This window comes from Lagopus muta, chromosome 4, assembly GCF_023343835.1.
Source record: "Lagopus muta isolate bLagMut1 chromosome 4, bLagMut1 primary, whole genome shotgun sequence".
Classification (NCBI taxonomy): domain Eukaryota; kingdom Metazoa; phylum Chordata; class Aves; order Galliformes; family Phasianidae; genus Lagopus; species Lagopus muta.
Genome location: NC_064436.1, coordinates 64,126,010 through 64,231,549, shown reverse-complemented (window position 1 = coordinate 64,231,549; position 105,540 = coordinate 64,126,010). Strand labels below are relative to the sequence as shown.

Sequence of the window (105,540 nt, the reverse complement as noted above, 5' to 3'; positions counted from 1 at the left end):
TCTGCTTTTCCCAGCCAGCCAAGTCTACTTGCATTTCCACGCTGACTGCCCAGGGCCATCCCCTTTTAGCCCATGTGCCCACTTGGCATGCCCCCAGCCCTTTCCCCCTGCCTATTTTTCTGTTACTACTGTCTACACATATACAGATTGCAGCCTGATCACCACGTTGGCACTTCAAATGCTCAGCACCTGTTTTGAAGGTTAACAGATAGTGACAAGTATAATCACAGCTTCTGCTAAGTTTTAGCCTGCCAGCCAGTCAATTATTTTAGTATTTCTGGTAGTTTGTTTCTCCTCCCACACAGATACCCCATCACTCTGTAAGCCAGATCAGTAGGCAGTTGCAACACACTCCATTTTGGGAAGATGCCACCTTTTCTTTCTCTTTTCTTTCTTTCCTGGTGGTTGACAGCTTTCAATGCTGTCCTTCACCATGCCTAAGCACTACACCATGACACAGCTCCTAAGTTGATGCTCCTAGGCTTTGTCCACCTGTTGTTGGTAGGTACCAACTCATGAGGAGTGGTTACCCCTGAGGTTCCAGAGTCACTTTTCACTTCCATGTGAGGTGAAATCCATTTGGCTCCATGGCCAAAAGGATTAATAACCCACACAACTCATGGTTGCACGTTGTAGGCTTGGAGATTTGAGCTGAGGTTACTGAGGGCAGGAAAGGAAGAGATGAGCCATGATGCTAGCTCACATACCCTCATCTAAATGTACCTGTGACCAGAAAATTTGACAGAGGTCTTTGCTCCAGGCAACCTAGGCAAAAGTATTTGTGCAGAGAGGAAAATAGGGAAAAGGGCACTATTTTGCTTTCATTTTAGACCAGAAAGGAGAAACAAGGTCTTCTCCCTTCCTGAAAGATGTAAGCAGGACTATGGTTGTTCAAAGTCCATCTCTGTTACCAAACCTGATGACCCAAGCTAAGCAGCACTGACGTCAAATGACAGTCCTCTTTTCAGGATGCAATGCACTGCAATTGATTAAAGAGGGTAGAAAGCAAACGTCAAACCTGGTGGACACAAACTGGATGGGCAGAGACAAAAAATGCCAGGTTGTTGCTTCATGAAACAGTCAGCTTTTTAAAAGATACATCATTTTTCCCCTATTAAACTGCGGGGAAAAAAAAAAAGAAAAAAGAAAAAAAAAGCAGCTGGAAATGCTAAATTAAAGGGTCATCAAGTCTGGACATCCATTGCTCACTTCCCCTGCAGCAGGTATGTGTCCTAAGGTTGCACTACAGCCAATTGAAGGCACATTCCTGCAGATGAATGGTAGGGTTTGATGTGAGAGGGACAAGCCTGGAAGTGATGCCAAGATGAGGACAGAGAGAACAAGCCCAGATCCCACCTGCCTTTCCCATGGAGAGGGCTGGCAGAGACCGAGGAGAAGGTGAAGGTGGGACTCGCTCCTGGGCATCACAGAGTGCCTTTGTAGCACTGAAGGTACTGGTTTAGCAGAAGGCAGATCAACCCAACTGGTTTCATCTGTTACCTGGAGTGTAACATGGAGTGTGAAGGTACAAATACAGATGATAACAGCTCAGCCAGGGCAGCTCACACAGGTTCATCATCCACTTAGTGGGACAGAATCTCCTCCATTGCTCTAGAGCACTGGTACATAAAGGCTGCTCTGGATGCTAAGAAATGACTTACCAAAACAGTTTACAGAAGCAAAAATGTAGTTTAAAGGGTGCTTGCTCAGGCTACACACCAGCAGTGCTCTGTTTGGAGGCGAACAACCCTTCTGTGGAAGGAGACAGGGTGAGGTGAGGAGGTGAGTGCCAAGTTCTCATCAGCCCTTTCCAGCCACAACACTGCTGCTAAATTTAAATGAAATCATTTTCAGTCACACCAGGCAACCTGAATTTGATCCACAGCCCAGACTTATTTCTGTTCCCCTGGTGACCACACATCTCTCCAGAACATCCCATGACTTCAAGGTCTGCTGGGGACCCCAGCCATCACTGCATGGAAAAGGCCAGAAAAATGCATGGAAGTTGCTAATGGAGTGAATCCAACATTCCCAGGAAGAGCTGGGATTTGCATGCTGTCTAATTATTGCATAACACAAGACAATGTAATTCCTCCAGTACAAATAAGAGCTGAGTTAAAAACAAAGTTGTTCTCAAAGAGACCTAACTTTACAAACACCTTTTTTTTTTCCTGAAAGAACGCAAATGCTTTTCCCTTCTTGAGACAGGAGAGGAGGACATAGTTGCTCAGAGCTCCTGTGTCCTCAACTACATGACAGATTGAGAGCAATGAAGCAGCCCATTGACCAAGCTTGTACTGTTAAATTCAAACTAATGATGCCACAAGAGTTTTCCCAGTATCATATAATCAAATGAAACCAAAATTTCCATTCCAATTGCACTAATGCCATTGGAATGATGAGTTGGGAAGCACCAGGAAAGGTCATGCTGTAAAATAAGCACTTGGTGCTTAGTTTGCAGATGAGCTTGGGTTTCTACATGGCAGTGATTGGGTGTTATTATCCTTTTGATATACTTTTTTTTGTCATGTTTTAGAGGCAGAGCTTTTAGAAGCCTGAGAAACAATATTTTTGCATAGTGCCTGTAAAAAACACCAAAGTGCCTTTAAAAAATCAAAATACTCTGCAGTATATTGTTAATCTGATACAAAAAATATCCCAAAAGAGAACAAAGCCATTAGCAAAAAACCATAGGATATATCCTCAGAAAAAGGAAGCGACACAACACACCTATATTCCACAATGACATCCAAAAGTTTCCCATTTGTCAAAGCCAAAATATTGTCATGAGCACAGCATGTCTGAATGTAATCCAAGATGGGTGGGTGAGTGGGAAAATGCCAGAACCTTTCATTTTTTTCCTCAAAAACTTATGAAAGGAAATAGTAATTTCATTTACAACAGTTTTCTCTTTGGAAACATCTATTTTAAAAAAGGAAAAGGAGAAAACACCAACAGCCAATTCTAGCTACATACAATCTTGCCAAAGCAGTCTTTGTAATTATTACTCAAGAGAGATCTGGGCTGAGACTTGAGTTTCCTAGTGTTTATGTGACTAAATACATAACAACATGAAAGAATTTGTTGTTTTTGCCATGGTCAGTTGTGGCCTGGGCTGGAAGCTGTGGTCAAACTACCAGGGTCAGGCCCTGTAACTTTGTTTTTCCGTAAGTAATTCTCTGTAGACTGCATGTGGTCTCCAAACAAAGATATGGCTGATAGCACCCAGCGTCACTGAGCACAACCCACCCCAAAAGCTCCCAGACATGCCTCTTGTGCTGTTCATTCCCATTGATGATTCCACCACAGGATTCATCAGTTTCAGCTACTATGTAAAAAAAGATACAAAAGAGAGGAAATCTATTGACTTAACATGTTGATGCTGAATTACTCTTTGTGAACCAGCAAATAATATAAAGCAACTATATAAGGCACTTGACCAAAGCCTTTAACCCAGAATAATCTAGAAGTAGGCTCAGATTTCTGTTTCAGTATTTGTTTTTACCATATAGGATTTTTGTCATACAGACTTGGAGACATCCTTATTTATGATAACTTGTCAACGGGAAAGAAGAGAGCCAAATGAATTAGTCTTTCAGTCCCTGTGTATGAAAATGGGCTGTTGATTTTTAGCCTAAATATCAGCTCAGCGTCACATGCATTTTGGACTCTAGAAAATAAAGCCATCTATATCACTTATGCATAACAGAAAACAGTGGACCACATGAAAAACCTCCTTTGAATTTCAGTGGAAGGTCTTATTTGATCTACAAGCAAAGACCTACTCCCTGACATGTGGCTGAGGGGAGTCGCATGCCACTGAGTCATTTCCCATCATCAGCAAAGCTCTGTCCAGGTTTGGTCACCAGGGCTGAAAAAAAGCTGACCCTAGCACAGGAGGCAAAACAGGCAGATCATCTTCTGTCTTAACTCATCCCAACATAGCACTTCACATCTTGAGCACCACAGAGCAACAGTATGGGAGACACCAGCCTTGTGCTGAGTGCTTCATCTTCCTTGGTTTTCAGCCATGACTCAGCTGTTGGCAGCATGAGGCACCCCTGCTCTCCCACCTCAAGGACATCATATATATGTTCATTTTAAATATAGGAAGGTGATCCACTGCTCTAGCACTGGTGCTTAGCCAATTAGATTGGTCTGAGCATCCTCAGCATTTAAGCAGATCACTGACAAAAATAGAAAATCAGAAGGACTTGGGAGCTATTTTGGTCTAGGCTTTGACTGTAAAAGGTATGGCTGATAACTGAGACTACTGGCTCCATTACAAATAAATGCTCCATTTAGAGTAGACAGATGAACTGAATTGAATAGATGAGCTTCTGTTTTTACATCTTGATAAATGTTTTACTATGAGAAATACTCTTCACTTGGTCTACATTGCCTTATCGCAGTGTCCCCTACAAAGAAAGAAATTATCCCCTACTGTCCCCAAATATCTTCTCTCTTTCACAGATATCCAACTATCGCTGCACACAAATGTTTTCAGATATTGTCTTTTGATTCAGAGCACCACTATCCACATATGAAAATGCAGCTCATATCTTGCAGCAACTTGAGAGGACTTCAGTTTCCAGTAGATAAGATTGCTGCACTAAACCACATCTCGGAATGCAATATCCAGCCTCTGATCTCCATGTGACCCAATATTTTCCTCCCACTGTAGCATGTGAGAAATGTTAATGATCTTTTTTTTCCCAGCTAACACCTGTGAGAGGGAGGGAAGTATCATTATCTCAGTTCTACAGAGGATCATCATTAGCAGAAACAAGCTAAGGTCAAGGTTATCTGAAATGTCTACAACTCAGCCAGAAATAGTTCTTCTGGGTCCTTCTGAAGCTTTGACCACACACTGAAAAAGGTAAGAAAGCTGGTCAAAATTGCTCTTGGAAGCCAAACTTCCTGATAGTAGAAAAGCACATAATTCAGCAAAAAGCATCACAAATGCCAGTGGATGAAAGCTGAAACAAAGCACTGAAATAGACTGTATTTTTCATAACTGTCAGGATAACTAATCTTACCATCATCTCCCAAAGATAGGGTGGAATCTTCATCACTGTCAGTACTTCAGTCAAGAGTGGATGCCTTTTTCAAGCTCATTTGGAAGATAAGAGCTTGATGTGAAATGATATCTTATGGTCTGAATTATGTAGGAGGTTAGAGTGAAAGATCATCATAATCTCTTCTAGCTTTAAAATCTATGACAGATTAGTGTCTTTTATATGGATAGTTCTTGCTCTCAGCAGATGCTGAATTATTTCAGCATTTAAGTGTTTTGCTGCTGGCTCTGATAGGATTCACTGTTTCTACCATGCTGCCTTCCAGCTCTTTACCTTCAAAAGAATGCTCTGCTGGTAAGGGCTGACATGAGCTTTGTTTTCCAGTCACCATTTTATTCTTACAAGCACTGAATCAAAAAATGGACTAACAACTCAAGACAGCGGCAGAATATCAGTTTACAACCTCTTTCTTAAGACTGGCATGTCAATTGAATGCTTGGAGGAAATGCTTGAATAGCACTTCCTGTGCTGTTTTGCTCACTTTGCTCCATTATCCATTATTATTATTTTGAGTATCCAAGGATACTCAAAAATACACCTTGGAAATTTTCAAACCATATCTGGAGTGCCAAGATATAGTGGATGATACCTACTGACACATCACCTTGGACTTCCCTTGAGGAGAAACTTGCTAATGGAGTCCAGCCTGACTGCAAAATTATGGAATAATTCAGGTTGGAAGGGGTTTCTGGACATCCCCACTCTAACCTCTGCTCAGAATAGAGGACTCAACTTCAGAGCAGTTTGCTCTAGTTGTCAATATTGTCAAGGATCAATAGTCTCCAAAAATCAAACTACTTGAAGAAGAGCAATAAATAGTGGAATCAAATTCTTGTTGGCAGTGGTGAAAAGTCAAGAGAGGAACAGTAACAAAAGGTAGAAGAAGAGGTTGCCAGATTGCACTCAGGAAGCTCAGATTGGCCATCAGGACACATTTTTTTTTCAGGAGGTGGATGGTGCAGCTCTGGGACCCGTATCTGGAGGGGAGGTAAAAACTCCACCCTTGGGGGTTTTCAACACTCAGCCAGACAACAGTAGAGTTGGTCTGGCCTGCTGTTGCAACAGTAGTGCTTTCAGTGTGGGACTGGACCAGAGACTTCCAGAAGCCCTCCTCAACATCTCTGTGAAATAGATAGCTCAATGGATCAGTTGGTCAGTGGAAGTCAACACAGCTTTTATAAAGACAAACCATACCTCACAAATCCATCAGATATTTCTGGAGAGTTGTCAGACATGAGGGCCAGAGCTGTTTTATTGATTCACTGCACCCAGTTTTTGAAAAACACAGACGGCTGAATTCTCTCTCCCAGTAAAAGTTCTTAAAGAACTTACTGTCATGAAGTATCATAAACTCATTAGAATGAAATACAGAAGTTACAAATTGGTATAAATAATTATATGTGTGCACACATAAATATAATAATGCAGGTACATATGCATGCATATGTTTCTATGTGTACATTTCTCTGTGTGTGTACCTGTATAACACATATATAATTAGCTTCTGCAAGAAGAGAGCTCCTGAGAATTTATGCTGAATTTCTTCTGTTTACTACCATCACAGTGATCTGGAAAAGGGATGAGCAATGAAATGATCAAGTGACCAGCTGCCTAAAGTTATCCAGGATTTTCAGATCTAAGTCTGAATATGAGTAACTGTGACATGACGCTGAGTGATCAGGCAATAAAACCACTGGTAAAATGAAAGTGTCAATAAGCACAGGTGAATCTATCTGGGATAAACCACATTAGCCATACATAGAAAGGAAAAGAACTAGAGTCATTGTGAGTAATCGTCTGAAAATTCCATCTCAATCACTTTGAAAAAGAGAATGACAGGAACAATCAGAGCAGGGCAAAGAAAATAAAAAGGAAATTGGAAATTTTAGACAGCCCTACTCAATTTTCTCAATAAGAAGATAGCAAAAGGCTTGAAATGGCACCCCACTGCCAAGTAGCTGAATCAACAATTCAGCTTAAATGAAAAAGCTAAGGGATAGATGGGTCTCTGGTTGCAGTGGCACCAGAAATACACTCTTCTATCCGTAGATTTCATTTCCTCCAGTTCTGGCTTAGTTCTTTGCCAAAAGCATGACTGTTCACAACTTCACTACCAGTGTGCCCAGATGTCACCTGTAACAAGCACAGAGGACAGGGCAATTAGCAGCCTAAGTTCATTTAGGTATTTCATTCTGAAATGGCCAAATTACATAGAAGTGACAGGATCTACCAGAAACCCACCATTTTGGACTGTAAAGGTAGACTGAGAGAAGGGGAAAAAAACAGACATACCTCTGACTCACAGGTGTTCAAGTGTGATAAGAATAAACAAGAAATGGTTCAAAATGAGCTGCACCATTCACACCCACTGGACCTGTAATGGAACAGTAACAATCATGTATTCTTTGAGTAGCATCAGGAACAGCAGGGATTCTAGTTTAAGGCTGTTACTACTTGCTTATAAATAGTATCAGTGGGTGGAAACTCATTTCCAGTTTTGTATGGGAACAAATCATTCTAGAAGCCTCTAGTTTCTCCTAAAATATCAGCATCAAGGGGATGTGACAGGTTCAATAGCTTGTAGAACAAAGTCTGGGTATTGAGAACAGCAGACAGCAAACCGTATTGCATGTGCTGTGTTGGATGTGGCGCACAAAATCTATCTTACCTGTTAGTATCCTCAGGAAATGAGTCCACTGAGGTTATAGCAGTCCGCTTCTCTGACCTAGAAGAGATTTCTCCAGGTCTTGACCATACATGGCTGCAAAGAATAACTGAATCATTTAGGTTGGAAAAGACCACCAAAGTAGTCTAATCCAACTGTCAACCCATCCCCACCATACCCACTAACCATGTCTCTCAGTGCCACATTTACATGTTTCTCCAGGGCACCTGCCAGAGGCTGCAAATGCATTTTCAGCGACAGAAGACAGTACTTTCTAGAGAGACTTTCACACAAGCTACTAAATGCACTGTAGGAGTTACGATGTAGGACATCGAAAACTAGGGTGTAAAAATGGCCTATTTAGTTCCCACACATATTTAAGCCCAGCTTTCCAGACACTGCATATAGACCATAGACCTTGACCATAGAGATCTTTGATGAGCAACATCTAAATGGATTTGGGCTTCTCCTCCTGGCATAATCAGTGTTTATATTACAAATTGGTGCTTCTTAGCAGTAGTAGGTTCATTTCATCATCTGACAGAGTTCTAGAACACTGGTATTCACAATGATGAATCCTGCAAAACAAAGCAAGCTCTGAAATAATACTAAAAGCTTTCAGCTTTTCAAGTTTTCAGCTTTTGACTTTCATTTGTACCTGACGGATTTCAAAAACCAAAACTCAATCACACAAAGTTTTGCAAACAGAGAGTGACAGGAAAGTTGGCCAGCACCCAATCCCATCCTGACAGGGGAAACTGGCACAGCTGTTTCTGAAAACACCTACACAGTTCACCCATGCACAGAGCAGTTTTACAAGTCAGTCATTAACCACTTCACACCCACTGAGGAGCACACAGGCTATAATAACTTTGTGATGAGCCTGTTGAGTGCCTTGTAGGTGTGTAACAAATGTAAGTCCTCACACACCTCTGTTGGGGTCATGGGGAGGTGTGGAAGGAAGGAGACTTCCATGCTGTTTTTGTTGATATTTTAGCTGACAAGGAGGAATCAGGAATCTCTGCTGGTGCACCCCATGTGTCAAAGATAAGTTACAAAAAGTCAGCTGAGGCATTAAAGTACCTGAAAATAACCACTAGAAACTGCACTGCACAGTACTGCTCACTGGCAGCAGCTCACCATAATAGGAGAAATAAAAGTTCCTCCTCCACCTGGAAAGGATTTAACTCCCCATGCTGCAGGAAGGTGACTTAAACAGGGGGATACTGGTGTTATTGGGACCAGGCTTGTCTTGCGATGTTGACTCAATAGGCAGCACAAAAGCAAGACTCATGGAGCTAGAAAGAAGTGGAGAAAAATGAATTTTCGTAATCTGGGAATACAACAGAGACCTGGCTCCTACTTCTTGCTCCAGCTGGGTGTCCTTATCACTAGGCCATGCCTCCTTTACACAGGACAAAGTACATCACACCAGCTCAGTCATCCCTATTTGCAATGGATGTTAAATCCTGAATTAAATGCAATGGGATGTTAAACCCAGGCAAAGAGCCCAAGGTCCTTGTCACTGGCTGGCATCTCTAGGACCTCCCCTTCAGCATGCAGCCCTCCTCAAGCACAGCGGCTGCAGGCCAGGAGCAGGCCCAATAGGTGTCATTTCCACAGCTGCAGGCAGGATGAGGCCATGACCGCCCCATTGAGGGCTGCCACCCTCTTGAAGGACAGTTTTACTTCCATATGGCAGTTGTCCGTGCAACAAATCAAACAAGGCATTGTTAGTCTTAAGACAAAAGAGAAGGGGAAGAACAAAAGACAGAGCAGAACTGATTGCTGTCTTGTCATCCTCCCCACAGTGCTCTTTCCTGTTTATGAGAAGTTTGCTAAGGGCTACAAATGACTCTCAGGTCCAACCTCTGTTCCAGACAGCCTCGAGCACCAGGAGGAGGAAATGAGTCTGGGTTTGGTGACACCAGGCCTGACTTTGCTTGCACATCCTGCCTCTCACTTGAGAGCAGACAGCAGACCCTCTCTGGAGGCAGGCAGAGCATTGGTTTTTGTCTGAAGACAAACACACCCTCAGAGGATGGAGGGCATGCACCAGCCTAGTCAAGGATGTTGTGGTGTCAGCAGCATGTCTAGAAGCACAGTTCTGCTGTTCTGCAGCACAGTGGCCAAGCACGGTGTGGCGACGAGCTGCCAGCCAGGCAGTAACCACATGAGGGGTTTCTTGCACGAGTGGTTCAAAGGGAGAAAGAAGCTGACACTTCTCAGCTGCTGAGCTGCTCTCCATGTTCGCACGTGAAAGCTTTTGGCCTACAAACATCAAACATGCTGCTCAAGAGTCATAGGAAGACTCTTCCCTTTTCACTTGCTGAGGTGCTGGTAGAGCCCTTGTTCCCGCAATATAGGCAAGTGTGTAGGGTGCTGGGTTTGGATTTCTAGAAGCAGGATCAGCTTTAGGCACAATCCTAGAACAGCTTAGGTTGGAAGGGACCTTAAAGCTCATTCAGTCCCAACCCCCCTTCCATAGTCTGGATGCCCCCACCAGCTCAGGCTGCCCAAAGCCCCATCCAACCTGGCCTTGTGCATCTCCAGGGATGGAGCACCTCCAGTTCTTTAAGCAGCCTGTGCCAGGGCCTCACTACCCTCTGAGTAAAGAATTTCTTCTTAACTTCTAACCTAAATTTCCCTTCTTTTAGTTTAAAGCCGTTCCACCTTTTTCTGTCACTATCAGACTATCAGTAAAAAGTCAGTTTCCCTCCTGCTTTTAAAGCTCCCCTCAAGAACTGGAAGGCCACAGTGATGTCTCCCTGAAGCCTTTTCTTCTCCAGGCTGAATAAGCCCAACTTCCTCAATCTATCTTCATAAGAGATCCAGCCCTTTGATCATCCCTGTGGCCCTCCTCTGGATCCAAATAACCTGCAGAGTTAGATGCACATTCAACAGAGCTTCTGAAAGAACTCTGCTCCATGAGTAGCTCCTTTATTTACTCATCTAGGAAAAGGAGGATGATTTTCTGCTGCTACAGTGAGCAGCCTCACTTCCTGCTTGTCCTCCTACTTGTAAGCTTCTTTTAAGTTCTAGAAGACTGCAGTGAGGTCTCCCCAGAGCCTTCTCTTCTCTGGACTGAACAAGCCCAGCTTCCTCATCCTTTCTTCATAGGAGAGGCACTCCAGTTCTCTGATCAACCTTCCCTATGGCACAATATGGAGAACATCTGTGAGCATCAGTGTTGCTCATTTGACCAACAAGACAACATTTTCCTCCCAGTTGCCCTACAAATGCAGGCTGTGGTCTGATACCCTTAGCATGGGCACCTGGTCTATGCCTGGTGCCATTTCAGCTGTAGCTGTGACCCATGCAGGCTATAGTCCTCCAGTACTCTGCTACCTCTGTTGATGGACACCCTGACTGACATTTCTCCAAGGTTTGCAGTAAACCACCATCCTATTTTCAGCAAATAGGGCGCACATGACCACAAAGACAGTAAGGCAGCAGAGGGCTGGAGGATTTTGCAAGTCAGTTGTGATTTGTACAGAGATGGCTCCAGGTTTGCACTTAAGCCAGACACAAATAGCCCTATTGTCCATATGCAGGATGTTTTACAAGCTAACATAAGGAACTGGAGGGGAAGGAATCGGGGACTGCATACTCAAAGGATCTTGCAAAGGCTAGGACCACATGCTAGCTTGCACCCCTGGTACAGGGTTGTCCCTCAGAAAGCGAGTCACAGTTCCATCTCATGAAAGATGACTTTTCCCTTTGCTGCTTTTCAGGCTATTTAAATTAATCTTTTCTCAGCCAGGGGAGTCCAGGGGTTGTTGCTGTGCAGGTTTGTCAGGATCATCCATGCTTGGGTCCCGCTCTGGTGGCTGCAGCAGCCTCCATCCAGATCAGCCACATGTGGGGTACTCTTCATCCCAGTGTTACGCTGTCAGCCACAGAAGGGCTGTTGTTCTCCATAGCAAAGCCCATACACGTCCTCCCCTAAGGGCAATCTGTACCAAAGGACATGCTTGAGCCAGGGTGACACGTCCCACACGGTCAGTGGCCTACACCCCTGCCAGTGCACTGCAGGTGGCCACAACAACTGCAGGCTGTCTTGAAATTGGAGCCTTTTTGACTTGTTAGATAACATATATGGTCCATTAGTTTGGCAGGCTGACAGGCCCTGTTGCCAAAAAGCCCATCTTTACTCAAAAGCGACACTGTTAATGGTAACTCAAGAGGATGCAACAGAAGAAAATAAACAACAGTTGAGGCAGTTGGTGTAATTGGCCAGCAGACAAAAATAAATTAGTGCCAGCTTGTGAATACGGCTGCTGAGCATGATTCAGTGCATAAATCATGTGGCATGGAGCACAGGGCAGGCAGGAATAAAATTAAATAAAAGACAAAGGCCAGGCTGCCTCTTGGTGAATATCGCAGCCCCAGACGCCTGGGTTTTCCCTTTTAGGCCTGTTTCACTCACATGTGTCTCCTGATGTCACCAATGCACGGGTTTCCCAGCCAGCCATAATGTATTTCTGCTCCTGGGTCACAAACACCAAAATGCCCCAAAACCCAAGAAGAATTAAAAAAAAATAAAGAAAATGTCCGCCGAAAATCCCAACCATTTCAAGTGCTCTTTGAGTGCCATACATGAATAACAAAGAGGCGCCTGCCATTTATTCCTTTGCAGATCACTTTTAAGATCAGCTTTTGTTCTGTGCTTTTTAGAGCAGCTCAAGTCCAATGGGCAAAAATTCCATTCCCAGGAGCACACAAGAAAGAACCCAGAGCCCTGGGCTGCACATTTCACCTTTACTTTTTCATTCTATGCTATAGATGTTCAGCGTGGTCTTAACACGCTGAGCCAGCGTCTCCCTTTGTGCAGTCAGCCCAACAGCTTGGAAATTGGGATTCTGCAAGGAGAAAAGTAGGATGGAGGCTAAAGTTGATGTGAAAAAGACAGACCTCGGCCAGGCCAGATGGGACCCTACTGAATATGAACATAACCAGTGCTTTGTAGATGCTGCCTCTGGACCTTACAGGCATCAGAGGAGAAAATCTCCTTTTCCCGTCATGACCTGGATATGCAGAAAACAATTCAGACACCTACTCATCTCCTAGTTTAGCTGCAAACTGCATGCTCTCATCTCTGCTAAGCACCAACCTACCTCTTCAGAACAGCTCCAGTTCTTGCTCACACAAAGGTGGTTTCAAAGGCCGAGGAGCCCCAATGCTCCAATTTTCTCCCACCTTCACAAGGATGTTCTGACTTGATGCCAGCTCATGCCCATCCTTCACAGAGAGCTGGGGGTCTCCTTCCTACAGAAAGAGCACAGAAACATCAACAGGCTGTCAGCAAGATCAGGCTTTCATGCTTTTTTTTTTCTCTTGAACGGGTGGGCTGTTTGTTTCCCTCACAAATCCTGATTTGTATCACTCCATGTTTTTCAAAAAACAGACAGCTAAGTCACAGTGCAAAGCAGCGAGGTCACTATAAACTCTGAGAAGATCTTATCACTGCAGTCTTAAAATTCCCTCCATCTTTGCTTTGACTGCCTTGTTTTCCTGAGCCATATGGAATGATGCTCTCACTGCTTCTTGGCAAAATATAGATGTGAGAATTCTCAAGGGCTGTGTCTCAGATAACAAAGACATCAGAGCTTCCTCAAAGAGTTGGGATTTTTCCTTTCTTTCAATGACAGAAGAAATATTTGGGCCAGATTTTCAAGGATTAGTTCAAATCTCATTTAGGCACAGCAAATAAATGGCCCATTTTACCCCCAGAACTTAGAAGCAGAGTGCTGAGCTCTTTGAAAAAATCAGGTCATGACAGTCAGAGGGGAGATACTGAAGGCAGAGCTCTCCTACCAAACCTTGCTCCAAACAGCTTCCCCTGCCTGCAGCATTACTCCTTTGTGAAGGAGTCCAAGAGAGCTTGAGCAACATCACACTGTCAGCATCAGACAGCTGGAGGAGGTAGGGCCCTCTGACGATGGTGTTGTTGGGTATAACTGGTGTACTTAAGCAAACACATTTCCAAACTGTGAAAGGATGCGCAGATTCACTGAAACTGAGGCCAAGAAGATCCACAGTAGTAATCTACCATGATATCTCATCGCCAATACAGACATCATTTCCTTGTTTGAATATGACAAACGCATCCATAGCATGAACACATCTCCTAGGCATAAGGCAATTCAGTGTAAGTTTAACTATCCACGAATTGTGTTTCTTTCCTATTCGAAACCATGCTGTTCATTTGAGAAAGCTGATTATGACCACATGTGGTCATACGCAGACATGTGGCCGCGCTTGCTGTTGCGTTATGTCTGACAGTGAGAAAACTCCAACGGATATCTCTGTACCTGCAAAGTCATTCATCCCAAGACCTCCAGCTGCCTTGTAAATATTAATTAATGACTCACATGCCAGAGACATGGATAAATATCAACTACCCTATTTGATGGACAGGCCAACTGTTGCATAATGAAAGTTGATTTCATTCAGAAACTAAAACCAAAAGGTCATTTTCTGCTCTAAGTGCTATATCCCATTCCCTGTGTTGCATAATGCTACTTCATGTTATGCAACAATTTTTTCCCAGTATTTAGTGTATTGCTATGTTAAATTTGGCTGGCTTATCTGATTGTTTGTTCTGCAGCCATAGATAAGTATTCTGCTTCTTTATGAGAGATCTCCCTCACATGCAGGCTCATGTTTTGAGGCCCCCAAAAGCTCGCATCCCTACAAAACAGCATTAATACACAGGTACTAGTGGGGATCAAACATCAAGACTGCATCTCTTGGACAAGCTGTGAACCAGACACTCAGACTGCTAGTGATTGAACAGACACATCTGAAGTCCTGCAGCAAGCCCGGGTGGCTGGCATAACTGTTCAGGTAACAGCTGGCAAACATAAGCCATCACTTGAGGTCCATTTTCAGCATTTGACACACAACATCCTCCTCTGTTTGGAGAAACATCATTGATTTTTAACTCGTCAGATTGTCCTGGAGCAGGGGGTGTGTTAAATCACACCTCATACAGTGTGAGAGAAAAGGTGTGATCTCAGGATAGACTGTTACTGGAGTGTGACACAATGGCTGTGGCACATATCTCAGCTACAGGAAAATTTCTGCTCTTAATTTTGGGACTTTCTGCTGCTGCCGCATGTAGTTCCAGATTTCTTATCTCCATGTTCATCTTCTGTTTGCTTTTCTCTTTTTGGCCAAATTTGTGGTAGAGCTGAGATGACAACACTGACTTAAAAAGGCTGGGGAGATAAGCAGCAGGAGATGTATTTCTCTGATGGATAAAAATTAAATACCAAGATATTAACATCAAGCATAAGTTGCAGATTTTTTTTAGTGAGTTCTTTCCCTTCCTTTTCTTTTCTTTTCTTTCTTTTTTTTTTTTTTTGAAACAGGGAGATTCTTGACACAGCTACAATGTAGTAGTGGTGCTACAGGCTGTCCCTTGGCTCTCCTCACTCTGCTCCATTGTCCCAAGAAGGAATGTCCTGGGGAAAGGAAGCAGCTTTGACAAGACTGAGACAAAACATACGACCCAGGAAGATCACCACAGCAGTAGCCAGAAGCAAGTTTTGGCACCAGTACAGGGAGAGCAATGGTTGGCCACCATTCAACCTTCCACCTGCTTCCTTGTCTTGTTCCTCTTGGATATAGAACAGCCTTCACATTGCCTGTGCATCCACAATGCACAATCATGAGCTGGCCTTTCAAATAGCAAGACAAGACACCAAGCAATCTTTAAAAACATATCATCTTAGTATTTGTTGTGAAAGTACCATGTTCATGACAGTAATACCTGCATTTTGACCTCTGTCTATCAGTCCCACAGCTACACTGCTGCTTATTGCTCAAACAACATCTTTAGGGCAGCTTACCTTGAGCTTCAATCTGGTTCCCTTTCCTGTGTCTGTCTCAGATCTCCTTTCTAACCCAGTGATGCTGGAGGACTTGACCTAGGAAAAAACACAGTTCAGTTTCACAGAATCACAGAATCTCAGGGGTTGGAAGGGATTTCAAGAGATCACTGAGTCCAGCCCCCCAGCTAGAGCAGGTTCTCCACAGTGGGTCGCACAGGTAGGCTTCCAGCCAGGTCTTCAATATCTCCAAAGATGGAGACTCCACCACCTCTCTGGGCAACCTGTCCCAGTCACCCTCACCATAAAGAAGTTCTACCTCCCTTTAGGTATTTATAAATGTTTATCAGATCAGATCCCCTCTTGGTCTTTTTTTCCCCAGGCTGAACAGACCCAGCTTACTCAGCCTTTCCTCACATGGGAGATGCTCCAGGAACCCGATTGGCTCAGAAAGATTAAGAGTAAACATCACTTTCCAAAGAATCAGAATATCCTGAGTTGGAAGGGATCCACAAGGACCACTGAGTCCAAATCCTGGCTCCACACAGAACCACTCTAAATCCAAACCCTATGGCAGAGAGCACTGTCAAAACACTTCTTGAACTCCAGTATGCTTGGTGCTGTGACCACTGCCCTTGGGAGCCTGTTCCAGGCCTGCCTCCAAGTCTGAAGTTAAAATACATCTTCCAGGTTCAAAAAAGGACCATCTTACTCTTAGGCAGGCTCTTTAAGTTTTTTTCTTTCTCTTTTTGTAGCACAGAAGGGGAAATGCTAGTTGCTGATTGCTGATTTTTTTCATGGAGTGAAAACCAGTACAGAGGTGAAATAGAAACTTGAAAAAGAACCATGCTCAAACGAATGCGCTATTGTGAAATAAGTTTTTCTTTCAGTGAGAAATCAACATAATAATCCATCTGTAACGTTAGATGCATCTGCCTGTATTACAGCAAAGGGCCATCTGCCCATCTGCATATAAGTTCAAAACACTGCTGGGACAACCACGACGGTCTCTTAACGAAAGGCATTCAGCAATTAGTACTTAAGTGAAATAATACCCATGTGTTTCTGAGCCCTCATTTGCCCTTCTAACGCAACAAGTGTCAGTAACTTCTTGTTTGTTTGTTTTGATTCCAGCAATTTTTTTAGAGAGCAGGTGGGCAGGAGTAAGCAAGTGCTGATTGCTGTGACAGCAGGATCCAACCAGAGCTGTTATTGACATATGTCCGGTGTGAGCCTGCATGGCTGCTAACTAAGGGAGTAAACTGCTCATCACTTCCAAAATACCCACCTGCTCAGGGGCCATGCTGCAGCAAAGCCATTTGCTGCGTGGCTCCATCTGTCCCACAAACAGGCTGTGGATTTGCTGAGAGCTGAATCGTTTTGCCTCTGTTTACTTCCCTCTCTCTTCCTCTCCTCTCCCCCCTCTTCTAATTGGAGCTTGCTTGAAAGGTGCAGACACCCACAAAAACAATGCAGCACAATGGGGCCCGTTAAAACGCTTCAACTGAAATCCATGGCCAGCTCTGTTGTAGGCTCCATTAGTGACTTCAAGGTGCAGCTCTAATGATTAGATGGAGCAGGGGACTCCAGTGCTGACCCTGTGGTGGAAATTGAGCCCCAGAGCAAAGCATAAGCTGTGGAAACTGTGTGCATTGCATAGTACCCAGTCAGGAATCAACAGGAAACACGTCATCTTGGAAGAGGTCTTCCCTTGCCATCCACAGCCCAGAACCATCCTGGCAGTCCTATCATTGAAAAAATGGATTTCTGTCACCTGTGTAAGAAAATGATGGCTGGCTTACTCTCAGACTGGACAGCACAGACTGCTGCACGGAGGGTCAAGGTGGGACATATTATGGTTATCATTAATTTTCTTCATTTGGTCACTTCATTAGGAAAATACTAGATTTCTTCTTTAATGAGACCTCCCATTTTACTATCAAAAGTGAGGGGGGGGAAAAAAAAAAAAAAAAAAAAAAAAAGAAAGAACTAATTGTAATTCTAGATATTTTTACCAAAACCTGTGAATAACTTCTACTAGACAGTGAAGACATCCTATGGAGGCGTATGGTATTTTCCTACTAGCCTGGACCTTCTCCACAGGAATCAGATAAACATTTAGAGGGTATTAAAATTAGACAGTAAGAGCTCTTTGCAAGTGTTATTATCAGAAGCACCAGCTTTCCAGTGATAGAGTGACAAGTGGAGGATGAGTGTCCAAACACGTGACAAGTTAAGAGCAGCTCACTTCCCTGGGAAAAGCCCTCCTCCCTGCAGTGGCACGGGCTTTCTCTCTGCAGTCACTCCCCAACAGTATCTCTAGGGTAGATGGGAGAAGACTAAGATGTGAGAGAGGCATTCAGTTAACTCAAGTGTTTAGGATGGGAAGAAGATGGGGGAATACACTGCACACCTGCAAGTGCCATCATATCCCACCAGTACTGCTGTTGCCAAATGTGCTAAATTCCTTCACAGGTTATACACAGCTCAAATCTGGTGCAACATCTTAAAGAACAGTTCTCTTTCATTTATTTTTATCCATGATCTGCTGTTTTCTTTTGCCACTGAAGATCTATTCACCAATCTGCCTATCCAAGACCATTCCTTCCCCAGCAAACATCTCACTACCACAAGCATACCTACCATGAACCCACACATCTTTTCTCATTTCCCTCCATCTCTCCAAACTGCACAAATGAAGACCTGAGCTCCACAATTAATACATGTGCTTACAGTTCAAGGTTTACAGGACTTCAATACCCCAGCCTCAGGAACAGCTTCAGGAATGGTCTTCAACTGGATGCGCTGCCAGTCGTACTCCTCCCACATCCACCCCAAGGAAGGGCTGTTTTTGCCATTGGCTCCAAAGTGCCAAAGGACACCAGCAGCTGTCTGGAGAGGATAAGAAATTCAACAGATGCCCCAGCTGTGTCTGGCAGTGAGCCTGCAGCAGCTCCAAGACACACAGGCACAGCCAAGGGATGAGCAGTGCTATCGGAGAGCTGCAGGTGCTGCTCTTACCCATCTTCCCTAGCAGCACAACATGCTCCCTCCTGGCCCCTTGTTTTATCGTGGTCACTCCTGCTGCTGCTCTACCTCTCTCTCTGCACAGTCGAGGAAGCTCTGGGAATAGCTGTGGAGAAGATAGATGCACTTATGTGAATAGTCTATGGGGCATCCTGAAAAATTTTATGGGGTGTAGGAAGCTGGGGAAATATTCTAAACTCACCTGCTCTGGGATGGGCTTCCAGGTAACTCTGAAAGGTATTTTACTCACTTGTGGTGAGGTATTGGAACAGGCTACTCAAGGAGATGGTGGAGTCACTATCCCTGAAGGCATTCAAGAAAAGAGTGGATGTCACACTGAACAACATGGTCTAGAGCAGTCAGGGGCTTGGGTTGATGACTAGAAGATCGATTGCTGTTTCCAACCTTAATGATTCCATGACTCTGTGAAAAGCCTTCAGCTTGAACACTCTGCCTTGATGGCCCCAAGGGACTCACCTGGGACACTTCATCCTCCTCGCAGCCCATGACCTAAGTTCAGCCCAGCCTCAGGCCACCTGTCTCTGCTCCAGCAGTGTTGCTATACAGCTCTGCCCAGTTTTGGACAAATCCATCCTTGTTGCAGTGAAGAGATGAAGACTGGGTGCAAGGGGACAGTGTGATGCAAGGGGGGAGATGTTCAGATGGCTTTACAAAGGTCACTTGCACTGACCTTGGGGACTAAGCATTCCCACTACTTTAAATACCATCAAGACTTTGCGTACACCTGAAGTTAAAGTTTCATCTGACAGAGGTAAAGTGCTGCCCCAACAAACTTGGCTATATGCAGCAGCTCATCAAGCAGCCCAGCTAATGAGCCAGCCCCAGTTACAAAGCCCAACTCACTGCTTGGCTGGGGGCCCAGCTGCCCTGCTGCAGCCCCCCTGCTTGCATAAGCATCCATGGGGAGAGCAGGGCAGCTCAACAGCTGGCCAGTTACAAAATGGATTAAGAAATCTTTTGTCCCCAGGCTTGCTCCACTTGCATATTCAAGCTTTTCCCTAGCCCTAGTGCCTTCTTTGCTGGAGAGCCGCACTTCTGGCTCCAGTTACGTAATGTCAAGTCTACAAGAGACTGGGTGGAAAAATAATATCATATGTGCTAGGGAAGAACTCTTTGAGTGAGAGGAGTTAATCTGAATCCGTAAAAATGAAGTTTGCTGCCATGATGGCAACTGACTTTGGAAGAGGCTTAGGTCTGGATGCTGGAGTTCATGAAAACACAGCATTAGATAAATTAGCCAAGAAAAAAAAATGTAAAGAGCAGCTCCTTTCCTGTCTGAGAGATGCCAGGGTCACTGCCACCGCTTTAATAGCTCTCACTGTGCAAGGACAGCACGAGCCTGAAGGAGTTCAAGATCTAAGTAGCTTTGGGCATGCACAAACAAGTCTTGCATCTCCAGTCCTTTCCTGTTTATAGATTAAAATTACATTATTTTCTCAAGTTTTAGGAAACTCTTCTTGGCAAATAGGATACAAAGATTCACAGCAGTTCCCACTAGCCCTAAAATAAACTGGTGGAAATGCTCTCCTTTAGAAAGAATATCACAGAATCACAGATATGCACAAAAATATATGCAGAGCAGGACAGCTTGCATTTGCTCCAGTTCTGACACTGTGCCATAAACTTTCTGGTTTAAATGATGATATGTATTGAATTTCCTTTTTCCTATTCAAATTTATCTCTATTTCTGTTGATTTCTATGTTTCCCTCTCTTGTTTCTGTCCCCATTTTCTCATTCATCCAAGACAGACTCTAATACGACATTTGGAATCAAAAAGAGCCCTGCCCCAGATGACAGTGATCTAAGAACATTTGCCCAACTCTTCAGATGAACCAGCTCTGGACAGGATTGTCCAAATAAGAAGAGCTGGTGGATATAACTCAACAGCATATGTGCTTGGGGAACAGTATGGTCTTGACAGAGGGAAGCAGAAATAACCATATTAAAAAAAAAAACAAAAACAAAAGCAGAGTAGAACCTATTTACTGAGACATGACCATTGTTTTCTTGGCAAGTAAAAAAAACTATAAAGACACATGCAAAGCATGCATCCTATTCCCCTCTGGTGGACCCATGTTACCAGACAGTAAATGAAGTACAAACGCTGTTAGCTTACAGTGGGAATGACTTTGTTGTGCGTCTCCAGATCCCAACAGTGCTGATGATCAAATTAATACGTTTTCATATTTTTTTCCAAGGGAGGAGTTGTACCACAATGTTTTTAAAAATGTATGCTAAAAGGAAATGAAAATTGTGAAGTCTGAATTAGCAAATAGCAGATGTAAAGCTGCCTGCAGAATTATAGCTCATTCTCATGCACTATTCAAGATTATCCATTTACATAACCATGTACTCTGTCTTCCAGAGGAACACGTCTTGTTTAGTGAATGGAAAGAACCACTGGGAGGATGAAGCAAGGTCATGCAGCAAAATGGGGTCATCGTGGAGACTGTAGTCTCAAGAGCTGCAGAAAAGCAAAAATGGGCATTGCCATAGCTGTTAGCCATGAGTCAGAGCTCTGACACTTTGGGAAATCCATTTAGACCGTGTCTCAGAAACCCCACCTGACATGCAGCAGTAGCAAGTTGAATCAAGGTCAAGAGGAAAGGCAAAAGAAGGCAGCTAGGACAGACAGATGACGCCTCAGCCCATCACTGTTCTGGGATTACTTTCTCCCTCCCCACGACTGCAAGGAGGAGCTCAGCCACATCTGCTGTGGTGTATGGGACACATGTGTTCAGGGCCCAACAGAATAACCCCGACTTCAAATTCCCATCATTGCTCCCATCAGATGGGCTTACCCAAATCAGGGCTCTTAGCATACTGGTAATCGCTGTGTTGACCAGATGGTGGTGGGAGCAGCAGTTTGGATGATGTTAATTACACACAAACTCCAAAACAACTGATGGCAAAACTCACTTGGAAAACGCACCACCAGAATGGACTGCTAAGCATATGGCAGCAACGCTCCTCTGAAACCATATTTTGTGTGTGTTAAACAAGATATAAGCTCTACCAAAGGGGCAAGGATAAGCACCTGAAGGTCCCAGGCTGTCTGGCTCTCTGATGCAGGTCTGTTCATTTTGATTCACAGATTGGTGGTGTAAACACCCACAGCTTCAAAAGCAGGTCCTTTGCAGGCTGAAAACATGCAACATGTGCCACCTGCCCAGTCAGCTTTGTCTCATCCAAGGACAAGGCAGAAGCCTTCAAGGAAGTGCCCCAGGCAATCTGAGCTGCAGATATAACTGTATTTAGGTACTTTAAAAAACGTAATGTTTTATAATATACAGAATGCACAGTGAAAACCATAGAATGTCCTGAATTGGAAGGATCATCAAGACTGAGTAAAAGTTAGGAGATCTGCCAATCAGCACCAGGGACTTCTTGTCAAAGCTGTGCATTTTCAGATGTACTACTGGGGCTACCTTTACACCAACAGCTGATCAGTATCTTTAGATTTATTGCAGGTGGTGGCAGCACTCTGCCAGAGTGGACTTGGACACAGTCGGGTACAGATGTAGGCGGTGGTTTCATAAAGATAATTTAGGCCAAGCTGACAAGATAGGGGTAGATTTTCTGGCAAGGGGCAGCTCCTAATAGGATTTCATATTATAGTTTGACCATGCACTGGAAACTCCAGAGTACTTTTCTCACCACATTACTCTCAGCTCCTCTTCCTCCTGTAGTTATTTACCTTCAGCTTTTAGCCGTGCTTAGAAATACAAGTTGTACAGCTCCAAAAGAAGAAAGGATAGCAAAGAGCTGTGGGAAGTCAGCCAGCTTAATCATCTCACTTTGAGGCAAGCAAAACATAGCTATCACTCCTGACAGATGCTCTTTACAGGTCTCCATTTGTAGAAGAGCAGACATCTCTCCATACATCTGCTCCTTAATTCCCTACCTTCATTTTTTATACTAGGTGCCACTTAAGCCCAGTCTACCAAAAGATTTCAATCTCCATTCTTTCTGTGCTCCCTCAAGTGCATTTTCCCATGTCTCAGTACATCACTCACACCATTCTCTCCTGGACTTTGCACAGTGCAGCATCTCAAGTTGTGTACTTAATCCTGTGCTTCCCAGGAGCACCTGCAGCTCGCGAGCCTTATGAAATAAATTGTCGTTTGTGAACCTTAGCCTGAAGCTCATTTTTCTTCTACTAACAGGAGCAACTCCCAGCTTCCTTATCAGAAGCACTGTTAACTACGTGGCTCAACGCCGAGCTTAAACCTGTCTAAATTTAGTGCCTTGTTGAAAAGGATCTTGTCTTCCCCCCCAATCTCCTCCCTGTTGCAACCATTTCTACAAGTTGCCAAGACTATTTTAAATTCTAATGCTATCTTATCGTTCACATCTGTCCAACATCCTGTTGACTGCAAATGTAACATGCATACTACTTTGTTAGCCTGGTTGCTAATAAAAATGAGAGATAAGTGACCTAAAACAACTCCCACAGTGCCATGCAGCACAGCCTTCTGTTCTGACATTGGCTGCAAGACGGAAGGAAACCACTCCCAGCCCAGCACAGCCACTACCAAATACAATTCACCCTCAGAAAGCATGTTTTCTCTTTTTGTAAACTTGCCCAAAACAGCCACCAGATTTTATTCTATAATCGAGTGTAACAGAAGTGCCAACTTTATCACCCGTGAATTTCTTTTAAGCACATCTCAATATCTTGTGCATGATGCAAGGCCAAAGCCTGCCCCAGCTGAAATAACCTCACACCAGTAATTCCTTTTACTCTTGGTTCGCATGTGGGATTACATGAGGGTCTGTAGACAGAGTGCACAGATTCCTTTCAGTCAATTTCTTCATTCACTGTGTCACTGCACAGCTGTTCAACCACTCATTTTTCTGTCACCAACTAATAAGACTCAGAACTAGATAATTACTACTTCCTACTTTCATGAAGCTTGCTCTTCAGTATCTAAAACCACTCCTGTCTGTCTGTGTCTATGAAAGAGCTATTTAGAGTTTTAACAGCTGGCTGCCATGGGGCTGGAGTCCTGAGCTGCTATAAGCAAACATCTGTACCATAACTTGGGAAACCTCTTCCTACCCCAAATATGTGGGTAGGAATGTGACTTTGTGTTGAGTCAAAACAATGCCCCTACAGAGGGAAACTGCAGAACCCTTTGAGACTTGAGATGTAAATTTAAAATCACAGCCAGCCCATATTTCAGAGCTGGAATGTTACCTGCTCTATTCTTGCCTTTTCCCTATTGCTTATTAATAGTTGGTGTTCCTTCTAAAGTGTTTTTTTCTTGACAAAGCACATCTTACCTCCTTTTATTTGTGTCCTCTGAGGTATTTTCTTCTTTTACTTCTTCCAGAAGCCTGTTTTCCTTGGGAGAGGAAGAGCCAAAATGGATTGCCACATTAGCTTTCTCATTCCATGCCATTACAGTTCTAATCAGAGTGCTTTCAAATAGGCAAATTGGCCTTTAAGTGATCCCAGTAGTACTACAGGTCTTTGCTGCAATCCTGCATTAAAGTTTATTCCATTTTACTTACCTCTATTGCTCAGTTAAAAAAAATACACGAAATGTGGTTCTGCCACTAGTAATTAAAGTCCAGGAGGCAGCTTTGTTGTCCCATTATCCATGATGACTGATGGCCTGCTACAGAGCAATTCCCATTTATCCACAAGGAAAAATGGATAGAATTCATCCGATATTTCTTGGAACTTAATTTTCAGTGCAAAAATAGTGACGTTCAGTTGCAGAAAATTATTTCCAATAGCTTGTGCATGTATGTGGCACTATCTGCAAGCTCTTTGCTACATAGGAGCAAATATCATAGAACAGCTAGGGTTGGAGGGGACCTTTAAGGTTGTCCAGTTCCGACCTCCCCCATGAGCAAAGTTGCCAGCCACTAAAATATGCAGCCCAGGGCCCCATCCAACTTGGTCTTGAGCACCTGCAGGGACAGGACATCTACAGCCTCTTTGGGCAGCCTGTGCCAGGGCCTCACTACCCTCTGAGCAAAAAACTTCTTCCTAACTTCTAACCTAAATCTCCTCTCTTTTTGTTTAAATCCATTCCCCCTTCTCCTGTCACTACGCGATAGTGTAAAAAGTCCCTGTCCTGTTTTTAAAGCTTCCCTCAAGAACTGGAAGGCTGCAATAGAGTCTCCCCAGAGCCTTCTCCAGGCAATCTATCTTCATAGGAGAGGTGCTCCAGCCCTTTGATCATCTTCATGGCCCTCCTCTGGATCCAAATAACCTGCAGAGCGAGATGCACATTTAACAGAGCTTCCGAAAGAACTCTGCTCCATGAGCAGCTCCTTTATTTACTCATCTAGGAAAAGGAGGATGATTTTCTGCTGCTACAATGAGCAAGATATATATTAACACGATATATATTAACACATCAAGAGCCTAGCAAGTCTTTTCAGTGATCTCACACCTCCATATGCACGTATATTGGTATTGGTATTGCAGACCACTGCTGCCGTTAGTTACATGTGCAGTAGGAGTCATAAAAGCATGAAGAACACTTACAGCTTTTTAGTGGCTACCCCAAGCTCAGTTTTGTACAGACAGTAAGCCATGCAAGCTACTTCAGTAATTAAAAGCCAGTTCTTTTTATGCCCAAAGGCTGACCCTAACCTTGTCACACCTTGTTCTGCTTCTTGTCACATGCCTCCAGATATTTATTTCTCACTTCAATCACATTCCATTAGGTGATTTGGAATGATACTGGATTTTGGTTTTATAGCACAGACTATCACAGGAGTTGGCTCATTTAAGCAGACTAATGAGATGCAATGAAACGCCATAATCTAAGCCCCTCCAGTTCTATCCAATTTAAAATCTCTATTTTGAGATTTTCCCTCTTCATCAGGCAAATCCCTATTCTAGCTGAACTAACAAAATATGTGTTGCAATAGTCTGCAGTGAATAGACTATTATATTAAGATTATTATGGTGCATGTAATCACTGAGACACTTCTGGGATCTAGCAGGAATTACTCCCCAGCTCCTCAAACCAATCTGACTTTCTTTTTAGATGACCAGAAGTCTGCCCTCCACCCAACTCTGTACATAAATACCATATTACAGAACATGACCCAGACTCTGTATTTTCCTCCAACAAAATTCATAAACAGACACAAGTGCAAAGCAAAATGTCATTTTATTTAATTCAAGGACTATTTTCCTTCTAGTATTGCTGAAGGGATCACCTCCTGGGGAACTGATCATTACAAAGTCCCTGTCTAAAAGTTCAAGTGCTCTTGTTGTACATTCTTTTGAACCACAGAAAACATAATGACCAAGTAGGTGGGCAGCTACTTGCAGTTTTATCCCACCTAAATTAGCATTGCTTCAGGCTAGAAAACAATTCAAGTAGTAAAATCATGGAAAATGTTAACCTTTAAGGTCACTACCATATTTTGATCAAAAAGTCCTGAATGTATGAAAAGAACATTTGTACATGTTATGAAGTTGTGTGTTTTTTTTTTTTTAATCCAGACACTGTCAGAGATGGCAGTTAAATATTTTGGACCAGTTGCCAACCAGGTATTTAAGAGTTCTATCTGAAGGTTTATTACCAATTTCATTATGCAATTCACTTTTCACATTAAGCTCTTTAACAAAAGCAACATATACCCGCACCAGAATCACTGTAGACAGATTTAGTTTTATAGAATGCCCTTCTGAAAATTCATTTCAAAATAGAGATGCTTTTTCTCCAGAACTGTAAAAGCCATAAAAATGCAAAATATCTGTTAGGAAATTTTTTAATCAAAATTATTCCTTAATGTTCAAAATAACATTTAACCTCCTACTTTTCTGCTGTTGTTGTTATTGTCATCCACATACTGATCAATAGACTAAACAGGTAACAATGGTTCACATTTTTCCCCCACCTGAAACATTTCTTCTAACACAGGCCCAAGATAGGCAATACAGAGATTCAGGGACATGGATTATGCATGGCAAAGGTAATCCTCTATCATTTTAATTTAGAACAACTCTGATTCTAGCACACAACTTTGAGACTCAGTTGTTTTCAATCTGCTCTAAGTCCAAGTCCCCACAGTCTAGAGGAAAGATGCCTTCTTCAGTGCTCTCACAATCACTTGTGTCCTCATCACTTTCACACACTGCAGCTGCTTTCTTATAATCCCTTGTTTTGAAGCTACCTTGGCATGACCCGTGATGCCTTACTTCATCCAGCTGTTCTTTCATTGGACTGGAACCAGGGGTGATGATGTTCATAAGATCATTTGAGTCACATGGGGATGACACAATTGTCTTCATTTGTGTGTCATCATCATCGTCTTCATAATCAAGGGAGCAAAGACTTTTGGAATTTTTTAAAGTCTGTAATTGAAAAAAATATGAATATATTAATGATGAATGTACAGGATGAGCAGAATTGATTCTCGTAAGTATTTCAATGAGGTGAGGAAATGTACTCAAGTTTAGAGAAGCATATATCCAAAGCACAGCTGGAAACAACGAGGGACATGAGGAAAAAGGAAGAAGGGCATTTGTTTACTACTCAACCTGATTGTGCACAGACTTTTTGCCTATGTAGATTCCAGTTTGTGACAAAATTCTAGTAGACTCCTTTTGTATGCAGAAAAGTCTAAAAATCTAACTTAATAGGAAACTACAAGCATCTAGGCTGGTATGTTCACCTTCTGGCAAACCCAGAGCACAGCAGTTAGTAACATCAGCATTTAGGTTAGACAGCTGCACTGCAGCCTAGTCAACAACTAATTTCTCCAAGTTCCCAAGCACGTAGATAATAAGCTCTCCAGTCCCACAGGAGTCTGCAGGAAGACAACTGGCACGTTTGGGTAACCTCAAAGCAGCCAAGCTGTAAGTATCTTTCTCAGAGTCAGCTTAGTTTGTCTTACTTTTGGTACCATTTGAACAAGAGCTCGGGAATTTCAGGGCTATTTAAATGAAAAGTATATTAAAAGGAGAGGGGTGCTAACCCTGATTTAAAAAAGAAATCCTCAGTATCCTAAATAAAGGGAAAAATGCCTGAGTTCCTCATGCAGCTGTAAGGGATCTTTAACTAGAAATCAAAAGCAGCATCTAACAACAGGGCCATACAGACAGCGGAAGTTTGATTTTGATAAATGTGAAACTTCTAAACTCTGTCTCTTACAAGCACACAGTGAGCCGAAAGGGTGTGACAGCCAAGGTTCCTCTTTGCAGTGGTGAGAATCCAGAGAGTAACACTGTGGTGGCTGCTCTTGATATCTGACTGCAGCCTCACATATACATGGCCACAGCTTATTACAAGTACATCCACAAGGAACAAAACACTTTCACACCCATTTTCAGCTTTCCCCCTCGATTTGTCATTTCTTAAGTATTTCACATTAGTTGATACATTCGCATGGAATACAAACATTGCAACATTCATACTACATCATGTTCCAGATGCTTTCCCAGAGCACTGGACAAATCTTCCTACTCCACCACTGCATGCTAGCAGCCACATGAACAGTTTACCAGATCTGTTAAGTGGCTTTCAAGCAAAACTTCACAAGTTCAGAGGAAATCTAAGCATGAGCTCATCTTGTCTGTACAAAATTGGGTAAGTGGGGAAAGTGAAGCCACTCAGTGGTAAAGCTGACCCCTGAGGTCAGTGCTATGTAGAACATCTTGCAGTAAGCCTACTGCCACTCTTCAAGTTGCTACTTGGATATTCTTACATCTAGTCTACACAGAAAAATTACTTGAAGGAAAACCAAGAAAATAATGCTTCAGTGCTACACCCTCCATTACCAACCAGAGATTTCTTACGCTTATATGGAGCTTTTGCTCAAAATTGCTTTCATATAATATAAAGCAGATCATTAATTAGCAAGTCATAAGTTTAAGGTCAGAAGGATACAATCATAGAACAGTTTGGTTTGGAAGGGACCTTTAAGTACAAGTAGCTCCAATGCCCCTGCTGTAGGCAGGGACACCTCCCACCCATACCAGGTCACAGCCCCATCCAGCCTGGCCTTGAATGCCCCCAGGGAGGACCCATCCACAACCTCTCTGGGCAACCTGTTCCAGTGTCTCACCACCCTCACAGTAAAGCATTTCTTCCTAATATCTAGCATAAATCTACCCATTTGCAGTTTAAAAGCCATTTCCCCTTGCCCTATCACTACATGCCCTTATAGAAGTCCCTCCCCTGCTTTTCTGTAGGCCCCTTCAGGTACTGAAAGGCAACTATATGGTCCCCCCAGAACCTTCTCTTCTCCAGGCTGAAGACCCCAACTCTCTGTCTGTCCTTGTAAGGGAGGCTCCAGCCCTCTGATCATCTTCACTGCCCTCCTCTGGACCCACTCCAACCTGTCCTTGTGTTAGGGGCCTCAGAACTGGATGCAATACCCCAGGTGGGGTCTCATGAGAGCAGAGGCAGAATCAAGCTCCTTCAACCTGCTGGCCACACTTCTCTTGGTGCAATCCAAGATACAGTTGGTCTTCTGAGCAGCAAGCACACATTGCTGGCTCATATTGAATCTTTCACCAAATGACACTCCCAAATCCTTCTCCTTAGAGCTGTCCTCAAACCATTCTCTGCCCAAACTGTATCTGTTATCACAGTTTACTTGAACAGAATCAAGACTTCATTTAGGAGCTAATTTATAATGCCAAAATAGTATTTGAAGATCAACCTTTAAAATAGAAGCCCGTGACCACCATTTTATCAGTAGGAGTTCACTGAAATCTTTGTTAGCCTTGGTTAAAACCCACATCCTATTTCAACACGTAACTAGCTTCAACAAAATTGATAACCTTGCATAATCAAAAAGCTTTCTACTACCAAGTTCCTTTCCCCAGTAAAAAAAAAGTTTGGGTATAAAACACATTGCTGTTTTCAGAACACATTTCTACATTGCTCACTTACAGCTTACACAAGCACAAACATTTGAGCTCCTTTTTATGACTAAGAGGTGTGAATTTCCCATTTACTTAAAAGCAAATCAGCATATTTTGAAGTAGAAAGTGTTAGAGGATATTTTAATAGCATCCCTTTGCTTCAAAAAAAGAGCACATTTCCTGTTGTATACCTCCACATAGAGGACACTATTTCCAGTCCTTTAAATCTTACAGTAGACATTGGGAAGGCAAGGGATTAAATAAAAGAAAGCTTTGAAAGATCTGCTTTCACTGTTTAGAAAGGAATTCCCGAGACCTCCTTCAATTTTCTTTTATTCAATTTACTGCTAGAAATTAATCCAACCGCACAGCTGTCTTTCTAGATGGTTTGTATACATAAATGGAAAATTGCCTGTTAGCTGTACTGTGCTGAAACTACTTGAATAGGAACTTTTAGCTGGTTTCAACACAACAGCAAGTGCATTCAACTGGTTCTTTGTTCGCCCACTTGTCGCAACTGCACCAAACTAAAAATAGGTGGATTTATTATCTCACAGCACAATCCCACTTCTTTCACAAAGCAAAAAGGTAAAAATTGCAATGCATTCAGGCCCTCCAAACTGCAGCTTTCCATGTTCCGTGGTACAGTACCACACCTTGCACGCACAATTGTGCTCAGCAGGGAGCCAACAAGTACTCGCTCAATGGTCCTCATTCCATAAAGGATGCTGGACAACAAGACAAAAGAGTCTGCAGTTGGCAATGGATAGAACTCAATCAGCTAAAAGTACTCTTTTGTGTAATGGGGAAAAAAGAAAAAAAAGAAACTCGGAGTTCTAAAAGAAGTGAGGCGATAAAATGTCTGAATATTAAGAAAAAAACTTTGTACTGAAAACAATGGTGGGGAAGGAAATAAAAGAAATCTCTCTAGACCCTTGCCATACAAAGCGAGCACGAAAGCCCAGAGTAGCTTGAAAGGAAGCTAATGCCTGTAGCTCACTAAACCTCAAGTTCAGAAACTGATAATATATCACTTTCCAAATATAAAGAGCAATAGAAAGGTCGGTTTTGTTTTAGTAACAAAACTAGAGCATTTGCTACAGTAGTCAAAAGAAACCCACATCATTTATGTGCACTGAAACTCAGTGCATAACTGGAGCAGCCGTTCTCATGCTTCTTCCCATGTCCCAATTCTACCTATTTCCCCCCAGTTTATGCAGAGTGGAGGATGCAGCTGCTCCCAGAGGTACAGCTGCAGCAGCCAACAGCAGGCAGGGCCTGGAGCCACCAGAAGCCCTGAGTCCACCCCACTGCTTCTCAGGAATGGCAGGCCCCTGAAGCCCCAGACCGACGGAAAAAGGCAATTTGTCAGACTGATCAGACTAGTGACCTGGTTTGCTTTCTGGCCCATCCTGAGACTTCTGCCTATGGCTGCACAGTGCAAGAGATGCTGCTCTAAGAGATACTGGCACACTGGGTTTCTTGTTGAGTTCTCCAATAGGGAGAGGAAAGATCTGAGTGACATAAGTTCTCATGCTGAGTCAACTCTGGAATTTCCTGGAATATCAGCAACTGATCCAAGTGCAGAGCACAGCAGAGACAGCTTAAGCACAGCAACACAGCTTTTTCTGCTGCTTCTCCACATCTTGCTAACTGATGAAGCTAGACTGGCTTCACACTTTGAGGGCTACACTCATCCTTGCTTAATTTTCTCAACTTGCAGCTCCTACAGCTGCATCAGACTGGCTCAAAAGCACATGCCCTGACTGCTGGCCAATCATTTTTAGCTCAGAAGTACCACATATAGCTTTATGTGTTAGCACCTCAGACATCAGCCTATCCCCAAAAAGGTGACAGGTCAGCCACAGCAATAATGAAACCCAATTACGTTACAAATTCATTGCATTCAAGAGATTCAGGAAGATGTAGACTTAAGGACTTCAAATTACAGAAGCTATCACAAAACGCTCCATCCTGTTGAAAACTGCCTTTCAAATACATAATCACCACCATCACACCCTCTCATCACAAATAGGTACAAACAGAGGAGTTTCCCTCCCTAAAAAAGTGCATTCTCCACTTATGCAATTGCTTGTATAGACAGTGCTCAAGTCATAGGCACATACAATGTTGTAAGCCATTGAATTTTGTTAAGAAATATCACTTCATCTTCTACACAAGACGAAGGCCAGAAGCAGAAATGCTTGATTGACATAACAAACCCTACTGTAGAGTATAGCTCTTGTGGTCTGACCAGCTCTTCTGTCTTGCATGGCACTGAGCATTTTGTGAATAGTTATCTTAGAGAACCTGAAGTAAGCCAAGTACATGAAACTGGAGCTATATGATCAAATCCCTTTATGATTCCAGCAAAAACAAAGGTGACAAGGAAAGATTTCTTCCCTGTGCAAATGAGAAATCAAGGTGTAGAAATACATTGTGTTTGAATTAAAGCATCTAAAAAGTACTCAGAGTGAAGAAAACACTGCAGACTTCTAAGCAAAATGTTTGAAATAAATTAGAAGTATTTTTTCCCTCATCAAGCCATAAAGCCAAGTAGTTAAAAATATTTCTATTTTTGTATTCCACTGAAACAGAACCAAATCCCAAGAAGATTTCTGACACTTTCATAGGCTGAATCTAATCCTTAACTGGATTCAATCTAGGGACCAAATATAGAGTTAGCTTTTTGTAGCTGTGCAGTTACTCCTCATTTTCTTGAAAATCTGATGTGTATTTGTATATTCCATTTTGAGTATTTGGAATACTCAAGATCACACCTATTTCACTGTCTATACATAGGAAGTAGGACAAACAATACTGGATGCAAACAGGGAAGAGCGCAAACCACCTCTACCATTTTGCCATGCTATCCAACAACTAAAATAACCATTCTTTTACATAAAAAAAAAAATATTGCTGCAGGTTTCTGTACTCAAAAGCCAGGGACCTAGTTAAGAATCAGTACAAACTGACACACAGCAACGTGGCTATGACTTGAAAATGAAAGTTGTTCAGTACTTTGTCTCTGCTGTATCTTCAAAGGTAATTTTAATTTTTTAGATGTAGGTGCCCAGGAAGAGAAGTGAACTGACATCAACTCATTTCACATCAGATGCTAAATAGCATTGTGAAGTAACAGGCTTTCATCTTCCACTAGCTAGACTGTTCTAGATTTACACATGCTGCTTTCTGGTATAGTCTACCATGAAAGCTGATCTATTTATTGGCCTAGATTTTTATGCTTATTCTAAATTGTGCCATGGTATCCCTGTAAATTTTGTTTATGAGCTGTAATAACTTGTGATTTAATTTGGCCTTTTTATTTAGCATCATGAGTTGGAAAAATATTCTGTTCCAATGAAATAGAAATACTTCTCTGAAATGCCAAGTCTGTCTAACTATACTTGCATCTACAAGGACACAAGGTTACTTATCACACAAAGTATCTCACCCAAACCACTGGAATAGTTAAAGGTCTACCAAATGGACAAAGAGTCAGGGAGGAAACATGCTCAATTAACTTTCAACAGATTCAAGAATAGTTTGAGTATGTCAGCCTAAAGGTGTTACTCTGTATTGGATTAAAGCATACAAAGCACTGCTGCCATTTTACATTGTTTTTTATATTAAGTTTTGGGTCAGATAAGGACAGTTTAGCAGAGACCTAACAGATGCTTACAGGGAACTCAGGCACAAGAGGTTTGCAGTTGCAACAAGTCCAAGACCCGTCATCATTGATTAACATTTGTTAGGTTTTTTTTAAAAAGCAAATCAGAATCTGAGTTAATGCAATACTTGAACACCTTGATTATATATATACTTGATTATATATACTTGAAATATATAATATACTTATATATACTTGAAACATGTAATTCAATAGCAATACTAACATGTAGGAGGTGAATATATATGGCAATGTTCCTCTCATATAAAACCTAGGGCAACATTAAACTGCATTTTTTGAAGTTTACTGTATGGAATTTTGATTAAGATGTTGGCATCTTATGTTTTCCAAGTCTGTGGATTTGTGAACTGCAACCTTTTACCTCTGCTCTTTCACTAAGTATAAATCATGCAGCCTTTTATTATGGGAATGTGGAATTATGTTCTACAAACAGGCATACCTATTTCACCTGCTTGTAATTAAGGGTTGAAACTTTTTTAGTACCAGACCAGCAAGAATAAATATCTACAGATGCTACAAATTATTCCATTAACTAGCATAGAAGAGGCTCACACAGTAGGTTTAACTGTTCTAAACTGGCTGATAGTCAATTTGGTGTCAAGCAAAGTGGAACATGACGACATTTACTTTGTTCAGTTGAATAAAGCAGCACAAGACTTTGGCTGGGGAGAAAGAAGATCAAGCCAAACACGACAGCTACTAGATACAGCAGCAGTGTTCATCTGAAACACACCAGTGCTTTAGAACAGAGCTTTCCTCAAAGGGATAAGCTCAAAGGGCAATTGAAGTGGCCAGAACAGGGTTCTAGCTCTTCTTGCAGAGCAGAGCTGCACTCTGGGGTCTCTCACAGCATCAAAGCAAAAGCTCTGCATTAAGGGAAAGGCCCACCTTTGCACTTCTTTACCCAGTTATTTTCCTGCTTCTTGCATGACCCTAATAGGTACATATGCTTCTTGCATGACCCTAATAGTACATCCCTAATAGGGGTGGAGCAGAAGAGACAGGCGTTATGGGATTGGGCCTCAACTGTGTTTAAGCTGCACAGGCCTCAGTTTAGTCAGTTCACATCAAAATGCTTTAATGAGGGATGGAGTGAGAAACAAACAGCTGCACTGTTTGTATTCATGAGGACAAACATCTGGTTTTGTGGTAGAGCAGCACAGAGGGAAACTGTGCAACCATGTGCTCTCTCCATCAGAAGTGATGCATTTTTTGCCAAGGTTTTTTCACCTTTTCCGATTCAAACCTTTATCTTTCACAAAAGAAACACAGAAACAATTCATAGTGCATACCACCATCTTTGTTATTAAAACCAAGTCTCTAGAAAGAGATTCATATCTTCAGTAATGTCCAATTCATACACAGATTTCAGAGATGCTTTTAGTTTTCTGCAGCATAAGGAAACACGTATCTGCTTATGTAGACATGCATCTACACATCTCACTGTTGTACCAGTCAGAGATAACATTCTGAACAAGAATGCTGCTTAAAGAGTACAATTGCTTGCATTATGTTCTCATTCAGGATCCAAAAACTAGAAGACTGCCCTTGGCAGCCAAAGCTTTCCAAATTAGTCCTCTTACAGAGGAATTAAGACTTCACGGCATCAGCTCTGAAACAGAAAATTGCCTAAAAACAAACAAAAAAAAAAAACCACCAACAACAACCAGGAGTTTTACTGAGCATCAGGAATTCTAACTAAATACGTTCCAATGAGAAGATCAAAAGCTGTCTTATGGAAGCACAACTACTCAATCACACAGTGAAGTTACCTTTACCATGCCAAAGCATTCTCAAGTAACCGGGTTTAAGCTGACAGCTAATACCACAGTGTAACACAGGACAGGATTTGACCCTCCCAGCTTCAAAACATGATGATATTGGCTTCATTTCCTGCCCTTTATGTGTCATCTATTTTTACAGAGACCTTCCATCCTAAGCACTCCAGCCAAGCTCTCATTCCTTCAAGACTTTGCTATGAGCTGCAAACAATTACTCTCACAATTGAATCATACATGCACTAATTTTGAGTACACCCATGCACCCCCTCTCCAAGTTCTGGTACATTCATTTTTCATCCTCAAGTCAAATATTTAAGTTGATACGATGGGTCAAATTTTAAGAAATTAGAGAAGTAAACTTCAGCCCTAATTTTAAGGCTGCCCTCATTAGTTACTGACAGACGTCAGCCTCACCTATATTATTGGGTTATGCTGGCACTCCATCATAACCAGCATTTTAAGGGATTCTATAATTGGGCCATAAAGCTCACTTCTGGCAGGGAGGGGAGAGAGGGAAGGGGAAACACAATCTCAGCTTGGGAACAGTTCCCCCTCCTTCCCATCAGTTTTTCACTACAGAAGTATTTGTCCTAAACAAAGCTTTAAGATCTTGTTACGCAAGTGCACTCAAGGAAACACACATGCAGACAAAATACAAGTACTATTACAAGTGCCATTAGGAATATTTAACTCTAGGCAAATCCACAGTTTAACACTGAACTCTCACAGGAACACTGATTCAAATGGTAGGTAGACTCTTGCCACTAATTATTTCCAGAGATGAGTTAAGTTGAACACAATGCATTTGTTTAGAAGTTACACAATTAGCACTGCTCATCTTCAATTCCTAGCACATACTGTAATTTCCCTGCTTAGCATCTGATTTTGAACACTTCGAACATTTCTGAAACCGCATGGCTCAAAAGCTGCTCTTGAAATTAAGTCTGCTATAGATTTTTAATACTAAGTCTACTTGTGCTAAAACCTCAGTCTGGTAAAGAGTAATACAACTTAGACATTCACTGGATCACATACCACATTGGAAACCGCAGCACTTCAGCACTGGATGCTCAGCAATTGATATTTTTGTTTGCTTTTTAAAAAAAAATGTTAAGTCAGAAAACACTGCATTCCTTAATCCTTCAGCTGTACAACAAAAGAAAGCAACAAAGTTTGTTTTAAAGTACACAGTACAGATTCAAGAGTAGGAAAGCAACTAATGCAGGAGAATCGCCATTCAAAATCCTAAAGCATCATGGTTACACTAAAACTGAGCTCAACCTCTTACTTATTTGACTGCAGAAGCACGTGTCATCAGCAGCACATAAAGAAATGTATAGCTCCAAGGATGTGGAAAGATCAGCTCTGACTGGTTATCTGCAGCTAACACCAAGCAGTCATCTCTCTGGTCACTTAGACAACATCCAACTGTAGTCCACGAGAGGCTGCTTTTAAACACATTAAACCATCTCTTCAGTTGCATGTACTTGAAAAAGAGAAAGTTAACAAGTAAGGATTTCCTATCCTAAAAATCCAATGGAAGAACAAATTGGTGTCATGAATTAATGGAGATAAATCAGTTTGTTTTCACATGCTTGAGACATCTGTTGGTCACACCTATGTCCCACTATACACCCACAGCAAGAATCGATCGTTTTAATGAGAGAGAAACAAAAGACAAAGTGACAGTTAAACTTAAGGCCTCCCAAAGTGCTTTTAAGAAACGTCTGAGAAAAACCTCAGGTCCAACAATGAGTTTCAAACCTCTTTCAGGAGATGGTACACCATGTCAGAAAGTGACTGTCAAGAGCAAGGGAAGCACATCCACCTTATGGTCACGTTTCACAATAGACAGCATTCAGTATTTGAAACACCAAGGCTCAGTTTCAGAATGAAAGTTGTTGTTTCATTCTGCTTTAGAGATGCACCATGTTATCACAAAAAAAAAACAACCCTGGATATTAAGAGGACTGATCCCCTCTCCTAGAATTATCTGAAGTTCAACTCAGAGTTCTCTAATAAATTACGTTACATTGAGATTTTTTTTATTTTTTTTTATTTTTTTTAAAACAGTCCAGCTACCCAAGATGGAAAAATGTTCCATATCAATGATGAAACACCACTGAGCTCTGCTGCTTGCCACCGTTTTCTTGCAATTTAGAGCAGGGGAAAAAACCTAATCCCCTGACACAACCCAGATGGCAAAAACTGAGAAAAGTGCTCTTACCTCTTTACACCTTCTGATGCAGCTCAGGCACTCTAACTGTGAATATCCTATATACAACACTGAACTCAATATTGTATTGTATTCCAAACACCACCACCAATAGTTTTAGCATAATCCAATTTTATGACAAGCTAAGTAATAATTAAAAAAGAAAGTATCCACAGCTGGCCAAAACCTCGCCTGTGAGTTAATAAGATGGCCCCTTTGCTCATGATGTCAAATGCAGCTGGTCTGGTCCTCATTAGCTCTTTCAACAATGAACCCTTACTTGCACATACAGGAACTTGCCAGAAAGGAAAAGTAAATCTGCAGCAGATATTGACCTCCATCCTCTTATTCACACATGGCTTACAGTGGAGCACTGTAAACACAAAGCTAGCTGCAGGTCTGATAAACAGCAACAGCATAGAACAGCTCTGGGAACAGCCAGCTTATTTTTAAGACATTTGTTACAGGATGCCATTTACAAAAGAGTGGGAGAAAACCTTTATCCCTAATGAGATTTCCTTCCCTTCACTAACCCCAAGGCTTATACTCGCTCACTGTCAGCACAGGGAACCTCCAGCACGAGGGCTCACTTTGTTAAGGGCCATTTCAGGCCTAATTTTGCATTGTGACCCACTCTGCTGATGCAAAGCAAGCAAAATGCCAGATGCTCCCTGTGCCTGCTACCTCTGCAGCATTTCATTCACAGCTCCCAAAACCTCCCAGCATCCATTCAACACAAGTACCCCCAGCCCAGGCTGTCCTGTCGCAGCACAAAGTGCTGGCTTGTCTTCAGCTCACTTGATGCTTGACTATCATCTCCCAGCCCAGCCTACTCCTATCTCCTTTCCTTCTTCCCAAGCATGCTGGAATTTGAACTTTAAATGGATGCCCTCCATGGCAACAATAGATAAAAAAGGAGCCTTTGATTGTTCATGCGTTTCAGAAAAGAAAGGAGGAGATTCATCCTGACTGTGACCTAGCAGGAACTCATCAAGCACAGCTCCCCTTCCAATGCAATGGGATGCCTTTGGCTGTAGCTACTCATTCAAGCTCCCTGCATCTATGTTTCCATTCAAAGAGGATGAATTCTCAGGTTTTCCCCTGTTAAGAAATTAAATGTTGATCCTATGAATGAAGGGCAACACCATGCTTGGAAAGCTGCCAAAGGCTTCTGTAACACTCCACAGTTTGGAGTTAATTCAATATTTATTGATATCTAGTGGGATTTATAGCTGCATTATTTATAAGGAAAGCCATATTTAGACCCCTGCAATAAACTATTTTTAGCACCATCTGTTTTTCTAGTTTTCTCCCTTGTTTAGGCAAGAACATGCTTTTACCCAATTCCCTCCTCCTCACCCATTTAAAAGAATCCACAGAGCCTACACCAAAGCATAAGGAATGACTGTGCTGAACATTTACTGTGCAGTGATCCTTCTAATCACGTTTTTGGAAGTGAAAGCTGCTGACTAAGGACAGTCTTGAACTGATGCAACAGGGTATGCTAAGTTAACAAAACAGCAGGTTTTTTTTTTTATATAACACAAGGGGCAATGCTTTTCCCCACAAGGAGGTTACTACCAGGAAAAAAAAAAGCAACTGATCATTAACCACACTAAACCATCTGAAAAACACTCCTACTCCTGGCACTACTTTTCTGGGCAGTAGTTGCCAAGTTTCACCCTCATTAAACCCACAGATACTTTATCACAGGAACATTCAGCCAGGCCGCTGTTAGAGAGGGAAACATGAAGTGCAAGCAGCTGCTGCCAGCACCTTGCCTCTGCAAGATGAGGTGTTTGAGCTGCAGCTGCCACCCAGTCAAAGGCTGCCCCAGACCTCAAATTAACTCTTCAAACTCACATTTACATTCTGCTCCAGGCATAGCACACAACAGCGATGGCCTCTGCAGCACAACTGAAGGGGCTGAGCAGGATTGCTGGCTCCCTGAATGCTGAGCAAGGCTATGGATCCCTGCATACTGATTGAGTTCTCAGAAACATCTGATAACAGCAATACATTCATCTTATCTTCCTGTCCAGCATAAGTTTGCTTTTTAGCTAAAATAGTAACTACTATCTGAAAGTTTTACTATGATACCAGGTTAAGATTTTTTTCCCCCACTCTGGAATAAGGCAGAAAACTCACCTGAAATACAAGCTCATGTAGTTCTCACCCTTTGCAAAGGGCAGTAAAGGCTACAAAAGCTGGTTTACTAGGTTTGCATTATGAGTCAGGCACTCCTAGCAGGTAGAAGAGATATAGTTGCACTTGGGGATGCCTCCTTCCACTCTACTACTTTATTTCAATGGATGAAATGGAGCACAGCATTTCTAACACACGCAGACTGCCTGGCAGATGGGAAGGCTATGTGGGTACGTAGGACAGTGCCAGGGTGGTGAGGTCTGAGAGGCAACTCCGCACTCCACAGCAGCACCCATCACACCCCACCTGGCAGACAGTGCTCAGCTGCCTACCCTCTCCCAGAGGGATCTGTCCCCCTCCAGGGGAAGAGCTCCACATGAGCTGTTTGGACAGGACATGTTTCAAAGGGCAGCCTGCCTCAACTGAGAGAAGTTCGATAAAACTTGTTCAAAGAAAAGAATCAAGGTCTGCAGTACTTTCAGCAGCCATATAAAACACATGGACAAAAGCCAACTTATACAGTAACTGTCGCAGTAAATTTAGGAGCCATTGCCAAGTATGTTTCAGAATAAAAACTGAGCTCACAACTTGCAATTGAATTCCCTAAGGCAGTTGCATAACCTGCAAATGTTACAACACGAGAACAAATTAACACTGGTGATGTACCAGGAATGTAATCAGAGGGTCTGGAAGTCTTCAAAATGCAGCTTGCTGCAAGCATTGTACCAGAGCATCCAAATTTCACGTGGGCAAGGACACTCACTTGTGTACTCGATATCCACCTCTTATATAATCATGCACTTCTGACTTGGAAGGCAGGATTTACCTTACTTCTCCTTCAGAGGCTATACTCCATTAGATAGCACTTGCGTGCTTAGTACAATTATTCAGTAAGATATGACTATAGGGACTCATGAATTACAGAGTTGCAGAAAGCAAGTGGTTAAGAAGATAACAAAAGAGCTTGTTGAAAACTGCTCATCCACCCCACCCTTATAAGCCAGATGGCCAATGGAAAGAAAAATCATCCACCCTTAAAACCCAGTTATCAGAAAGAAAGGACTTTGCGATTAGCTCTCAAGTCCATACTTACTTGAGACATGGCCCAAGGGCAGAGAAATGAACAGTGTCAAGTCAGAAAAGTTTATACAAATTCCATTTTATGTCCTAATCCACATAGGGATCTCTCTCCTTTGTTATCTTTAACCAAATATGTGACTTAAGTTGCATAAAGAAGAGGGTTTTTCTGGTGGTTTTTGTTCTTTTGTGGCTGTTGGTTAAAAAAAAAAAAACTTAATTGAGTTTGTTACCCCACTTTTCTTTTGAATAGTATTACTCTAGACTTGACAGTGGTCACCATTCAGCAACATGCTTCTATGTCGAGGCCTCCAGCAGCAGAGTACAGAGAAAAGGTACAGAAGTCGCGTAACATTTGTATGTTAAATTCATATCTAATGCTCTCTAAGCAGCCACAAACCACTGTCCCTCAATGTGTTCATCCTAGCTCGTTTCAAATCTAGCCTAAAAGGTCACTTTAATTTGTTCAGTGTTAGCTCCTAATTTCCAATTCTCACCCTTGACAAAATGCTTCTATTAGGAAAACAGTATCCATGCAAACCATCTTGAGAGTTTCCAATAGTTTCTCTTGTCCTACAATTGATTTTCAAGCATGTGCTTGTTTACATCCATTCCAAAACTACTGGCAGACACTTTGAACAAGAGTATTGTACTTCAGACAAGCTGTATGTAGAATTCAAAGTCTTTACTTGTTGAGATTTAACAAGTAGATGCAAACTTCAGGTATTGCAAGTATTTACATAAAGATATATCCCCAAACAGAGGAGAACATAACACTTACTAGACCTAAATCTACCTTAAAGTTGATTAAATTTAGTATTGGATCAGACTGCTTCTGGACCAGACACAACCAAATCACTGTTTCATGTGCAGGTATCCACTTCACTGAAAGAGGCCAGTTCTGCCTATAAAACTGAAATCTTCCTGTTGGCCACATTTCTAGGGTGAGGACTCCTCCCATAGAGCTTGAACATCACAATAAAGACATAAGCAAATGTGGATTGAGAACATCAACATTTTATCCCTCCAGAGAGAAGGCGGAAATGAATTACTTTGGAATTCAAAGAACAATTTAATAACTCCTCAAAGAATGGGAACTGGCTAAGTTTTCCAGTTTATTCCACTTAGTATCATTAATTGATCCTTGACTATCTAGGGTCTACTCTCTCTGCAGTTAAAAACAGCTTGGGCTTACTAACAGACAGGAAGGAAAATCCTCACTTCATATAGTGAAGGAATTGAAGGACAGGAGGTATGTCCTCTCTCTAGGAGATAAGGAAGAAGGAATTCAGTTACTTAAATATTATATTCTGCTTTTCATATTTTTCAGCAGAAAGCATACATACTCTTCAGTTATCTATTTGAGGTGAAACTGGAAGTTAAACAGTCCTCTGCAAAGTTGATTATTTCTGTATCATTTTAAATCTCACTAATCCATTCCTACTCACTTGACCTAAAACACCCCACATGTACTAAGTATTAAATTTAACAAGCTTAAGATCAATTTACCAATCCAACTGCTGGCTTGCATAGCCTGAAAACATACCCTTCTATGTCAACTACACGAGCTTTGCAAGGCTTAAGACAACAATATTTTTGCTCTGTGTCATGAAATTTTCAAAAGCCTTGAAATTTAAACTTTAAGAGACTTCTGGTTCTACAGTAATGCATGCACAAGTTAGCGGAGCTAGCCTATTCAAGCAGTAATTATTTTTTAAATGTTTAACGCATGAGCACCAAACCCTGAACATTTACAGCAGTACACAAATCACTTCAAGATCTTGGAGCCCATATTTTGGATTCAGGTTAGTACCTATAACAAGAGTATAGTTAAGTGCCTTCTCAAGAAAAGAAAAACAACCTGCTTTGGCAAGCTTCCATACAAAAGTCAACTCTAACTAAAAACTGAAAGGAAGAAGGGGGACAAAAAGATTTTAGAGACACAGATAACATCAGGAATCTGTCTCTGGATTGATTTTTATCATTGCGCAGTAATGAAGAACTACCAGCGAGGCTCTGTGTCGACTACACTTCAAGCACAGCTGATCTCTGCCACTCCAAGCAGACAGGACTGCAGTTACTAGTAACCTTGAAACGCTACAAAATAGGACATGACAGTTAAGCCACAAGGCACCTGTCATATGCTTTGTAAGATCTTCAGATCTTTCGTACTACTTATAAATCATAACACTACTTCCTACCGCTTATTTTTAACCTACTAATTACATCTAAACATCCTTACAACATACATCATTTAAAAAAGGACAAGTTTAACATAACTAAAAATGCATTTGTCCAGCATTACCCAATTCAGACTTTTCCTCCAACTAAACCACAGCTGACAACACAATATTCTTGTTCAACTACTGCAAAGATGGCAAAGTCCTCCTGTTACTTACTGCCAACCTGCCTTGGTGGATACTGATGAATGTGAAAACAAAATTGAAAGATGAGATAGTTAAAATGTAACTAAAAAACAACAAAAAGGCAGCTTTGTACATTATCAAAAATGAAGCATACTTGCAACCTGCAAAAGCATTTCCCAGAAGGAAAGTACATTTGTAGAGGTCAAGCAGGTTGAGCCCTATCTTAAAAGCATATTGTGCTTATAGAACAAATAAGTGTATACCATGGTTAAGCAATCACATGCATTTTTTGAGCTATGGCCCTTCAGAGTAAGGCAAGACAATTTCTTTAGACAACTGGAAGCTACAACAGCAATTGAGCGTATTACCAGAAACTCTTGCTTATTTACACTCTTCTGGGTAAGGACAAGACTGAAGAAGGCAAAGAAGAGAATTCCAAGCACAATCCAGAGCAGATATCACCGCATAGAATTATTAAGGTTGGAGAAGACCACTAGGACCATCTAGTCCAAGCCATCACCACTACACTTGCTAACATTATCCTCCCACTGGAGAAGTACTCCAGCATTCAGCTGAGAGAACAGTGAGCTATGCCTCAGTATCACTGGGAACCCAATTACCTACTGTAGTGAGACTTACCATTCCCTACTGCCATTTATGCCAACATACACAGCTGGTTGTTGTTCTACTACCCCAAATCCCATGCAAGAAGCATCGTGCCCTTACAAAAATAAACCAAAAGCAAATCCTTTCAGCTGATAAAGCAACTGATGTCAACTTGAAGGCGTTGCTTCCTCTCTCTTATGGCTAGGGGCAGGCAGGCTTCAGAGATGGCAGTTTCTTTATTTTCCAGGTTACATGCGACAGAATCAATCTATATCTGCATCAAAAAATAAAGATTAATAGCTTCTTTAGCTCATCCTTCCAAATTTTCTAACATTGTTCTCTTCCATGTCTTAGACAGTTTAGACTTCCCAATCTTAACAGTCTAGAAATACTAACATCCAATCATGACACTGCTCTGCTAAGAACAGTTTGTTCCTACAAAATCTTATTATAAATAAATATGAGAGGTCAATAGTTGTAGAATCTATTTTGAGAAGTGAAAGGGTACTAGCCAAGTTATTCAAAACCAACACTTTGCAGAGACCATTAACACTTCCAAGTTTTTCTAGACTTTCATACTCTAATCACAAAAACTTAGTCATCCTAAACGATGTATACTTGTGCAAAAGAGCCAACACAAGAAAATGTGTTTAAAGCCCTCAACACCTTAGTATTTCCAATCAAGACAAACAGTACTTTTTGTGTACAACAAAAAAGAAATGTTTTCAATAGGTCTCAAGAATTTTACATACTCAACATTTACTCAACAATACTCAACATTTTATCTCACAGCATTAAGAAAACATAGAATAGATTCATCTTTGTGCTAAGGGTGCTTCACATTCAGGCACTAGCAGCTGTAACCAAGAATACCCCCTCCCTTTTTTTTTTTTTAAAAAAAAAAAAAACCCATAGGATACTAAGACATACAGCTTCATAAGTTTTACAGGAAAATGGAAATTACTGAGAATTTGCACTTACAGAAGAGCTGATTAAAATGGTCAAATTGAATAAAGGTACCAGGAGCTGAGTATTGCAATCACAGTTATTCTACAGTAGTCATTACGCTTCAAAACCCACAGCCTTTCTCACAAGGTAACTGTGCTATAGAGGCAAGCCTTGACTTACTTGTACACATGCAGGGCCTTGCTACAGTCTCTCCACTTAAAATAGTGGTTGTCAAACTGACAGTATGATTACGGAAAAACAATTTTAAAGACCAAGTTTCCTTTGGCAATGCTGCAAAATCATTCATGTGAAAGAATGTTAATGATGTTTTAAAGTTAAAACTAGAGGGTGTTGCCCTCTTGTAAGAGACATTTAACAGTCTAGAGTTATCCTTTATCAAGTTGTCCAGTGTACCCTGTGCTAATTAATCATAACACAACTTAACACAAGCTTAAACACTGAACTCCATGATCCCTGTGGGTCTCTTCCAACTCGGGATACTCTGCAATTGAGTTCACCAGCATTCAAGCATGTAGAAGCTATGGTGCTAGGGCAGAGGAAAACATCTGCCCAAGAAGTTGCAGAAAGTATCCTTCCCCTACTTCTCAAGTTTTGCTTCTCAACATTATAAAGAGAGAGGATGTGAGAATTTTTTTAAAAAAACAATTCAAGTGAACTGACAAGAACATCAGCTCCAAAATGTTTTAGTTATATTTAACCAAAATATCACTGAAATCAGGTCTTAGTTCAGATCTACTTAACAGTTTCTATACATGATTTGAGCACTTCGCTATTCAGACACTTAAAGTCTACAAGCTTACAACATTAACCCCAATGCTGGCTGTTTCACATGGAGTTCCACAAGTCAAAACTGTTCCATCTGAAGAACTGAAGCAGTTTTTGCTGTCTTCCCAAAGCAGCTTAATACTTCTGTTTTTTTCAGTAATGTGCAGACTGGTGGAAAGACCATTTTGAAAACATCAAGTCAGCTTCTCTATCTTGAAACTACTACAATTTTAATCAAGCGAAGGTAGATGCAGTGTGTGATACAGTATTGCAACTCTGAAAAACCTAATGCAAAGCAACCTTAGGCTTATGTTTCCTAACAGGTGCTGCAGATGAGACTCCAAAAAGCTTGGGCTAAGAAATAAGCTTTTCAAAAATTCAGTCCAAGTACTAGTTATTAGTTGCTAAAATTTCTCAAAAGTCACTGTCAGCAAGATGCATCTTCTGACCTAGCAAAACTAAGCTGAATACAGAAGGAAACATGCCACCTACTACTCATCTTGTTGAATTTTTCTGCCTAGAAAATATATTTCATCTAGATTACCTTCTGCTACACTTCAGAATTAACTGCTTTCCAGGAGCTCCGTTTCGTTCTCCATCACTTCGCTATGACAACAGACCTAAACTCCAAAGTACCATCTTTTTTTGCTAGTTAATGCAAATATTTACTTGAGCTGTTTAATTGCATATTTAAGCTAGATAGGTGATGCCTGATCAAAGTATTTTCTTGAAAGTCAGACACACAGCATAGCAAATGTGTTCACGTGACAAAGCAACAGAACAATCTATGGCGTGCTCTCTAGTGCTAGGAACAGTTAAAACCTAGGAGCACCTCAGCTTCTCTCTGTGTGAACTGATCTCACAGGAAGTTTCTTGGGTGGGGACATGAAAAAGTTTTAAGATGTCTCTAAGCAGTAGTTGAATTATGAGCATTTGTTCAGTTTTCTGTACATGCCTATTTCTGCTGTCCAAAGCATCAAAGCTAGACCAGAAACAGTTCCTGAGAAAAGCCACTCTCCTGGCACACCTTCAGCCCCTCTGAGCCCATATGATCGCACACAATGCTTAGCACAGCAATGATCTGCAACTCTGCACGTACTTTTTACCCTTGTAGACATAATTAAAGCATATTAATACACTTTTCCATGAATTAGATATGCAAAGCAGCTAAATAACCAGACTTTGGTCCAGGAAGCTCAGAAATGTGTGACCAGTCTTGGAAATGTCTTATCCCAAAAGGAAATGGGTAATTCTTCATAACCACACTGACTTAGTGCTTGGCAGAAAACCTCAAGATATAACCTGTAATAATAATATTAAACAGCAACTAATAACTCATCTACAGAAGACAAACTGACCACTGAACCTTAACTGCTCACTGTACAAAAAACAGAAAAGTTCAGAGCCTAGTGATTATTTAAACATTCTCCTTAGCATCTTCCCATTGGACAGAAGCATTGGCATGTTTACCAGCTCAACTCTTATGCCATCTACCTCAATAACCGCTATGGCAAAGGCTGCTGTGATCATCTAGTCCAGTCATCAACCCATTCCCACCATATCCTCTAACCATGTCCCTCAGTGTCACCTCTCCATGATTCTTGAACACCTCCATGGATGGTGACTCCGCCACTTCCCTGGACAGCCCGCTCCAATGCATTACCAACTCTTGCTGAGAAGAAATTTTTTCTAATATCCAACCTGAAGTTCCTCAGGAGCAACTAGAGGCCATTCCCTCTCACCCTAAAAACAGATCGTTTTTTCCATACACACACACACACCCACACACACACACACACACACACACTGTAGCAAGACTAATTTCATAAAGAAGTGAGACTTGATAATAAACAAACTCACAACAATGAGAGTGAACACATATGACCTATCTGAAGACTGGTTAAAAGGCAAGAGATTGCCCAAAAGAGTACATCACATTAGCACAGTTCCTGAGCTTAGCGGCATCAGCCACACAAGGGAAGGCTGGAATATTCAAGAACTGGATTCAAATGATCTCATGGGCACATTTATAGAAAAGCACAAGGTCACGCTATCAAACTGCATTACAAAGAATTCATCAGATGGAAGGGTCAGAGCAGGACAAAATACAAGTGACTACAGTCTGCAACACAATCCAGCCTTAAAAGGAGACAGAACAAAGCAAAAGCAGACCAAGGCAGAAGAAAACAGCAGTGTTTCAAGAGCAGAATTTGAAGTAGGAGAGGTTCATGGGAAGACTGCTTCAGAAGAGCCGATTACTTACTCTAGGGGACAAAGGGGCAACGTAACTCTTCTTCTAAATATGCAGCAGTTAAATGATCAATTGGAACTCCAGAGAACACGTTCACGTAAGAGCAAGTGGTACAGAAAGTGCTATAACAACATGAATAACTTTAAGGGATTTCTCTCCTCATCTGTTTTTTAAGAGTCAACCACAATGGGAACAAACAATGAAATCCAACATCATTTAGAGCCCACCATTAGCTGGCACTCATGTGCTGTTCTTAAAGAAAAACAGAAGGCATCAGCTTCTGCTTTATATGTGCCTGCTGCAGTGCACTGAAGCCTAAAAAACTGAAATTACTTTCAGCATAATTCAAGTAAGTTTGGCTATACAGCAGCTCTTACTTTTTTGGAGATTTTGCTGTTGCTACAGCATGCAAGTCTAATGCAGGAAGTTGCAGAACAGAAACTGTGGTGGAGGGAGAGTTACACAAGAACAACCTTATCACAAATTTCAAAATACATTTAAATTGATCACAAAAATGTTTTGAACGCAAATTGTTCAGTGAAGGGTGAAAGCAGTCTATTACAGAATAAAATAGTCTGAGAGCTGCATTTTAAATACAGTAAAATAAAAAGGAACCAATACTTGAATGGCCTTCGTTGCAGACTAGCACCTCTAGGCAACTTTTCTGTTGAGGGGAAAAAAATAAATTGAATCTTAAAAAGGAACCTGTCCAAAAGTTCTCAGAAGCTAACCTTCAAGTGCCTGGAAAGGAACAAGAAGAGAAGAATAACTTAAATAGCTAGCAGCTTGTATATTTTGCTGAGAAATTAGTTTCCTAAAGAACAACAAATGCGCGCTAAAACTAGAAAAAACACAGAAGCGAGTGTGAAGCAAAGATATGTAACAGAACTCCTTCACTGGGGAAAAAATTGCACCTATTGACATTCATCCACATTTGATGAACATCTACTGAGACCAAAGCAGCAGACATGAGCACAGTGAGACAGCCACGTGAAAGACAAGCTACATTGCAGATGACCATGCACAGCTGTCACAGCATGAAATAAAGAGCATCTTGACCAGCTCATACATGCTGATCAGATAATCGTGGTGACTATGCTGAAAAACAGTGTAACATAGCTGAGAACATGCTCTATCAAATAATATTATTGCACTCTTTGTGTCTGTTGTAGCTTCCATTGAAATAAATAGAAGGAATTACTTTCAGAGCAACCTACATAAACACTGCTCAGGAGCAAAATCAACAAAAAAACATTGCAGGTACAAGTCATAGAACAACATCAGCTCCTTTTATACATCAACTCCCACTTTAACACAGAAGGAATTAATAGAACTCATAGCTTGCAAACAGTTCCAACATGGTTTGTTCTGACAGATTGGAGACTACAAATATGACTCTTTGTCAAAAGAGCATTTCAACACCCTGCCATTCCTCTTTACTTCCTTCTCTGTAACCCTCAGTTTTAGTTTCCAAGCATGAAATTCAAGGATGGTTATTCCTGCTGCATAAAAGATAACACTATTAAGATGTGTTGCAAAGTATTTTCATCACTGAATTGCACTGGAGCCTTTCTCTGAATGAATACCCATCAAATGATCCTCATGGAATGCACGATATTGGATTTGTTCTACGGGAAAGACTTCGCAACAGAAAAACAGTGAGCAAAGAAGATGAAGAAGGCAAGTAGTAGTATTCACAACACTTCCCACAAGATATCAAAGCAAAAAACTTTCCTTTTAATAAACACAGGAGAAATTCATAGCAACCCAAACCTGTCACTCATTATATTCTACAGACAATGCACTGTAACACTAGATTGAATCCATTCCCTGCATAAATCACAATTCCTGCTACCCTCTCAAGTTACAGCGTGGTGTTGTGACATCAGAGGAATACTTCAAATTGCCACTATTAGTTGGAATAGATAAGACAGTTTGTTGATTTTGCTTAGCATGACTGACAACTGCTTCCATCACTGTGTAAGACAACAAGACTCTGAACTGAAATTACTTCACAGGTGTGCAAGGAACTTCCAAGGCAGATGACATGGCACATATCAGTTACACTTAAAGAAGATCCTTCTGGATGGAAATATGATGGAGGGGCATTTAGCCATACTCAAAACTAGGAGGCACAAACAGTTTTATGTTGTGGGAATCTAGCATTTTGACAGTAAACCACAGTGCCCGTAAAATCCTCAGAGAAAGCAGTAAAGCAAGGCAGAGCAGCAAAGCTCTGTGTAACACAAAGCACAAGGCAAAGAGGGACTTCCCCAACAGTAATGTTTGAGAAACAGAATCTGAGGAGTGGTATGCTGTCTGAACTATTTAACTCAGCACATTCATTCTACATCATAAAAAAACCTCATGTGCCCCAGGCTGTGCTTGCTCAAGGCCCCTTGCCCAAAAGTGTTCAAAAAAGTTCAAGCACATACTATTTAAAAATGACTAGGCAGAAGAACTGGAAAGAAAATGAACAAAATGCTCTGTTATGGTCAGAAAACTACACCAGCACTTGTTAACAAACTTTATGACCTGTACAACTCTGATCTGGAGAACAGTTACCAGTTCTACTTCAGTGCAGAGAACTTCAAACTGCTCATTTAAAGTGCAAGAATGAAAAACTTTTAGGTTGAGAAATATTAGATTTTAAAAGTATTTCTAACTAAATTAAGGACTTGGTTAATCAGCAATTACAGCTTCAAGTTCTCATAATGAAAGAAAACAAGAAACAATCTGGATTATCCAAGCTACCATGCTTCTAAAATGAAGCCTTGGAAGGACTGCATCCCCACACTTATATATTTTATTCTGGTTCATGGCAGGAAAAAGCAGCCAATTTAACCCCTGCATTATTTCTGAAGGTATTGAGACAGCATCTTCTGGTTCTACCCAGAGGTTGCCATTGATACCAACGCTTGCTCCCACAAGTCTGCAACTACACGGCACGACTTGGATGCACCGTAAGGGTTCTTTTTGGAGATGCTTCCTGCTTTAAAACACAGAAATTAATTCTGTGCATTCTGAATGGCCTTCCTTCTAAGGAGGTCTATTCCTTGGAAGAATACTGAAATTAACAGCTTCAATGCCAAAATATCATCAGTAGCAAAAAACAAAAACACCAAGGAGTTTTTCCTCACTTTACACAGCTCTACATGAACAGCATGAGTTGCCTTAAAACAGTACAGACTCAGAAGACCATTCATGTTTAAGTGCTGAGAGCAAGACTCTCCTATTTAAACAGAGAGAAAAGGCACTGATTGTGTGTTGCAGACTACTCAAACTAAGGCCAATGCTGCCAATTGAGGACCTCCAACTTGCTGATGCAATTCTTTGTAATGCTTTTAAATTAAACGAAAGCTAATTATCTCAAAAATAATTAGGTGACCCTAACTCGACTTTAGCTTTAAGATGATCCTTAATATAAAGGATATTTTTCCTGCTCTTCTAAATGAAATATGAAACTTGCACTATATGCACAAGAGTAGTTTAGACAAGTTTGTCATTTCCTAACCTACAATAATGGCAATTTTTTGCTACATTATTAAACTTTAATCTCCACTGTCTGAGAATAACTGCAAGTTATTCTTTCAAGGTGAAAAAAAGCAATTCCCATTGCTTTTGTATCAATATATAAAGAGGTGGTATTTAAGACTTCACGTTAGATCAAACATATCAAGTGGTAAAGAGCTGTCCTAAACCATTCCATAACAAGGCAAAATCCCTATCAGACAGGGAAGCTTTGCAGGAGTGAGACACTATTTACTTTTTACTCTTTATCAATGTCACAAGCTCATTATTGCCTCATATGGACAGCTCTTCAGGACTCTTCTTCTGAGAGCTGGCTGTCCAAAAATGATTCACTTGCTTTGAGACAAAATGTTATTAGCAAAATACAGCATCTGTTTCATGCAGACATTGTAATCACTGTTGTATTTTCAAAAGGAAAACAAGGAAAAGGAATTCAGCTTCCTTTCCTTTGAGTTGTATCATACAAAACTCAAACCACAGGGGTGGCAAAGGGAAGGGAGCGAGGAAGGAGAAAAACAAATACTGAATTGCTTTCTATAACTAAAAAAAACACCTCATTTCAGTGCAGACTGGATGACTGGCTAACACCAACATATGAAGTGACCACAAGGAAGCACATCTTCAGAGAAGATGATGCATCATCACCAACGCCTGCTTGAGAAAGACTCTCTGAAAAAGAAATTGCTGTTCCACTAAGACCATTGCTATTAGAAATACAGCAACTAAGATGCACAAAAAGCATCCTAAAGAGTTTTTATGAACTCAGTGAAACACTAGCAAGCATTTTATATAGCATCCAAAACCTCCATGACTGTTCATCCACTAGCAGAATGAAACTGAATATGCAGCAAAAGGCTTCAGGTGGAAGCTGCTTTTCAGCTGTGAGCAAATCAACTTGCACAATGGCATTTGCTTAAGAATACCACTGAAATACCAACATAAGAATTAGAAGGTTTGGAGAACCTAAACTAAGCATTACACAACAGTGGGCGTGAAAAGAACAAAGCGTTTTACAGTTGACATCTTCTGAGCAACAACACTGATCAACTGAACTAATGCTAATGATAAGGGAGGAGCTGTATTTCTAATGCTAATGATAAGGGAGGAGCTGTATTTCAGAAAATGGAAAAACAGCTTTACTCTACAGAACTTGACTTTTTTCAAACAAGTTCGCAATATGAATTGCAGGAGAAGAAAATTACTCAACCTCACCTATAGCTCAAGCTTAAAGAGCATTGGAAAGGAAAGCTGACAAGAACTACAGCTTCACCACCTTTTGTTCTTGAAAAAGGATGTGCTTTCATATAACTATCAGAAAGTTACAGAAATTTATAAAGACATACTAGCAAGGTTTTACTCTGTGAAAGCAGTCACTTTGAGGGTAAAGAAGAAATGCTGAAAATCTCAAAATCCAGATGTGCTTCCTAGTGCAATTTGCTGGACTTGACACACTGTCAAGCAGTGAGGATCCAATCTCAACATCTCAGTCCACCCCTTAACAAGGTCCCCTCTACCATGCTTTTGTAATAACTGCATGCTTCCACTACCATTACTCTGACAGGAAACCCCTACATCTTACGTAGTCTGCTATATTTATTGCAAGCATAAAGAAGGGTTCACGAAAACTGTTCAAAAGGAAAGTTAGTTCTACTGAACAGAGCCTTGCAGTCACTTCCACAGCACCCTTCCCCCATTTTGAGCTGAGCTGCATTACCTACACGCACTTGGATGGAGGCCTCAATTTTGACACGAGGAGTTTGTTAGGCAAGTCAGTTTGGTAGCTCCATAAGATGTTAAAAGGTATTCTTATGAAATTTATGAAAGCCTTATGAAATTAATTGTCAAGATGAGCTACAACTTCACTTATCATTCTTATGGCCATGTTTTAGAATGGTTTATACAATGTTTTCCCTCCCTCTGAAAGGAATGATGCAATATAGCTTGCCTCATTTCAGGAACCTAGACTCCTCTCTCACTTCCACAACAATTCATCATAGTACAGTGAAGAACTAAAAATCACACTTAAGCCTACTATTCTACAGCTGCAGAAAAGCTCCCAGTGGGTCACAGCACAAAGGACTAAAGAGACAGTGCTGCTACATGAGTTTTGGTGCTTTGGTACATGAGTAATTTGGATTTCACCTGGTACAGTGCTTAGATGTAACAAGAAGTTAAGTCAATTAGATTGTCATGTTAGTTACTACGCATATACCCAAATAAAAGAAACTCCATTGTTTTTAAGCACTTCATTTAAAAGCCATCTGGAAGGGGACTGGGGAATCTTGTGTTATTCCTAATAACTTGCTTATAAAATAACTTGCTTACAGAGAACTTAAACACCCAAGTCATAAGAACTGCATATAATTACAGATAAGCTCTTTCATTAATGTGTTAACAAAGTTACTCCTGAAACGGAAAACAATTAGAGACCTTTCCTACAGTACTTACATGCAACATGTAGTTCATTTATTTTGGTTTAGAAGGATGAAAGAAAGCCATACAACATGCCCAAAATGACAAAATCCAAACTTACCCCTCAGCAAGGATTGCTAGATAGTAACAAAGCCCAGTGGAACAGTTTTTCTGACAATATAAATAAACTCTCTTTAAACTTAAGTGAGCTCCTCAGCTAAAGAGTATGCATTTGTGGCTTTTAAGAACAGTCCATACCTCCCTTAAGTACCATTGCTTAAACCATAGTTCCTGCTCAAGCAATAGACACAGCAAGAGACATGCCCTAGATGTCACACATCACTACTAAAGAAGTTTAGAAGAATGTTAACAAGTATATTCAAGCTATGTGAATTCAAGCTCAGGAATGAATTCCATGGCTCACAAGATCCAGCATATCACACCCAGAGAAGCAGCACCACACTAGCAAAAGTAATGAACTGCTTTTCCCAGGTCAGAAACAAACACTGGCTTTTCTGTGTCAAGTTACAGCTAGTTCCACTTGTAGAGAATTTTGTTCAAGAAAACCCACTGCCTGAATCACACACGCCTGGTAGCGAGCCCCAACCCCACCCCTCTGCTAATTTGACAGAATAAGATTACTTTTATTTTTAAAGAGCCTTTGTGGAGTTTAAGCCCACTTATTAGCTACACACATCCTCAGTGCAAGTAACAGAAACACAGGCTTTATTTTCCTGATGCAATACAGGTTAAGGAATAATATTTTTGCTTTAAGGTTTGAAGACAGCAGATTTGGGTGGTTGGTTTGTTGTGTTTTCTTAAGTTTGGTGGTTTGGTCTTTTTTTTTTTTTTCTTTTTACATAACTTCAACACAAAGCACCATCTGTATAACACTTCACAAAGAAGAGTAAACAAAACTTAAAAAGACTTAAAATGTTCAAAATAAATATTTTGCGTAAAGTGATGATCAACCTATTTTCCTCGAGTACTTTGAACAGCTTTAAATTATTAAGAAGCAGCTACTAGTGAAATAAATAGTCTCAGTTTTTGACTGGAAACAGAAGTCTACCTGAATATTACCCATGTCCTCAGAAGACTCCAAGAACTTTCAGTCTTTGACCATTATTTCTTATTGCAAAAACTATGGTATGGCTCTCATGAGAGCATATTCATACCTGACATTATCACTGAACAGAAAAGAATAAATGGACATTGACTCCTACTCCCTAGATGCCATATTTAGTGTCTGCTCTCCCGCCTCCTGCAGAAGTTGCTTTCAAATAGACACAAAAGGAGTTCCCATGTTTTTGTTAGCGAGAGGCCCAGGGAACTTAATATTATTTTCCTAAAAGGTTATTTGTTATCATGACAGTAGGCAAGAGATCCAAAAATACATGCCATTATTTAAAATGAATCAGATATGTTTCAGAGCTTAAGTAAAACTGCATTTGCTTCCCACAAAATAGTTCTTTATTTGCTATGGAAATCGCATCCCTGGAGGCATTTAAAATGCTAGAGTGGACAGAATACCAGGAAAAGATACTGCAAGAAGTTACTACGCATCAACAGGAGATTATATATGATGATTTAAGACATCTTTCCTCACCCATAATTTCCACATCTGGTTTCTACAGATTGATAGTAAGCCAAACATAAATACGCACCCACACAGACTTCAACTTAACTACTGTGCGTTACTTTCCATTTAATTTGAGAGCATGGGAGGCATAGTCAAAATAGATGTGCATTGCTTAACTTCAAAGGAGCCAAAGCAACCTAGAATCCAACTCAAAATATTTGAAGTTTACCAGACATCTGTTATCCAGAGACGGATGCACAGATTTCAAGAATCTCCACTGTTTTCCCAGTGAGATTGGTGCTGTGACCATCACTGATATTGCCTCAAGGTGTTTTTTTTTTGTTTTGTTTTAATTAACCTAGGAGAGTAGCAGCCTGGAAGAACAGTTCCAGCCTTTTGCATCCCTGTTCCTTTCCAAAGGTCTTCTCCGTTTTAGTAATTCTCTAGCTTCCAAGCAATAAATAAAATAGCTCACCAACCTCTAGCAGATTGAGGTTGGCTTGCATTTCATTATTCAAAACCCTGCAGGCATAGCAGTAGTCATATTTCTACTCTACTGAAACTTAGAAAACCTACAAGTACTTTATTGCATCTATTCCCATTCAGACATTAGTCCTCCAAGTCATCAGGTTGCCCTTAAAGACAAAGGCTTCAACATCTCAAAAGCAAATTTGGTCCCTTGCACTTGAGTGAATATTGTACATTCAAATCACATTTTCCTACAGGTCCATTGCTGCATATTTCTTTTCAGTTATAAATTAAACTTATGCATAGAATTACACAATGTGGATTTAACCTGATTTACTTAGCTGGACAATTTTAACATCTCATTTCTTTCCCTTAAATAGGGCTACTGACCTCTGAGCTTAGATTCCTTCATGCCTTTTGGAAAATGATAGCTGTTTTCTTCTCTCAAATGTGAAGTTAAAGGCACCTCTAGGAATAAGTACTAAGTTTTCAAGTGACAAACAATTGCATCCCTAGGCTCAATTGTTTCATCCAAAGCTGTTTTCAGGTCTTTAATCTTACACAAATGGAAACCACTAACAACTAACACGGCATACTTACAGACAGTACCATTCCATTGACCCCAATCAGCCCCAGTCCAATCCCTTACTATACAAAGCTCATCTGTATGATATTTTCCATAAAACATTTTGCAAAAGTAAGGTTTTCTGAGTCAAAAGACGCATCCCATACAGTGCACCCATTTTGTATGGCCACCAGTGGTGTATACCATCATCTCACTGAACTGCAGAGTGCTGCCAGCAGGAAGAATGAGCGAGACATACATTCTGAGCATGAGTGCTTAGACAAGGGTTGCACACATATGACACATCTTCCTAAGTCATGCTATGTGGATGCAGCACACCAGGCAGAGAATAGCCTCTGCTGACGTAACTGTATCTAGAAGTAGAAACTACACCCACCCCAGATGATTTTTGTTCCCATTTTGACAGGAGGCTAAAAGAGATGAGCTTTCTGTAAGCAATTCAAACTATTTAAAGCAGCATGCTTGCTACTTTACAAACACAATCTGAATGAATTTAGGTTAAGCCAATACTTAACCTACTTGCGCTGATACAGGCTTGACTTAATGGATAACCTGCTAGCTGTTATGACAACACATTCATGAATAAGATACTGTATTTTCCATGTGTACACTTGAATTCTACTTGTAGCTACTTGTGCAGTCTGACTACAGAGATTATGCTATGACAAAGTGAACTGAACAAGTCCAGAGTAAACATGGCAACAGTGCATACTTGAAAATTGTCTAGATGACAAAAATTAAAAGAATTAAAGAGAAAGTTTCAGATTTTACTTTTGCTTTTTCAATTTAGCGAAGGGTCACAACATGGATAATTTATCTACCTGTTCATTTACTGATATTAGGATGACATTAAAGAGCAATGGAAAACCAAACTAACTGGAATTACTCAGTAACAACCAGAAGTATCTTAACCAGAATTACAAGTAAAATATTTAGTACTACACTTCACTCTTGTGCTTATTCACAATGACTTCTTTAAAACAGCCCACAAAAAGTTCAACTCAAGGAGGTAGATGAAATGCTTCCACAAGAAATATTAAGAATTCAAAAACACGCTGCAGAAAAAGTAGTGGTTACCTCCTATGGTCTACATTCAGTCGCAGCACTCCTGATACATTTTGTCCTTTTTTAAAATAAATATTATCTCCTCATCACTCCCCTTCAAGGAAAGTTATCCACCCCAACCATTTGCCCATACTATACGCACAGTTTTAAGTTGATACAGAAATCACTATGAACCAGTCTTTCTGCTCAGCCTCATAATTCTGGTCTTCAAGTGATACTGGTCTTGTTCCGTTGTTGCTACAGTGGACACATCTTTATGACTTCTCTACTACCTTCTATGAGTCCTCCTTGTTTTGTAGGTCCACAAAGCCACTACATCACTATAGAGTGAAGCACTGACGTGAATAAGCACAAAACAGATACAATTCAACCTTTAAGAACGAAAATTTATCCAGGAGTTTTGCAGATTCAGAATCATGTACTCCAAGAAAAAGAAGAACATTAAGTTCCATCTATTCTAATCTTCCCAAGCCCTTCCAAAACAATACTGCTCCCTGCACAAGGAGCTGTAAAAGGGCAGTGAAAAAGTATAGATGCAATTTATCTAAAAACAGTCTTCAAGCAGAACAAACATTCCCAACTGCTACTTAAAAAAAAAAGCACATACAATTTCTTAACAGCAGGAGCATAAGCATCTTTGTACTCCTAGCTTGCAGGGCCTGGATTAATTCATGCATATAAGGAGTGGCCTATGTGTCTGAAATCTTTTAAGAATGAAGCTTGCTTCTAAGTAACTCTAGACCTTAGAGGATTTTAAAACCACCTTCACTCACGTTTGCCAGCAGCTGTTATTTCAACACAGTTACTTAAAAGAAGTAGCTCCAATTTGAGCCTGAAGATATTGCCAGAAAACTAACATAATCAAAACATCAACATTTTACCATACATGAACACATTGCAACTTAACCCTTTACTATTTAATTAAATATCCAGTGTTAATGAATCAGATGCCACCTAACTGAACTGCTGAAACTAGTCCTTAATGCAAAGCAGCTGTTTCTATCCAAGTAACAACACAAACTGAAGACCACTTCAGACAACACATTAGAAAGGCTTTAAGCAGTATATTTACTTTTTTTTTTTTTTGCAACTTCATGCCTATGAATTGGGAAAAGAGGTTACGGGAATGCTGAACACCAGAAAGGCTTCAAATTACAGCGTGTTGTTTGATCTGAAACAGAATAAAACATCACTATCACAAGAAAACTTGTTTATACACAGAAAAAAATCTTGACTGTTCTTTGTCACACCTCTTTCTGTTATTGCTAAAAGGATCAACTGATGCATATCTACATGAAGCTGAACATTTAAGGGCTTAACAGTTTCCTGGGGATGGAAGATATCCTCAATAAAAAAAAGTTTCTACTTTCCAGCTGCAGCTACCAATCCAAGTACCATCTTAACTTCTTCTTCATGGCAAGAAGCTATTAGCAGCACAAAAGTGAGATTCCAAAGTAGTTCCTCTTTACCTTGTCCAGACATCTGGAAATACCAGGATGATCAGATTCCTGCTGGAGAAAGAAAGGACCAAAAGGAGCCAGTTCCTCATGTAGACTATTGTGAACAAATGCTGAACAGGAATAGAGTCAGCATTGAACTTCTACAACCATATAACTGCTATGGCAGGATACTGAATGAATGCAAAGTCATTTAGAGTCCTCAGGGACTGAAAACAGCTATCACATTTTGTTATCATTTACTACAGTCTTCTCCACTTGTTTTTACAGCTGTCTTCATGTTCTAGCAAGCCTGAAATTGCACAGGTTTTTATTTCAGCTTTAAATCCAGAAGATTATTCCAGAAGTTGGCACCAAGACCCGCACAACACCATTCAGGAGCCTGTCTGCTCATATTTTAATCTACTTCTGCATACATGAATTACTCATTTTACTGAGGGTTTTTTCCCCATGAGAAATTAAGACATCACAGTCTTTTCTAAGAAACAAAAACAGAGGAGATAGTGAAGTGCAGAGGTGTTTGGACGAAATTATCCAGGAACACAAAGAGAAGCTGCTTCTAATGCTGAGTTGCCTGATTTTTTCTTCTTTTATTTAAAAACACAGAACTGAATGTTAAAGAGGCAATGGTAGAAAAAAAAGCACAAACAGGTCTAGAAACTTGTGATGGGTGAACAAACACACCAATAATCTATGAACTGTATTTGGACTAATTTTCTATCACTTATGTTTTGCAAGTCAGTAGGGACTGAAGCATCACTAACAGTCTCTTTGCCAGTTAAAGCAAATAAATCCTTTCGTTTTGATAAATACTATTTGAGAGAACTAAAACCTTAGCAATTTTGCTCTCAGAACTAAAAGTGTACCAGGAGAAACAGCTGTGGACCCAAATTCTGCTCTTCGCACAGATGTGACTTCAGAATAGCACTGCTACATTAAGCAGGAGTCTTTCCCCTGGAACATCAACTGTATCATGGCATGGGAAAAATATTCACTGATCTGTTCTTGAAGCAACGTTTGAAAATTTTTCATTTACGAATTTAAGGATTTTTTGTAGAATCACATAATCCTTAGAGTTGGAAGGGGCCTTTAAAGGCCACCTACTCCAATTCTTCTGCAGTGAACAGGGGCATGCAAGATCAGGTTGCCTAGGGCCCCATACAGCTCCACCACAAAAGACTCTGAGGATGGGGCATCCACATCTCTGGGCAACCTGCGCCAGTGCCTCACCACCCTCAATGTAAAAGACATTTTCCTTATATCCAACCCAAATCTACCCCCTTTTAAGCTTGAAACCATTTCCCCTCATCCTATCACCACAGGCCCTGATAAAAAGCCTGTCCCCTTCTTTCCTGTAGTTCCCCTTTAGATACTGAAAGGCTGCTATTAGGTCACCTCAGAGCCTTTTTTTTTTTTTTTTAAGCTTAGAGATAAATGTTTAGGACCACAATATAAGTTCCAAAGCATAGACATTTGCTAGGACTTGGGGTACAAGGAGAACACAGGTTATGAAGAAATGTTACACTTTTATCAATGTAATAGGTTAATAAACCACCATTCTAGAACATATCATTGATAGAAAACTTGATTCAAATTTTACTTCGAGCATTTTCAGCCCTTTCCTAGTTTTAAAACAGATGTATAATCTTTTAAATGAGCTGAACTTCAATGGGGACATTTCCTAACTATATTTTCTTCCCTTCATTTAATACACAGTGTGGAAAGATTATACTGAAACAGTAAGAAATTACTATCAGGTCCTTTGCAGTTGATTCTTTCTTAAGTATAACATATGGACAATATAATATAACACATGAAAGGGTCTCTAGAGCTTGAAGAATGCAAGCAGCTAATCTAGCCTTGAGAAGAGCAACTTCTAAATTTTATACTCAGTTTAAGTGAAGAAATCCGTTTTAGACCACACATGCAATTGAAAAGTAAATCCACTAGTATTCCGGAATACAGCAACCCAATCTCAGCAGTGATTAACGCATTAATTTGGTCTTATTTAAGTAAGAAATGTGCATCTTAAACAAAACCTGGAACATTGTCTAGTCATACCTAGAACTCAGCTCGTTACCAAACTTGCCAATGAATACATCATCCTCTGCGGCTTGATACCTGACTACCTGCCCTACAGCTTTATCAAGTCATATTTCTAAAAGAAAACGTCCTCTAAGCTATTAAGTAAACTGTCTCACAAGGGTAGAAGGACCAATGCTGTCAAACAGACTTTCAGCTAAGTGAAGTGGAAGCAAATCTGCTAGCTCAGTGAGTATTCCACAGAACGTAGTTCAATATTTTACTAGTATTTTTCCTGTAATTTCCCACTGAACTGGGGAAGTTAGTACAGATCAGTATTAAAGACAACTACAAATTAGTTTGATTTATCAAGAAATTACATGTCTGCAACTGTTCCCTTCACACACACTAACTGAGGAAAGTAAAATCTCACCCGTGTCATTTTAAAAAAGTCTAAAGACGGCCTGTTCCATCGTACATCCTCCTCCCGTCTGCGCTTTAGCCGGCTTTTCTTTTCATTCAGAACACAAGGCTGAGAGCGGCACCTCAACAAGCCCTGACGTCGGCTGAGCTCGGGTGTGGAGGTGGGAGTGCTGTTGGCTGAAGGCAAAAGATTCCCGGTCTCCGTGATGTGCTCCTGGGAGAGGGAGAGGCGACGCCTTGGGTTAAAGTCACAGGGCCCTCCGGAATTCCAGCGTGTGCTGGAGCTTGTGCTTCCCTCGCTGCTGTCCACAAACCCGCTGCTCGCAGAGGAAGGTCTGGGTACTGGCGATGTGTTGAAGCTGGTGACGGTGAAGACGTTATTGAGGGACAGTATGTTTTGTGGCAGGCTGATGCTTGTGCTTCTCTGCAAGGTTGCACTTCCATGACTGTTGCAGCGTTGCAAGGTCGCGCTGCCACCGCTGTTGCATCGTCTCTTTGACACGGGAGTCCAAACCTTCGAATTGCCAGGTTTCCAGGGTGAGCGACAGCGAGCCAGCTCATCTGGCTCTGAGAGGGACCTGCAGTGGCGTTTTGTGGGTGGTGCCAAGGGCTGACCCGAGTTTTCGTTGAGGTTTAACTCACTGATCCATCCTGACACCATGGACGTGCTGGAGGGCTCCTGCTGCCACTGCAAAGTGCCATTGGTGGCAGGGCCGGTGCTGAAGGGGCACACTGGGAAAGGGTAGGCAGAATTCCTGGCATCAGTCTGGATTGGACATCCCCCATTCAGAGCTTTCCAAGGACTGTCTTCTAGGAAAAAAAAAGATAGAGGTGATACATAGGAAGGAAAAGGTTTCTTGCTTTATGTCTGGCTTAATGTAAAGCCATTACTCAACTTAGGCTTAGAAGGGAGCCATAGATACCCAGCTCCATGTCAACATTTAAAAATACAATTACAAGGTAGATAGAACCAAAACAATGAAGACCAAGTATTTCAGGGACAACTCCAGGCATTCCAGTACACATGTGAGTACCTAGTTAAGTCTTCTTGCTGTATATTGAAAGATAAGAGCTCTATTTCTTCTCTGTGAGCAACAGTAACAGATTCGTTATCTGCTTTTCTAGTGCACACCATACAACAGAAATTAAATCCTGCAGCAGTGAACCAAAAGTATAAAAGTGGATTAACAACCCTTGTGAAACCCTACCAAGGATTTCTATGTTATTTTTATTTAAAAAAGCAGGATAATCTGTTCATAGACAGCTGTCTCTCATTTGGCTGTAATATTTCTCCATTAAGAACACCTTACTATAGGAAAGTTTCAAAGAGATGGGTGTTCGCATTCTATGCTGTGAATAGCTTTAATTTAAATTGGAAACAGTATAAAGTTATTTTAGACTGCACCGTGTTTCCTTTTTTTTTTTGCTCAAATTCCAAGTATCAGAAAAAAAAAGTCTTAATTCAATGCATTAAAATAGTGAGGATGCCTTCAGAACCTCCTGCAAGTTTTACTGTGAATACAGACATAACGCATAGTGCACAACTTCTCATCTGAAGTGGCAATGCTGGGTTAAAAGAAGTCTGCCAGTGAAGGCTCTCACTCTTTTGTAAAGCATTTCTTTGAGAACATTCTGCACATTTTACAGCTGTTCCTCCACATTATACAATGAAATGTAAGAAGAACTACAGCAGACTTTGGATTTGCAAATTGAAAAGCAGTAAAACTGTTGGCCAGTTAGCAGTGCTTCATGCTTGGTTAGAAAATTTGCTAATTTAAACCAATTAGCCAAGGAAGCTTCACTTATCCCGGACTTAAAAGAATTATTTAAAGTATCAAGGTTTTTTTTTTTTTTTTTTTTCATCTAGACCTCTTTTAAGAGTCTAGAATATAGCCTAAATATTAAATACCTGTGTTTTCTTACAGTTAATTGTCCAAAAAGTGTTTTAGAAATTTTGCAGAATAGCTTTAAAAATCCAAATACTTGTACATGTTCCATGCCCAAACTATGTCATGGATTATCCTGCTTATTTGGATCTTATTTAAAGAACACCCTATTGTCTCAAAATCATTTAACTGTGCAGACAGCTGGCCTATTCAAACAACATGTTTTATTAGAATTCCTCTGTCCTTCCCCCTCCATTCTTTCAAATGGGTACAACCACATACTGTGCTTTGCCTTAAGCACGTAAGCTCTTCAAGGCAGAGACCATCCATAATTCAATGCAAGTAAAATAGCCAGCACAATGGGATCCAGATACTGTTTGAAACTCCTTGCATCTATTGTAGGACAAATTTTTAGCTTGGTCTGGCTTGATTTAAAAAAAAAAAAAAATCTTTAGGAAGCCTACTCCTACAATAGAAGATGTTCTAAAGTTCGCTGTGAAAAGAAAGTCAAAAGTTGCACATGTACTTTAATCATCCATATGCTATCAAAAAATACTGAGATAAAGTATTATTTCCCTTTGGAACCTCATACAAACCATGCACCACGATTTAAAGGGAATCACTGAGCAAGAACTACCCATGCTTTAAAACAACAGAACACACAACGTTTCAAATCCATCCCTTAATAAAGCAGCATGACATTTCCCTATCAGTTAGCATGCTTTTGATTTTTGGTGATAAAGCTTACTCTTAACAGGATCAAGGGAATATTGATTAGGGAGGGGGAGCTAATGCACTCAAAGCACTGGACATGACTTATGGTTTGCACTGTATATTCTGTATGGCAAAGCCTGCAAAAAGGTGTGTAAAGAGGTTAGAGATTTCCTCTAGCAGAGGAGATGTGCAGGATGAAAACCAGCATTGCTGAGCTTCTGTACACCGTAGCAGATAACATAAAAAGTGTTACCAGGGCTTTTACTATGCAAAGCAGATCACACGTACAAAACTAACAACCAGCTATTCCCAGTATTGTTCATAGACCAGCTTAAACCAGCAAGCTCTGCAACTGCATGCTCCATCCCCCTCACCTTATTTACAAAAGAAAGGCTGCTTGCTATACCAATTACCTCAGTAAAACACACCTAAGGCTTCTGAAGAACTTACCGTTGATTTCGAAAGAGAACAAGCTGCCACTTTTGTTCAACTTCTCAGATGAGTACTGAAATCAATCAGAAAAACAGTTTTAACTGTGTGAAAGAACCAGCATTACACCCCAAGGAAAACACATGCAATTTTCAGTTTCCCTCTATGTGCCCCTAACAACCTCCTTAAAGGAATTGGTTCTGCTGGGTATCTTGAAGAAATTCCTGAACAGCAGATCTTCCGGAATGAAAACTCTGAAGCTTAACTATTGGCAATATTAACTGATACACTGTTAAGTATCAAACTGTTGCAACGTCAGCCCATGCAAGTAAACTTCAGAATTAAGAACGACCATTCACTCAATGAAAAAGCTTTGGTTCAATTCTCATTTCAGTGGCGACTGATTTACAACGTGACAACCACATTTCCATGCTCAATCTTAAGGCTAAATAGCAAAATACTTCAACTTAAATGAATGAGGAATAGCTTTAGATAAATTAAGCATACAAATCTTAAAGGTCTCCACTAGAAACTTCATATCCAAGACAGGCTTTATTATTTTACATGTTCTTAAATACCAGCACAGCAAAATGTTTCCTTATTTCTTAAGGTCTATGAGTCATTAAAAAGTAAATCATGTCTAAAACTCATCTTTTGCATAGTTTTTGAATTCATACAGTTTATTGGCAATAGTTTATTAGTCTGAAACAATGTAAATCCCCTACTTAAAGTTTGTGTGCAAAGCCCTTCAGAATTTAAGATCAAGCTTTTTCAGTAGCACCTGCGCAGTAATACAGGCCTATCTATAAGTAAGGCAGTTTCTATTTCTTTAGTGAATTTCACCTAGGAAGAAATATCACTCCATGGCATTGTTAGAGTACAGGTTTCTCAGGCATATAGGATGCTGAACAGCAAGCTGCAAAGAGAGTACTTGTAAATAAAATGGCTTCAGGCCCCAGATCCCAAGGACCATTCTTTATTCCTCTACGACAACATCTCAGGATGGAGAGAAAGATTATTTTACAGAAGAAGTGTTGCTCTTTTAAACTTGTTTTAGGGTACAGGCAAAAGACATCTGTATTGTACACAGACTTCCTTACCAGACAATTTTTTAAACAAACATCATTGGTCTACAAAGCTTTTGTTTCTTGCTTTATAGCAACACAACTGAATATCGCTGATGCACTTCAATCCTTCAATTCCTCACGTGACATAAATACTAAGCTATGGTAGTATTCCCTTGGTGACTTTGTTTGGGAGGTAGGGAATGGATGAACTGCTGGAAAGGACAGACCACAATCAGATTATTAACCTTACTTCATATCAAGGTCAGCATATGAGAGAAGCTATTTGCATCACCTATTTCCTTGCATCTACAAATGCATTTATAGCTTCCTATTCAAAGGAAAACTCTTTAAACAGAAGAAGTTTGAAACTCCATCCAGCTTGCAACTGATGAGTCCTTCTCAGAAGATTTAAGCCAAACTTAAGAGCAAGAGCTATCACTCTCACTAGCTTGCCTTACATAATTGTAGTTGTCAGTTACATCAAACACACTAATAAAGCTAGTATCAATAATCAATAATTTACTAAACAACTACTAAGATAACATACAGAACACAAGAGTACATTGAGATAACAGCAGCGGCTGTGTTTTATCCATCTCTGAAGGACAAAAAACTTAAACATAAGGTTACCCAAACTCCTTCCTCTCCAGTTTTCTCCAAATCCAATAACAGCATCAATCTATTAACTATCAATTTATAACTAAGGAAAATATATATTGGAATCAAGAGCCACATTGAAGTCTTAAAGCTAATTCATCTCAAGCCACATGCAAAACGATAGTAATTATTATGGTTGTTTAAGAGATTATATACACAGGCTAAGATCTTGGATACGTAGAAGGATCAGAACCTCAAGGACAATCTAAATCACTAGGTTGCTATTTAGTTTTTGCAAACATTTGACCAAATGCATCTTTCGTAGGGTGCGCTGCACACATGCCTGTTTCATCTGTTACAGTCTAACCACCTTAGGAAGCCTTGCCCATAATATAGAAACCACTCTACTGCATCTCTGACAGTTGAAAACAGCATTTTTGAAAGGGACTTGGAAAAAACTGGACTACACATACATAGATTATCTGCACTACAGGGAATGGCTGCAGTGTTCTTAACAGCCATCAGTTCTATCCTTAGAGCTATTTCTGAGCAGCTTCTAGGGAAGTCAGTGCTCAGTTCTGTGAGATAAATACATTACAGCTACAATTCATTCTCTGAAGTGATCATTTATACAGAATCCTGGAAAAATCACAAAAAGTGTCAATTCTTTGGAGATTGAAACCAAAGGGCTCCAAGTGTGACATCTGATACTGAATGCAAGAGAAAGGAAAAAGGGCATTCAGTAAAATGCTTGATGCAGTGAAATAAGGGGGTGAAGAACCTCTCTTACATGTACTGAAACTAAAACTATGTGGATGATTTACCTGTTAGTGTATTATAATGATGTCTGTAAGTTCAAACTTGAGTAGAACCTGTAAAGCTGTAAATTGTTTATTGCAGTTAGGATCCTTTTTATCTATAGAGAACATGGCAGATGTCCCACTAGGTTTACTGCAACAAAGCCCTGAACCAGTTTATCAGCTCTCCTGTACTGCCTACATACACTGCTTTCCTCCAGTCAGCCCTTTCATAGGAAGAACTACCTGAAGCTTCCTGAACGAAGAGTCTTATTATTTTACGATTTTACTGGAAAAAAGATAAGCAGAGTTTACAAAGCAATGGGGAAGTCTGCTAAGTTCTGTGTGAAGGACATTTTCTTTAAATAAGGTCAAGTTATTCAATCAGGTCTTTTTCCTGATAGACTCCAGACCTCAAGCATGTCCATCTTCCAACTACTGCTTTTTGAACAAATGCTTAAAGAAAAACAAGAAAACATGTATTTTTACCCTAAAAACCACATTTCTTAATCCTCACAATCTTAAAATTAACTTGTCAATGCATTTTCTCCAATTCTTAAGTACATTTGGAACTCCTCCAATTAGTTGGCTCTCTTCCCAAACCACAGGAAAGCCAGAGTTTACTATTCAAGTCCTAATTTAACTACTACCATGTAAGTGTGACGTCCGTAGTTTGAATAAGTCCCCAAATCAGACTTTCATTTCTACCAAACACCTTCTAATTATGACTAGCTAGAAAACAGCATGGAAAAGCGTTTCATCTGTTATCAGCACATGAAGTGATCAAGCCACATTTTAGACTTGGCCCTCAAGTCTTTCTACCAGTGGCTTTTCATCCAAAGCCAAGACATTCTCAACTATATTTGAAAAGTCATGGGAGTAAGCTCAAGTCCCTGCTGACTGGAAAAAGGCAGTATAACACATATTTTTAAGAAGGGTAGAAAGGGTAATCCAAGGAACTACTGACCAAGCTAGCCTCACCACAGTGCCAGGGAAGAACATGAAGCAGATCCTCCTGGCAGATATGCTAAGGCATATGGAAGAAAGGGGAATGTTACAGGATAACTAGCACAGCTTCACCAAGGGCAGATACTACATGACCAACCTTGTAGTTTTATGCTGGTGTGACTGCATCAATGAACAAGAGAACAGCTGTTTATATCATCTACGTGGACCTGAGTACAGCTTTTGACACAGTTCTCTATAACATCCCTCACTCCAAACTGCACAAATATGAATTTGAAGGGTGGATTGTTTGACAGACAAAGAGCTGGTTGTGAGATCATACCCAGTGAGGGATGGTCAATGGCTGAATGACAGGATGAAGACCAGCAATAAGTGGTGTCCCTCAAGAGTCAGTATTGACTCTGGTGCTCTTTAACATCTTCATCAGTGACATCAACAGTGGAATCAAGCACACCCTCAGCAAGTTTGCAGATGATACCAAGCTGTGCCGTGCAATTCACATGCTCAAGGGATGAGATGCTATTCAGAGAGACTTACAGTCTCGAGCAGCAAGCCCAGTTGTCTTGCACCTGGATTGCCACAACCCCCACTGAGATGGAAGAACATAACGCTCAACCACAGCTCTACCAAAAAGGGCTTGCGGGGTACTAGTGAAAGCTGGACATGAGACAGCAATGTGCCCCTGAATATCAGAAAGCCAACTCTGTCTTGAGTTACACTATTCCCAGAAGAATAGTGGTCAGGGAGACCTCAGAACACTGCTTGAAGAACACCTCGCTTCTGAGATGGCCAAACTATTCTACTGTTCTACTTTGAGCTACAATGGTCACCTGAGATAAAAGTTCAGGATAACCTAACGCCCTAATCAAATCCCTTTCTGCTTCTACAGAAGGAAAAACAATCATGTTTCTTTCAACTCCCACAAAGGCAGGTGCAGCACGAGACTGTGTGACATAACTGATAAAATGTGTTATAGTAGCTTGGAAAATTACTATGTTGGTTAACAGAGCAGTAAGAGAAGCTACAGATGATGTACTACAACATACTTAGACAAAAGCAAAGAAATATAATTTGTCATTGTACAGGTTACACTAATGAAGAAGTACATTATATCCTGTATATGTTATCTTTATATAGAATGGTAGCCATAAGGTAAACGTTAAGTTCTTTACTATGAGAGTAGTAAGGTGCTGCAACAGCTGCCCAGAGAGGCTGTGGACGCCCCATCCCTGGAGGTGTTCAAGGCCAGGTTGGATGGGGCCCTGGCAGCCTGGTCTGGTATTAAATGGGGAGGTTGGTGGCCCAGTCTATGGTGGGGAGGGGGGGGTTGGAGATTCATGATCCTTGAGGTCCCTTCCAACCGAGGCCATTCTGCAATTCTACAAACGGCTTTCAAAGAGCCATTCCTTTTTCTTTTACAGCCCTAACGTATGATCTGTATGACTTTTCCTTTTTCCCTGCTAGCTGAATACATGTGGTTTTGTTCTTCAGGCTGGTAGATACCTGGGAAAGGCAAGTTTTTATTCTCTGCATGAGCTAGTAAAATATTTTATACAACTAGAAGAGAATTATTCTCTCACAAAGTCTTAAATCATAATGAAAATTCATCTGTAACAGTACCTTTTTCTTCCCTCAAAAATATATGGGAAGAGAGCCATGCCAGAGCCTGAGAAGTCACTCTGATGAGGATGAATAAGAACATGTTCAAATGAAACAACCCCCTTCCTCCATAACACACTGCTCACTTCCACCCAAGTCAAAGTAGTCCTAATGGCTCTTTCTTGATATTAACTCTCTACAGAATCATTTTCATGTTCTTCATATTGTGGAGAAAAAAAAACCCAATAAATTCATAGAGTTCTAACTGCTCACACTGTAACAAATTCTGATCAGCTACCCACAAAAATCTAGAAACTGCTCAAAAAACTACCCACGAATGAAGTAATTCCTCCAGAAACACAGAAGTAAAAGCAAAATGGTAAGAAAATCACTCTTAATATCTATAGGAAAAAAAAAGTAATTGAAAAGAATGAATAAAGGAAATTAAGAGAGCTTTTTAAAAAGCATATTCCACACTGCTACATGGGTTCAACAATTAAGCAGGTGTTTTATAAAATATATTTTCCTGTTGACTACACTGACCAACTCAAACTTGTACTTTTATGGAATTGTAATCCAACTCAGAGGCCAGCAAACATTGCTTTGCTTAGGAAAACTTAAACAGGACAAGCTTCCTGAACAGCTTCTACACTCCTGTGTTTATGATTGAAAAAGCCTGAAGTCTTCTGGGGGGTATTTAAAGGTCTCTGAGACTACTAGAAGCTAAGTGCTTGAAGAAATCCTAGCAGGCTCCCAAAGTTCACGTCTAGACTTCAGTTCAGGGTCAGCATAAAATAGCTAGGGAAAAGAGGAAATGTTGGTTTATCTACTTATGCCAAGACATGCAATTATGCAGATGCACTGTGAGCAGGATCATGAAACCGATAAGACAACATTAATCCAGGCAAGAGAGGTTAGCTGTGATCCTGTCAGCTCATGAGATGATTCACTGCATGGTCCCACAAACTCCTGCCAGCACATGTGAAGGAAAGTGCAGGCAAGACTATTTAAGAACTGTTTCTGCTATTAACAACAGCAATTTGAAAACAGAACATTAAAATGAACTTACCAAAAAGTCTACAAAATATGCTACAGTTGAGTTATGGTGGAGGGAGTTGAATCACTCTTCTCCCTTACTAAAATTTTTAACCCTTGAAAGTGAAAAAGTGTACTCTGACCATTATTAGATTCAAATTTTATTCAGGAAGCCATCACTGATTCTGTGAATCCTTTTAAGGGACGGAGCAAGGTAGTTTGTACCTTTCTTCCCACTTGCTTATTCTTCATTTCTACACCTCACCCCATCATTTCCACACTTCAAGCTGTCACTGTCCATAGACAGAACTTATCCCTGACCTCAGAACCCATCTTCCTTCAAGGAGTAGAACATTTACGTAACCAATTACTTGATGGTTCAAAAGGGGGAGGAAGGAAGGAGATCTATGCCCCGACAGGACATCGTTTGTCATTTTTATTTTCACACCAGTAATTCTTCTCCTTGTTTCATTTTAAAGACAGATAAGTACAAGAATAAGAAAACAACAGGAGAGTGGTGGAATCACATTGTGAAAGTATTCTTGCATAAAGTCCACGCAGTGTAAAAATAGCAGTACATCCTCCTCTGCTCTAAGAAGTCCATGGTCCAAAAGCTACAGTGACCACCAGTAAAAGGAGGTCTCAATTCCTAAAGTTCTGCAAATTTAAGTGGCTCAAACTACGAATTATAAGCTGCCCACTACATTTTAGCAGCACTACTATTAACTGCAGGTCATCATTTTCCCACATCTAGGCCTGCAGTTTAACTAGAAGTGACACAAGATTGCCACTTCATGATGAAAGCAGATTCCCCTACAAAATGCCCATCCCAAGTGCTTCAACATGCTAGCTGAAATAAATGCAAACTAAGTATTTCTATTTTGAGATATCCTGTTTCCCACATTTTACATACGCCTTTCAAGAACTGCACATATTTCAGGTGGGGATTCAAAACCATGCAAATTATTAGAAGACCTTTAAAGGGGGCTGTTCAAGTTTAAAAAATAAATATTAAAAATAGTGCATACTACTAGGTATCTTTTTTATCAGGTTGCATGTGTGTAAAACACCTGTGATTGCAAAGAAATGTGGAGGAGTAAAGCACTTGACATATAAGAATTAGAGGTATTTATGCACAAGCTCCACTGTCTGTGACTGACCAGGTTTGTACTTGTGAAGTATATAAAGGAAGCTGTTCTGTTACTGAAGTACAGGTTACAACACAGGAAGAAGTCTTACTGCTAAAAGAAACTGAACATGCCTCAGGTTCGATGCTTGCATTACTTAATTAAATAACAGAAGCAGAGTTTAACAGTACTTTGACATTTAGTCATTAATTTCCCCTCCCACCCCCTGCTCCATTAGTACCCTAGAATTTCATCTGTAGAATTGCAATTAAAGTCAATGAAACAAAGCTGCTGCAGTGCTATATTGCTTTGTATTAAAGCACAGTATGTATCAGGTGAGCAACCAAGATCAACAGGAGATTAACATGAGACCCCTTTTCTTTAACTCTCTCTGGAGTAAAGTGAATCTAATCTCACAAATCAGATGTGAAGATAATAGATTCCTTAGTCTGAATATCACACCTGAATTGCCCAAAGCCAATAAACAGAAATAAACACTAAGTATTACAGAGCTTTTCCAAGCACACCAGACACCTGACACATTGATAAAGCAAGGATCTACTGACATAGATCAATAAGCCAATGATCAGGAATCTTTCAGTTCAGTAGATGGTTATCTTCTTTTCCTCATGCTGACAGCTACCAACAAGTGGCTACTGATATTTATAACTAAACAGCAGTCAGATATCTAGCACATACAAAGCAAAGAAAGTTTCAGATACCAGTATCTGAGATTTTGTTGGAGAAAAAAAGAATACTAAGAAGCCTTGATAGTTCTTTTTCTGTCATTAGTATATAGGCTTTCAACTATTTAAGTGAAAACAGAAGGTTAAACGATAATTGCAATAAGAAATTATCTTCTTAAATCAACCACACAAAATTCGCATTGCTTTCCCCCTTAGAACCTCAATCCACATGACAAGGCAGTCTGGCTGACCTACACTCTTGAACACGGTTTTGCGTTGCTTTTGATTACAAGGTATTTTCATATTTACACAGTTTTGATATATCCTTACCAGATTAATATTGTACGTTTTACACGTCAGATCATCCAAGCTCTGGTTCTGCAGCTTTTCTGTTATTAGTGTTACCATTGTAGTTGTTCCTTTTCTACTGCTCACACAGAAGTGTTGGAGGCTCTTAGGTGTCTTGTTTCAACAATCACAAGCCATTTCTGTTTTGGTTTAAAGTCTTGAGATTTATGCTTCCATCTTACTGCCAAAGTTTATTTCCAAATGCTGTCAGTGTTTCATGTCTGCTTTTCTGTAAAACTGAGACAGAAAAAGGAAGAAGTCAGAAACATTATTGCATACATCATAATTAGTATTGTCACAACATGACTTGTTTGGACCAGGAAGATGTGAGCACGTCCCGCATTTAAACTGCTACACTGAAAATGTATCCAGGTGTACTACAACAGCCTATGAAACATGCAGCTACATTCCATACTCCTGTATGTTCAGCAACAGTTACACCATTTTGTTTCATCGCTAAACCCTTCTTAAAAGAAGAGTGGACCAGTGGAGAGCACTAACCACTTTCCAAACCCTCAGCTACTTTTAATGCATTCCTGTGGTTTTTGTTGTTTTTCTTTTGAAGGCTATGTAATTGCTGTCTGTCAGCAAACATCAGATCTTAACCTGGTAAGCAGGAGATAACCATACATGTAAAAACATCACTGACAAAAGCTTAGATGTTTGTATTCTGTGAGCAATCATTTGGATCAAGGGCAGATTTGCTCTCTGCCTCCTCTCCTAAGTGTAGAATCATAGGATCTCTAGCTTTCTTCCTATCAGTAAGCTTTAACTGCTACAGTTCATTCCTCACTGTCTTTCCAACACTTGTGGTATAAGCTTGTTGCTTATACCACAGCAAGTCACTTTCTTCTTCCTTAATTTCACCTAACTCCTCAACAATTCGCAGAGAAAAATGTATTTATTTTCCTTCTTCTATCACAAAGTCATTTATGTTCAACATGATTCTCAAATCAGCTTCCAATTTTCAAAAGCAAGTTTGCATCAATAGCAATCACAGTTTCTCCATACTACTTCCATGGAACTTCTTTCAGTAACTCTGCCTTACTGGCTTAACCAAAACATCCTTACTAAACTCCTGCTGATGATCCACTACTGCGTGCACTAACCACACTCTTGCTTTTATAACTGAGAAGTGCTGAGTATATATTCCACGACTGTAAGCTACCCTTCACAGAATTAAAAATTAAAGTCAAGACATAAGCACTACCAAATTCAAACAAAGCAAAACAAACAAAAAACTTGAGGAAAGAACACAGCCAACTTTTATACCAGAATTTTGTTTTCATTTGCTAGATTTTAAAATTCATGGTGAAAACAAGTGGCAGAAAAACCACCGAGAATTTGTTTGCGTGAAATACTCCATCCTTTCCACAATGTTCCTTATCAGCTGTTTAAGTTAGCAGTAGTAGCAAGAGAAAAGTCACTTGAGTCCATGACCAAAGTTAAACCCACTTAAAACTTTAAGGTATTAATTGCATTGTGCAATTACCTTTGAAACCTGTTACCTATTTGTTAGCTCAAATATGATTTCATATGCTGGTCATGCACTATGTCACCTTCACAGACACCCGTTTTGCCAGTCTCCTAATTAGGCTGAGAGGTGCCAAAAACCCTAACTTCTGACCATCCCTTCATCTCCATCCTCCTATCTAGTTTTATTTGCAACAAGGCAATGCTTACATCAATATATAGTGTTACACAGGTATCTGGATATGTGGAGACATTTTACTGTGTGCCCTATCTTCCAGGAAAGCACCCAAAGATTTGAAATATTTACCATTTCTTGTTCTGAAATCACACAGAGTCAAATATCAATAGTGTTCAAGTTCATATGTTCACTGGTAAAGGTTACAGAAACCCTTTCCAAAGTAAGCATCTGCCATGGAAAGAGTGATTCATGAAATAGTGAGCAAGTTTAAGGACAAATGTGAACTAAGTATTATGTGAAGTAGCATGCTCAAGTGTACTGTAATGTAAAGGGACATCTACATCCCTTCTAGCCCTGGCAAAGTTGGAACTAGATCTAGAAAACCAGAACACAAGTAAAAAAAACTGACTGGATGGTGTAAGTCATCCATACTCTGCCTAAAAACATTATGAAAACAAAGGACCTACTAACCAGCACAAAGACTTTCAGACTATTTTGAGGATTAAGATTTCTGCAGCTAAGAGGCTACTATTAAGAAACAGCTGAAAAGTTCAGCAGGTGCTTAATTACTAAGCTTAAGGCTTTTGAGTTTTTGGGTTTTTTTTCTCCCACAAATAGAAGAAAACAAATCCAATAAGGTTATGGGGGGAAAAAAAAGATGAGCTGCAAGGTTCTAATCTGTAATCATTTAGCTATAGAATGTATTCATATTTTGCTTAGTCTTCTAATCTTCAAATGCTTCAATGGAAAATTTTAAGTGCGCCTAGCACAAAGAAGAAACTAGAAAGGCATTCGTTTTTAGTTAATGGACCGATACATTCAGTTACACAAGAGGATAATGGGGAGGCACAGCACTTTCACAATCAAACTGAACCACACAACAATCATCCATTTAAACCTTACCTGAAGTTGAAAGTAATACTTCAGTTACAACCATTTAAACAGTCTCTAATCACGTGCAACTCAAATCTATCTGGTACCACAAGCAAAGTGGAAATTCCAAGAGAGTGTTTCTCATGTTGCCAATACAGCTATTAGCAGTTAATTTATTTCAGATGAGACATCAAAAAAGCTCTGCTGCTCCCCACATCAGCAAATTCCATTTCTTAGAACCAAGCACGAAGAATGAGTTTTAGTTCAGACCAGAAGGATGCTTTGGGAAGGAATTCCCTCATCCTCTTTCAGCAAACTTTACCTCACATCACAGACCAGCCTCACCCAGAAGTAATCCACTCTGACAATCTGCCACGTAGATTCTCCTCTAATTAGGAATTAGATCCCCCACCCCGTTCCAAAGCAAGGCCTGAACGTGCCTAGCTCCTCTTCTCCAATCCATACATACTCCTATGCTACTAAAATCCAGCAGCACACAGTCAGCTGAAATCAGCCCTGCATCTCAGCACCTTCACTCAGTGACAGAAGTCCCAGCTGCCATGAGCTGAGCTACTCATGCTCTGCAAGGAATTACTTCTCTCGTCTTTCCTAATTCACACTGACCATTAGAAAATGGGAGGTTTCTAAGAGTCACTCCAGCTTCTCTGTGCAGTTGTCACTTTAAGACTTCACCAATATGTCCATACTACAGAATTTTTTAAGTCTTACGAGATCTTGTCTCTCAATGTCACCTAAAAGGAAGTTTCACAGGTTACAAAAACTCTCCATGATATTTTCACTTTTTTTGTAGTCTTCATTTGCTTCATGATCCTCTGCTGCAGTATGTGCTTAAGGTACCCATATAAATGTTAAAGTCTGTGTACTTCCTAATACCTTCTTTCTAGAGTTGTTTCAAGGCAAGTGACTTTCTCTTCCAATCACTCTTCACTCTCATCAAGCTGAATGCCCCTCTTACTGCTTGGTGCTTCAAACTAATTGGATTTTCAGTCACAGGAACCCTTTGGCCATCCTCGTTAGGATGGATTCTGCTGCATTTGCATGATTTCAGCAGCCTCACAGTAGGGCTCTTCGTGCCATTAAGTTCTGCCTACTGCTGCAACCACATGCCCTATGCAAGCCACAAGCATATCCCAAAGATACACACCTTTGCTGTCACAAAGGCTCCACAGTCTGTCTGAACTTGCCTTGCTCAGCTGCTGAGATCTCCCAACCTGAAGAAAACAATATCTCTTGGAGATCCAAGTTTGGTGAGGTCCTAAAAGATTAGGGCCATCTTTCCCTTAGCACACCATCCTTTATGAATCCTGATAAGGTCCAAGTGAGAAAGCTGAGGCATCCAAGATAAACACGCATAACAAAAGATGTTAGAGTCTTTGTGCTGGGAGACACTTAATCTTGCTAGGATCTCCTTAAACTAGGAGGTGGGGGGTAAAGAAGCTATTTTTATTGCTGAAAGACAGACTAATGAAAAGGAATAACATAAGTGGGATACAAAAAAACCTCCAAGGAACTCCAAATGCAACAGCAAGCCAAAGCTAACATTCCTCACTGATGGAGAATGCGCTGTGATGGATATCAGTCTCACCATCATTTCCAAATTTAAACTTCTGTTGTACAACAAATATCCTGAAATTTGAGTATAGGTTTGTAGTTCTACTTCTACAGTACTAAAGAAAGAGGTTTTACTACAGTATTTGTATATTAAGACTAATGAAAATTCTTATTTCTTAAGAATTTTAGCCACAAGTAGTAATGTCTGTTAACATCTCTGCCAAAACTACGAGTGGAGAAGTGCTCATGTCACAAATTCTGCATCTTCTCAGTGATGTCATTGGGGTCTTTTTTGAGAAGACTACTAAAAATATGGATCCTCCTCCCCAGGCAGCGGATGCCAGAGGCTCATCTCATTTGACAACCTGCTTTCAAAGCAATGAAAAGTCTTGATGAAGAACATAAAGCCAATTCAAAAATCTCTTCTTGGATCCTAGAGAGTAAGGCAGCCAAATTCATTTCCAACACACTCCTACTACTCTGCATCCTGCAGGACACAATGTTCCAGCAACAGTTCTCTTGCTGGGAAAATTTACATTTGTTTGAAACACTTCTAACAATTTCTCCTCTGTCCCTGAAGTTCCATCTTGGATAAAGAAGAAGAGATCACAAGATTTTAGATTATTTGCCCATAACACTAATGCAGGTGTTTCTGATGATTGCAATTCCACAGTTCTACCTATGGGACTAATACTGCCCACTGAGAAGATTCAAAGTTGTTCTCTTTCCTCTTTCATACTATTTCCTACTCCTTGCTCAGCTAACTACATGGAGCCCTTATTACCAACAATCCCACAAAGACATACTTAGCCAGCTCCCAGCAGAAGAAAAGGATTAGCTAGAGTCAAAATTCCAATTCGGATAAGTAGGTCCTTTAAAATATTATCTCTGCTTCAGCAAGCCAAAGCAGCTAATCACCCCAGCAATACTAACTCCAGATCTAGGTGATTTTGCTACTAGACTTCAGATGAAAGAGGCTGCGATTTTTGCCTCCTGGCACTTCCCGCAGCAACCAGGAAGCATTTCAAAACTGAAACACCATGCAAAACCAATTAAGTTTTAACAAAGCATTGTCCATTCCATCCCAAATTTGCCTTGCTTCAAGCACAACTAGAAGACCAGGCACGGTCTTTTAGTTGTTTTTTTTCTTTTTTGTTTTGTTTTGTTTTTTAAACTTCTAAACTAATACTTTATGACATCTGAAAGAAACGACATAATATCTAGTTTCTCACAACACACAAGTCCAGCTTCCAAATGGAAAGAGAACGTGGAAATAGAACACTATTTACCACAGTGCTAAGAAGTTCACAGGGAGGCTAAGCATTCCTTGCAACATAAGACTATTATTACCAACTTTTAGCCCAGAAAGGTTATCAACAGCATGCATTTTAAGAAAATTTGAACTTTCAGTGCTTTTCAGCACTAATCTCCAGAGCAGTTATTTTGAAACATTCCAAAATTCCACATCAAGCCTAAATCGAAGCATTAATTATGAAGTTCTCTGCCACTACAGAACTATTCACCGGTGTTTCACGAGACAGGTATCAGAAGTAGACAGACCCGCGTGTCACACTGTGGGAGCCCTCTCCTTGTACTTACCTAGTAACTTGTTGTGCTGTTTTCTAAGGTTGTCTGCATTCAGAAAAATATACTGTATTACAATGACAAAGTTGCCAATCCAAACAGGGTTAAGAAAGTATGGTTAATAACCAGTTTCACAGCTTTAAAGAGTAGTTCTTCTCCCTAAAGAGATGCAACACAAAAGGCAAGGCTTAACAAAACCCTCCCTACTGAAAATGAAGCCAGAGAAACTAGCTCCAACATCTGCAGTTGAGAGAGTTTTAAAGACTGGAAAGGTATTTCTTCAGCTACAGACTCTCTCAGCTTTCTCCATACAATTCTTTCATAAGCCAGTTTTTATTAGAAGAAAGCCTCAACATTATGAGGTGTTCTAGCCTGGATTATGGTTGCCACAACTCCAGCAGAAAATTGCAAGAAAAAGAGACAAGAAAAATGCTGGAAGGCATCTTTTATATTAACTGATGGACACTAGAATCAAGTTTCTCAGATATTCCACTGATTCAGGAAGCGTAAGCAATATAAAGAGCTCAAAACAGTCCACAGAAGAACATACCTCACCTACCATGCAAATAGGACTATATTTCACCACTCTAAGTGGAAAAAAAAAAAAAGAAAAAAAAAAGAAAAAAAAAAAAAGATTTGGGTTGTTATCGCCTCCAGCGGTAGAAGAGAACAAATAGAAGATCCACACGCCTCAAATGCAGAGAAATGTCAAAGGAGCCCTGAATTTCCCTACATTTTGACCCTAAAGCATCACTATTCCAGCACCATCTGGTCACTGAGGCAGCTCTGACAAAATATAAACTGTTAACAAAGATAGCATCCTATACATTCCTTTATACTCTAACCCCTACACTTCAGATGCAGAAGCTCCTGCAAAAAAGGAGCAAAGTCTGAACCATCAAACACTTTGGGCTATTCCTTAAAATGCAACATGCTTTGGCAAATCCTCTGAACTCAAAGGGAACAAGAAGTACTCCGTTTTCTGATTGAAGAAACAGACCTTGTTCAAAGCCTCCCATGTGAGATGGAAGCTGCAAGCAGAAGAACCAGAATTAAACTAAAAAGAATATCCTGGCTGAAGTCGGTGGTTTCCAGTTTGCAAAATTCACAGCCAGATGATGTGCTGGAAAGAACTTAAAGGTGATACTTCAGCATAGAGGTTCTCCTTCATATGCAGAATCCACCCAGCTTGGCTGAAGAACACATACAGAGCAGAAACCTAAACCTGTTTTCATAAAATCTGAATTTAGAAAAATGGAAGATTTTAATCTTTTACGGAATTAACTGTTGTAAGAAATACTACCCTTAATCTCTCAGGCGGTTTGGGTTCATTTTTAAATCAGGAAGAAAATCTCCTTCCAAAAAGCAGAAGGAAGGGTGAACATAAGGGGTGTTATGAAATAACATTTCTTGAAACAATGGAAGCAGCGGTGGAATAAGCTCATAAGACATTTTCCAGGTCATACCCAAATAGGTAATGTATCACCACAGAAATTTAAAGTGAAGAGCTCAACCCAATGCCAAAGGTTAAAGCTTTTATTATTGCCAGCTTTCATCACTATGAAGTCTCAACCCATCTTTCAGTCTTGAGGAAAACTTACCATTCACATCACGGACAAGTCATCCTGCATCTTCTGAAGTATCTGTTCTCCTGTCTGACACAGATGATCTGTGTCTTGTGTCTCATCCTGTATCAGGATACTTTTGTTATCAGTGCTCCTTCCTAAAATAATCCATCACTACTTCAATCACAGGTAAGGATTTCATTAATTTTGCCAAAGGATATAAATATCTACTATGCTCAGACTAGTGCTGATAGCTAACTCTATGATCAGTCACCTCCCCACAATGTGGGAACCTGATTTTTTCCTCCTTCTTCTCAGCGTGATTGCAGAAAGTGCAGAAATGCTCCTGTACAGAGTTGAGGAACACAAGTCTGTTCTACTGAGGCTTTTACACACAAACTCCATGCTTTAGCTATACTTATAAACAAAGTGTGCTAACGCTCTATTTCAAGACAGTGCTAGTTTAAGATTAGGTACTCTGGCCCATTTAAATAGTTCAGACCAAAATCTAGCAGGCAATCATCACTCGAGAGTATTACTTCTACTTGTAGTCTATGACATCACTGACAGACTGAAGACTTACTTTCCCTTCTCCACATACTGAGATACAAATTTCACATTCACTGCGAAGTAACTTATACAGGGAATATTTGCTTATGGAGAAACGTGTACCACCAACCTAAAACTAAAGCAAATGATTCACTTTATACAACACTCACAAGATATTACTTTAAGTCTGTAAAATGTACAAAGATGAACTGGCTCTATTACTGGGATATTTGCCTCACTCCAATTAAAGAAAAGGCAGGGGAAAAACTGAATATAAGCAATAGCACTTTCCCTTAGTGACTGCACTTAAAATAAGAAGCCACACAGACATGAGCTTTAAAAATAATCAGGTCTGAAAGACACATAGCACTGACCCCTAACTTATATGTGCAGGGAACACTGTCACTAACACACACCCTTACCCCTGTGAAAGGCTGAAACCAGTAGCAGTGCTGTTGTGTTGCCAAACCCTATGGGCCCAGTGTTAAGAGATTACAGAAATCCCCCCTATACACCTGTTCCCCAAATGCAGCTATTAAGCCTCCTCCTATTTGCCTTCAGGTTCATTCTGAAGAGTTTCAGACATCTGACTGGCTCACTTAGAACAAAAAGCCTAACTAGTAAATTTGTTTTCATGATCCCTAGTGTGAATGTTCAAGCTTTAGGCTTCAAGCCAGGTGAAAAGCATTTGTGTTAAGATGCTACTTTGTGGCATTTCAGAGACCTAACGAGCTGTATAATCTGCACACAGGGAAGTCTCCCAAACATTAGGCTGTGTATAGGCATGGATGTTAAAAACAAGGAACCTATGGCAGATCAAATATTTTTTCAATAAATAGTACAGCTGGTGAATTAAAGACACCGCTAAATTTAGAACTCAAGAGCTTAGCAGCGTTCTGTAAATATCCATGCATCGCAGTCCTTGTAATAACACCGAGTACACTCCCCCAGCCTTACTGCCCTAATTCTCCATATTGAGAGCAGCATTTCCCTCAGGACACACAGAGCTGCACCCAATTTAGGAAAGTTTCTACCTCTATCTAAAAATTGTAATTCTCCAGAAGATCATTTTGTAATTGTATCAAATGAGCAAGTGAGTATACCCTTATTTTAGCCACTTCATTGTTTGGGTATTCCTATATAAAACCCAAAAACTTCAGAAAAGAAAGTTACAGGTAGAACTATGCAATGAAGTCCTCTTCAGACTCGCATGCAGTAGTCCAAGCTTTCTGCTATATCATATCTTGAAAAAGCACAGAAGGGCATCGAGCAGATACAAGATATCGTATGTAACAGACAAAACAAATACCCTTTCACAGCCCTAAGATCGTTTGCAATCATGGCTGACCATATGCAATTTCCTACCCAAGAAACTTCAATCTCTCTGGCAGGAGACAACACCTCCAGGACTTCAGGAGGCAGCATTCAAGTTTCCTAACACCAATCCAGCTACCTGTTCCATTAGAATTCAGAAGTCTACAGGCCACACAGCTTTGAAGTAGCATAATTTTTTTTAATAACAACATTGCATTACAATTGCATACATTGCATTACAAATACCAAAACCAAATACTAGCTTGAAGCTGTCACTGGTGCTCCTTACTCTTCTGAACTGCTGTTTGCTGGCTTCCAAGTTCTGTTTCGCACACCCCCCGTAGGTTTTCAAATGTCAAAAATTTCTGAACAGGTCCACACTACACATATACTGCTCTACCATACAGGAACCCACAGAAACAATCCACCAATTCTCAAAGTATGAGTGGACCGTAACTGAAGTTCCCTATAGCAATGGAAAAAGAAAGAGGACAGCAGTACATACACTGATATCGTGTGGACTTTCAACATTCAACTCAGATGTTGCTCCATGTGTCATCAGGGGCATTCCTCTCACCAGACTTATTCAGCTACTTCAATAAATTCCTTTGAGATACACAGCTTAGGTTCTCCTAGTTCACTAAATCATTCCAGAAGCATGCAACTACTTTGCTCGCCTGAGCATTCAGCCTATACTAAACAGCTTAATCAGGAAATGCTCTCTTAAAGAACTCAAGACACAAAGTAAGGTGGGTACACAACTCCAGCAGGCATTCAGGAAGTTTTTGTAACAATTACAACTAATGGAAATCTCACATGGCAGCAGAAGTTACGCCACAAGAGAAGATGACTATGCTAAACCAGGAAAAAACAGTTTAAGATGAACTCCCCCAAATTACATTGGTGTTCCTTGCTTTTGAATGCTGAAAATGGATCTTCAGCTTGAAAGAAAATCTCAGCATTTTCAGTGTGCACTACCACAACCCTATCAGATGTTTAATGAATGAGTCACTAAATCCACAAGAAAGGTCTGTGGAGAGATTCATTTGCTGAAGTGGATTATTGAAGTCACCAGGACTCCAAGCCACATTTACTCTCGCCCAGTATAGGGTACATAACCTTAACGCAAAACCATTCTGCTGGATGGGAAGCAAGTGGACACTAGGTGCCAACCAGCACACACGTATCGCAGACTGTGTGTCAGTGCAGTTTTACCTGTGCCCCAAGAACACCTGACAAGAACTGAAAGTTGGGACGGAGGAAGTTTTTTGTTTTAAATCTTTACTGATCAGGACGTAAGGCTGGGGCTTCAAATGATGGCAGGTAAATTGCTTGACTAGGAGGTCAAGCACATACACCTGCAGACAAAAATAGTGCAAGAGAGCACAGGACCATGAATGCTTAGACGAGAAACCTGCCCCCTCCTCCCCCCCCCCCCCCACTTGGGCAATTATGCTTACAGATGACTGCGTTCTGACAAGATCAGCTCCTGGTAACCAAGTTGAAGGACAAAACAATAAAGATTTTAATCAGATAATGTCAACAGAAAGAGAGATGCAAGCTTGTCCTTTCAGCTCTTCACTTGAAAACTCTCAGCCCTTCAAGAGAAAGATTTCAAATGAAATCTTTCAATACCAATAATAGCGTGCTTTATCTAAACACTCCAAAATAAGCCTCTGAGATTACATCTGAGATTCTGGCATCTTCACTCTAGCAAAGGTTAAACATAGCCTGTAAAGAGCAATAATATGTTTCCTGCTGAAGTTCTGAAACACCCAACCACTGCATTCAAGGGAAGTCAATGGCTCAGCACCTGAACCCAAAGAGAACTTCAGTGATAAACAAGCTTCTGACAACAGCAGGTGCAAAAAGCATTTGCTTCAGTTGGGTTCTGTTTAACAGTTCATCAAGTTTAAAACTTAGAAACTGGTTCTGCGTTATTTGATCCTGCTCAAGCAAGAAATGGGGAGCAGGGAAAGGAAGGTTCAAGCTCCCCACCTTCTCTCACTAGCTCCGCAGTCCTGCTGGAAGCACTGTTCTTAGGGCAGTCAAGATCATTAGTCATATATTATTTTCAATTAAGTTTATTTGAAATGCTGCTTTGAAGCTTCTCAATTAATCCAATTTATTTAATATAGTCTTATTTAATAAAGACTTTGACAAGCAAGGTACATTAAATTCAATCTCATTTTCAATCCAAGAGCAACTGAAGTATTATGTACGTCTTACTATGACAGAAAAGTGCCATTTGATCTATTTCTAGATCTGGACATCTACCTGTGCAACCTACTGTAGGGAGCCTGCTTTAGCAGAGGGTGGGACTTGATCTTCTGAAGTCCCTTCCAGCCCCTGTGATTCTTCAATATACATTTCATCACCCATCACCCTTACGTTTGGCAACACACTGGAGGTCAGAAGTAACCACTAAAGTGCTCTCAGGATTCTACAGACCAACATTAAATGTTTTTAGAAGAGGATTACCACACTTTTTAAGCCTCTACTGAATTTAAGACTGCAGCATGATTGCCAAGGGTAGATGCCTGTCCCCTTGGAGCACACAATGGAAATAAATGGTTACAAGAAATTACACATTGTAGCCAACAGCATTAAAACTGCATTTGACTGCATCTGGGTGATGAGGATCAACTGCTAGATTTGTGTAGATCGTGCACAGTGCAATGATTAGAGCAAAACTGAGGAAATTGCTGGAAAGTGGAGATAAAAGTTTACAGGAGTAGAGGCTGGAAGAACAGCAATGAAAAGTACTTCCAGGACTCTGTCAAACAATTCTAACAGAGACAGGGCTTGCAGAAACTCTTCGCTAGAAAGTTCAAGATTTCTTATGTTAATTTAGTTAGTATTTCACCAGGCTGTTACGTGACAGGTTGGAGCCCAGGCAGCAACACACCACTTAAAAGTTTTGGACATGAGTTCCAGAAGTTTCCCTTTAATATCAAAAAGAGTCAGATTCATGTTATTGATGCCCCAAATCTCAGTTTTAAACACTAAAAGATAACAAGGAGATAACACAGGGTTTGGGGACAGGAGAGAAGCCACTGAGGTCACACAATCAAGGTCAATGACTTCTGAGGGTGGCAAGCAAGTAAAGGCTCTACAGCGAGAGCAGTTCTTGTTGGATAACCATACCCAGAGAGCAGCTATCAGTGGCACACAGGAGAATACACCAAGCAGGAATCCAGTTCAATTCGCCAATTAAATTGTCAGTAACAAATGATGGGAGAAATAGCAGAGAAGTAGAAAAATGCAAAACAAAACTGCACAACTTTGGCATGCTGCAAAACTGTTCTGAATGATATCAGATACAATTCAACCGTGAAAGGTGTGCTTGGGCAGCATTAACCAAGCAAACAGCAAGGTGAGGGCCTCAACAGAAAGCTGCTGGCTGCACTGGAGCAACAAGCTGACCTTGAAACAAGGGTTGAACCCTTGTGGGCAAGTCAAATGTTTGGAGATGCGCAAACAAGAACACACAAAAACAGCCTTCACCCAATCAGCACAGGAAAGTCAGCTAGAATACAAAGGCTTCAAGCACCACACCTGAAGATCCATGCAAGCTAACTTTGGGATTATAAAAAATAAAAAGAACAATTAGAGCAGAAAACATGACTTCCCATGAAGATACAAATACACTGGCTTTATATAGTCCAAAATCATCACAGGGCTGGTGGGGAGGGGCAGGGAAGACGTGGAGAGACAAGACATGAGAAAACATGAAGATGACAAAAAAACAGTTCAAATATTTTCTGAAAGATTACTACAGGGATAAGAATAGATGTCCCTCGTGCCCACGGGATTAGACAGTAAGCTTGCACTGCAGAAAGGAACATGTCTAGCTCTGTATTCAAAATGAGTTTTAATGCCAAGGACAAGCAAAATGCTGAACTGGAGAAAAGCAGAGCTAGTCAAACTTCTTATGAATCACATTAGATGCACAGTACAGCTGGCCATGAGGCTTACAACCAGCCCACATCCTTTCCAGCCATTTTAGGGGGCTATCTCAATTTGAAGTTACTGTAGTGTCGTTGCCCATCATCCAATCAGATATTTTTATTCTGCATGAGCTAGAAGTCAGTCTTTTCATTTTTCAGAAAACAACTTCACAATTTCTAGCTTAATGTTTGCTTGCCCAGATGCCTTTGGTGTATGACAACAGAAAACTCATACCTGCCTCATATTTTGCTCATGCAGAAATAAATCAAGTCCAATTATATCTCACAGCAATATAAGAATTTCAGCAGCACTGTTGTATGCTGTTGATATCCTTCTGCTCTGACCAACAAATTCCAGAATCAGATGCCTTCTAATAACCAAGAAGCACCATTCCAATGATGTAATGGCTTTCACTCTGGTGTCACAAGAGCACATGCACACACCTTTTACTGCAGTTATAGCCTTAGGCTTGGCTATAGGAAAACACTGCATGCAAACCAAATACTCCTAAATAAAAACTGACAGATACAGAACCTTGAAGATATGGAGCCAAAGCAGACAGCATTAGCTACAGCCAGTCGAGGAAGTCTGTGCCCAAAATAAGTTATATGTTCACACAGAAAGTGCAAACTCTGAAGTCATTAAACTGGGGAAAAATGAACTAAGAGCTTAAGCACAAATGAGACACCTAAGCATACAATGGACAAAACACTATGTATTTTGCCTCCCCTGTAATAGTTCTGGTAATATAAATGGCTTGCCAGATACAAATCTGATCTATAGGTCATCATTCTGAACAGATTTGCAAAAAAAAAAACAAAAACAAAAACTGGAGTAAGAGCAATAAGCATCCTGTCTCACCTCCACAGCGCAGCAATTTCTTATTCAAACACTGAAGAGAACAAGCCTGGTCAGGATGCAGTGTTGATGGAAGAAGACATGGCAAACAAGCACACACCCAGCTAAGTTCAAGTGGAAAATGACATCTAGAGAGGTGAGCAGCCCTGAGCTTCAGCTTCATGCCCAGGTTTCAGTGACAGAAATATTCTCTTCTAACCAGGAGCTCTGCTGTTGTTATCTCACCTTTCCAAGCCCTTACAGCAAGCCACAGCACTTCAGTTCAGCCCAAATTACCCACACTCCTCAAATTCATCAACTTCATTTTATTTCTAACTGTATTTTAAAAAAGCAAATATGAGGTTCTAGGTACTCATTCCTTTCTCCTTTCCCACTAGAAGAAATATGTACCACATTTAGCCAGTTCACTGATTAGCTACTTACCAAATGCTGTTGTCATTACTCCTCTCTCCTCCTCCTCACTAAATATCATGGAACAAATGATGCTGTGATACAGCAGTAGTCTTAGGGCATGCTTACGCAGCACTGTGCTCCATTCCAAGCAGGACATAACAAGTAATTATTTGCCACTGCTATTAAGACTGTGAAAAATTAGCAAAAAAAAGTTCTGTTCCAGAGTCATTTGGCCACGCACATTTCCACTATCCCATGTTTGATTCACATCCTACACCACAGCAGACTCCAAACACACCAGGCTTTTTCACATTCTGCATGTGATTTCTGGAGTCTGGAAGTTGATAAAAGCAGCAGGGTTCGACAGATCCAAATGACATACAACTTCTTTTTTCTTCCTTCAAGTTTTCACCCCTCTAAAATCAGAAGAGGTCAAATCAGAACCCTCAAAGGAATACATTTGTCAGTGGGAAAGTAGGGGGAGTTAAAGGAAGCAGACAAGAATTTGCCCTGTGAGCAAGCTTTGACAAGTAGAATAAAGAACCCAAGTATCCACTAGTAACTGCATGAAGTGCAAAACAGGAATACTGCAAAAGGTAAAGCCACAAACAAGATAGCAAGACATAATATGGGTGCAGAGTAGGTGAAGGAAGAACATAGTACCATTTACCTCAACACAAACTGCACAGAAAAGAATTAAACATGCCATAATAATATGAGCTGCCCAATTAGACTGAAAAGCACACTTACCATACAAATTTTAAAAACCTCCCAAACCCCTCAAAGGCATTAAAGCTGTTCACAACGTTATTTGAGATGCAAATTAGAGACCTAAAGTTAATATAGCACCAACAGAAGCTCCTATTATTCCTGTTCTTGGCTCTAGGGAAGGTGACAGTAGAAGAGGAGCCACAGCCCTGTCCTATGAGGTCCCATTAGGACAGTAATGGTTCTTGTTTGGTTTTAAGCAGTTAACTCACTCTGGCATTAATATAGAAATCTCTGAATTATAGTTGTGATGTTCCACAAACCTGTAAGTTTTAAATGCACTAAGAAGTAGCAGCAAGCCAACTGCCTGGGCTAACAAGGAGAAACAAGTTTTCTTCAGGAAAGAGGAACTCATGTCCTGTCTTCCCAAATCACAGACATCAGCACAAAAGTAAAGGTGCAGACACTGCTGCTGCTGCAGCCATTCCACCAACCGTTTCCTGAACCAGCTGGGTTCCAATTTTAAAGCTCAGCAAAAGCTGCTTTCTTCCATCTCAGATGCCTTTCCTGCAACAACGTGCATTTCCGACTGTTCTGAGACAGTTCTGCAAACACTTCTAATGACAGCTCTAGCAAAAGGCAGCTTGGTTTCACACCCTTAGCTCTATCTGTACCCACACACACATCGAATGGCAATCACCACCTCTGGCATTGGGTGAGGTTCTTTGTGCGCCCCAAAGCTCTGGGCCTGCAATCTGACATACCATGGCAAGTATTCTTCCCTGCACTAAAATACTGGAGGTTCATTTTCACAGGTCTTCAGCCAACGTTGCCATGCCAAATTCAGAGCAATGATGCTAACATTAGGTAATCAGAACCCTTGCTCTTACCACTAGCACCAGTAAGCACTACACATGTGACGGACAGGGTTTCAACAACATAACACAAATACAAGCAGTGCAAAGCTAGCTGCATTATTCCGGTTTTGCAATTCAGTAAGTCTTCTTTATATACAGTAAAGAAACTTTCTGTATATTCTAAAGCGAGATCTTCAGCTGCTTGCATGAAAGAATACTGCTGTCAGGAAACCAAGAGCCATAACCCAGATAACGTATTTAGCAACAGCCCTGCCTGCTGCCTCACCCCGAGCAAGCGATTCACAGAAACACGGCCTTCACAAGTTATTTCTGCCCACTACAGAACACTGACAGTTGTGACTTCCTTGCCAGCTTGTTGATGACATTACTTGCATGAACTGATTGACTCAAGAAAAAAAAACAACAGTAGAGAAGATTAATATTAGAATGCTGACAATTCTCTTGATTTTAGGTTTTACACTTGCGTAGCCCATGAACAACAGATGACAAATGTAGTAATTTAAAAATAGCCCAAATTTACTTTAGAGAAATAAAAATTTCAAGCAAACAAAGTTTCCTGCTAAAAGAAAATGACTTGTATGCTTGCAGGGAAGTGCCTCAGTGCTGCCAAAAGGCAAAATTGCTGTGTATATTATCACCTCCCAACTATGCAAAAAGAAATGTAAACAACAATATAAGAACTAATACTTTCCATTAAAGGTTTAACAAGATTTCTCACTGCTATTTATGCAAATTCAAAGCAAAAACAGAAAGGTCAAATTCTACAAACAAAACTCAAAACCATCATCAAAAAAGTGTGGGAGCAGAAAAAAAGAATCATGTTTGGAAAGTTTTAAGTACACATGTTTCTAAAGGGAATAATCTATCAAACCACAGGAGGTGACTAGAACTGCCATCATCACCGATAGCACAAAGGAATGCAGATTGGGGGAGGCAACAGAGGAAGGGGGAGAAAGGAGAGAGAAGGGAAAAGGGGTCAGGACTAAAACAAGGGAGCCACAATAATGGTTACCAGACTCTCAAGGAATTCTTATAGGAAAGAATCAGCCCCACATACCACTTTAAAATAAAACAATTAATGTAATAAACTAAAGTAACCTGAAAGCTCAACTTTCCAATTCTCAGCCCAGTGTATTTTCATAAATTCAGCTTTATGCCACGCATTAAGCTTCTAAAGATTTTAACACAAACGTTGCAAATAAAGATATTTCTTCTTTCAGCCTCCTCATTCTTCCCAATCACAGTACCCTGCATTAAACAGCTTTCAAGAGGAAATACTGAAATTTACAATGCCCAATCTAAGACACTTCTTTACAGTCACTTAACTAACTTTAATTTTCAAGTTAAGATACAATAACAGTGAGTTGCACATCAGCAGATACAGGCTGCTGGAGGACAGGCAGATGGCCACAGCACAAGGTGGCCTGGAAGAGTATCATTAGGGAAGAATCTCGTAGATCATTTTCAGTTTCTATCTAACAGCCAGCATGCACTTCCATGTGCCAAAGAGCCTTGCTACTGACTAAAATGAGGGATGATTAAGAATACTGACATTAATAGCATTTCTCAGAAATTCAAAATAAATGAGTAGCAAACATACTTTTTAGTTAGCAATTCCACGTTAACCACATGGAAACCACCTAATGTAAAGCTGATCAGGATGCATGCTTTAGCTCCCAAAAAAATTGTTTTTCTGCCTCAGAATGTGCATCTCACAGGCATTTCAGAAGCACAATAATTGTAAAGATACAAGCTCTTATATCACGTTCATTGCACCTCCAAAAAAGCCAGATCTCAAGTCACATGCTCTGCTTAGAAAGTTTCTGCCATTCAGCACACATTGTGCTCCAGATTCCCCAAGCCTGACCCGAAGCAATCAGCCCATTCACAATTAAAACCTATCCAGAAATATTTCAGCTCACCACAGCAGGCAGAAACCTTCTACTTCTTGCCAAAAATGGCCTGGATGGAAACATTTCCTAGCAGTTAGGATATGAATCGGAGGCAGCGTAACCATAAGGGCTGTAACCAGTGTTCTCAGGAGCTAAATTTAATGTAAGCACAGCGAAGCAGAACAGAGCTCAGCTCTGCCTCAGGCCTGAGCTCAGGGCTGAAAGCAGCCTCTTACCCCTACGTAACAGCACTGCTACAAAGCACGTGAACTTTCTAAGCACTTATGGAGGACGTGGGCCTCACCTAAAGAGAAAGGCACTCAACTTCCAGTTATCTGGAATGCCCCATCCCTAGAAGTGTTCAAGGCCAGATTGGATGGGGCCCTGGGCAGCCTGGTCTAGTATTAAATGCGGAGGTTGGTGGCCCTGCATGTGGCAGGGGGTTGGAGATTTATCATCCTTGAGATCCTTTCCAACCCTGGCCATTCTATGATTCTGTCTGCTAAGAGAGAAGTGACGCAATGCCAACCCGGGCTACCTCAAATCCCCAGAAACCACTCTTATGGAATCCTGCGTGCAGGCTGCAGGAGCGTTTGGCAAGCCAAACAACCAGAACAAAGCCCTGAGAAAAGCTGGCACAGCACAAAGAGCCCGTTTAGGAGCGGGTCTGACGCTTCAGCCCGTTACGCTGAGGCCGTCATTCGGAACCGAGCTGCCCGAGGCTGCTTGGGGATGGAAGCAACCCCAGGGAGCAGCCCCACGCCTGCACAAAGGCCTGGAGAGCTCCTAAATACCCGGCCCGCGACCTGATGATTTTAAGCGCCTGCCAAATCCTTGTAGAGATTCCGAACGCCAATGAAGTATTTTCGTGAGGATTTCAGGGTGCTTTTTTTTAAAAAAAAAAAAAAAATGTTATTACGTATGTTTGCTTTATTTTTTTTTCCTGCTCTTAGCAGGGCTGCTGCCATCCCAACTCTCCCTGTAACGGCGGAAAATGGAGCCAGGCTCAGCTCGAGCCGCAGCCCCACCGCCACACGCGTCCTCACGCAGGAGGCCGCCGCAGGGAAGGGCAGCCCCGGGTGCCCTCCCCGCACACACACAGCCGTTACCACAGCTCCACGAAGGAACCTCAGCCTCACCGCCCGCCCCGCTCCCACCGCACGGCAGCTCCCAATCGCTATCGCCGAGGACCGCCGTTTACCCATTGCCCTCTCACCCGGGCCCGCGGCCTCCCCGCCGCCGCCGAACCCAACGGCCGGTACCTGAGCCCGCACGGGCCGCCTCCCCTCCGCGTATGGACTAGGCTTCTCAATGGCAATTGAACAAAACACAGCTGGCTCCGCCCCCGCCCGGCTCCCACATGCTCCCATTGGTTGTAGCACCCGCCCGCCGACCTTTCACCCGCCCCGCTATTGGGCCGCGATGAGCGCTGGCCCCGCCCACAAGAGGCTGGAGGCGGACCCGTGCCCCGCAGGGCCGTACAGCCGTGGGGTCGGCGGGGACGCGGCAGACTACAGCCCCCAGGAGGCGTAGCGCCCGCCTGCTCTCATTGGCGAGCCTGGGGAGCGTACGGAGGCGCGCTTGTGCAGAGAGAGGGTCGCGCTCCTCGCCCGGGGGCGATGACGTCATCGCGTTCCCGGATGGGGCCGCAAGGAGGACGCGGGGCCATGCGGCCTCGGCCCGTCCCTTCTGGGCGTGCGCAGTAGCGGCAATGAGGGGATTACCTCAGGACGGGCGGAAGGCGCTGCTCTTGCCTAGGCTGTTTGCGGCGGCGGCACGGGGGTCTCACTAAATTGAGAGTTCCTGGGTACCGGAGTAGGACGCGAACGTGCCACTTAAAGTTCCTCCAGCCCGCCGCCGCGGTTTCCCCTCGCCGGATCCGGCTCTTTGCTTGCCTTCCTCACAGCCGGCTCTTCCCGGCCGCTCAGGCAGCACAGCGCTGGGGCTGCACTGCCCTCTGTCTGCTCCCCGCCTCGCGCAGGGAGCGCCTCAGGTGCGGCTCCCCGGGGGTCTCGCCTGGCTGGGGCCATCTTCTGCCGTCTCTCAAGATGGAAGCCAGAAAAATAAAATAAAAAAATCAAGCCGCTTGTTATCCTGCAAGAAATATTCCTATGGGAGTTTTTCAAAAGCAGTTATGAGTCAATCGCAGCGAGGAAGTGGGATGTGTTTGGACAGCAATTACGCTGTACGCTTGTCAGGGCAGAGGCTGCTTTATGTGGGTGCATAATCCCTACCATTCTGAGAAACCAAACCCTGATTTACTGTTGCCTACAGGCCTAACATTGCAGGCTTACGGGTATTTTTTATTAACGGTGACTACTAACGAGCTCTTGGCATCCCTATAACAAGCGTCTGTTATTTCAGCCTTCTGCAACCTGTCCTTTAGATTTTCCACGTCATGTTTCATTTCAACACCTTTCCTATGACACAAAAGGTGGTGTTTTTTGTGTTTTTTTTTTTCAAATGACTTTACCCCGTTATCCTGTAGGGTTTTTATAAAGTATGAGACCACATTGCAGTAGGTATCTGAAGCTAGGAATGCAGAATTCAAATCAAAACTGTACTTGTGACATTCTTATTTCACAGTCATAGAATTGAGTTGGAAGGGACCCATAAAGGCCACCTAGTCCAACTCCCCTGCAATGAACAGGGACACCTGCAGCTCCATCAGGTGCTCAGAGCCCCTCCAGCCTGACCTTGAGTGCCTCCAGAGATGGGGCATCCACCACCTCTCTGGGCAACCTGTGCCAGAGCCTTACCACCCTTGTAGAATTTTAAGTCTAGGAGACCATTACATTAAAACCAATTCCACTTGAAACAGCATTGCCAGGTTGTGCTCCTTATTGTCCATTATTTTTCTTTTTTCACAACCTCCTTCAATACCCCCTTTTCTTGAGAGCATTTGCAATTTTATTCCGGTGAACCTTAGTCTGAAATCTTTTCAGATAGTTTTCCAAGATACCTTTCACAAATTATAAAGTGAATATTTAAATTAGCGTACTAGTTCTCTGGAATATCAACGCTTACCTCTCTTTAGAAAGATCTTTCAAGAGATTAAAGGTTCGCAGAGAAAGGCACAGCTTTCTCCCATAGTTCAGTCCTGGCTCTTGAAATACTTTCTGCTTGTGCTCATTTTGCTTCTGGCCTTGTTGTGAATTCTAGTGCATGGGAAATTGTAGCTCATCTGCTTTCGCGATCCTATCCGTATCTTTGGCAGAGATTTGGCTCCATTCTGTAATCAGTTTTGTACACAGAATTCACCATGGAAAACAAATTATCCTCCAAGTATTTCATTGCTAAATCCTTATCCAAACTTAGAATTAACAATTTATTCTTTTCTTTAAAAAAAAAATAAAAAATCAAGTCACAACAGTTTCATCTTTCACAACTATTATATCTAACTATTCCACTGTAGTTTAACAGCTGAGGTGAGAGATTTTGATGTAAAATTGGTTTTCCCTTACCTACAAGTTTAACGATTTTCATAGTTACCCTTACTTAAAACACTTTCCCACAGCCTCCTGTGGTATTTCTGCTGTAAGTAAGGTAAAACCAGACAGATCTTTTGCTTCTGAAACTGAACTGCTTCTTGATTGCAACAGTTTACTTACAGCCAATCATGTGGCCATGGGGGAGGCATGTGAAAGGGGCTACAGCTGCTTTCCCCCAGCAGTCAGCTGGAGACTTTCAACTTAGATAAACCACACAGTAATTAAATTACCTTACAGACTCCAGTATTCTATCCCATCTTCCATAATGCTTTACTGTAATTTGTCCCCTCATTTTTTTTTAATCACCTTTTTTATTTAATCATTTTTTTCTCCAGCTTTATCAACTGTTCTTCCATTGTGACAATGGCTGATACTCTGTTCTTTTGGGGTGGAGCTGCATTCAGCTCCAACTGTAAAACAGGTGGGAAGTTGAGCCCTAAACTGATGATATTACAGGGGTGCTAATTACTCTGATCAGTTGGTTGCATCCCAAACTTACTTCATGTGCTATTTACGTACAACTACAAGGGTCAACAAAACTAGTGGGCTAGCATGAAAGACAGGAGTGGATGATCTTGTCTGAGAGAAGGCAGGTGGGAGCTTTAATCAACATCATTCAGTATGAAACTGTAGTCTTTTATACTCAAAAGTAAAGCTCTGTCAAGGATCCAAGCTGTCCTTCAGATCGTGGTAAATACTACCTAAATTTCCTTCTCAAGAAGTTCTAATAGTGATTGTCTTTAGCATTTTAGCACTTTAGAATATCTAATTACAAACATGTTACTACATGTTAAAGTGGTCAGTGTCTGTTCAATCAACTGTGCGTCTCCAGGAAGTGACATCTGTTTCTAACACAACAGTGGGACACGAATGTAGACACGTTTCTAAATTTAAGAAAACAAAACACCTAAAGCGGTAGTGACACAAAAATAACTTTACAATAAAGTATGGGCCAAAATAAGTGCAACAAGACAATCAGAATGACCCCTGGGAGAAAGTTTTCACCTGGGGAAACAGATGTGTGGTATGATTGCTCAAGGTATCAGTCTGGTGGTTACTTCATGCACCTAAGTGCTAAAGTAAGCATATACAAGTCTTCAGCATATGTACAGATAATAGGTTGAGTTTGGTCCTTTGTGACTTCTATATAGAAATAGGAATAGCAGTTCCTCTTAAGCCCCCATCTCCTAGATCTATCTAGCTTGTAGGACCTGTTATTCAGGAACAAAGGGGAATGTTTTTCCTTTCTTAGTCATAATACACGGGTAGGCATGTGTGGCCCATTGACTTTGCCTCTCAGGCAAAAACAACTAGACCTTAATGCTATATATATGTGGTAGTAAGCTCATGCCAATCTAGACAAATTACCATTTAAGTTCAAGAATGGAAATGGAGGAGACTATGCAGCTTAGTTCTTTTTAAAAAATTATTTTTGTTTTGTAATTAGTTGTAGATGAAGAGCCAAGCAACTATTTGGTCTAGATATTGCTTTAAAGAATTAAAGTATGAAAAGTATCTAACACCCTACAGTGCAGAGCTGCTCATAAGGTTAAAATAAACACTTCCAACGCTCTGGTTCAAGTTGGTTGAAAGGTGCTTTGTAAACCAATTTTTACTTAGCACAGCATTACTAAGCCAAAAGTTGGTTTCTTTACTATGTATAGTGATCTTACAAAGAGTTTTAAAAGCAACACAAAGAAGTAAGTTGGGATACTGATATCAAGTCTCGGGTAAATTTACCCCAAGTTGTGATATTTGTCTTCCTTTAGTAATCACTCTTAGTTATTCATCTGTTTCCACATAAACTATGTAAAACGGAAAAGGGGCCTCTGTCTCAGAATACAAATTTATGAAGGCCTCTCAGAAACATTCCAGATCTAATAAAATCCTTCACTGATCCTGTTTCTATCAGGGTCATTTTCCCGTTGACCTCAGGAGCAAGCAGGCAATGTGAATTCCATTTCTCAGCCCATGACATTCCCACACAAGGGAGTAAAGAAGAAAAAACTGGTCTGACTCCAGAGTCCGATGTGGAATAGTTACAGGAGTCGAGGTTCTGAGGTGTCTTGTATGTTTAAAGAGGGTGCTTGAGCATGGCTGATTTTCATCAAAGGTGGAAATACACTTCTCCATTCTCTCTGTTTATGAGTTTCACAGCTGAGCGTACAGATTCTGGGCACAAGAGGAAGTTCAGCCACTAATTGCATGTATCAGTTGGTGGTTTTCATGTTAACCTTGCTCAGACTGCTCTAACAGATCAGTTTTCCGTGTAAGAAACTTTTCCTTATTTATGTTTGTGGGTTCATTATAAATGAGATAAAGCAGTAAGGATGCTAAATAAATAAGCTGGAACTGAGAAGGAAAGGAGTGTTCAGCATCAAAATCGGAAACAAGCAGAGAGCTGACATCCTGGGACATTGGAATCAGGGATCTCATATACCGCTACAAGTTGGCTAGACATTATGTTCTTTGTGAACTCTTAAAAGGATTTTTAAAATGCTGAGTTAATCATGACCAGATCAGGTTTTATTGGATTTCATGGAAGGGTGACTCCATCCTATGCCCCATGTATACAGCCGACTTTTCCTATACCAGCCTTTCAGCTCTATTACCTGCTATTGCAGCTACACAGTTGCCTTCCTTTTCTTAAACTGAGCCATCTGGCCAGGATATACTCCATTTTCCAGGGTCTGAATTAGCCATAGGATTTCAGAAAGGGCAAATCAAGCTCCAAGTACTGAGCCAATATAGCACTGTTTTGCTTTTCACTTCAGTCTCCTAGGAATGGTCCCACTCATGAGAACTCTAAATTGCTAAGAGTTCAGCCAAAGCGTCTTCTGCCTACTCAGGTTTCTAGTCCCTCCTACATGAATTTCCAAATGCCTTGTTCTTTTCTTGCAAAACCAATACATGACACTTCCTTCATAGACCTTCCAAGACCATATACTTGCTTGCTTTACAAAATGTCTTACTCACCTCTTGACTGCACCTTTTCTCAGCCCAAAACTTTCCCCCAACTCATTTCTCCTTGAGCAAAGCCAAGGACAGCTAAAATGCAGAAGTTACATGTACCTTGGTGCAGCTCTGAGAACTGCTAGTGCTCTCTCATACAATTAGAGTATGTTCTGTCAGGGCAGGGTTTACAAATCTGTTGCATACTCTTGTGATTTCCAGTATGATGCATAAAGAATGCCAATTGCCAGCGCACAAATAAGATTACTGAGCATTGTTAGTTAAAGCATACTCTGTGCAACATATCATACAACATATATCGACATACAGAATTTCTGTAGGAGCCTTTTCCACATTTTTAATGAGTGCATTTGTTTTTGGTGTTTTTATTGCTGTTTTGTTTCGAAGAAGACAGTAGTAAGCACAGTTCTGGTACTTAACTTTTTTTCGTTATAACTTATCCAGAAATCTAAGGCAGCAAGTAACAAAGTCATGATCCTTCAGAAACATGCTGGATGACCATTTGCTTAGTGTAAGAATTGTTTATACTTGCATAGTTTTGCATGTTTTGCATGGTTTTCTTATCTTCTACCTCAAAATCTGCCAAGGAGCGGTGGAAGATGTACAGAGGTAGGTAGTATTGTGACAGGCCTTAGTGCCTCTGAGCTGAGACCTTCCAAACATGAAACCTTACTGGAAGACAAAGTGGTCTCAAAACAGTATTTCACTTTATCTCATTCTTCAATCTGTTGTGGTTAAATAAAGAAGGAGTTGTTTTAAGCACCAAATCGAACTAGGGATTTAGGGATACATTTTCATATGCATTTAGCATAGAGCAAAGTGATATATACCTAGGATTTTAAACATGGATTCTTCACATGAATTTGTGCATGCTAATCATCAGGTATATGGGTTTTCTTCTACATCGTGTATTTCTAGATAATTTCCCTTGCAGATGACAATTCAAATGTGACGTTTCTACTCATACTCCCAGACCTGCCTCCGCTACTCAAACTGAAATTGTAGCCTGTCTCTCAGAAATCCCATCCCCAGTACATAGCTGACAGATTGAGCTCACTGTGACTCAAACAGAACTTTTCATTTTCTCTCCGTTTTTACTTGACTAATACAATCTTATCATTCATATCCATTCAAAATGGTTCTGCAGTGGTTGTCTGACCACGTCCTTTGGCCATACCAACTTTCTCCTTCCAACTGTCTGTTGTCTTTGTTTTTCTCGTGTCAAATGCATGCTGTCTGTCTTCCATTCAAAGCCCTTTGTAGCCCGTTCCACCTCTGTCTATCTTTTACTAAAGCAAAGGCAGCTTTTGCCCCTCAGGCCCCCCAGTCACTGCTCCATGCGATCACCTCGTGTGACCTCTGCTCACCTCAGATCTTTATATTTTAGCAAATAAGCCCATTTATTAAACCTAAAGGTTTCAATTAAACTGAAGTATTTTAATTCTCAGGAGACTAACCTGTGTTTCACAAGCAGCAAACAAGAGTTATCGCTTTTGCCTGAGGCTTTTACGATGGTCTGAATGATTCAGAAGGTCAGCCAGGCCGATGGCTGTAGAGAAAGGGCAGAAAAAAAAGACAAATGAACCTTCGTGTCTCTGTTCCTCCAGCTGGGAGGGAAATCTCATCCTGACCCACAATGAACCCTGTGAAGGGGAGCAACATACATCCATCAGTCCTGTTGAAAGAGGGGTTTCCCCATCACTTCAAAGCACCCACTTTAACTGTTCTTTGTTTCAAGCTGTGAGCCATCTAGGATGCCTCTGAAGAAGGGAGCAGATAATATTTGAGCTAGTAAACAGGCCTGTTTTAATGAAACCTGGTGTCTTTGGATGTGTTTCAAGGCTGACTGACGAAGATGCAAGTCCTGACTGAATCTTTTTCTGCAGCTGGGATTGGTATAAAACCTCACAAGCTTTTTTTCTGTGTTCTCTATGTCTAATACTGTGGGAGCTGATTATGTAGGTTTATCTTCAGTGGGAACACTTGTGGGGTGTCTTCTGTTCGGTTGGCTACTTCCATAAATTTTCTACAACCTTAATCCTGTTTGAGGCCTCTACCTCTTTACCAAATTCAGATGAAGTTGTCCAACTGGTTTTAAATGTATTACTGTGAATACAGATATGCATGGACAGACACAGATGGCATGCACTGGAGTCTGTACATTGAGAATAGGAAACTGGGAAGCTATTATTTGTCCCTCTTCTCTGATACTATTGGCTAAGGACAGGAGATTTGATTATAGGCATTATTTTAGTGCTGACCCAGGATCATTGCAGGTGTATTGAAGGCTGTGACAGAGCCTTACTTGCAGAAAGGACTGAGCAGGAAGATTCCTATATAGATACTGGATTGAGGAAGAGCAAAGTGAGACCTTCCAGACCCAAACATGGAAACCACAGAAGCTCCCTGGTGTCTTGAAGCTATTGAAGCTTCTCATGACTTAGCTTAAATTGATAATGAGCACAATACATTGCTAAATCAGCAGCAGTGCATGTTTACAATCACAACCGAAAGAAATGTCTGTGATTTCAAATTGTAATTTATCTAACACAGTGAGGGCCACCAGAACCCATAACAAGGATCAGCCACTGAACCTCTGTCTCTTTATTAAGCTACGATTGCACATCTCTTGGCTTTCTCCTGTGGCAGTCTTAGGGCTTCAGAACAACTCCTCTAACCCTGAGGTTAGGGATTTATCTCCTCCCATAACCCCTCCAACTTTGCTCTGACAGAAGCTCGGTGAAGCCTGCAATGATGTGCTGAAGACACTTCTAACCAAGCTGACCATCATGCACAGTCTTTCCAGTTCTCTGCTGGCTGCCTGCCTCATCTTTATTTTGGCACTTCTTCAGGCAAGGACTGTATGTTTAACCTATGCTGTACAGTGTCTAGCATAACTATCCCTGTAGTTCCTATACACTGTGATTAGATGGCAAGAAATTGTTTTAGGAGCTTGGAGATGGGGGGAGGGAGACGAGGATGTATTTTCTGTAAACTAAAGATTTTTGCTTGCCAAAAAAAATCAGTTAAAATATTCCACATACAGATCTGCAGATCCAAAATGCAGAGAGGTCACTGTAAACAGCTGAAAGAATTTCCCTCTCCCCAAGAGAGCAATCATCAAGTATGTTCTCTGAGGAAGAAGAAGTGCAGTTTTAGAATCTGTTTCCTGTTTCAGATCATTTTAATGTTCTGAAGGCAGCAGGTACTTCATTTAAAACGAGTATTTCAAACTTTGTAATTAGGATAGCTGCTCTAATTATTTTTTACAAGTGGTGCATTTTAAAACTAATTATATATATATGTATGTTAAGGCCTCATGTGAAAAAAGAAATGCAAAGCAAACCTCACAACATCAATGTAAGGCTCTGCCTGTTTTTCTCCTGGTTACCAACCCTGTACAAATTAAAAGCACATTAGCCACTTTGAAAATAAATCTGACTGCAGTTCAACCTTTTCTCTTTGGAGTTTTAGTTTGAAGATAGCAGTGGCATTTCACTGCCTAAGCCACTTGAGTGAATTTCCTGATTTTGCTTGGTCGCTTAATTTCCTGTTGGGCTCATATTTTGCTTAATTCAAGACAAAAAGACCCCTATAAATTGGATGAATGATTGAAAGTGCAGAGCTGGACGTAGTAATTCGATTGCAGTTCAGTATGTGCCTGTCTGAAGAGAGGTAGGATTTCTGAGACATGCATGTAGCTCTAAAAATGTCTTTAATTCAGCGTTTTCTCTCGTTATTGAATTACCCCTCTAAATATCCAAATATTTGTTATCAAAGGTCTTCTCTTTGTGTTCAGCTTTTAATGTGTGTCCATGACAAGTTTTACACTGTTATGACATCGTTCTGAAGTCTCTAAAACAGGACCAAAATAAAACAATAGGAAGTGCCACAGTCTGTTATTCATAACAGCTCCCCAGCAGTACTTGAGAGTACATTTGAAACAGATCTACTTCTCTGCATTCTCTGCATGATTTTTCCAGTGCTAGGCTTTTCATCTTTTAAATACTCAAGATTGTGAATAGGGCTAAATAATGCTTTAACAAAAGCCTATAAATAATGGATATACAAAATACATACAATATAAATCTCTCATCTGTTTGTTCTACACGTAGTACCTTTATTTATATTGCCTCTCGTGCTCTACAAAATTACTCAACTATGATAGCTAAAAGTAAAACTGAGCTTTTTTTTCTGATGTTCCTTCCTCACCCAGAATCACAGAATCATGAAGGGTGGCCACTAAGATCACCAATCCAGCCCCCGCCCATCCCCACCAAACCCACTGACCACATCCCTCAGTGCCACATCTCCACAGCTCTTGAACACCTCCAGGGACAGTGACTCCACCACTTCCAAAGAATATTTCCTGTATTCATTTATTTAGAGGTCAGATGAGCGGAAGATGTTATGAACTAAGATATGCACTTTTACAGTGCTTCTGCTGTATCTGAGCACCAGCAGCCTGGGCTCCACCTGATCTTTTTTTGGAAGGATTTCCAGATTACTTCCATCTGAGAAGGGAGTTTTTCCACAGCACAAGCAATGCTCCAGGAATTACTCAGCATATCTCCTGCACGGGGCAGGAAGCTTCAGAATTCAAACTCTGCAGTGACTGGATCATAGAATCGTAGGATCACAGAACAGAATCATATAATATTCTGAGTTGGAAGGGACCAATGAGGATCACTGAGCCTAACTCCTGGCTCCATATGGGACCATCCAAAATTGAGGCTACATGAAAGCTGTGACAACACCCTGTTACAGAATCTACATCTGAAATATCTGTAATTCAAGTTTATTCTCAATCAAGAACTCGATGGGTACCAAATTATCAATTTAGGTGAGCTGAACACTTGTTAAAATAAAAAGCTAGTGTGGCTGTGGATGCCTGGACTGTGATTCGGAAAGGGTGATGTGAACCACATTTCCAGCAGTCTGATTTGCTTCAGACATGGCAGATGGATCCTGCAGGAAATGAAAGTGCTGTGCCTTCTTTTCTGGGAAATATTGTTGTTATTCTTAAGCATAACTCTTGTGTCTTTTTTTTTCAGATGGTCTATTAGTAGCAGGGATCTCCCTTGCTTGTACATCTGGTTAATGGCCTAGAACATCACCACTGTTTACAGTTATTTCTAACAGGAACTGAGATCAAAGATCAAGTTAATGGAAGAAAGAACAATGCAAGATGAGAGCCTGTCCTCTGGTAGGAGGGACTATGTTCAGCCCTTGCAGAGCCCTATTTGGTATTTTTCCATCTCTGACTTCTATAAGCCAGATACTCTGATATTTATATTGACAAGCTTTGTATTTAAAACTACATCAACTGCATTAAATTGGGGCACATTTTTAACCAACCATCCTTTCGGTTCATCAAAACCCCATTCTACCTGGTGAGGGCTGTAACACTGCCCCCAAAACACTGTGCTTAGGCATCCTTCAGCCGTGAGCTTGGACTTGAGCTGAAGGTTGCATTATCTTCTGGGTTCCTGCAGACAAACAAATAGAGGTTGAAGCAGGGGAAATAATTTCTCATAGGGATCTAACAGCTTCTTGAATCCTTACAGGCTAGGTAGGCTTAGCACTGAGCTCTTATTTCTGACTTTATGGCAGCAAATTAAAAAATGTGTATCTAACATAAACAGGGCTGAGGTACAATGACTGATTTGGGTTCTTCTATTTTGCTTTTCTTTTCTTTTACACCAGCCAGGGTTTTAAATTAAACCCATCACTTCCACATATTTGAAGAGGGATTTATAGAAGATGCACTTTTCATGCCAATTGTGCATGCACCCATTGAGAATCAACAGTTACAATTAATTTCTGAGCCTATACTGCACCAGTGAAGCAGCACTGTGCCTCATTATCAACACAAATGCATAGAGATATGGTTTTCTATACATTTTTTCAGTGATGTCAGATCCTGGGTGTTGTGAAATGCCTCAGATTTCATTTGCATGCATTTGTCCAGGCCAGCATGAAGGTGCAGGGGACGGCAACGGGCCCAGCAGCACTGGAGAGCTGTGCCCAGAAGTCAGAGCACACAGAAGCAGCCACTGCTACATTCCACCTGTTATCTATGGGAGTCAGCATGCTGTCTTCCCCCTCCAGCCTGCCCGCAAGTCCTGGGCAGCACCAAGATAACATTCTGCTTCAGATCTGCTCACACCAGGTTATCGATGAAGTTAGGAAAACGAATACCTTGAAGGGAGTGAGGCTAGATTTCAGTTTGCTTAATTTATGGGCCAAGTCTGGTCTGGCACAATGCAAGTCCAGCTGTTGGTGTTCTTTGTCATCCAGCTTCAGACAGTGCCATTTTGCTAGGGCAAGCATGAAAGAGGGGGTTAGGAAGACTTTGCAGGCAGGCAACAGTGGCTGACTGCCGCCTTCTCTGGTTACAGCTAACAGCACATTCTCACCAACTCTCTCTGATTCTGTTTGTTCACAGGCCCGGGGCAACCGGAATACCTCTCTTTTGTTCCACACTCCTTCATCACCACAGCAACAAATGGGCAAATATTATTTTTTTTTTTTCAAGTTTTCAAGACCACACACACACAGAATGCAGATAGTTCAAGTTGCAGGTTGGGCACATTAAAACTCTGGGATTAAGCTGTAACCTTCACCATGGCCCAAGTCCATCCAATGCCCATTGGAAAATATCTCATAGAGTTACATCTGGGGCTGCCTGAGAAGGTGAGTGAGACCAAACATAGAACTATGGAAAGGCTTAGCTTGAAAGAGACCTGAAAGCCCACCCAGTTCCAACCTCCTGCCATGGGCCGGTTGCCTCCCATCATACAAGGCAGCCCAGGGCCCCCTACAACATGGCCTTGAGCACCTCCAGGGATTAGGCATCTGCAGCCTCTCTGGGCAGCCTGTGCCAGGGCCTCATTACAGAGGGTAAAGAATTTCTTCCTAACATCTAACCTGAATCTCCTCTCTTTTAGTTTAAAGCCATTCCTTGTTTTCCTATTAGACCATGTAAAAAGTTGGTCCCCTTCTGCTTATAAGTTCCCTTTAGGTAATGGAAGGCCACAATGAAGTCTCCCTAGAGCCTTCTCTTCTCCATACTGAACAAGCCCATCCCCTCAGCCTTTCTGCATAGAAGTTCTCCATCCCTTTGATACCTTCATGCCCCCCTCTGTACCCACTCCGCAGCTCCACATCCCTCCTGTACTGGGAGCCCCAGGCATGGACGCATTACTCCAGAGTAGAGGAGGACAATCTCCTCCCTGTCTCACCACCACCTTTCTTTTGATTCAACCCAATTGGCCTTCTGAGCTGCAAGAGCACACTGCTGGTTAATGTCCAGCCCTTCTTCCGTCAGGACCCCCAAATCCTCTGCAGAGCTGTTCTCAGTGAATTCTACTCCCAGTCAGTGGCTATGAAAGTCATGGAAGGAATATTGAGGTCTCTCAAGGACGACCCTGATCTCATCCTAACTGTGCCACTGGTGGAAACAAAGGTCAGCCCTTGTGCAAGAGATTAATAATTGAATGTGCACCCCATGGGGACACACTAACCCACCGTCCCTAAAGACACTGCAGTCAGCAGCAGAAGCAAGTTTCCCAACTCCTTCAATAAAGGTTGGCACCAAATGGGGAGCAAAAAAAGCAACATCAGTGACTCCTATCCTGAGTTCTGCAGGAGAGGATTCACCTCAGACAAGGTGTCCGTGCAAACCAACATCTTTGCATCACTGCTGAGCCCCACTGTGCAGCAGCAACTGCAGCATCAGAGCTACAGACAAACATGGACTACTTGTTGTTGGTTCCAAGTCTGGGAAGGGATCCTTGCCAGCTGCAGCTGCTGGAAGGTACAGCAACTTGGCATGGTTTGGGGGCTGATAGATCATCTGTCTTTGGAGCCGAGGAAGCTTGGACACTCTTATCCACAGCCTCTGGTTCCAGGAGTTCGGCAGAAGGTCTTCAGTTTTTCCTTAATCTGAGATTTGTGAGGCACCGTGAAACATCTGTATCACCAGGGTATTTCATGGGAAAGTTCTTTTTGCTGGTTACGTGTTGCTGCTTGCACATGTTTTTTGTTGTTTTTTTTTCCCCCCTGTATCTCCACCATCTATTCTTTTCAAGTGACAGATACTAAAAGTAGTAATCTGCAAAAACATGTACCACCGGGGTTACAAAGAAAATCTCTTGGGAGACAGTGAAACAAACCGAGCCCCAAACACCCTCCCCATCCCCACGGTGCCAAACCACCTCCTCCCCTTCCTCCCTGCCAACAGCTCCATTCTTCCCCAGTACCCACAGGGAGGTGGTAGCAGATTCAGATCCCAGAACGCCGAGTTCCTCCCTCCTCAAAGCCTCCCGGAGCACATGGAAGGGGAAAGGCTGGCGGTCCCTGTGCAGGGACAAGCACCTTTTCAGCAGTATAAAATATATTAAATTCCCATCGCGGGAGCCAGTGTTGAAAGATTTCAGCAAGGCCAACACTTGACCTTTAGCAGACAATAGCCACGGCCCTAATTGGCAAGTGCTCATTGTGCATTCTTGTGTGTTGTGAACAGGCGGGTTTCATGCTCATTCCCCTCCAGGCTCAGGTCTGGGGCTGTAAGCGGGACGCAGAGAAGGTTTGGTGGTTTCCGATTGTTCCGGCGGTGCCACCTGCTGACTCGTGGGCGACAGTAGCCAGTGTATCAAAAGTCCTTTCACACAGCCCCGCTTTAAACTTCAGCCCTATTTATATTAATGGGATCATTCAATGCATTTCACTCACGTTTTGATTTAGAGCCGGAGGACAGACCTGAGTTACAAATCCCAAGTGAACACCATGAGAGGTATTGGACGCTGGCTGTACCCGCTCATTGTGCTCCAGCTGCTCTGCAGCTACAGAATGCAGCTACAAAACAGCTCTGAAAAGGTCTTGAGACTCAAAGTACAGAAGTGCCACGTTTAAGGCACGCTGTGCTTTCTCATGCCTGCTCCACACTATGCACCAGTACCACAGTGCATCTACATGCAGTACCCCATAATTAATATCCAATAATTAAATACCCAGCACCCAGAGCAAATCTGGCTGAGGAGCTCCAAGCTGACATGCAGGGGGTGCTTTTCAGAGCAGGAGGAGTTCAATACTCTGCAGCACCATACAGGCGCTGCAAAGTCTTTGCACCACTTTCTTCCTTCTGGCAC

The 105,540-nt window shown here is 41.1% G+C and overlaps 1 protein-coding gene across 3 annotated transcripts; it reads right to left on the bottom strand.

The window, feature by feature from the left end:
* Window positions 1-25,747: 25,747 nt before the first annotated feature.
* Window positions 25,748-91,278, bottom strand: FAM53A (family with sequence similarity 53 member A). Of its 3 annotated transcripts, none has more exons than XM_048941357.1 (5): window positions 91,187-91,278; window positions 72,119-72,373; window positions 63,936-63,990; window positions 60,896-61,695; window positions 25,748-26,959 (listed from the first exon to the last, which is right to left on the bottom strand). In XM_048941357.1, the coding sequence occupies exons 2-5, from the start codon at window positions 72,194-72,196 to the stop codon at window positions 26,636-26,638; spliced, it is 1,257 nt and encodes a 418-aa protein (XP_048797314.1). In that variant the 5' UTR covers window positions 72,197-72,373; window positions 91,187-91,278; the 3' UTR covers window positions 25,748-26,635. The 3 variants fall into 3 exon arrangements, with proteins under 3 accessions (XP_048797314.1, XP_048797313.1, XP_048797311.1); XM_048941356.1 differs by having other exon boundaries at window positions 91,141-91,240; XM_048941354.1 differs by lacking the exon at window positions 91,187-91,278 and adding an exon at window positions 77,832-78,107.
* Window positions 91,279-105,540: the final 14,262 nt, after the last annotated feature.

Coding starts and splice junctions, on each gene's coding strand:
- FAM53A (XM_048941357.1), bottom strand. CDS start 72,196: ATGGTAACACTAATAACAGAAAAGCTGCAGAACCAGAGCTTGGATGAT. Junction 63,991..72,118: donor AAACGTACAATATTAATCTG/GTAAGGATATAT, acceptor GATTGATTTCAG/TACTCATCTGAGAAGTTGAA. Junction 26,960..60,895: donor ACTTTTTTAAAATGACACGG/GTGAGATTTTAC, acceptor TTTCAATTACAG/ACTTTAAAAAATTCCAAAAG.